The sequence below is a fragment of the Echeneis naucrates genome, chromosome 4 (genome assembly GCF_900963305.1).
Source record: "Echeneis naucrates chromosome 4, fEcheNa1.1, whole genome shotgun sequence".
NCBI classification, from domain to species: Eukaryota; Metazoa; Chordata; class Actinopteri; order Carangiformes; family Echeneidae; genus Echeneis; species Echeneis naucrates.
In genome coordinates, this window is record NC_042514.1 from 18,979,273 (window position 1) to 19,099,750 (window position 120,478).

The window sequence follows — 120,478 nt, forward strand, 5'->3', positions numbered from 1 at the left end:
TTTCGAACTGGGGACCTTTCGCGTGTGAGGCAACGTGATGACCACTACACTACAGAAACCTGTACAGGACACCCTCTTCCCCTTGTTGATGAAATGCCATCGTTACTACTGTTGTGATGGCCTCCCACGTGCTCTGAAAAGAACAATAGAGAGGCCGACATCCTGAAGCCTGGGCCAGAGTTGTCTGCCTGTTTGGAAATGGCGCCATGACCCCAGGATCCACCCAAGGGTGTGGTTCTGAGTTTGAAGAGGAGGGCATTTGCTAGACACCAGCGCCCTCAGCAGGGATCCCCGATGACGTCACACAGGTAATAAAGACGCTCCATGGCTCTTGATCTTCGCTTTTTCCCAGTGCCCCAGTTGTGGGAGAGAACTGTCCCAGCTTTTGTCTGGACCTCTCCAATGATATTTTAATTGCTTCTGACAATGGATCAGCCTCCATACTTCTCATTTTGGATCTTAGTGCTGCTTTCGACACCATGCACCATGCACTAAGGTGGTTCAAATCCTATTTATCAGATAGACATCAGTTAGTTCATGTTAACAACAGCTCCTCCTCATGCGCTGCAGTCTGTTATGGAGTCCCACAGGGTTCACTACTTGGACCAATCCTCTTTATGCTTCATCTACTTCCTCTCGGCAACATTATCAGGACATCAGACATTTCTTGAACACATACAAGTCTGGATGACCCATCATTTTTTACTCCTTAATTCTGACAAAACTGAAGTTGTTGTACTCGGCCCGAAGCACCTCAGAGAAATGCAATCTAATCATAATCAGTCTGGATGGCATTACGTTGGTGTCCAGCTCCACTGTAAGAAACCTCGGAGTAACCTTTGACCAGGACATGTCCTTTGTCCCTGACATAAAAGAAGTCAGTAGGGCAGCTTTGTTCCCCCTGAGAAAAATTAAGTAAATCAGAGACATCCTCTCTCAGGATGATGCAGAAAAACTCGTCCATGTATTTGTAACTTCTAGGCTGGACTACTGTAACTCGTTACTATCTAGATGTCCAAACAAATCTCTGAAAGGCCTTCAGTTGATTCAGAACGCTACAGCAAGAAAATTAACAGTCACTAGGAAATGAGATCACATCTCTCCCGTGTTAGCTGCTTTTCATTGGCTGCCAGTAAAATATAGAGTAGAATTTAAAATCCTTCCGTTAACATATAAAGCTCTTAATGGCTGAGCTCCATCACGTCTCAGAGAGCTCATAGTTCCTTACTGTCTTAGTAGGCCACTCCACTCTCTAGGTGGAGGTTAACTTGTGGTTCCTAGAGTCTTCAAGAAGAAATCTGGAGGCGGCTCTTTCAGTTAACAGGCTCCTCTTCCATGGAACCAACTTCCAGTATCGTTTTGGGGGGCGGACTCTTACGCAAATTTCAAGATCAGGCTGAAAACTTTCTTATATGACAGAGCTTATAGTTAAAAAGTTAAAGTCCTCTACTCTTTAGCTATGCTACTATAGGCCTAGGCTGCTGGGGGAAGGACTGAGCTTCTCTCTCTCTCTCTCTCTCTCTCTCCCTGTTTCTCCCAGTTCTAAGCATTTGTACTGCATTTACTAACCATGTTTTCCCGAAGTCTGTCTCTCCCAGCTCCCCTCCTCACTCCCTGTCCTCATCCTGCAAGTGGTGACTCATCGCCATACCATGTTCCTGCAAGGCCTAGACCTCTAGACCTGCTCTTCATGTAAAGTACCTTTATGTCACTTTGTTATGATTTGGCGCAATACAAAGACCTGCCCCTCATGTAATTTTACTACGAAAATTGAAGCAGCTGAGAATGCAAGGCAAGAACCAAAAACATCGCTATAGCCAATTTTTCTAATTGAATTAAGAGGTATGCCTTAACTAAGAGAGATGCTGATTTGTTTCCAATTGATAGCAAACATGTTTCTGCCCAGTTTCGAACTGGGGACCTTTCGCGTGTGAGGCGAACGTGATGACCACTACACTACAGAAACCTGCGCAGGACACCCTCTTCCCCTTGATGATGAAATGCCATCGTTAATACGAAAATTGAAGCAACTGAGAATGCAAGGCAGGAACCAAAAACATCTGTTTCCAGCTGACAGCAAACATGTTTCCGCCCAGTTTCGAACTGGGGACCTTTCGCGTGTTAGGCGAACGTGATGACCACTACACTACGGAAACCCGCACAGGTCACCTCCTTCCGCTTATCAAGAAATGCCATCATTAACACTGTTGCGATAATTGCAGTGGTATCAGATGTCGGAAGAGGCCGTCCCACAAGTGTCTCTGGCTTTACATCCTAAACATCAGGCTAAAGAATTGGGGGGATGGTAAAACTAGCATTAGCACAGGATGATTGGGTTATCACGGACATTCGCGGAGTACTTTATTCGGCTAGAGCCAACATATACTCAATTCAAGTAGAAGCCGTAGATAGCTCAGTTCTGGAGGAGGCCCAGGTCTCCCGGTTTCACGGTAGAGAAAAAACAGATCACCCTGAGGCTGCGTCTATCATTGACTCTCTACCAGAGTCCCTATGGGCGCAGGGCCCGACAGAAGTGCGACTGGTGCAATGTGAACCATTAACTTTTGAGGTGAACACCTCTGATCCAGTGTGGATCAATCAGTACCCCCACAAGCCCCAAACAGAGGAGGGCATCGCAGACTTCATTCAGGGCCTCATATCACAGGGCGTATGATCTCTGACCTCTCTGCCGTTGTTGAAAAAGAATAACCGAAAACACAGTTTCTGCCCAGTTTCAAACTGGGGATCTTTCGCCTGTAATGCAAACGTGATGACCGATACACTACGGTTCTGAGTTTGAAGAGGAGGGCATTTGCTAGACACCAGCGCCCTCAGCAGGGATCCCCGATGACGTCACACAGGTAATAAAGACGCTCCATGGCTCTTGATCTTCGCTTTTTCCCAGTGCCCCGGTTGTGGGAGAGAGCTGTCCCAGCTTTTGTCTGGACCTCTCCAATGATATTCTAATTGCTTCAGACAATGGATCAGCCTCCATACTTCTCCTTTTGGATCTTAGTGCTGCTTTCGACACCATAGATCACAATATTTTACTACAGAGACTGGAACATGAAATTGGGATTAAAGGAACTGCAATAAGGTGGTTCAAATCCTACTTATCAGATAGACATCAGTTTGTTCATGTTCACAACAGCTCCTCCTCATGCACTGCAGTCAGTTATGGAGTCCCACAGGTTTGGGTACTTGGACCAATCGTCTTTACGCTTCATCTAGGCACCAAATGCCATCTTTACTACCGCAATTACACAATGAATTGACCAAACAAACAGCTGAAGCCAACATTTTCTATTCTAAATCAGAGGTAGCACTACCAAAATACAAAGGTCCGTTTGTCTGCAGTTTTCTCATATTTAGAGCCGACAGCAGATCTGTTTCTGCTCAGGTTTGAACTGGGGATCATTCGCGTGAAGGCGACCGTGATGACCACTACACTACAGAAACCGGAGCACAGCTGCCTCTGCCCCTTCTGTCAGGTTTAAGCCACCTACAACATGATTAACACAGGGAAGAAAGACAAAGGACAACAGCGCTCATTTTTACTTGCAAGGAGAACAGACAGAGATATGTTCAGTTACATTCTCTAACTGCTCTGACGTATCTCTTCCGTTCTCCCCTCTTTATTTCCCTAGGGTGGTCCCTAGGTTAGTATGATCTCAAGTCCCCTGTAAGAAAACACAAGTTTCTGCATTGCTGCAGGGTTAGTAAAGTACAAAAGATACTCATGATAAGTCTGAAGTAAAGTATCAGCTGATATCTCTACCTTTGTTAAGAAACACAGAAAGTTGTATTTCTGCCAGTTTCGAACTGTGGACCTTTCGCTGTGAGCTAACTTGATGACCACTACACTACAGAAACCTGCACAAGCCAGCCCCTTCCCCTTGATGATGAAATGCCATTGTTACTACGAAAATTGAAGCAACTGAGAATGCAAGGCAAGAACCAAAAACATCGCGAAAGCCAATTCTCTAATTGAATTAAGAGGTATGCAGTAACTAAAAAAAGATGCTGATTTATTTCCAGCTGACAACAAACATGTTTCGCCCAGTTTCGAACTGGGGACCTTTCGCGTGTTAGGCGAACGTGATGACCACTACACTACGGAAACCCACTCAGGTCACCTCCCTCCGCTTATCAAGAAAATGCCATCATTACTACTGTTGCGATCGCCTCCCACGTGCTTTGAAAAGAACAATCGAGAGGACTACATCCTGAAGCCTGGGCCAGAGTTGTCTACATGTTTGGAAATGGCGCCATGACCCAGGATCCACCCCTAGGGTATGGTTCTGAGTTTGAAGAGGAGGGCATTTGCTAGACGCCAGCGCCCTCATCAGGGTTCCCCAATGACGTCACACAGGTAATAAGACGCTCTCTTGCCATTTTTTCCATATTAAGAGCCAACAGCAAATCTGTTTCTACCCAGTTTCAAACTGGGGATCTTGCCGCGTGTAATGCAAACGTGATGACCGATACACTTACGGAAAGCTGCACTGGACACTCCCTTCCCTTGACGATGAAATGCCATCGTTACTTCGAATATTGCTGACAATGCAAGGGAAGAACCAAAACATCGCTAAAGCCAATTCTTTAATCGAATTAAGAGGTATGGATTAACTAGAAACAGACGCTGATTTATTTCCAGCTGACAGCAAACATGTTTCCGCGCAGTTTCGCACTGGGGACCTTTCGCGAGTTAGGCGAACGTGATGACCACTACACTACCGAAACCTGAACGCAAGCTGCTCCACCCTTTCCAATCTAATGATTTCTGACGTGAACAGGTACTTTCATAAAAGCTGCATTTGCTCTTCCAGTTGCATCACCGAAATTTGGTCTTCCTAAGAATAGATGCAGATACTGGCAGGTATACTCACGAGAAGTCTTGAAGTGAAGCATCAGCTGACCTCTGACCTCTCTGCCTTTGTTGAAAAAGAATTACAGAAAATACTGTTCCTGCCCAGTTTCGAACTGGGGACCTTTCGCGTGTGAGGCGAACGTGATGACCACTACACTACAGAAACCTGTACAGGACACCCTTCCCCTTGATGATGAAATGCCATCGTTACCACTGTTGTGATCGCCTCCCACGTGCTCTGAAATAACAATAGAGAGGCCTACTCCTGAAGCCTGGGCCAGAGTTGTCTGCCTGTTTGGAAATGGCGCCATGACCCCAGGATCCACCCCTAGGGTGTGGGTTCTGAGTTTGAAGAGGAGGGCATTTGCTAGACACCCAGCGCCCTCAGCAGGGATCCCCGATGACGTCACACAGGTAATAAAGACGCTCCATGGCTCTTGATCTTCGCTTTTTCCCAGTACCCCGGTTGTGGGAGAGAGCTGTCCCAGCTTTTGTCTGGACCTCTCCATGATATTCTAATTGCTTCAGACAATGGAGCAGCCTCCATACTTCTCCTTTTGGATCTTAGGTGCTGCTTTCGACACCATAGATCACAATATTTTACTAGAGACTGGAAATGAAATTGGGATTAAAGGAACTGCAATAAGGTGGTTTCAAATCCTATTTATCAGATAGACATCAGTTAGTTCATGTTAACAACAGCTCCTCCTCATGCGCTGCAGTCTGTTATGGAGTCCCACAGGGTTCGCTACTTGGACCAATCCTCTTTATTGCTTCATCTACTTCCTCTCGGCAACATTATCAGGACATCAGACATTTCTTGAAACACATACAAGTCTGGAGGACCCATCATTTTTTACTCCTTAATTCTGACAAAACTGAAGTTGTTGTACTCGGCCCGAAGCACCTCAGAGAAATGCAATCTAATCATACTCAGTCTGGATGGCATTACGTTGGTGTCCAGCTCCACTGTAAGAAAACCTCGGAGTAACCTTTGACCAGGACATGTCCTTTGTGTCCCTGACATAAAAGAAGTCAGTAGGGCAGCTTTGTTCCCCCTGAGGAAAAATTCAGTAAATCAGAGACATCCCTCTCTCAGGATTGATGCAGAAAAACTCGTCCATTGTAGTTGTAACTTCTAGGCTGGACTACTGTAACTCGTTACTATCTAGATGTCCAAACAAATCTCTGAAAGGCCTTCAGTTGATTCAGAACGCTACAGCAAGAAATTAACAGGTCACTAGGAATGAAGATCACATCTCTCTCCGTGTTAGCTGCTTTGTCATTGGCTGCCAAGTAAAATATAGAGTAGAATTTAAAATCCTTCCGTTAACATATAAAGCTCTTAATGGCTGAGCTCCATCACGTCCTCAGAGAGCTCATAGTTCCTTCTGTCTTAGTAGGCCACTCCACTCTCTAGGTGGAGGTTAACTTGTGGTTCCTAGAGTCTTTCAAGAAGAAATCTGGAGGGCGCTCTTTCAGTTAACAGGCTCCTCTTCCATGGAACCAACTTCCAGTATCGTTTTGGGGGGCGGACTCTTACGCAACATTTCAAGATCAGGCTGAAAACTTTCTTATATGACAGAGCTTATAGTTAAAAAGTTAAAGTCCTCTACTCTTTAGCTATGCTACTATAGGCCTAGGCTGCTGGGGGAAGGACTGAGCTTCTCTCTCTCTCTCTCTCCCTCTCTCTCCTTTCCTCCCAGTTCTAAGCATTTATACTGCATTTACTAACCATGTTTTCCCGAAGTCTGTCTCTCCCAGCTTCCCCTCCTCACTTCCCCTGTCCTCATCCTGCAAGTGGTGACTCATCGCCATACCATGTTCCTGCAAGGCCTAGACCTCTAGACCTGCTCTTCATGTAAAGTACCTTTATGTCACTTTGTTATGATTTGGCGCAATACAAAGACCTGCCCTCATGTAATTTTACTACGAAAATTGAAGCAGCTGAGAATGCAAGGCAAGAACCAAAAACATCGCTAAAGCCAATTTTTTCTAATTGAATTAAGAGGTATGCCTTAACTAAAAAGAGATGCTGATTTATTTCCAATTGACAGCAAACATGTTTCACCCCAGTTTCGAACTGGGGACCTTTCGCGTGTTAGGCGAAACGTGATGACCACTACACTACGGAAACCTGCACGGGTCACTGGCTTCCCCTTGACGATGAAATGCCAGCGTTACTCCAGCAATTACACAAACAAACAGCTGAGGCCAATTCTCTAAACTAAATCAGCAGGTAGCAATAACCAAACACACAGGTCGGCTTGTGTAGAGCCGACCAGCAATCTGTATCTGCCCAGGTTCGAACTGGGGATCTTTTCGCGTGTAAGGCAAACGTGATGACCACTACACTACAGAAACCTGAGCACAAGCTGCTCTTGCCCCTTCTGTCAGGTTTAAACCACCTAGAACATGATGAAACAGGGAAGAAAGACAAAGGACAACAGCGCTCATTTTACTTGCAAGGAGAACAGACAGAGATATGTTCAGTTACATTCTCTAACTGCTCTGACGTATCTCTTCCGTTCTCCCCTCTTTATTTCCTTAGGGTGGTCCCTAGTTTGTATGATCTCAAGTCCTGTAAGAAAAACACAAGTTTCTGCATTCCTGCAGGGTTAGTAAACGTACAAAAGATACTCATGAGAAGTCTTGAAGTAAAGTATCAGCTGATCTCTCTACCTTTGTAAGAAACACATAAAGTTCTGTTTCTGCCCAGTTTCAACTGTGGACCTTTCGCTTGTGAGGCTAACGTGATGACCACAACACTACAGAAACCAGCACAGGCGAGCCCTTTCCCTTGATGATGAAATGCCATCGCTAATACGAAAATTGAAGCAACTGAGAATTCAAGGCAGGAACCAAAAACATCGCGAAAGCCAATTCTTAATTGAATTAAGAGGTATGCAGTAACTAAAAAGAAATGCTGCTCTGTTTCCAGCTGACAGCAACATGTTTCCGCCCAGTTTCGTACTGGGGACCTTTTCACCACAGAGAAATGCTATCTAATCATAATCAGCCTGGATGGCATTATGTTGGCTTCCAGCTCCACTGTTAGAAACCTTGGTGGAACCTGTGACCAGGACATGTCCTTTGTCCCTCACATAAAAGAAGTCAGTAGGGCAGCTTTGTTCCACCTGAGAAACATCAGGAAAATCAGAGACATCCTCTTCTCAGGATGATGCAGAAAAACTCGTCCATGCATTTGTAACTTTCAGGCTGGACTACTGTAACTCGTTACTATCTAGATGTCCAAACACAATCTCTGAAAGGCCTCTAGACCTGCTCTTCATGTAAAGTACCTTTATGTCACGTTGTTATGATTTGGCGCAATACAAAGACCTGCCCTCATGTAATTTTACTACGAAAATTGAAGCCAGCTGAGAATGCAAGGCAAGAACCAAAAAACATCGCTAAAAGCCAATTTTTCAAATTGAATTAAGAGGTATGCCTTAACTAAAAAGAGATGCTGATTTATTTTCCAATTGACAGCAAACATGTTTCCGCCCAGTTTCGAACCTGGGGACCTTTCGAGGTGTTAGGCGAACGTGATGACCACTACACCACAGAAACCTGCACTGGTCACTGCCTTCCCCTTGACAATGAATGCCATCGTTACTACAGCAATTACACAAACAGCTGAAGCCAATTCTCTAATCTAAATCAGAGGTAGCAATAACCAAACACACAGGTCCGGCTTGTGTAGAGCCGACAGCAAATCTGTTTCTGCCCAGGTTCGAACTGGGGATCTTTCGCGTGTAAGGCGAACGTGATGACCACTACACTACAGAAACCTGAGCACAAGCTGCTCTGCCCCTTCTGTCAGGTTTAACCACCTAGAACATGATTGAAACAGGGAAGAAAGACCAAGGACAACAGCGCTCATTTTTACTTGCAAGGGAGAACAGACAGAGATATGTTCAGTTACATTCTCTAACTGCTCTGAGCTATCTCTTCCGTTCTCCCCTCTTTATTTCCTTAGGGTGGTCCCTAGTTTGTATGATCTCAGTCCTGTAAGAAAAACACAAGTTTCTGCATTCCTGCAGGTTAGTAAAAGTACAAAAGATACTCATGAGAAGTCCTTGAAGTAAAGTATCAGCTGATCTCTCTACCTTTGTAAAGAAACACATAAAGTTCTGTTTCTGCCCAGTTTCGAACTGTGGACCTACATCCTGAAGCCTGGGCCAGAGTTGTCTGCCTGTTTGGAAATGGCCGCCATGACCCCAGGATCCACCCCTAGGGTATGGTTCTGAGTTGAAGAGAGGGCATTTGCTAGACGCCAGCGCCCTCATCAGGGTTCCCCAATGACGTCACACAGGTAATAAAGAAGCTCTCCTTGCATTTTTTCCATATTAAGAGCCAACAGCAAATCTGTTTTCTGCCCAGGTTCGAACTGGGGCCTTTCGCGTGTGAGGCGAACGTGATGACCACTACACTACAGAAACCTGCCACGGGCACGCCCTTCCCATTGACGATGAAATGCCATCGTTACTTTCAAATATTGAAGTCGCTGAGAATGTAAGCAACGCATCAAAAACATCGCGAAAGCAAATGCTCTAATCGAATTAAGAGGTATGCCTTCACTTCGCTACTTGGACCAATCCTCTTTACGCTTCATCTGCTTCCTCTAGGCAACATTATCATGACATCAGACATGTCTTGAACACATACAAGTCTGGATGACCCATAATTTTTTTACTCCTTAATTCTGGACAAAACTGACATGCCATTGTTACTACAAACATTACAGAAAGTGAGAATGCAAGTGATGCACCAAAAGCATAGTTGAAGCCAATTCTCCAAACTAATTCTGAGGTAGGCCTGACCTAATACACACATCCTACTCTCCTGCATTAATTCCATAATCAGAGTCCACAACTAATCTGGGTAGTTTTCCAACCCAGCGCTGGTTAAATAGTGGACCGACTAAACGTTGGGTTAACTTCACCAAACAAACTGGGTCTGTTCATTCAACCCAGGAAGATGGGTTGTTAAAATATCCCTAATATGGCTTATATTGACTATCATACTGGATTAATTTCACCCCACTAATGGGATGTTATTATTGTTTTTGTTGCTCCACCATATAATGTGAAAAATTATCAAAAAAAGTATAGATTTCTCTGGCACAACTGATGGTCATCAGTTTAACTACACATGATCATACTCACACCAGGTCTAGCATTTTCTTGTACATCTTATTGACTATCTGACCTCTCTGCCTTTGTTAAGAAAGAAAAAAATTAAGTTCTGTTTTTGCCCAGTTTCGAACTGGGGACCTTTCGCGTATTAGGCGAACGTGATGACCACTATACTACAGAAACCTGCACAGGGCAGCCCCTTCCCCTTGATGATGAAATGCCATCGTTACTACGAAAATTTAAGCAACTGAGAATGCAAGGCAAGAACCAAAAACATCGCGAAAGCCAATTCTCTAATTGAATTAAGAGGTATGCAGTAACTAAAAAGAAATGCTGCTCTGTTTCCAGCTGACAGCAAACATGTTTCCGCCCAGTTTCGAACTGGGGACCTTTCACCACAGAGAAATGCTATCTAATCATAATCAGCCTGGATGGCATTATGTTGGCTTCCAGCTCCACTGTTAGAAACCTTGGTGGAACCTTTGACCAGGACATGTCCTTTGTCCCTCACATAAAAGAAGTCAGTAGGGCAGCTTTGTTCCACCTGAGAAACATCAGGAAAATCAGAGACATCCTCTCTCAGGATGATGCAGAAAAACTCGTCCATGCATTTTAACTTTCAGGCTGGACTACTGTAACTCGTTACTATCTAGATGTCCAAACAAATCTCTGAAAGGCCTCTAGACCTGCTCTTCATGTAAAGTACCTTTATGTCACGTTGTTATGATTTGGCGCAGTACAAAGACCTGCTCCTCATGTAATTTTACTACGAAAATTGAAGCAGCTGAGAATGCAAGGCAAGAACCAAAAACATCGCTAAAGGCAATTCTTTAATCGAATAAAGAGGTATGCATTAACTGGAAAAAAGACGCTGATTTATTTCCAGCTGACAGCAAAGATGTTTCCGCCCAGTTTCGAACTGGGGACCTTTCACGTGTTAGGCGAACGTGATGACCACTACATTACTGAAAACTGAATGCAAGCGGCTCCGCCCCTTCCAATCTAATGATTTCTGACGTGAACAGGTACTTACATAAAAGCTGCATTTGCTCTTCCAGTTGCATCACCGAAATTTGGTCTTCCTTAGAATAGATGCAGATACTGGCAGGTATATTCAATAAAAGTCTTGAAGTGAAGCTTCAGCTGACCTCTGACCTCTCTGCCTTTGTTGAAAAAGAATTACAGAAAATACTGTTCCTGCCCAGTTTCGAACTGGGGACCTTCCGCGTGTGAGGCGAACGTGATGACCACTACACTACAGAAACTTGTACAGGACACCCTCTTCCCTTGATGATGAAATGCCATCGTTAATACGAAAATTGAAGCAACTGAGAATGCAAGGCAGGAACCAAAAACATCTGTTTCCAGCTGACAGCAAACATGTTTCCGCCCAGTTTCGAACTGGGGACCTTTCCCGTGTTAGGCGAACGTGATGACCACTACACTACGGAAACCCGCACAGGTTACCTCCTTCCGCTTATCAAGAAATGCCATCGTTACTACTGTTGTGATGGCCTCCCACGTGCTCTGAAAAGAACAATAGAGAGGCCTCCATCCTGAAGCCTGGGCCAGAGTTGTCTGCCTGTTTGGAAATGGCGCCATGACCCCAGGATCCACCCCTAGGGTGTGGTTCTGAGTTTGAACAGGAGGGCATTTGCTAGACACCAGCGCCCTCAGCAGGGATCCCCGATGACGTCACACAGGTAATAAGACGCTCCATGGCTCTTGATCTTCGCTTTTTCCCAGTGCCCCGGTTGTGGGAGAGAGCTTTCCCAGCTTTTGTCTGGACCTCTCCAATGATATTCTAATTGCTTCAGACAATGGATCAGCCTCCATACTTCTCCTTTTGGATCTTAGTGCTGCTTTCGACACCATAGATCATAATATTTTACTACAGAGACTGGAACATGAAATTGGGATTAAAGGAACTGCAATAAGGTGGTTCAAATCCTATTTATCAGATAGACATCAGTTTGTTCATGTTCACAACAGCTCCTCCTCATGCAATGCAGTCAGTTATGGAGTCCCACAGGTTTGGGTACTTGGACCAATCGTCTTTACGCTTCATCTAGGCACCAAATGCCATCTTTACTACCGCAATTACACAATGAATTGACCAAACAAACAGCTGAAGCCAACATTTTCTTTTCTAATACAGAGGTAGCACTTACCAAATACACAGGTCATACTCGCTCCACGGCTCTCGATCTTCGCTGTTTCCCAGTGCCCCGGTTGTGGGAGAGAGCTGTTCCAGCTTTCGTCTGGACCTCTGATTGTTGCATCACCGAAATTTGCTCTTCCTACTAATAGACGCAGATACTGGCAGGTCTACTCACGAGAAGTCTTGAAGTGAAGCATCAGCTGATCTCTGACCTCTCTGCCATTGTTGAAAAAGAATAACTGAAAAAACAGTTTCTGCCCAGTTTCGAACTGGGGACCTTTCGCGTGTGAGGCGAACGTGATGACCACTACACTACAGAAACCTGCACAGGCCAGGCCTTTCCCCTTGATGATGAAATGCCATCGTTAATACGAAAATTGAAGCAACTGAGAATGCAAGGCAGGAACCAAAAACATCTGTTTCCAGTTGACAGCAAACATGTTTCCGCCCAGTTTCGAACTGGGGACCTTTCGCGTGTTAGGCGAACGTGATGACCACTACACTACGGAAACCCGCACAGATCACCTCCTTCCGCTTATCAAGAAATGCCATCATTACCACTGTTGCGATAGCCTCCCACGTGCTCTGAAAAGAACAATCGAGAATCCTACATCCTGAAGCCTGGGCCAGAGTTGTCTACCTGTTTGAAAATGGCGCCATGACCCCAGGATCCACCCCTAGGGTATGGTTTTGAGTTTGAACAGGAGGGCATTTGCCAAACGCCAGTGCCCTCAGCAGGGATCCCCGATGACATCACACAGGTAATAAAAACGCTTCATGGCTCTTGATCTTCGCTTTTTCCCAGTGCCCCAGTTGTGGTAGAGAGCTGTCCCAGCTTTCGAGTAGCAGCAGCGGTGTCCCTGACACCAGAACAATTGCAGTGGTATCAGATGTCGGAAGAGGCCGTCCCACAAGTGTCTCTGGCTTTACATCCTAAACATCAGGTTAAAGAATTGGGTGGGATGGTAAAACTAGCATTAGCACAGGATGATTGGGTTATCACGGACATTCGCGGAGTACTTTATTCGGCTAGAGCCAACATATACTCAATTCAAGTAGAAGCCGTAGATAGCTCAGTTCTGGAGGAGGCCCAGGTCTCCCGGTTTCAGGGTCTATCATTGACTCTCTACCAGAGTCCCTATGGGCGCAGGGCCCAACAGAAGTGTGACTGGTGCAATGTGAACCATTAACTTTTGAGGTGAACACCTCTGATCCAGTGTGGATCAATCAGTACCCCCACAAGCCCCAAGCAGAGGAGGGCATCGCAGACACCATTCAGGGCCTCATATCACAGGGCGTATGATCTCTGACCTCTCTGCCGTTGTTGAAAAAGAATAACTGAAAACACAGTTTCTACCACTGGTCACTCCCTTCCCCTTGACGATGAAATGCCATCGTTACTTCGAATATTGCTGACAATGCAAGGGAAGAACCAAAAACATCGCTAAAGGCAATTCTTTAATCGAATTAAGAGGTATGCATTAACTAGAAACAGACGCTGATTTATTTCCAGCTGACAGTAAAAATGTTTCCCCCCAGTTTCGAGCTGGGGACCTTTCACAAGTTAGGCGAACGTGATGACCACTACACTACGGAAACCTGCACAGGTCACCGCCTTCCCCTTGACAATGAAATGCCAGCGTTACTACAGCAATGACACAAACAAAGAGCTGAAGCCATTTCTCTAATCTAAATCAGAGGTAGCAATAACCAAACACACAGGCCTGGCTTGTGTAGAGCCGACAGCAAATCTGTTTCTGCCCAGGTTCGAACTGGGGATCTTTCGCGTGTAAGGCGAACGTGATGACCACTACACTACAGAAACCTGAGCACAAGCTGCTCTGCCCCTTCTGTCAGGTTTAAGCCACCTAGAACATGATGAAACACAGGGAAGAAAGACAAAGGACAACAGCGCTCATTTTTACTTGCAAGGAGAACAGACAGAGATATGTTCAGTTACATTCTCTAACTGCTCTGACGTATCTCTTCCGTTCTCCCCTCTTTATTTCCTTAGGGTGGTCCCTAGTTAGTATGATCTCAAGTCCTGTAAGAAAAACACAAGTTTCTGCATTGCTGCAGGGTTAGTAAAAGTACAAAAGATACTCATGAGAAGTCTTGAAGTAAAGTATCAGCTGATCTCTCTATCTTTGTTAAGAAACACAGAAAGTTCTGTTTCTGCCCAGTTTCGAACTGTGGACCTTTCGCGTGTGAGGCTAACTTGATGACCACTACTCTACAGAAACCTGCACAAGCCAGCCCCTTCCCCTTGATGATGAAATGCCATTGTTACTACGAAAATTGAAGCAACTGAGAATGCAAGGCAAGAACCAAAAACATCGCGAAAGCCAATTCTCTAATTGAATTAAGAGGTATGCAGTAACTAAAAAGAGATGCTGATTTATTTCCAGCTGACAACAAACATGTTTCCGCCCAGTTTCGAACTGGGGACCTTTCGCGTGTAAGGCGAACGTGATGACCACTACACTACGGAAACCTAGGGTATGGTTTTGAGTTTGAACAGGAGGGCATTTGCCAAACGCCAGCGCTGGTCACTCCCTTCCCCTTGACGATGAAATGCCATCGTTACTTCGAATATTGCTGACAATGCAAGGGAAGAACCAAAAACATCGCTAAAGGCAATTCTTTAATCGAATTAAGAGGTATGCATTAACTGGAAAAAAGACGCTGATTTATTTCCAGCTGACAGCAAAGATGCTACCGCCCAGTTCCGAACTGGGGACCTTTCGCGTGTTAGGCGAACGTGATGACCACTACACTACGGAAACCTGAATGCAAGCTGCTCCGCCCCTTCCAATCTAATGATTTCTGACGTGAACAGGTACTTTCATAAAAGCTGCATTTGCTCTTCCAGTTGCATCACCGAAATTTGGTCTTCCTAAGAATAGATGCAGATACTGGCAGGTATGGCTAGTTATTTTACTTCCTAACATTCATCGTTATTGGGTGCGGTAAGCGTGTTGCGTCATTTCCGGTCACTGGCGGTTGTTGGGGATGAACGTACAACACTGCTCTCTGAACATAGCACACAACATGTCCAGGGCTATCCTGTTCTGGAATCCTGTTCTCATGTTCTGGCATGAGAGAAGTTGCAGACAACTGTCCATGTACCGCCTCGAAGCCGCTCTGTGTCCAATTACCTAACTTTTGAACATTGTAGTGGATGTAGTTGATCCTGTCTGCATTTTTATTAATTGTACACCACCAACATAAAAATGACTCAAATCCTGCTGCCACCTGATCTACTAATTTGTATTCATCCGGAACACCTCGTGGTACACCAATTGCATCAATATATGTAGGATCACCGTCTGATAACCAAGTTGCAGATCTTTTCTTGCGGTGACATTGCTCAGGTAAAACACTAGACAAGTTAACAGTAAGTTCTTTAGCAGAGATAGGGTGTATGGACACTGGTAGTAATAGTGTTACTAAAGCACAAAATCCTTTCACATCTTTAGGCAATTTATCAAATAATCTGTCATCACCACACCACCACCAAATGTCCCCTCGAGGCACCGGTTTGAAATGTCCAGTCACTATTACCTCAGAGCACCATTCACTGGAGAGATTGCCTAAAAGCTTTCCACCTCCTGTTATATTTATACAAGTAAAGTTTCCAAATGCAACTCTTTTGGAAAATATAGGTTTCTCTTTTTCTGATATAGTGACTGGAAATACAAAATCCCACTTCGCACAAGTGATATTCGGATTAGTTTTGTTCATTACTTCCACAACACATTTTTTATCTATTGTTGCAGGTACTATTTGTAGTATCGGCCTAGGACCCATACACACTACACAATCACCTTTAGTCGTATTTGCAGCTTGTTCTACCATAAGTAACCAGTTGTTGCTTTGTCCTGTAATACCTGTTATAACTTGAAACCATTCATCAACTTTTATCTCACCATCATGGTTAACAATTTGTATGTTAACAGCACTTTTGGGCCTCCCAGTTGTGAGGCCTCCTATGATGTCATTTTTCTGTTCCGTTTGTCCTGCTTCAGCAGGGCTGGTCATATTAGGGCAGAGACTCAAATGTACACACATTATTTCAGAGATGAATCTTTCACATGGATAGGAATTAAAATTAAAAGTGTATCGTTTACTGTAAATGTTGAAATTAGCTTCATATCAGTACAATGCAATGTTCTCCTCCCATTTCTTTTTTCAACAGCAAAAAAACCCACCTGGAATTAGTTTCTCTATTCTGTAGCTATTTGGTTCTTCACCTGATAAATGCACCTTTAGTTAATTGTCTATTTTTAAAGGTGTAGTCTTCTTAAAATCCACTTCTTCTTTAGGAGATACATTAGGTTTAGGTAGCAGAACACATAAATAATTTGCAGTTTCACTTAACTTTAGAACAACTTGTTCATGGTCTGATTAAAGAGTAAATAAGTGATACATCTCCTTAATCTAAATACAGTACAGGACAAAAGTTTGGACACACCCTCTCATTCAAATGAACAGAAAATGTGTCCAAACTTTTGGCCTGTACTGTAAATAAGCATTAAAATGAGAGCAATAATACCAGTTCCAGCAAAAGAGCTGTCTGTATTTGAAAACAGGTAAATGCACTGCATGTTTCTTTTTTTGTTTGATTGTTTTATTGGCCCTTCAAAATGCTTTACATGAGGTCATGGCCATGTATATGTTCACACATTCATATAACACTTTTTATAAGCATACAGTGCATTTATACAAAAGTATGTCAACAGCTCATCACCTGCAGTTACATGAGGAACAATTTGGAGTTCCTGTCCAAAGACTGTTGAAATAATCCACCCTCTATATATTAAAGAACTTCCTGAGCCTTAAACGCCCCATCTTTTTTGTATTTTGTTTGTCTGTACAAGGTACAATGTACCAGTTCTGAGTTGTTATCTTTAGTTTCTGCAGCAGTAAGATAAAGCTTTAACTTTACTATTAAGATAAAAACTAAAAGTCTTACCTGATTGAGTAGACAGTCTTGTTATAACTCAGGAGGGTTGCAAAGCTATGTGTCCTGTTCGAGGAGCGGCATTTATCTCATGTCAACAAAGTCATCACAAACATGCAGCAGAACCTGACTGTACAAGGAGGGGTGTTCACTAATGGGCAATATATTTTTAGTTAAATACAGCTGTAGCAAATCATCTGAACGCTAAATGGTAAAAATTGATTCCATGTGATGTTATTGTTTTGAGTTTGAGTTTAACACAGATGTTTTTGCAGCAACGCTAATTTGTGCCTTCTGTGTTTCCGTAGCTGGTGCAGACTAGAGGAAGTCAGGTATAGTTTTAGTTGACCTAGTTTTGGAGAGAGACGGACAGCGGGAGAACTCCCATCCTTTTTTTTTTTTTTATATGGCCAGAAAACGTTTGCCTTTTTACAGTGATTTCTAAATAAAGTTGAAAGGAAACCTCAGCTTCCTTTTTTGGAGAAACTGTTCGCTATCTGCCGAGCTAGTGTAACGGGCGAGAAGACGTGAAACACACACAAGCAGGGGCAGAATAGTAAAAAGGCAGACTCTTCCAACGGTCGACAATCTTCCATCCTGTGAGTAGAAAGGAAAAACAAGAAAAGGAACTCTGATATTGAGGAGGGCCTTTAAATAATTTGTAATTCAGCACTAACAAGAAAAAAAAATAAATAAAACAGCACTCCTCTCAATGAAATAAGAAAAATTATTAGGCCTTGATGCTCTTTAAGTTGAATTTAAAAAATATTTTTTGGATATTCAAAATACTTTTAGGCTATGCTTAAAGAATATATTGGACAGAGAGAAATGAGTACAGCTATGAACGAAGGCATTGTTTCTCTGAGAGCAAAACCAGATAAGACATTTTATAAGTAAACAATAGGTGGCCTAACACTCTTATCTATTTATTACTAAATCTAGACTCTACCTTATGCAAATAGATTAAAAAATTTAATAATATTGTTGCTGAAACTTAGGCTTTGTCTGAAGTTGACATATCAGTAATGATATTGACAGAGGTGGAAATAGTCCTGAAAATTTGTACTCAAAACATGTACTGTTACATTTGTTAAATTGGACTCAATTACAAGTGTTAAAAATACTTCAGTAAAAGTAGAAAGTACTCTTCTCAAAAACTACTCAAAGTATCAATTACTTTATAACTGATATACTGTTTACAAGGAATTTTGTTTGACAAAAATGCACAGAGCAGCTTAAACCTTTCCCAATACACTGCGAACAACAGGAAGGTGTCCTAAACTCTTAGACATAATAGCATTTCTGTCACACTTCACTTTCTGAACCTTTTGATCAGTTTCAGTAAGAGCTGGTTTTCCAAGTCTCTCCGACTTCATTTGGTATGATTATTATGAGGAGCGTAAAGAGTGTAAACACACGGCACACACTGACATATGAATAGCTCACTGACTCCACAAGTCACACCATTCCAGTCAGCCTCAATTTATCCAACTGTGATACTGTTGAAGGACTCCAATAAGCAGGAATAATAAAATAGAAAAGGCAAAATTACATAAATACTGCACACAAAATAACTATGTGGGTTTTGCACAAAACTGCAAGAGATTAGAGTGAAGTCATTTTAATGGATTTTATATGTTTGCAGCTGTTTTGATATTTACATAGTGAAAAGTGGGGTTACATCATGCTGACAAAAGCAAATATGGACGGATCTGAGAAACTCTCTGCTGCTCACAGAGATGAGAATTCATGGGAATAAATCACAATATATTAGTGGTGTGTGTCTTTATTTCTCGCCCCCCCACCGATGGTTTGCTTTAATGTCTGAGATGTGTGTGTGGTTGGGACGAGAGAGAGAGCCCACAAAAGATGGTCACCACAGTTGCAGACTGAAGTCTACCGGATCAGGTATTGGTCCTTTAACTAGTGATGACTGACTTATCAACTGATCACAGTGATTGACAAGCTGGACCAAACGGCTTGATGGTACTTAATTAAAGGTGAAAATATATTAATATTATTTTGATTAAATTTGGCAAATTAGATTTCATTATTTGTCGTCCCCTTCACTGGAGCTGTGCGACTCTCATCCGCTTTTGAGCGGTGATCATTTATATATATATATATGGGATTCAAACTTCCCAGCAGCAGTTTTTTTTTCTGCTTCCGAGTACACTAAAATGCAATATAACTACACTTATACTCTTACTTTACTTCTACAAATAATTTCTAAAAATAATTGCTTTGTCTACTTACCGCTTTCACAAAATGTATCGCTAAAAGATGTGAACTCTGAACCCTGTGGCTGCCGCAGGCAAAAATGACAGCATTACAAAATATCATTGGACAAGAGCGCTGTCAATAACGGATGCCGCATTGTGATTGGTCAATATAATAGTTGGGTGGATTTAACGCAGTCGGGAGGGGGGGGGAGCCACCGAAGGACTTAGCAAATGAAGGTAAGCTAACTCTTTGCTAAATGTAATTTCCCAACAGGTAGGATGTATTTAATTCGGTTGTACAACTTTGAAGAATCTTGTCCGCATGTACGGTAGTTAAGTTAGCTAGTCTGAAACTGGGACCACATTAAGCTATGATCTTGTTAACCTTAGCTAACTACCATGGTAGCATGGCAGGGGGAGGCCGTGTGAACGGGCTATATATTATCTTAAAGCCCGCGGGAAGCTCGGGACGTGTCTGATACTGGCCAAGGACGTCGGCGAGGTAGGTCTGATTTGATCATTTCCCCTTTCTGTGCCTCTGATATGTGCACATAAGCTACATGGTTAACTGTGAAATTTCGTCATATCAAAAGTTTTGATATTAAATCTCAGCATTTATTTTTCTGTGGTGTTTCTAAAGGGTAGGCGACTTAAGTATTTTTGGTGTAGATATTGAATGTTTGTCAATTCTCAAGTGTTTTGAAACGGTTAAATTCAGCACCAAATTTGTGTTACAAATGGCATCAATACAGAAAATTCTATGTTGAAATGATATAATTAATTTGGAACCACTTCTTAAATTTGTGACTTTAATATGTTGCGCTATTGTGTATTTCACAGAATGGATTGCCTGGTGGGAAATTTTAAAAAGATTCCCAAAAGAGCAGGCGTCCTACCAAAGCTCACCCAAAGATGACCAGGATGGTAAAACAGTCTTTCCTCAACATTCGATGCCACGCCTTGAAATTTCTTTTTTATTGTCACAAATACACCACCACATTTCTCCACCTTCATGCATATTGCTCCAAAGTGAAGGAGAGCAAAGCACAGTAGTGGGAGAGCTGAGTGAAGGATCAGGAGACGGAGATGAGAGTGGAAGAGGAAAAACCTAAAGGGAAGCACAGGCTATCAGGCTGGGACCCTAAATGGGTTGGAAAAAAAAAACCACACTGATAATGGTGAGTGTTGATTATTGATTAACTTTTTTTTTTTTTTTTTGCATAATATACATTTCAATGTATCAGTTAAATGAATAACAAATAAATTCAGTGTGTTTCTGCTGTAAGAGCAATGATCAATAATGCTACCTTACTCTGTCCCTATAGGAATTAATTTAATTTATTTTTTTTTACTTTTTACATTCAGCCTTTATCTGACATTGTATAGGTTATAATGGTTTTAAGGGAAAAAAACATTTTCAACTAACCAACCAATAAATAGGTTGTAAAAGTTAAATCTGCAGTCAAGTGTCCTTTGTTTACGCCACCACGGCCCCTCAGGGAGCCTGCCCCAACTGCTGAAAAAATTCCTAAAGGCAATACTATGAAAGAATCATTGTTTTACTGCACATGTTTTTGATCTATTTCTATCTTATTTCTTTTGATAAATATTTTTAAGTTTTATTTTAGATTATATTCATTTATTATTAGTTTAGAAATTGCATGTTTAATTTTATGATTGCTTAGTATGTAGGACTTCTTTGCTTAAAATGTCTTTTTGTATTTTTGATATCTGAAAGTGGATACACAGCAAAAATCTATAAGGTCTGTGTGGTCAACCCCTTTGTAGCAACTTCTTGTTTTATGAATACAATTAAACATTAGCCTATGGAAATGTTCAATGTATTGTGTATTGCACATTCAGTGTAATGCACTTCATCTATGAGAGGTCATCTGGCTCATATGTATGTGTAGATCAACATGGCAGCTGTTAACAGTCACGACCAAAGTAAAAGGAGGCAGCAACAGTTCAGTCCTGTTTAATGTTCCACGTCACCCTTTCCCATAATTGAAAGGGTGATGTGGAACTGACTGGACATAATATATTTTGAGTTGTAATTTGTCTTAAACCACCCATAAAGTCTATGTCACCTTCTTTAAGGCATTTTACATCTTAGTGCAATGCAGCATGTTGTGCCTCATCCATGGGAGCCCCATCTTCCCAAAGATCCAAACAGCTACAGCCAAGGATGAAAAGTTAAAATATAAGAAAGAGATGTTATAGTTCATGTAAAAGTGATACTAAACTAAGGTAGGCTTTGGGTGGACCCAGTCCAAAATGACAAACAAAAGAAATCTAACTGAGGGAGAGGTAACTGACCTAAAACAAAAAGAACAAAGCCAAAAAGGTTAACCTCCCTAATTAAAAAACGCAGGAGAAAATGGGTGAACAAAGCAAATGGTGGTCCAGCCCTACACAAAAACAAGCTTTACTGCTCATGTGGCTGTTTGGATGAAGCAGAGGATGCGCGATGTATGTCAATATGTACTTGATAATTCCTTCAATAGTCTCATATCTGAATATTATATCTGTCTCGAATGCCAACCCTCAGAGCCGAGGCAGCAGGAGGTGCACAAAGAGGTATTCCACAGGCTGCTGTTATGGCAGGGCTGCAGAGGTCACATAATGGGAGACAACGGTTCTCCCCAAATTTTCCTGAAACTGTGCAGGCAAGGCAAGGGCAACACCAGAAACCATAGCAACCTGCAAAACACGAGTTGGAATTTATAGGATGACAATCTAAGTTTGTTTGTATCCGTGAAAGGAACGTTAAATGTGACAGATTATGTGTAAAATAAATTTGATTCTTTTTCTTACAGGATTTTACTTCATCAAAGCAGTCAAACAGGCCAGTGTTCCAGGTTGTCAAGGGATATGCCATTGCCGATTCAACTTTACAGCAGAGAAGAATGAACATGAAAGTACAACCACAAATCAATTTTTTTCTCTGATCACTTTTGAGCACCTGGTGACATTCATTTGTACCTTTACAAATGCAAATTCATAATTTACACATTGTTAAACTCAGGGTGGTCGGCATAGTGGTTAGCGTTGTCACCCCACAATAAGAAGTTCCAGGCCTGGGGCCTTTCTGTGTGGAGTTTGTATGTTCTCCCTTTGTCTGTGTGGGTTTCCTCCCACCGTCCAAAGACATGCACGTTTGGGTTAATTGGTGATCTACCCCGCCCTCGCTCAATGTGAGCTGGGACCTGCGACTGAAGGTGAATGAACAAAATGTCAGAGCCTTCAGATGCTGTTTCATTTATTTAATTCACTTCTTTCCACTACTGCTTGTTTTTGCTGTTTTTGTTGACATACATGTCACTAAATCCTTAGTTTCATTTAGTCCACTTAATTTGGATTTTATGACTAGTATTGCTCATTACTGGCTCAAAGCAGTAACAAATACATTTTTAGTACATATATATTTTGATGTATGTTAACTTGCACATTTGTATATTTTGCTCTTGTAAATAACTTTTTTTGCATTGTATTTTATGTTGTGCAGTTTGTCTGATATCTGGCTGCTGGGATCACTGAAGTACATCTATCTATTTACAGTACAGGCCAAAAGTTTGGACATACTTTCCTATTCATTTGAATGAGAAGGTGTGCTCAAACTTTTGGCCTGTACTGTATCTGCCTATCTATCTATCTATCTATCTGTCTGTCTATCTATAAACTCAGGGGACAGCAAGTCCATACCTGAATTGTGTGAATGTGAAATCATTGTAAGTCAAGTAGGTCTCTAAACAAAAACCTGTGTTTTAATTGTGAGGAATTTATTCAGCGATACTTCTGGCCTCTCAGCAGCTAACCAGTTGGTACTGATGATTTTCATTACATGACTAATTGTAGCACAACAACAATCAGGACTTTGTCTGCCTTTGGTTCCTTAAATGCTGTGCTGAATCAGCCTCCTTTAATCTAAATACAGTACAGGACAAAAGTTTGGACACACCCTCTCATTCAAATGAACAGAAAATATGTCCAAACTTTTGGCCTGTACTGTAAATAAGCATTAAAATGAGAGCAATAATACCAGTTCCAGCAAAAGTGCTGTCTGTATTTGAAAACAGGTAAATGCACTGCATGTTTCTTTTTTTGTGTTTGTTTTATTGGCGCTTCAAAATGCTTTACATGAGGTCATGGCCATGTATATGTTCACACATTCATATAACACTTTTTATAGGCATACAGTGCTTTTATACAAAAATATGTCAACAGCTCATCACCTGCAGTTATATGAGGAACAATTTGGAGTTCCTGTCCAAAGACTGTTGAAATAATCCACCCTCTATATATATTAAAGAACTTCCTGAGCCTTAAACGCCCCATCTTTTTTGTATTTTGTGCAGGGTTTGTCTGTACAAGGTACAATGTACCAGTTCTGAGTTGTTATCTTTAGTTTCTGCAGCAGTAAGATAAACCTTTAACTTTACTATTAAGATAAAAACTAAAAGTCTTACCTGATTGAGTAGACAGTCTTGTTATAACTCAGGAGGGTTGCAAAGCTATGTGTCCTGCTCGAGGAGCGGCATTTATCTCATGTCAACAAAGTCATCACAAACATGCAGCAGAACCTGACTGTACAAGGAGGGGTGTTCACTAATGGGCAATATATTTTTAGTTAAATACAGCTGTAGCAAATCATCTGAACACTAAATGGTAAAAATTGGTTCCATGTCACAGAGTCAGAGCAATACACTCCCATACAATAGAATATTTTGTTATACATAATCACATAAATACACTTATTTACCTTGCCTTTGGCTACTGTTCTCAAAGTAATTCCTCAGCAAGTCATTTCCAAAATCCCTTTGAAATCAGAATTATAATGTGCTCAATTGCAGATGCCACAGCCTCTCTGATACAGTATCTAATATTATAGTATTTTTATGTATGAGAAGAGTCAAATCAGTGCTTCACTGTGACAAAATAAATGGTAACACAAGTGACCTGCAGCCAAAAAGGATTAAGTTAGACAAATGATCTCAAAATACATTTCAATTAGGTTGTTTAAAAATGATTCCTTTTCATAACTGTGCATTTACTACAATCTTTTCTATTTATTTATTTGAATTACTATTTCACTGTGATACATATTAATGAACTCTTCAGTAAATATGTACCAGATAGCCAGAAGGCCAGTTTCCATCTGTAGCGGTGGCCAGATGTTACAATAGCCTCCCTGACCTGCCTGTTGCTGCTGCTGCTGCTGCTGCTGCTGCCACCACCTTGTGTGTAGTGATCACTGCTGCAGAGACAAACCACAGTTCAAAAACAATAAAACAGTTTGAGCAGCCAGGACTCCACCGATATATCCAGACATCCTCACAAACAGGGAGGCAGAGCCCCATAACACCCACTTTCACGTCTTAAGCCGTGATTGTCACTAAAGTCATGCAATTACACCTTGTTATTGTTTCAAATGTGACCGATGTCATGCTGCTTTACTGAAAGGACGTTAGCTGAGCTCAGACAGACTGGCAGGCAGCTCTGATGCTCTGAGGGAGGGCGTGTGACGTCATTGTGTCTTCAAGCACCGGACCTACGAGATTAGTCTCCATGACAACTGCACGTCGTTTGAAAGACATTTGATTATGATTCTGGTTTTGTGGACACTGTCACGTGATGACTTTCTGGCCAGCTCCGCATCTAAACGCAGCAGTTTACAGCAGCTCCACCCTTTTCTGCCGTCATCTCTCCATCTCTGATAGCTCCCGCCATCCCGCTCACTAAGATTCGGGCACATGGGGCAGCAGCCAATCAGGTGCGAGTTCCAATGTTTTCGACCAATCATCAGCGATTAGAGTGACAGTGACGTCCAAACTCCCTCACCCCTTCGATGTCACCGTGACGTCTACCTGCCTCCCCCGGGGAGTATAAATAGCAGCTGTGAGCTGTCTCCTCTTCACATCTCCCCACAGGGGAGAGCTGAACGTCCTGAGACTCTGGGGGACGCTCAGGCTCCGGCCTGAGAGTCACTGACGGTGCCTTTCGGTAAGGGGCGCTGTCGGTGGGGGCCTCTGTGTCAACTTGGACGATCTGAGGCTCGTCCTGAAAAGCCTCCCAGAAGAGGACAAGTACAGGAGGACTGCTGTTCTCCTGTATTTGGACGAATCTGGGAGGCGAACCGGACCAGGCGCCTGGCTGAGCTGTTGTTTTTTTATTTAGGGCTCAGTTTAGAAAAAATAGTTAATTAAACTATTATTAAAATTTATGTTTCTTGTTTGTTTGTTTGTTTGTAATCTCTCTCTCTCTCTCTCTCTCTCTCTCTCTCTCTCTCTCTCTCTTTCCCCCTTTCTTCCCCCCCTTTCTTTCCCTCTTTCCCCCCCTCTTTCTTTCCCCCTTTCTTCCTCCCCCTTTCTTTCCCCCCTCTCTTCCCCCCCTTTCTTCCCCCCCCCTCTTTCTCCCCCTTTCCCCCCCCTTTCTTTCCCCCTCTTTCCCCTTTCCCCCCCCTTTCTTTCCCCCTTTCTTTCCCACTTTCTCCCCCCCCCTCTTTCCCCCTTTCCCCCCCTCTTTCTTTCCCCCTTTCCCCCCCTTTCTTTCCCCCTTCCCCCCCTCTTTCTTTCCCCCTTTCCCCCCCCTTTCTTTCCCCCTTCTTTCCCACTTTCCCCCCCCCTTTCTTTCCCCCTTTCTTCCCCCTTTCCCCCTTTCTTTCCCCCCCTCTTTCTTTCCCCCCTTTCCCCCCCCTTTCTTTCCCCCCTTCTTTCCCCTTTCCCCCCCCCCCCCTCTCTTCCCCCCCCTTTCTTTCCCCCCCTTTCTCCCCCTTTCCCCCCCCTTTCTTTCCCCCTTCCCCCCCTTTCTTTCCCCCTTTCTTTCCCCTTTCTCCCCCCCCCTTTCTTTCCCCCCTCTCTTCCCCCCCCTTCTTCCCCTTTCCCCCCCTTTCTTTCCCCCTTTCCCCCCCTTTCTTTCCCCCCCTCTTTCCCCCCCCCTTTCTTTCCCCCTTTCCCCCCCCTTTCTTTCCCCCTTTTCCCCCCCCTCTTTCTTTCCCACTTTCTTCCCCCCCTTTCTTCCCCCCTCTCCCCCCCCCCCTTTCTTTCCCCCTTTCCCCCCCCCCTTCTTTCCCCCTTCTTCCCCCCCCTTTCTTTCCCCCTTTCCCCCCCCCTTCTTTCCCCCCTTTCTTCCCCCCCCTTTCTTCCCCCCTTTCTTCCCCTCTCTTTCCCCCTCTTTCCCCCTTTCCCCCCCCTTTCTTTCCCCCCTTCTTCCTCTCATCTTCCTCTCTTTCTCCCCCCTTCCTCCCCCCCCCCCCCCCCCTCCCTCTCTGCCCCCCCCAACCTGATTGTGTTTCACAGAATAAACACTTCAATGTCAAATCAATCAAAGAGTGCATCCAAACCTACTCGTTCACTTGGGTAGTCATTTTTTATCATGCTGCTTCTCCTTTGCTGCTGCAGCGGTGAAACATGTGCTCATCCTCTCCATGGGCCTGCATTAACACCTCCAACTCCATCGGGTTGATATAACTGCATCTTTTTTCTTTCCCGGTTGTCTCAAGGTCGACATACTCAGAGTTGATTGAACCAACTCACATCAGCTGTTCTGGAACCGGATATTCAGACTTTCCCATCTCAGAGTTCAGGGTTAGACTCAGAGTTTGTTGAACCTCCTACCTAGAATACCCCCCAGGTCTCCCCCAGAAGCAGGGAGAAGGGAGGGGCCTGTGGGAAGATGGTATGAAGCCTTTTGTGCTGGAATAAACCGTCAGTTATAGTGAAAGGTGATTGGGGCAGGAGGTTGAGCCATACGTGGATAACCGTAAGAGATCGTAGCTTACGGTTAGAAATATAAATGGGAATAACATCTTTTCATTCATGTACAGTTCATCAGGAGAGAACTGTACTTGCAAGCAGTTCAAAATTAAATATCAAAATATCATTCCAAAAAGGGATATTTTGCTGGGCTATGATTGTACATCACTTTGATTTTCATTTCATTTTTTTTAAATTGACTTAAGCTATTAAACAAAGTAAATATTCATGTAAACCCCTAATAAAATGTTTTAACGTCATCTCATTTAATAGCCCACTGAGTAAATGAACACATACAATGTTTACCCATTTTTATTGAAGTAATTCAAAAAGTGACATGTGTACACGAACGAAAATAAAATCTACTCATTTAAAAAAAAAAGAGACTGCTTAGCCAACAGAAAGAAGGCAGAGGCCTGAAAAATGAGTGGAGCTGCCACCACCACCTCTGACAGAGGCTGAGGAGCTGAGGACATCCCGGGGTCACCCCCCAGGACACAAGTGCCTACATCAGATGTAAGTATAAACTTCTGTCTTTTAAAAAAGAAAACATATATATGTAACACTTCTTGTGTATATATGTCTGCACCCCGCCCCCAACAGTTGTGGATGGTGTCATCTGCCTCGTTCAGCCTCCGACTGAAACTCTTGAACATCTCTTGAAGCTAACATAACTTAGTGATTACCAATGGCCTCTCACTTTTCCCCCTCTGCTGCTCTGTGTTTCATGTTTAGTTTCCTTCTCAACTTCCTTTAGTGATTACGCTAAATGTCAAAAATGCAGTTTGTTTTGACATATGGAGGTGAGATTAAGTGAGCTAGCCAGACCCCTGTTGTCGGTGTGGGCCGACCTAGAGCAGCTCAGAGAGTTACTTCTCTCCCAGACATTCTCCAGCAGTCAGGATCTAGTCACAGCAGCAGCCCCCGGTTCAGGGCCTGGTCTGGCTGCACCTTTACCAGTCCACAGGGGAGTGCAGCAGGGAGGGAGGGGGAGGGGCTGGCAGGGGTGGTCTTCCCCGATGTCCCACAGCAGTAAAGCCGTCAGTGTACGCTGACGACATAATAGTGATTTTAAACACACAGAGGGACATTTGTGTTTTAGAGGAGAATGTGGCACTTTTTAACAAACTGTCTTCAGCCAGAGTGAAGTTTTGATAGTTAAAAAAAAAAAAAGACCCTCTAAATGAGCTGGTCTTACCAGGGGGGCTGTGTTGGAGGACTGGAGGGTTAAAGTACCTGTGTTTTTAGGTGATGAACTGTTTTTAAAGAAGAACTGGGACGGAGCCTTAGAAACCACACAGGGCAGACTGAGGAGGTGGGGCTGGCTCTTGCCCAGCATGTCATACAGAGGATGGACACTAGTGATAACAATCTGGTGTTTATGTTTAAGCTGGCCTGTGTTGACCCCCTCCTCTCCAATTTTCTGCTCTCCAGGATCCTAGCAGTCCTGGTGGACTTCTTCTGGGACAAGCTGCACTGGACCACTGGAGGAGCGTGCTGTCAGCACACAAGCTGCTCCTGCTGACGGACTACAGTGCTGGTGTGACGACCCCCCCCCCCCGGTGTCCGTCCCTGGTGGTCTGGTGGGGGGGTCAAAGTTCAGGCAGTCGGTCAGAGATGAGCCTCAGAGAGGCCAGAGGTAAAGTCCTGTCAGTGCTGATGGTGGAGTGACTGAACAGGAAGAAGCTGCAGAGAGCTGACTCCCTCTGGAGAGCTCACCTGGGCCTAAGTGAGGAGGTCCGGCCTGAGTGGAGGAGCCTCTACAAGCCTCCACTCACCAAAAAGGTGGCCAACCTTCAGTGGCAGTGACTTCTGCATGGGATCCTGTCAGTCAACACCTTCATCTCCATCCTCAACAAGTGTCCCTTCTGTGGTGTCGTAGAAACAGTCTTCCACTGTTTCTCCCAGTGTCCTCGCCTCGCCCCGCCCCCTGTTCTCCCTGCTGGACAAACTGCTCAGGAAAGGAAAGGAAGAAAGGTGTTCCCTCTCCAGACCTTCATCCTGGGACTCAGGTAAAGGAGGGCCACCAAAAACAAGAGCCAGATGATCAAATTCATCTTGAAACAGTCAAAAATGACCATCTACGTCTCCAGGAAGAGGAAGGTTGAGGACAATGTGGACACTAACTCGGTCCACCTGTTCAGCAGGAAAGCCAGAATGCTGACTGATTTAAAATATTACAGAGAAATGCAAGACCTGGACCAGTTCAAAGAGGCCTGGACTCAGGGTCTGGTCCTGTGCTCAGTGGAGGAGGACCAGCTCCTCTTCTGCGATCAGCTGCTCTGATCAATTTGTGCGTTTGTGATGCAAAGTGACAGAAAGATGTGATTAAACCTGTCTCTGAAAATGAGTAAAATAAAGTTGGTTTAAAAATAACCCCCCCCCCCCCCCGAGTCTGGCTCTGCCTGAGGTTTCTGCCTCTTAAAGGAAGTCTTTCCTTGCCCCTTTTGCCAAGTGCTTGCTCGTGGGGGGATCTGTTGGGTCTCTAAATCATTTTAGAAAGAAATAAAGAACATAAAAAACTCAATACTGTACATTGTAGTGTAGGGCTGTTGCCATTGAACATTTTAGTAATCAAGTATTCTACCAAAAATTCCATCGATTAATCGGACAAAACATTTGTTTCGTTAGTTTTTCACAATTGCTAAAACATTTTTTGAAACTACCTTTTTCACAAAACTGAACACAAAACCAATTTTTCAGAGTACATTCTCGAAACACTTGAATCTAGTTACAAAACTGAGTAATCACCTCAAAATACTTTTAACTGTGCTCATAACTGTCAGGGATTGAGTTTTGTGTTCATGCCCTGTTTTATTTTGAAAATCTTGTGATTAATTTTTGCTTGTGACACAGCTAATGTGCTTCACCTGTGTCTTGTCTAGTCACTGTGTATTTAAGTCCTGTTTAGTCTGTTGGATCCTTGTCCCTGATCACATGTTGTCTCTGCCCGTGTCTCTCTGCTTGTCTCATATGGCCTGCCTGCCCTCTTTCCTGACTCCTGCCTGTGTTTGTCTACCTGTCGTCCGTCTGTCTGTTATTTTGTAGTTTTTTTTTTTTTGTTTCTTTGCCATTAAAGTATTTTTCACCTCAGTACCCAATCTGTGACTCCTGCATTTGGGTCCCCATTCCACCACCACCTGCAACAACAATTATGACACAAAACTAATGGCCTCATCATCATTCACATTGCAGGCAAAATGAAAATCCTGCAGGAGTGATCACTTTTTGTCCCCCCCCTTCAATTGCTTAAGCACAACTTTAAATAGAGGGCCCGGTTTGTCCAAGATGACAGTGTATTGCATCTGGTTCACTGTGATGTTGTGCAATTGATCCAGAAATGTGACAATGTGAGGTGTGCGCTTATTGGCTTGAGGGAGGAGGACCCAATTCTGTGTAATGGCAGCGCAAAGGGTGATGTTACCCCCACGCTGCCCCGGGACATCGATTATAGTCCTGTGGCCAATGATATTTCTGCCTCTCCTTCTTGCTTTACTGAGGTTGAACCCTGCCTCATCAATGTAGATGAACTCATGCAGGAATTTGTCAGCATCCATCTGTAATGCAGTGAGAGACAAGATTGTGTACTTCAGCATGGCTCTAACACGCAGTGAATTTAGGTTACGTGTGCACTGTGCAAGTGAACAATACATACTGTACCTCCACATACTCATGCCGCAGCTGTTTGACTCTGAATTCTGTGCAAAAGGTGCTCGATAGAGTTGTTTCATTTGAAGTTGACTCTTTCTTTCCAGGAGTGCCAGTGTTGATAGAGAGACCCAATGAACACTTTTGAAACTGGCATTGTCACCAATGATGTGAACTTTAACTTATGAGCCTTATTGTATTATTGGACAGAACCATGTTTATGATTGCTCTGTCTTGCTCTGGTGTGAAGATAGGCCCCCTTCCTCCTTGTCGCTCTGACCCCTGAATCCTATGTGGAAAGAAATACATGTAACCTGTTGTAAAATGTCACAGGAACCAGCATCAACAGTGCTGATATGGTACATACTAAGTAGCTCATTAAGTTTATAGAGAGATTTGTTTTTACCTGTTTTCTTGTCAAAAAGTCCTGATCACAGATATATATCTGCTGAGATTTGGCTGAACAGTCCAGCCTCCCTCAGTGTCAGTCCGTGGTTCACCACATGGTCAGCTAATGTTGCCTGAAGTTCATTTGACAAATTCAGTCCTCTCCTTCTTAGAGGCTGTATTCCTGCTTCAGGTCTTCCTCTTCCGCTAAGTCTGCCTCTATCTCAGCCTCTGGCACAACCTCCTCTTTGTATTCCTCCTCTCATTCTCACTCTTCCTCATCTTACTTGTTCCATTTTGGTTGAAGACAGGTGAACTCACCTGCTGCCTTTTATAGTCCTCTAACCTGATTGGTCTGTCTACAATTAAGCAGTCATGTGTTTGTACACCTGATGGTTGTGTTTAAGCAATTGGCTAATGGGCGTGCTCATTTGAAAGTCAGTGCTTTGGAATTTGCAAGGAAGTGACATCACGATATACACCTGTGTCTAATATATACAAGTTTGTTTCGTGTTTTACAAATCAGCGTGTGCACTGGTTGACGTCCCTCCCTCCCTCACCCCTTCGATGTCACAGTGACGTCTACCTGCGTCCCCCGGGGAGTATAAAAAGCAGCTGTGAGCTCTCTCCTCTTCACAGCTGAACGTCCTGAGACTCTGGGGGACGTTCAATTGGCCAATTCCGCTAATGAGTCAGCCATTTGAGTACCTAATGATTGATTGATTGTGTGGGGCCGCTGCCCCGTGCGAGGTCCGGTTGCCAGTATTTGCTGACTGTTATGTGTCAAAGCACCAGGTATCCAGCAGCTTATCCTTTACACACAATAACTTTAAGGACTGTGGCTAAAGCTCTAACACAGTTCATACCTGCGTTTGGTAATCCCAGAGTCATCCAGAGTGACCAGGGTTCTAATTTTTCTGACCACCTTTCGGCCCAAGTGTTGAAACTCCTAGGGATCAGGCATAACCAGTCATCAGCTGAGGTGCATGAGTTTAGAGCTGGTGATCAAGTTTTGGCTCTCTGTCCGTTGGTGAGTTCACCCTTTCAGGCCAAGTTTTCAGGTCCTTATACAGTAGTTAAACGTATTTCAGATGAAAATTATTTGATTTCAACCCCTGGTCATAGGAAACCTGTAAAACTGTTCCATGTCAATCTTCTTAAACCATATTATGCTCCCTCCTCTAGTGTGTCCAGTGCTGACCAGGAGGGGGCAATGCCAGTGAGTCCTGCCTGGGGACTGGTGAAGTGGGACTGGTTTCAGGTGAATGTATGGATGATGCTGTTCCTGAGCCTGATGAGGGATTGTTGTCGGATCGGTTGAACAATTCAGAGGCCCTTAAGAATTTGAAAGGGTCGCTTGGCCATTTGACAGAAGCACAGGCTATGGAATTTGAAAAGATTATTAAGAACTTGAAAGAGTTGTAGAGTGCTATTTTTGCGTTTGTTATTTCCAGCTTCACTCTCATCCCAATCCAGTAGTTTTAATGCCTAAACTAAAATTGTCTCCATGTATATGTATAAATGCACATCTTCTGCTGATGTTAATTTGCTTTACTCACTTTTAAATATGACATTTGGACAAACTCCAAATTCAGTAGTCAGGTGGGTGATCAGGTTGTGTGTGTTCCATTGAAAATAACACCTCAATACACAGAACATTGCTGTTTGGTAAATTTGGCCTTTTTAATTAAGTTTATTTTGTATGTGTGTGTGTGTATGTAATCTCACATATTGCTCAAAAGTAAGCTACTTTCGATGCTCATTGTCTTCTCATCAGAGAAAAGAATGAGCCTTGAATGAGACTGCAAGTTATTTCCTCTAGTCTCAACTATGACTCCTGCAAATTGTTCTCTCACCTATTTCTCCTGAATTTTAGGAGAAACATGACAAACAGGTTTGACAAAATAGAAACTGAAATGAGGCTCAAAAGAGAATCCCAATTTTGTCTCCTGAACGCATTTAAGGCTGGGTTTCTTCCCCAATACAGCTGTGGAGTTTTACTGAAACACACAACCCCATGGCTAAAGGTTTCCAGGTAGACTCAGAACTTTTCCTCTCCTCATGTACAAATGAACTTGATGGCAACATAATCTTACATGACCGTTTTTGCTGTTGAATCGAGGGCAGCGGTGTGGCTGTGGTGTAAAGGTGGTTAATTACGACATCTAGTGGCAGTGAAAATTGCTTACAGAACATTTAAAGAAATGAGGGCTTCATACCATCTTGTTTTTCGATCTTCCCACAGGCCCCTCCCTTCTCCCTGCTTCTGGGGAGACCTGCAGGTAGTCCACCGTCCTAACACACTGACATAGAGGATTACATGTGACTCTATATCGCCTTTGCACTTGTGTGCACGAATGTTTTTCTGTCCATGTTCCGGTGAGATAGAACAAATACAAAGAGGACTGCTGTTCTCCTGTATTTGGACAAATCTGAGTTGTGAACCGGACCAGGCCCCTGGCTGAGCCGTTTCTTTTCCGGGCTCAGTTTTTTTTATGTATATATGTGTATGTGTGTGTTAGTGGTTGGCTGCCATCAAATAACTTCTATGTAAAGACAAATTGGCACACAAGCATCCTGAGCAGACAATAAAATCACACCGCACAGTGTTTCCTAAACACAAACAGTATATGAAAATCGACACAGCCGCCAAGGGTGAAAATTCACTCTGTGAGTAACAGACTGTGCCACATGTGGTGACTTGCAAGAGAAAAGAACTGCTCATGTCCATTTCCCACACTTCTCCCTCTTCCACCTGGAAATGGATTACAAAATGTCCTGTTTTATTTAAGTAACAGGCCAAAACCTGTAACCTGTAGTATTATTGGATAGAGAAAAGCACAAAATCCTAATTTTAGTTTCAGTAAGAGGACTAAAATATTTTTTGACAATTTCTTTAGGTCATTTTACACCTTCGTGCAATGGTGCATGTTGTGCCTCATCCATGGGAGCCCCATCTTCCCAAAGATCCAAACAGCTACAGCCAGGATGAAAAGTTAAATATAAGAAAAAGACGTTTTATTTCATGTAAAAGTGATACTAAACTAAGGTAGGCTTTGGGTGGACCCAGTCCAAAACGACAAACAAAAGAAATCGAACTGAGGGAGAGGTAACTGACCTAAAACAAAAAGAACAAAACCAAAAAAGTTAACCTCCCTAATTAAGAAACGCAGGAGAAAATGGGTGAACAAAGCAAATGGTGGTCCAATTATAAATAACACAGTGGTTATTGGATTTCAGAGGTCCTTCAAAAAACCAATTGATTTTTTTTTTTTTTTTTTTTTGCGGAGAAGCCACAGAGCTCAGTATGAAGCTACCACGACGCCTGGTGGTCCCCCAAAGATGACAGGAGCTGTGGGTCCAGGAGCCATCGTCACTGGAGCAGGCTGCATGTTGACGACGGTGACATTTTTCTTGCGATTTTTTAACTCACGATGCATCTGACACCAGGAACACCACATACAGAAACAGGAAGTTGCAATGTCCTTACAGAGAGAGCCCTGCAGAAAAAAAAACAAAGCACAAATGATGCAGTTTTTATTAAAACCCATGATTATTAAGTCCAGTCCTTTCTCCTGATGAAGCTGGAGGGAGTTCTGCACTGGATGGAAGGAGGAAACTGTTACAGAGGTCAACAACTGTTAATGTGCATGTGAGGATATGAAGGTTCTCAAACGATCTGTTCGAACCATTTCAATCAGGTTTCCGCCAACAGCACAGCACAGAAAAAGCCCTCCTGAAAGTAACAAACGGCCTGCTTCTCTCTTCTGACTCTGGCCACCTCAACATCCTCATCCTTCTCAACCTCACGGCAACCTTCGACACCATCAGCACCTCCATTCTCCTCTTCCGCCTGGAATCATCCCTCAGCATCTCCGGCACTGCCCTATCTTGGTTAATGTCCTACCTCACTGACAGACAACAATTGCACCTCCTCCCCTGCTCCTCTGCTCCAAGGCGTCCCCCAGCTTTCAGTGCTTGGCCCTCTTCCTCCTCTACATGCTCCTGCTTGGCAACATCATCCACCATCATGGTCTCCACTTCCACTGCTATGCTAATGACGTAGCATCAGCGTAGCAGTGGAACGTACATCTCCACCAAATCCATCAACACCACTTCTCATTCCACCCTCACCCACGGCCTCCCCAGAATGAAGTCATGGATGCAAGCCAATTTCCTCCAGCTGAACTGTGACAAATCAGAACTCATCATCATTGGCCTCAAATCCCTCGTCAACATCACCCGCAACTCCCACCTCATCATTGACAACCCCACTCTGCTCCCTTCCCCACACATCCGCAACCTCGGCGTCATCTTCGATAATAATCTCTCCTTTGAACACCATATCAACCACAACTGAGTCCTATGGAAAGCGCTATATAAAGGAAATGCATTATTATTATATGAGGATCGTTGAAAATGGAAAATGGATGAATCTGAATATATACTTCAGTAGTCTCATACCTGGATACCATATTTGTGTCGAATGCCAACCCTCAGAGCCAAGGCAGCAGGAGGTGCACAAAGAGGTATTCCACAGGCTGCTGTTATGGCAGGGCTGCAGAGGTCACATAATGGGAGACAACGGTTCTCCCCAAATTTTCCTGAAACTGTGCAGGCAAGGCAAGGGCAACACCAGAAACCATAGCAACCTGCAAAACACGAGTTGGAATTTATAGGATGACAATCTAAGTTTGTTTGTATCCGTGAAAGGAACGTTAAATGTGACAGATTATGTGTAAAATAAATTTGATTCTTTTTCTTACAGGATTTTACGTCATCAAAGCAGTCAAACAGGCCAGTGTTCCAGGTTGTCAAGGGATATGCCATTGCCGATTCAACTTTACAGCAGAGAAGAATGAACATGAAAGTACACAAATCAATTTTTTTCTGATCACTTTTGAGCACCTGGTGACATTCATCTGTACCTTTACAAATGCAAATTCATAATTTACACATTGTTAAACTCAGGGTGGTCGGCATAGTAGTTAGCGTTGTCACCCCACAATAAGAAGTTCCAGGCCTGGGGCCTTTCTGTGTGGAGTTTGTATGTTCTCCCTTTGTCTGTGTGGGTTTCCTCCCACCGTCCAAAGACATGCATGTTTGGGTTAATTGGTGATCTACCCCGCCCTCGCTCAATGTGAGCTGGGACCTGCGACTGAATGTGAATGAACAAAATGTCAGAGCCTTCAGATGCTGTTTCATTTATTTAATTCACTTCTTTCCACGACTGCTTGTTTTTGCTGTTTTTGTTGACATACATGTCACTAAATCCTTAGTTTCATTTAGTCCACTTAATTTGGATTTTATGACTAGTATTGCTCATTACTGGCTCAAAGCAGTAACATATACATTTTTAGTACATACATATTTTGATTTATGTTAACTTGCACATTTGTATATTTTGCTGTTGTAAATAACTTTTTTGCATTGTATTTTATGTTGTGCAGTTTGTCTGATATCTGGCTGCTGTAACGGAAGAATTTCCCAGTTAGGGATCAATGAGGTACATCTATCTATTTACAGTACAGGCCAAAAGTTTGGACATACTTTCCTATTCATTTGAATGAGAAGGTGAGCTCAAACTTTTGGCCTGTACTGTATCTGCCTATCTATCTATCTATCTATCTGTCTGTCTATCTATAAACTCAGGGGACAGCAAGTCCATACCTGAATTGTGTGAATGTGAAATCATTGTAAGTCAAGTAGGTCTCTAAACAAAAACCTGTGTTTTAATTGTGAGGAATTTATTCAGCGATACTTCTGGCCTCTCAGCAGCTAACCAGTTGGTACTGATGATTTTCATTACATGACTAATTGTAGCACAACAACAATCAGGACTTTTGTTGGACCTTTGGTTCCTTAAATGCTGTGCTGAATCAGCCTCCTTTAATCTAAATACAGTACAGGACAAAAGTTTGGACACACCCTCTCATTCAAATGAACAGAAAATGTGTCCAAACTTTTGGCCTGTACTGTAAATAAGCATTAAAATGAGAGCAATAATACCAGTTCCAGCAAAAGTGCTGTCTGTATTTGAAAACAGGTAAATGCACTGCATGTTTATTTTTTTGTTTGTTTGTTTGTTTTATTGGCGCTTCAAAATGCTTTACATGAGGTCATGGCCATGTATATGTTCACACATTCATATAACACTTTTTATAGGCATACAGTGCTTTTATACAAAAATATGTCAACAGCTCATCACCTGCAGTTATATGAGGAACAATTTGGAGTTCCTGTCCAAAGACTGTTGAAATAATCCACCCTCTATATATTAAAGAACTTCCTGAGCCTTAAACGCCCCATCTTTTTTGTATTTTGTGCAGGGTTTGTCTGTACAAGGTACAATGTACCAGTTCTGAGTTGTTATCTTTAGTTTCTGCAGCAGTAAGATAAAGCTTTAACTTTACTATTAAGATAAAAACTAAAAGTCTTACCTGATTGAGTAGACAGTCTTGTTATAACTCAGGAGGGTTGCAAAGCTATGTGTACTGTTCGAGGAGCCGCATTTATCTCATGTCAACAAAGTCACAAACATGCAGCAGAACCTGACTGTACAAGGAGGGGTGTTCACTAATGGGCAATATATTTTTAGTTAAATACAGCTGTAGCAAATCATCTGAACACTAAATGGTAAAAATAAGTTCCATGTCACAGAATCAGAGCAATACACTCCCATACAATAGAATATTTTGTTATACATAATCACATAAATACACTTATTTACCTTGCTTTTGGCTACTGTTCTCAAAGTAATTCCTCAGCAAGTCATTTCCAAAATCCCTTTGAAATCAGAATTATAATGTGCTCAATTGCAGATGCCGCAGCCTCTCTGATACAGTATCTAATATTATAGTATTTTTATGTATGAGAAGAGTCAAATCAGTGCTTCACTGTGACAAAATAAATGGTAACACAAGTGACCTGCAGCCAAAAAGGATTAAGTTAGACAAATGATCTCAAAATACATTTCAATTAGGTTGTTTAAAATGATTCCTTTTCATAACCGTGCATTTACTACAATCTTTTCTATTTATTTATTTGGATTACTATTTCACTGTGATACATATTAATGAACTCTTCAGTAAATATGTACCAGATAGCCAGAAGGCCAGTTTCCATCTGTAGCGGTGGCCAGATGTTACAATAGCCTCCCTGACCTGCCTGTTGCTGCTGCTGCTGCTGCTGCCACCACCTTGTGTGTAGTGATCACTGCTGCAGAGACAAACCACAGTTCAAAAACAATAAAACAGTTTGAGCAGCCAGGACTCCACCGATATATCCAGACATCCTCACAAACAGGGAGGCAGAGCCCCATAACACCCACTTTCACGTCTTAAGCCTTGATTGTCACTAAAGTCATGCAATTACACCTTGTTATTGTTTCAAATGTGACCGATGTCATGCTGCTTTACTGAAAGGACGTTAGCTGAGCTCAGACAGACTGGCAGGCAGCTCGGATGCTCTGAGGGAGGGCGTGTGACGTCATTGTGTCTTCAAGCACTGGGCCGACGAGATTAGTCTCCATGACAACTGCACGTCGTTTGAAAGACATTTGATTGCGACTCTGGTTTTGTGGACACTGTCACGTGATGACTTTCTGGCCAGCTCCGCATCTAAACGCAGCAGTTTACAGCAGCTCCACCCTTTTCTGCCGTCATCTCTCCATCTCTGATAGCTCCCGCCATCCCGCTCACTAAGATTCGGGCACATGGGGCAGCAGCCAATCAGGTGCGAGTTCCAATGTTTTCGACCAATCATCAGCGATTAGAGTGACAGTGACGTCCAAACTCCCTCACCCCTTCGATGTCACCGTGACGTCTACCTGCCTCCCCCGGGGAGTATAAATAGCAGCTGTGAGCTGTCTCCTCTTCACATCTCCCCACAGGGGAGAGCTGAACGTCCTGAGACTCTGGGGGACGCTCAGGCTCCGGCCTGAGAGTCACTGACGGTGCCTTTCGGTAAGGGGCGCTGTCGGTGGGGGCCTCTGTGTCAACTTGGACGATCTGAGGCTCGTCCTGAAAAGCCTCCCAGAAGAGGACAAGTACAGGAGGACTGCTGTTCTCCTGTATTTGGACGAATCTGGGAGGCTAACCGGACCAGGCGCCTGGCTGAGCTGTTGTTTTTTTATTTAGGGCTCAGTTTAGAAAAAATAGTTAATTAACTATTATTAAAATTTATGTTTCTTGTTTGTTTGTTTGTTTGTAATCTCTCTCTCCCTCTCTCTCTCTCTCTCTCTCTCTCTCTCTCTCTCTTTCCCCCTTTCTTCCCCCCCTTTCTTTCCCTCTTTCCCCCCCTCTTTCTTTCCCCCTTTCTTCCTCCCCCCTCTTTCTTTCCCCCCCTTTCTTTCCCCCTTTCTTCCCCCCCCTCTCTTTCCCCCTTTCTTTCCCCCCCTTTCTTTCCCCCCTCTTTCCCCCCCCCCCTTTCTTTCCCCCTCTCTTTCCCCTTTCTTTCCCCCCCTTTCTTTCCCCTTTCTTCCCCCCCCTTTCTTTCCCCCCTCTTTCCCCCCCCCTTTCTTTCCCCCTCTCTTTCCCCCTTTCTCCCCCCCCCTCTCTCCCCCCCCCCCTTTCTTCCCCCCCTCTTTCTTTCCCCCCTTTCTTTCCCCCTTTCTTCCCCCCCTTTCTTTCCCCCCTCTTTCCCCCCCCTTTCTTTCCCCCTCTCTTTCCCCCTTTCTCCCCCCCCCTCTCTCCCCCCCCCCTTTCTTCCCCCCCCTTTCTTTCCCCCTTTCTTCCCCCCCTCTTTCTTTCCCCCCCTCTCTTTCCCCCTTTTCCCCCCCTCTTTCTTTCCCCTTTCTTCCCCCCCTTTCTTTCCCCCCCTCTCTTCCCCCCCCCTTTCTTTCCCCCTTTCTTTCCCCCCTCTCTCCCCCCCCCCTTTCTTTCCCCCTTTCTTCCCCCCCCTCTTTCTTTCCCCCCCTCTCTTTCCCCCTTTCCCCCCCTCTTTCTTTCCCCCTTTCTTCCCCCCTTTCTTTCCCCCTTTCTTCCCCCCTCTCTTTCCCCCTCCCCCCCCCCTTTCTTCCCCCTTTCTTTCCCCCCCCTCTTTCTTTCCCCCTTTCTTTCCCCCTTTCTTCCCCCCCCTTTCTTTCCCCCTTTCTTCCCCCCCCCCTCTTTCTTTCCCCTTCTTCCCCCCCTTTCTTCCCCCCCCTTTCTTCCCCCCCTTCTTTCCCCCCCCTTTCTTCCCCCCCTTTCCTTTCCCCCTTTCTTCCCCCCCTTTCTTTCCCCCTTTCTTTCCCCCTCTCTTTCCCCCTTTCTTTCCCCCCCCTTTTCTTTCCCCCCCCTTTCTTCCCCCCCCCTTTCTTTCCCCCTTTCTTCCCCCCCCTTTTCTCCCCCCCCTTTCTTTCCCCCTTTCTTTCCCCCCCTCCTCTCCCCCCCCCTTTCTTCCCCCTTTCCCCCCCTCTTTCTTTCCCCCCTCTCTTCCCCCCCCTTTCTTTCCCCCCTTCTTCCCTCTCTCTTTCTCCCCCCTTCTTCCCCTCTCTCTTCCCCCCCCTCCCTCTCTGCCCCCCCAACCTGAGATTAAACCTTCCAAGTGCTTGCTCTGATTTCATTTCATTATTTTTCAATCAATACAAATATTTTTCATCAACTACTTTGCAGCCTGTCTGTTTCACAGAATAAACACTTCAATGTCAAATCAATCAAAGAGTGCATCCAAACCTACTCGTTCACTTGGGTAGTCATTTTTTATCATGATGTTTCTCCTTTGCTGCTGCAGCGGTGAAACATGTGCTCATCCTCTCCATGGGCCTGCATTAACACCTCCAACTCCATCGGGTTGATATAACTGCATCTTTTTTTTTCCCCGGTTGTCTCAAGGTCGACATACTCAGAGTTGATTGAACCAACTCACATCAGCTGTTCTGGAACCGGATATTCAGACTTTCCCATCTCAGAGTAAAATCATTCAAAGGATATTTTGCTGGGCATGATTGTACATCATTTGATCATTTCATTTTTTTTTAAATTGACTTAAGCTATTAAACAAAATAAATATTCATTTAAACCCCTAATAAAATGTTTTAACGTCATCTCATTTAATAGCCCACTGAGTAAATGAACACATACAATGTTTACCCATTTTTATTGAAGTAATTCAAAAAGTGACGTGTACACAAACGAAAATAAAATCTACTCATTAAAAAAAAAGAGACTGCTTAGCCAACAGAAAGAAGGCAGAGGCCTGAAAAATGAGTGGAGCTGTCACCACCACCTCTGACAGAGGCTGTGGAGCTGAGGACATCCCGGGGTCACCCCCCAGGACACAAGTGCCTACATCAGATGTAAGTATAAACTTCTGTCTTTTAAAAAAGAAAACATATATATGTAACACTTCTTGTGTATATATGTCTGCACCCCGCCCCCAACAGTTGTGGATGGTGTCATCTGCCTCGTTCAGCCTCCGACTGAAACTCTTGAACATCTCTTGAAGCTAACATAACTTAGTGATTACCAATGGCCTCTCACTTTTTCCCCCTCTGCTGCTCTGTGTTTCATGTTTAGTTTCCTTCTCAACTTCCTTTAGTGATAACGCTAAATGTCAAAAATGCAGTTTGTTTTGACATATGGAGGTGAGATTAAGTGAGCTAGCCAGACCCCTGTTGTCGGTGTGGGCCGACCTAGAGCAGCTCAGAGAGTTACTTCTCTCCCAGACATTCTCCAGCAGTCAGGATCTAGTCACAGCAGCAGCCCCCGGTTCAGCAGGGAGGGAGGGGGAGGGGCTGGCAGGGGTGGTCTTCCCCGGATGTCCCTCAGCAGTAAAGACGTCAGTGTACGCTGACGACATAATAGTGATTTTAAACACACAGAGGGACATTTGTGTTTTAGAGGAGAATGTGGCACTTCTTAACAAACTGTCTTCAGCCAGAGTGAAGTTTTGATAGTAAAACTTCACTGCTCCCTGCTGGACAAACTGCTCAGGAAAGGAAAGGAAGAAAGGTGTTCCCTCTGCAGACCTTCATCCTGGGACTCAGGTAAAGGAGGGCCACCAAAAACAAGAGCCAGGTGATCAAATTCATCTTGAAACAGTCAAAAATGACCATCTACGTCTCCAGGAAGAGGAAGGTTGAGGACAATGTGGACACTAACTCGGTCCTCCTGTTCAGCAGGAAAGCCAGAATGCTGACTGATTTCAAATATTACAGAGAAATGCAAGACCTGGACCAGTTCAAAGAGGCCTGGACTCAGGGTCTGGTCCTGTGCTCAGTGGAGGAGGACCAGCTCCTCTTCTGCGATCAGCTGCTCTGATCAATTTGTGCGTTTGTGATGCAAAGTGACAGAAAGATGTGATTAAACCTGTCTCTGAAAATGAGTAAAATAAAGTTGGTTTAAAAATAACCCCCCCCACCGAGGCAGATAGCTGCCCCCCCTGAGTCTGGCTCTGCCTGAGGTTTCTGCCTCTTAAAGGAAGTCTTTTTTTGCCCCTTTTGCCAAGTGCTTGCTGGTGGGGGCATCTGTTGGGTCTCTAAATCATTTTAGAACGAAATGAAGAACATAAAACACTCAATACTGCACATTGTAGTGTAGGGCTGTTGCTATTGAACATTTTAGTAATCAAGTATTCTACCAAAAATTCCATCGATTAATCGGACAAAACATTTGTTTCATTAGTTTTTCACAATTGCTAAAACATTTTTTGAAACTACCTTTTTCACAAAACTGCACACAAACCAATTTTTCAAACTACATTCTCGAAACACTTGAATCTAGTTACAAAACTGAGTAATCACCTCAAAATACTTTTAACTGCCCTGTTTTATTTTGAAAATCTTGTGATTAATTTTTGCTTGTGACACAGCTAATGTGCTTCACCTGTGTCTTGTCTAGTCACTGTGTATTTAAGTCCTGTTTAGTCTGTTGGATCCTTGTCCCTGATCACATGTTGTCTCTGCCCGTGTCTCTCTGCTTGTCTCATATGGCCTGCCTGCCCTCTTTCCTGACTCCTGCCTGTGTTTGTCTACCTGTCGTCCCTCTGTCTTTTATTTTGTAGTTTTGTTTTTTTTTTTGGTTTCTTTGCCATTAAAGTATTTTTCACCTCAGTACCCAATCTGTGACTCCTGCATTTGGGTCCCCATTCCACCACCACCTGCAACAACAATTGTGACACAAAACTAATGGCCTCATCATCATTCACATAGCAGGCAAAACAAAAATCCTGCAGGAGTGATCAGGGACATTAATAGTTACACATATGCACACACGCACGCATGCACACACAACCCCACAACCACTCACACACGTATATATATATGTGTGTGAGTGGTTTCACTATAACTGACCATTTATTCCAGCACGAAGGGCTTCATACCATCTTGTTTTTCGATCTTCCCACAGGCCCCTCCCTTCTCCCTGCTTCTGAGGGAGACCTGCAGGTAGTCCACCGTCCTAACACACTGACATAGAGGATTACATGTGACTCTATATCGCCTTTGCACTTGTGTGCACGAATGTTTTTCTGTACATGTTCCGGTGAGATAGAACAAATACAAAGAGGACTGCTGTTCTCCTGTATTTGGACGAATCTGAGTTGTGAACCGGACCAGGCCCCTGGCTGAGCCGTTTCTTTTCCGGGCTCAGTTTTTTTTTATGTATATATGTGTATGTGTGTGTTAGTGGTTGGCTGCTATCAAATAACTTCTATGTAAAGACAAATTGGCACACTAGCATCCTGAGCAGACAATAAAATCACACCGCACAGTGTTTCCTAAACACTTCTCCCTCTTCCACCTGGAAATGGATAAGTGGTAGAAGATGACTGAGTTTTCGTGGTGTTGTATGACTGAACAAAGCATAAATTTGATTCTTGCCATCACTATGAAACATAGATTTTTTTCATGATCAGAGTAATTAGAAAATGTCCTGTTTTATTTAGGTAACAGGCCAAAACCTGTAACCTGTAGTATTATTGGATAGAGAAAAGCACAAAATCCTAATTTTAGTTACAGTAAGAGGACTAAAATATTTTTTGACCATTTCTTCTGCCAGGATGAAAAGTTAAATATAAGAAAAAGACGTTTTATTTCATGTAAAAGTGATACTAAACTAAGGTAGGCTTTGGGTGGACCCAGTCCAAAACGACAAACAAAAGAAATCGAACTGTGGGAGAGGAAACTGACCTAAAACAAAAAGAAGAAACCAAAAAAGTTAACCTCCCTAATTAAGAAACGGAGGAGAAAATGGGTGAACAAAGCAAATGGTGGTCCAATTATAAATAACACAGTGGTTATTGGATTTCAGAGGTCCTTCAAAAAGCCACTTGATTTTTTTTTTTTTTCAACATAAATGCACACAGTAACAGGACAGATTCTACACCTCTAAATTTAGTTTTTCTTCCTCTCCCCAGAAATATTCAAATAATAACCTGCTTTTGCAGTCAACCACCACAGCCTAGTCACACCACAGATGTTTGATCACATTTCTTTCACAACATTTTGCCGAGAAGCCACAGAGCTCAGTATGAAGCTACCACGACGCCTGGTGGTCCCCCAAAGATGACAGGAGCTGTGGGTGCAGGAGCCATCGTCATGCAGCCTGCTAATGTTTAAATACACATTAAACATGTTGATGTTTAATGTGTATTTATCATTTAAGAAAAAAAATGTTCTAAAGTAGTGGAGTTGCATAATGCTGTTTAAGAATGATCATAACTTCAATTTTACCTCAAGAACATCAACTCTTTGGAGCCATGATATAATTTTCAGTATAATTGAACCCTAACCCTAACCCTGATCTGACCTAAAATGAATTCAGTTTTTTTTTTTTTTTTTGGACACTAGGTGGTGCATCCACTGAAAAAACATGGCTCTCAGGTGAGGAGAGGCAGGTGTAAGTGGAATGCAAAAGTTTTTTTGATCGTGACTGTCAGTGTGACTGTGCCTCAGCAGGATATTGCTTTGTGATTTCTGAATTGGTGAATTGGTGAATTCTGATTTAATATTAACCCCAATGGCGATTCTAGGGGCGGGGCCACAGGGGCATTATTATACAGGAATTATTAAAATTGTAATATTGTGCCAATGCAAAAGGCAGAACTAATATGTGCAGCTCAACATTCTAGTTGGATCCTTTAGTCCGTTGCACCACTGAAAACAGTGGTCAGTTTTGTAGATACACCGTGAAAAAGATGATTGGGAAGTTACAATCCTCTCGTTGGGCATCAATACTGAGGGCAGTTGCAATTCTTGTGAATTGACGTTTTCTACGTTAAAGCTTGTGAAAACAACTCCACCATGAACGACTAGAGATTAAGCAATATGGGTGTACTGAGCATTGAGTCTTGACACATTTGTTGATTTGTTTGCCAGAAGTCACCAAAAACGCAGAATACAGTTGCTGTAATAGTAGAGCAGCCACTCACTCATCTTGATCCACTTTATTCGTATCCGGGTTGCGGGGCTGCTGGAGCCAATCCCATCACACATTGGGCGAGGGGCAGGGTACACCCTGGACAGGTCGCCAGTCCATTGCAGGGTCAACACACAAGGACAAACAGAGACAAACAACCACTCATGCTTGCATTCACACCTGCAGTCAATTTAGAGTCTCCAGTTAACCTATACATGCAGGTCTTTGGACGGTGGGAGGAAACTGGAGTACCTGGAGGAAACCCACACAGACAAGGGAGAACATGCAAACTCTGCACAGAAAGGACCCAGGCTGGGAACTGAACCTTCAACCTTCTTATTGTGGGGCAACAGTGCTAACCACTACATACTGTATTTATTTAATTTTGAACTGGGAAACTGAACCAAGGCTGCATCTAACACTTAGTTTCATTATCAATTCATCTGCTTAATATTTTTGTAAAATGTTATCATTGTTTTATATTTGTGTCTCAAATGTAATATTCTGAACCATTCACTTTGCTTAAATTGGTTAAGATTTATCAAAATAAAAATAAATAAAATATGATTTCGAATCTTTGTCTTTGTCTTTTGCCCCGGGCTGATTGTGCCCCTCTGACAGAACCCCTGGCCCTCTCAGTAAAATTGGTCTCAAACAGACAGATGTTCTCAAACTGACATTGTTGGTGATTTCTCTGATTAACAGAAAGTAACAACAGGTTATACTTGTCCAATGGAAGATAAAAAGTGCATGTTTTTGAATACTATCAAACAACACAGTTGTTTGATAGTATCTGCGGTAACAGATAAAGTAGTAAGAACGGTAAAGGTGTATTTAAAAGAGGGATTAATACTGAAATAAGGTGAATGAATGTGTGTTTTTTATATATATAGGCACCATTGAGCATTTGACTCTATATCTTATTAGAAACAACTAAGCAAAAGGCTTTTTTTTACCGATACCGATACCAGGATTGGGTATCGTTCGGATACTGGGCATGAATACTCATACTAGGGAGGCATGCGGTTTACAGCAGGGAAGTGAAGCATCATGTCAGCAGTGTAGAACTATTTTCAGGTGAATGAGCGACAAAAACAAAGCAGAATGCAAATTATGTCGGGCAAAAGTCTCGAGAGGACGGACAAAATCTACCGCTTACAAACACAAGCAACTTAATTAAGCATTTGAAATCCCAGCACGACGCATAATATAAGGAGTTCACTCGTGACACCATCAGGAGACAACCAACTTTGCAGCAGGTGCTGGCTAAGCGTGAGTTTAGAGCACCTTTGTTAAATTTCAGTACTCAGTACATGACAAAGTTTTACTGAAATCTTACACTATTTGTGGCAGTGCCATGTTTATAAAAGCACTAATGTTGAATGTATGTTTATCTGTATGACAATTTTGTTAAATTTGTGTTTGTCGCAAATTTCACTGCAGTACAGTCACTCATGTACAAGAAAATCATACTGACAAATGTTGTTGGAATATCTGTGGAAAAAAGAAATTTCAAGTATATTTATGTGTAATGGCCTAAGTACTCGGTATCGGTATTGGTGAGTACTTAAATGCAAGTACTCATACACTACTTGTTTTGGAAAAAAGCGGTATCAGTGCATCCCTAGTTATTTAATAGTAATAATTAAAGAGACAATTTGTTCATTCACTCATCTTCTACTGTCCATCTACTATCCATTTCTGGGTCGCAGGAAGAGCTAGAGCCAATCCCAGCTCACACTGGACAGGTCTCCAGTCCATCGCAGGGCTCAAAGAGAACATGTTAGGGGTTAAATAAGGTTTCTAGCAGCTGACAATCAAATCTTTGGAGAGACTACATCAGATAACTGAATTTGCATGATGAATCCGTCTGTCCTTTGACAGCCAAAATACCTTTATGTAAAGTTCAACACACAGTGACAGACAGAGACAAACAGTCACACTCATACATACGGAAAATGTAGAGTCACCAGTTAACCCAAACATGATGTCTTTGAACAGTGGGAAGAAACCCACGCAGACGGGGAGAACATGCCACCTCCACACAGAAAGGCCCCAGGCCCAGGAATCATACCCGCAACCTTCTTGTTGTGGGGCAACAAGAGCTAATCAATAAGCTGTAAAATGTCAAAAATTTGAATCCTTACGGTAACTTGTAACTCCAACTAACTGATGAGTGTATTAGTCTAGAAACATAAAGTAAGTCTGAATATTGCAAGTCTTCTCTGCTATATCCAGACTGCGTTTTTCCTATCCGTGCCTCCTATTGTGAGTTTCGGCGGATAATAATAGGACTGCACTGCATGTGATGGTGTTAAAGTCGAGAAGAGCCAGTCTTTTAGAAAACATCGGTTTATGTGAATTCAAATCAAGAAGATGTAAGGTTTCAAAGCCGCAAAGGCCCCAAAGGTGTTCCAAGATAAGATCTTACTGTAATGCTGTCATTTTACTAGTTTTTATACACCATTTACATTACGCTACGTCTTGTTTTCTATAAAGGTTCATTGTTCAGAGTCTGTGGCTGAGGTTCAACGTGTAATGGCATCAGAAACATCAGAGTGGAACAGTGAGCTCTGTGACTGCTTTGAGAGCGCCAGCACCTGTAAGATTCAACTACACAAATGTACCAAATGTACCCTAATCGCTTCAGAGAGTTGTTCCCACTCTTCTGGTATATATCTGTCTTTTAGGCTGCTATGGCTTTTGGTGTTGTCCTTGCCTTGCCTGTACGGTGTCAGGAAGATTTGGAGAAAACCGCTGTCTCCCGTTATGTGACGTGTGCACCCCGGCCATAATGACAGCCTGTGGGGTACCACTGTTTGTTCCTCCGGTAGCTGTGGCTCTATGGGCTTCCCTGAGAAACAGATACAAAATCAAGGTATGATAGATGTAAAGCAGGTGTACATGCACATGCAAACATTAGATTTTTTCTTTTTAATCAATTAACGTATTTCCATCTGCTGGTCTTTGCAGGGCTCTATCTGTAAGGACATCATAGCGTCGTGCTTCTGTGTGTGGTGTGTCTGGTGTCAGATGCATCGTGAGTTAAAAGATCGTAAGAAACACAGCCCTGTGGTCGTCAATGTGCAGCCTGCTCCAATGGTAATAACATCTGTTGGCACTGCTCCTGCTGTTGTTATGAGGTCATAAGGTGTCATCACAACTTCCAATTGAGATTTGTTGCTTTACATAGGTATGAATTGTTTGGCTTTAGCTTAGCTACGACTGCAGTTTCTTTTGTTGTACCATGTATTTAACGACGTATTTTGATTTGTTGAGTTGAGTGATGTAGCAATGCAACATGCTGAATTATTTTGTTTCTCTTAATCAAAATAATCACAAATATTAACTAATTGCAGCAATTACAACACAATGAATTAAAACATCAATGATAATTATTTTAAAGTAAGTAGAATCGTTTGCCCTATGCCAGAGAAACTAAATAAAATAAATCTTACTCAGAGCACAAAATGTTACTGTCAATTCAGTCTGGTCAGACTTGTTCAGACTTGTTTGTACAGCACATCGGACAGTTCCTGAATTTGGATTGGAATTTAATAACAATTTGGAGTTCAAGTCAACACCTTAAACTGGTTCCTCGAGCCATTGCTTGAAGCTGAACCATTTTGTAAGGTGACAGGACACATTTTCCTGCTGGAAGAGGCCTTTGTCATTGGGGACAACTGCTTCCATGAAGGTCTACAACAACGATTAGGTAGGTAGCACGTGTCAAAGTAATGCTATTAAGCATCATAGAGGTAGCATTTGTTGGCTCTCTAAGTACTCAAAGTTTGGGATAGACCTGCTCCATCTGTAAAGCCTCTTGAAGTACCTTTGTATTGTGTCTGCTCTATATAGATAAACTCTGATTTGATTTAATTGGATTTAAAATCCATGTGAAATGCAGTCCCTGCTGTTTTACCATGAGAATATTGCCCAAAGTGCAACACTGACTCAGTCATAGAGCCCCATATGAAACAAACTGCAATGCTCCAGCATTCGCGCCACTCTTGATACTTCTACATGAAATGATTGTGTTTTACGAACAAGCAAGCCACTCAGCCTTATCATTGAATTGTTTGATAATTCACACTGACAAGCTGTTTATTGTTTATTGTGATGAACTGTGTGTAAATAGTGCGCCCGCAGTACCGGAAACCAAACTGACTAGCTATCTAGAAAAGCTGCAGCATCTAAATTCTTTTGTAAAAGGTTGTACACATTAGTCAGAGTGACATGTATTAGTATGTACCTGTCCCTGTGGCTCTGACCAAATCATTCAAATCAATTTCCTTTATGGGATAATAAAGGTCAACTGACAATTACAACACTGAGATTTGTGTTATGTGATTCAGGGACACATTGTACTGTAAAGGGACACCACCAGTCTTTCATATGCAAAAACATTTATGTGCTTATGATTCTTTAGAAGCACTTGAAATACCTGTTAATATGATGAACCTGACAAGAACCTGAACACAGTTAGTAAAATTCAGTTTTCAATATTCTAAGAGCTATGTTTCTGAGTTTTATTTGAGAGGGAACAGACAGCTATACATGGAATCTATGTGGATATAGTTTGGAAAATGTGTTTGTTTTTTTAAATACAATTTACATACATTTTTTTGTCATAGCATGCCAAGTTGTTGGGCAAAAGATGTGTGTGTTTTCCTTTATATTTTTTTCAAAGATCAACTCAGTCTTCAGGGGTAAAAATGTGAATCGCTATTACACTTTGAAGGCCATTGTTTTCACAGTCCATGTAGTTTCTTTCCAGTTAAAAACTGCTTCCTGAAAGACGAGCCTTTCACCAGAACAATGAAGGCGGGAGTGCCTGCCTTGACAAAAAACCTGTCAACAGAGAGACAGTGAATCGACATTAAAAGTATGACAGGAGTTAATATTAACTTTTGACAAAATACATTTACACATTGAACATTGATGACTCAATGAACACCATGTCTACCTGCCAAACTGTGATTTAATCTGTGCCCTCAGATGAATTATATCACAGGTTTCTCCCTGTTGGATGCTGAATGAACACACATCAGCTGCTCTATTTTTGCATTAGTCATAGTATGAATTAAAATAAAAACACACCTCAGGGTGGCAACACTGTATCTCAAATGTATTAACCTTTTATGCTGAAGCACTTTTAAAAGTGACATCTCTGGGTTTACTTGGTAGAGTGTCTCCTTCTCTTCATCTTCAAAGTACAGCTAGAAAGTGAGGAAAGAAAACAATATTTATATCACAATCTTAATTTAATTTAGCATGAAGGTCCAATTTATGCCAGACAAAAAAAACAAATTCACACAACTGGAATACTCAGTAGTGCTAAATGTACAAACCTGCAGACTTTGTGGGTTGTATTTTCTATCTGCGTCCCAAGGTGGAAGTTCTTCTCCAAACATGACCACCAAGTGATCCATGAAACTGAAAAAATCAAGACAAAAAGAGAAATGCACGAGTAATTGTCTCAGTTAAGCTCACAGTCTGAATAAAGAAACAAGCTCTGCTAATTCGTGTTGGATTTAAAAGTTTGTTTGTTTTTTTTTTAGAGAAATTCTTTATCTGTGAATGATATACGAAACTTTGGCTACTTTCAACCAACAGCACCATCAAGCAACACGAACAATCTCCGCCAATTCAATCAATCAGTCATGAATAGACACAGAAATCACCAATGATTAAATAATTTTTCCAGTTGGCTCCATTAAAGTCAGGTAGAGCTTGAATTAGCACAGAAACTCTCCATATCAAAACAGCGAAAGAACAAGACGGGCTTACCAGTTGTTCTCACAGAAAGCCGAGATGAAATCACTCTGCTGATGCTCAGGATATAGGAAGAAAACAGGCCAGTGCAGAGAGCCCTGCTCGTCCAGAAAGACCTGAGCCCCCGTAGCCTCTTGAGAGCTGAGGCCATCCAGCCTCAGCTGGGAAATCGCTAGAGAGTTGCCGACATCTTCATCCTCACTGTCTGAACCACATTGAGCAGGCTTTGCAGACTGGAGAAGCTTGATACCTCGATCCTGTGAGGACCATACAAAAATATGTCAGATAATCTCTGTAAAAGACAGCTGTCTTAAAATAGACCGGCGGTTTACTTGCGATAACACCTGAAGAGTCATTATGGTGGTCTAGTCAACATATCAAAGTTGAGTTCTGAGCAAGACTGCATAGTGGAGCTACATGCTGAATAGTGTTTTTTCTAAACTATTCACTTCCTTATTGTTATATTTGAAAGGATTGTGATAAATTAAATTTTTACATTTTTACATTGCAATTACTCACACTGAATAACACTTCATTTATTTTATGTATTCAAACAGGTTAAAAAGAAATAAAGAAAGAAAGAATATAAAATGTTCAGCCAGAAGAAAATTGAAGAGACAACTCTAATTACTTAACCATTCCATGTTCAAAAGTTTTTAAAACTTATCTGATCTATCCTACTCCTTTTATTGTTATGCTATTATAGTTTTTGCATTAAAGCATATGGAACACACCAAGGAAAAAAGGAGAATAGAAAAGTGTTTCTGCTGAAAAAGGCATTTTTGCTCCTTGGATACAAATTCATGTGTCCATATCCGTCATGTATCCAGTCAATGTGCTATTTGAACTTGCTTAGTGATTTGCATGTGTTCATTTCTTCCCTACAGCTGTTCCACAGATTAACAATGTGTTTTTGTGTTAGTACGTACATCCTGTCTTTTGAACATATATATTCCCCTCAGATTGCATTTATTTTCCTTTATTTGAAACAACTTTTGGATGTGAGGTAGTATCTGATGCTGTTTGGCTTTGTGCATGATTTGAATAGATTTGAAGTCAACTTTCAGCTTTCAGACTGATGAAGAGTGGGTTGAGTGGGAGTGTGATTTACAGTTATTGATTTGCACAGATTGATCTCTGTTGGTCAAGTAGCTATGAATCTATGAAAATGTCACTCCCTTGATTCCATATTTCCATAGTTTTAATAAGAAAAGGTCAGGGTCCACTGTGTCGAAAGCTATTTTTAAGCCTAAAAATACTCCTACACCATATTGTTTATTTTCTATTGTAGATGTTATGTTTTACACAAAATCCATGAGAGCAAGGGCCGTTGTTCTTTTCGCTCTGAAACCATATTGCTGTTCATACAGTGCATCATTCTTTTTGTAATGAAGTCATCTAGCATTCAGTAGAAACCTCCCAGTTTTCAAGACGATACATACCTTTATAGCAACTAGAAGAGCTTCTTTCTCACCAAGCAACTTTTTTCCTGTGGCCTTGGCTTTCCTGGCATCTCTCTCTGCTGCTCTCTAAGGAACAGAACATCGACAGGGCTTTGTAGGTCACTGAAATTTGGGTAAAAATGTGAGACCTCCATCTTTTGTGTTTCTAGATATTTACTAAAATAACCGTGGTAACCAATTGGCCTCCATCCCATCACGTCTTATAATACCAGAGGTGATGCTGTAGGTTCTGAATAGCATTGCAGACAGTGGATACATTAGGTTTTCCTGTCTGTACAGGATGAGTACACATATTCTGTTACATACATACGCACACATACACACAGAAAGAAACACACGCAGCTGCTGTTCAAATATTTCTATATCAACTCAACAGTGAAATCATCCATTTATGATGCTCCAATTGGCAAATGTGTCTTTTTAAAACTTAAATCAAGGCGTCCGCTCTCCTGAGATTAGCCATGTTTGAGCAGCAGCAGAGGAAGTATAATGCTGCCCCCCTGTGGCCATGGAGCATGGAGAGCAGGTGCCCAAATGCGGTCCTGGAGGGCCACTGTCCTGCATGTTTTAGACATTTCCTGCTCCAACGCACCTCAGTGCAGCGGTTCCTGTACCTTGTGTTTATTCGCAGCAGCTCTCAGTTCCTGCAGCTTCTTGTCGGTGGGATGTGCTCGAAGCCCTTCATCACACCACTGGATGGCCTCCGAGAAGTTACGCAGCTCTGTACAACACTGGGCTCCTGAATTAACACATGAAAGATATTCATATTTCACGCTTATTTTTTTTTATTCTCATAAACAACAACACATTATCTACACATGGTAGAGAAAGTTACAGATGACAAACTTGTATGTTTGTATGTTACACACCTCTGATCAAGGCTTTGAGATGGTCTGGTTTGATCTTCTTTGCAGAAGCAGCATCATTCAGTGCAGAGCGCATGTTACCTTTATGAAACCGTGCAAGACAATGTATTTATACATGTCACATAAATAAATGCCACTCTTTGTAAGCAACATGCAAAACAACCTGCATTATAGCTAGCTGCAATGCATGATCGGAAAAGCTTTAAGTGATTTAAACAGGGGATCCCCACCCAGATGAAAGTGCGCTGCAGCCCGGTTGGTGAGGAGAACAGTGCTGAGCTCCTGGTCTCCACATTTCTTTTTCAGACCTGCTGTGTAGGAGAGAATGGCCTTTTGGTAGTTCTTCTCTTTGAAGAACGCGTTTCCCTCATCTTTCAGGGTTTTGGCTTGCTCTGGAGAAGGAATGAACTCAGTCGTTATTGATTTCTAAAACGCAGAGGAAGGATCTTAAAGCTGTGTGTGATGGGGAGGGGGTGGGTTACCCTCGGGGGGCCTGTCTTCATCGTGGATAATGGCCTGGAGACAAGCTAGTTCTGGGTACGTTTTGGGGTCAATCTCTTCAGGGGCCGTTTTCATGAACATTGGTATTTTGTCAAATTCCTGCATGGGATACAAACAGATACAGTCAAAGAACAGTTCATTTAACACAGAAACGTGTTGCTGGCTAACTTGACCACCGCTAGCTTGCTACCTCTTCCCAGCTGCCTTCATTGAAGCCTTGTTTGTATCTCTGGGTCTTGAATTTGTCCATCAACGCGTCCATCCCATCGTCGCTGTCACTGTGCGCCGCTGGAGACGCCATGTTGGCTCTAAACCTACTTCACAACTCGATTTAGTTCTTTAAAATCTTAACTTGACTTTGACGCAAATCTCTGTCACCGACACATCACCTGTTAGAGCGTGATTTAAGGTCTAAGTTACCGGACCCCTTGTTTACACATGTGCACAGCTGGTACCACACAGATAAGGATCCGTGCAGAAACACAGTAACACTCCTCTGGTTCCGCTTCCTTCCACAACAGATAATCAAACGACATTTCGGTATCAAATTGAAATTTTAGGCCAATTATACATAAATTACATTGGCCATATTTATTGAATTAATTGCATTATGTAAATGAAAAGTAAGTGAACCAAAGTTAAAAAAAATTTTTTCAGCAATATGTGGTTATGTGTTTCAGTAAGCATGGTGCCAATTGAAATAACACGAAAGTACACTCATCGTCTAAATTTTACTGTTAATGTGATAAAGTGTTGAAACTTTTTTTAATATTATGTACATTTTAATATTACTGTAAGACTATGACTGTTAAATTAGTCAGGAGAGGTGGAGCAAAGGAGCAGACTTATGTTGGCCAACAGTGCTCACTGAATCAGCTGCATTTTACACCCCTCTTCCTATTAACCGCAGGCTGGAAGGTTTCAGATGAGCTGTGACGTTTTGGAATGGATTTGGTCAGTCCACTGTGGCATCGCTACTGCGATATGATCTATTTTGGCATCACCATTGGAGGTGATGATCAGTGCACTGTGACAGCGGAGTTGGATATGATGAGCAACATCAATAATGGATGTGGTGAGTATGTTATAATGTCACAACTGACCAACTGTGGTTTGTCGAATGCAACATCACAATTGTAATAGCATGTGATCAGTCCACTGTGTCATCACAATTGCATGCAAGCAGCATATTGTGACATCTTAATTGAATGATGTCATCCACAATGACACCCTAGTTGGATATGGTCAGCATATTGTGACATTTTTCTATTATTTTTATTTTTTTATTTAACCCTTATCTATGCAGATAATCTCATTCTCAAGAGGGACATGTTTCAGATACATTCAATTAAAAATTAGTTAGGGAAAGAGATTGCATCAGGATGTGGTAGGTACTTTAACATCACACTAACCATAAGGAATAATCAGCCAATTAATTTGTTATTCTAATTTATAAGAAAGGAAAAGCAAGTGATGAGGAAAAATTAAGAGGGTGACAAGAGTGGGAGAAGAATAGTCAAGAATGAAGTACAAAGGGAGTCAGGAGAAGGAAGACAAAAGAAGAAAAAGTGTGAAAAAGAAAATATTTAAATCAGGAACCACTCGTCATTTTGCAGAACATTGGACGTGCTAATAACACATTGACCGCCAAACTGGAAAGCCCCTGGTTTTTCAGTTCATCTTTTTTTTCACTAAAACACAATAGCAAATGATCTGTTCACATGTGATGGCTTTATTGATTTGGGAACATGCCAAATCACCAAACGGTGACATAACATTTTACCATTACATAAACAAAATTCCATTTCACATATTAAAAGTTTGTTACGAAGCTCAAATAAGTGTGTTCCAATCTGCAATGTAATCTCAGGTTTTACAACTTTGCAAAATGAAGTGAAGAACAAACGATAGTAAAAGATAAATCACCTTTTCCCCCCACCACCTCACTGATCGCATATTTTTCGCTTACTATGCAGTATTAATACTTACCACCTTAAAACAAGAATCACTAGTTCAACATTCATACCGTTTCAATTCTTCCCAGTAAATCTAAGAGTTCATCTTTACTAAGAAACATTGTCTCACCTGTCTGCTGACAGATAACCTCAAACCTGGGTGTTTCCTCTAAAGCGCTCTCTCCTACTACGACGACGTATGGATAGCCCAGTTTGCCAGCATCCTTTAGTCTCTTCCCAATGGTCATCTGTGTACGGTCATCAAGAAGCACTTCACCTCTCAAATGAGGCAGAGCTTCTACCAAAGTGTGAACCAGATTATCAGCTAAGACTGCCCCCTCTTCAACTTTACTACCCTTTTTTGGCGGTAAAACACAGACTTGGTAAGGGGCGAGAAGCCCTGGCCAGCGGATTCCCTCCTCTGTTGATAACACCTCAATGGACGCAGCAAGAATACGAGTTACTCCAAGACCATAGCAGCCCATTTCAGTGACAACAGGCTTGCTCTGGGCATTGGTGAAGGTGGCATTGAATATTTGAGAGTACTTTTTTCCTAGGTAAAAGGTGTGGCCAACCTCTATGCCCTTTGACTCTACCAGTGTTCCTGTTTTACATTGTGGGCAGCCAGCTCTGTCTGATGATATGGTCTCTACATTAGCAGAGAATGAGCAGTTCCCACAGACCAGAAGCCGATCCTCACCGATGTCCGCTGGCAGCTGGAACTCATGGGAGAGTTTACCGCCGATATTTCCTGTGTCCGCCTGAACCTGAACGCAAGGCAGGCCCAGGCGGGCAAAAAGCCGGCTGTATGCTTGGCACACAGATTCATAGGTCTGGTAAGCCGCTTCTTCACTCACATCAAATGAGTACATGTCCTTCATATAGAACTCCCTCCCTCGAAGAAGACCAAACTTGGGCCTCGGCTCATCCCTGAATTTGCGGGTAATCTGTTGTACAAACACAAGACAATGATGTAAAACTGCAGCTTACATACCCAGCAATAATTATAATAGTCTGAATGTTTACCTGATAAAGAAGCAGTGGGAGCTGTTTGTAGGAGAGGTTCATATGGTTAGCAACCAGAGTCGTCACAGCCTCCTCGTGTGTGGGAGCCAAACAGTGGTCGACTTCATGGCGATCTTTGAGACGGAGCAGCTCCTTTCCCATCAAGTCCCAGCGCTCGCTGGTTTTCCAGAGATCAGCTGAGCACAAACTGGGCATGTCTAGCTTCTGCCCTCCGATTCCCTGCATCTCCTGGTCAATCACTCTAACCTGTTGTTTAAGACAGTACTACATTTTATAGATCCATATGAGAATGAACTCTGAGCTTACAGTAATCGACAACCCAGCTCTTAGTTCCATGCTCTTTGTATATACAGTTTCTCTGTTTTATCTATTCGCCCATCTCTCCAGCTATCCATCCTAAATGTGTGTGATGCATTAGTATTTGAATCTTTTTTCCCCCGATCTGTCCTGTGGTCTGGGGCAACATATTCATATCAGAAGGAGGTGGGTAGAGAACTTTTTTAGAGAATTTTTGTGGACACAGGACCACTAGAAGATCCACAAAGCCTCAATCTTTATCAGTCAAACAACTAAATATGAATAAAAAAGATTGTCCCACCAGCTTTTCTATGGAGCGGACCGTGGCAGGAAGGTAGTAGTAACATCCTGGGTTGGATGGATGGATAAGCCCAGCCTGCTGCATCAGCCTCTGACTTTTACAGGTCATCTCTCCCTGCAGCCGGCTCTCTTGGCCCACATGACGCAGGTTTGTTGGCTGGTAGAGACGAGACACCAGGAGGGTAGGTCTGATATTTCTGGCTTGAGAAGATACAGGAACGGGGTGCTCAGCACAATCTGAATGGTTCCTCTTTTGGATAATCCAATGTCTGCGGAGGCACCGTAGGACTCTTGGCCGACACAGCTGCATGACAGGCTCCATGGTCTCGATGTATGTTTCAGGAAATAGATAAAACTAGAGCTAAACCAAACATTCGGTGATCAGAGGACTGTTTATCATCAACTGTTCAGATAATTTATTAATTGCTAATGGAGTCTAACATTAGAGCCCTCTAACAAATCTTACCATAAACAAGGTGCAGACATGATGACAAGCAGATTAATATGATGGTAATTAAGGTAAAGTGAGTCAGTAAAATGATCAGGAGTTTTATATTAACCCGATCCTGCTCATTTTACTTCAGAAAAAGGTCTGACTGAGTCTCCTACCATGAAAACGGCAAACTACAGAACATTGTAGTCAGAAGTCAAGGTGCTCATGACTCAGAGGATTCAGTGGAAACCTTTGAATCCTCAGATGTGTCTACAGTGTGGACCGTTTGGTTCGCTTCTGGAGTTACAGCCAGTGAGCAAACACAAAAGCATCGAGACTCACCTTAAACTTAATATTTAGTGTCTGCTGTTTAGAGCAGACTGTCCGACAGAATGAACGCCGGCCGACGACCTGCAGAGACACATCCTCCGGTCGCTTCTGCACGCTGCCGTCTTCTTCCGCCGCACAGCGCCCCCTGCAGGGCTGGATGATCATAAGATTTGTACATAACGTAGAAAGTTTCAGATCCCACTAATCCTCAATCCAGTGCAGCGCTTTGGAAGTGAAAGCGCAAAAATGGCAAAACAAATGGCTCAAAATATCAGTGTGGAACAAACTGAAAAAAAAAAAAAAATCAAGTTTATTTTTCGTTCAATTTTCTTTTTCTCTGATAGTTTTAAAGGCAACATAATCCTGCTTTTGTTTTTCTGGCACGTCTTTCGGTGTTTGGTTTGTGTTGTTTTATGTTTTGTGTGGTGCTTTGTGAGGAGGTGAATTTTTGAACAAACCAAAAGACGGTGCGCTCTGGGGAAAATATTTCCGACTTTGTTTTGGTGTGATTGATGCGTTTTTATGGAGCACATCATCACATGAAACGCATCTTTGTCTTTTGTTGACATTGTACTGCGCTGAGGTCTGTACGCACTGTAGATGGCCTTATAGTACTTCATGCCATTATTCCTTCAGACAAACATGACATGCAGACACCTGATGGACAGCTTATATAGCAAACACAGCTGAGGCTCTGGCTCTTGTCTCTCAGGTGGACAACAACATTCAGTCTGCAGGTTTCAGATAGATAGAAACAGTATCTGATGTATCCCTGAGGCCATTAGGTCTGTCTGTTTAATCCATTTATCTGATGGTCCTAAATTTTAGTCCATGGAGAAATGGGCGACTGACTGTCTCTGTGACATACATACATTTTCATTAAGACAGATTTTATCTGTATATATCTCATTTGCCTGTTCGGCCCTCATACTGAACATACTGTAGATCAACGTTTTCCTTCCAGTAGGCAGACAAGGTTTGGGAAAAAGCAGTGTAAAATATTTACTGTAAATACCGTGAACCAAAGACTATACAAAGTAACAAGGGCATGTGTTAGTACTGTGAAAATAACGATACAGCAATTAGGAAAATCTTTGTTACAAGTGTTGCATTTCTCATTTCTCATTTCTCATCAGGAGGCCATGGAGGAGTTTTGATAGAAGAAATAACCCCGCACCATGATCGATGGCAGGAAACCTCTGACAATACGGCCTTCATCTTGGTATCCCTGTTATTTAATGTCTTTCAGGACTACCATTATTTAGGTCATTTTGGAGAAGAAGAAGAAGAAGAAGAAGCTGTGATTACATCCACTGATGTACATGATCAATCAGGAGCTGCAGTTGTTAAACGTTAACTTTATCAAACATAACTTAACATAGCTGGTTAAATCACGATTGATTGATTGATTGTTATTTATGTTCGCTTCAAAGCATTTGAAAATATATGTCCATATGCTCAACAACAATCTATGACAGTAAAACAAAAGATTTCTCACCCTTTTATAAACTTCTGAATATGAAGTCATAACTACTTTTGATTAGAACATGACAATCAATGTCATGTTGCATCTTATCAGAAAGATGGCAGAAACATATAGAAGAGTAGATAATCTACGGAAACCAGTAGCATATAATTAATATATCAGCCAGCATATCCAGGCACATGTAATTATCCTGATGCTGCGTGATAACCCCTCCCATTAATAATTCTTCAGCACTTCTTCTTGTGATGCTGCCAAAAAGCTCTCCTTTCCTTGTCTATAACATATTCCCATGTTAAGTATCAACTTCATGCCCAATGATAAGACTTAACACTTTTGTGTTCATGAGCTGGAGGCTTTTATGACTTTAATGGAAAGTTTATATTTCTTATGGTTTATGTTTGCCCATGTGTGGTTGTGCACATAGGGTGTATTGAACAATCTGTAAGGGTTGAAATAACGCACTTTGTGCTCGCTGCTTGAAAAGTGTTACATAAAAATGCACTTGGATCACCAATGCAGAATCTCTTCACTGTGGAAGTCGGCGTGCTCCACCTGGAAAACAGGTTGCTGGTGGGTTTCTAACAAACAGGAAGTATTCCACTGATGTACATTTCCCTAAGCACCTTTGATGTGACCTTAAAAGAAGATCCTTGTTAGGTCCAAACGAGGTTTTTTCCATTATACAGCACGGCAAAATAAAGAAAATATAACCTCATTGACATCCTGACAGAGTCCTCAACTGTCGATGATGAGCTGAAATGACATGCTAAGTATGAAGTCTCACATCCAGCGGTACTATAATGACCTGCGTTATGGATTGTCAACATTGACTTTTTAACTCATATGGGCCAAGCTGCTGTAAAGCAGAAGACGACCGGGCCATCAAAGTGTTGTAAACAGATGAAATATCTGTTTGACTGCAAGGGGGGAAGCACTTTGCATCACTTAATTAGCCATACAGTGTAGCAAAGGTCGGCACAGTCAGGTAATCACAACCAGGCTGAGGAGGATACTCCTCATCTAATGGGATTGTCAGCTGAAGGCTGTAAAGAACTGATGGCCATCACCGTGACAATGGAGATGACCGGAAACATAAAATGACTTCGCTGGCATGATATGGCTGAAAGTTTGTGTGTGTGTGTGTGTGTGTCAGTGTGCGACGGGGATAGGCTAAGTGCCAGTTTAGGGGAAGTGGACAGACACTCAGCATTGACGGACTGAAAACGCGGATGCTATATAATGCAGGGGGATGCAAGCACGGGAGCAGCGAGCAGCCCTTTGGTGGAACCTCCAAAGAGTGAGAGACAGACAGAACAACAGCTCAGGACAGAAGACCACCTGTGGTTTCTGAAAGCGAACAGAGCAGACCGCTGTGTAGATACGCAGGTATGCGGGCTCTGGTGATTGTGCCTCTGCTCTTGTTTGCGGTGGTGTGTGTGGACCAAGCACAAGCAGAGGTGAAGGCAGTGAAGTTGTGTGGTCGGGAGTTCCTGAGGGCTGTCGTCTACACCTGCGGAGGATCCCGATGGAGGAGATTCCTCACTGAGTCAGACATGGATGGTGAGGCAGCTTCTCTTCTTTTCTAAAAGCTCCAAACTCTTTTGGAATGAAAATGATCGTTTTAATGGAATTAAAAACCATTTCTTACAAAGAGTTTTTGATTTTGGTGGTTAAGGATTAATTATATAACAGAAGTCTAAAAAGAAGACCAAAGTTAAAAAAAAAACAAACAAACAAAAAAAAAAATCATTCTGAATAAAAGGAGGGGCTTGTTCTATTTGTTTCCCTTTAACTCAAATGTTCCTAATTTTTCTCTCAGGTTTCTATGAGATAAGAAAGTATTATCCCTTAGGTATGTTGAAATTATGACTGTTGTAATTATCAGTTTGTTTTAGCTCTCCATTTAAGATATTGTACCTACGGGACCATCGCCCCATAACTGAGCCTGATATAAATGATATGCTCTTAAACTTTGGGATCTTTAAGTCCTTCACTTAAATAAAAAAGACCGTTTTGCTATTTTTAACACCATTTAACCATCTGCAAGTGATCCAGTCCTGTCCTGGTATATTGTATAATATTCCCAACAATGTTTTAAAAAACAAAACAAACAAGCAAACATAGCATCAGGCTTTTGTGTTGTGTTGTGTTTTTTTGTGACTCAGGCTGCACTGGGATTCACGTGAATCGCAGCTCTTCACTGCTGTGACTTTCCTTTATACATGGATGTTCAGGCAGACCGTTGCCCTGAACTGCCACAGATTTCTGCTGTTCACCATTATTCTGTCAGAAAACATATTTTAGGATTAAATGCAGGAGCAGAGTCTTGCCCTGCCTCTCTCTCATACACAAACCCAGTTAGCGTATCAGCCGGGCTACTCAGAAAGAGCAGAATGATGCTGCTGAAGACTAATGGCACCAACTTAATTTGTACAGTCAGTCAACATTTACTTCCTTAATGAAAAAAATAAAAAAGACTTGTAGAACTGTTGCCCATTTCCATTACTTTTGGAAATAAGTGTGAAAGAAGTCATGAATAACCAATATATAGCATGATAATGTTTTTACAGAACTGCTTTATCATTATCATCATTATCATCATGGGCAAATATAGGGATGCATATAGGGATGCATTTAGTACAAGACACGTCATGTGGTAAAAGAATTTGTTTCGCAAACAGGTGAGCAGAGCAGTTTGGAGAGTGTCATCAGCAGCAGCAGCAGCAGCAGCAGGAGCCCCGGCTCCGAGCTGACCAGACGAGACATGAACAACATACTAACCACCGTGTGCTGCCAGGTTGGCTGCAGGAAGAGCGACCTCACTTTCCTCTGCTGAGATTCCCCCCTCTTCTGTCTGTCTCACTCTCCATGTGGCCAAAATGACGGTTTTCTCCAGTCTTACCTTACTAGAAACTATTTCTCACCACTTCAGCATCAGAGGAGCTATTTTTAAAAACCTGAGCAATCATAAATAAATGTCATTATGGTGTAATTGAATTTGAGAATTAGGAAATAAAGTTGATGAGAATGCACTCAGGGATGGTACTCGAACGTGCAAGACTGTATCTCCGTCAGCTCAGATTCTCCTTTTCAGTTGAGGCTTGTATCTTGTAGAAAGTGAGCAACCAAAAGGTTTGCAGGTTTGTAAAATGTCCATCCACTGCTTGGACACATTTATAGGAAACCTCAGCCGTATTCTATCATTTTGCTATTTTTGACGAATAAATGTTCTTGCACAAGACTTACATTGTGTGAAGTGTGACATGTTTTTGACATTGGAGTTCCTGGACATGGATCAGTTCATTTCAGCAAACTATCCCAAGAAAGAACCCCATGGCAACGGGCATGGACTACATGGTGCTATACAGTCAAAAACAACCATAGTGGTGGACTGACAGGTATTATCGCTCATACGAACAGATGTGGATATAGAAAGCCAACACATGGATCCATTTAGAACTTTTATTGGTTTTGGAAAGAAGCAAACTAATTTTCTCAGTTCATCTTAGCATTGTTATGGACTGTACAAACAGCTTGCACATGTGTCTGAGGTTAAAGTACAGAACCAAAAAGCATTCTGGTTTAGAGCACAAATAAACACACTCCCTGGTCTCTTCTCAACAGTAATGCAGGTAATTGACACTCAGCACAACACGTCATTTCAGTACTATCTATGGTCATGGATGCCCCACCTTTTACTGCATGCAAAAATGAATTACTGCTGGACTAATTGACTATGGAGATGATCTGGAAAATTGTTTTAATTCTTTTCTTCTTTTTTTTTTTTAACATGGTGCGACAAAGAATAATCAAGAAATTGGCAGAGTTTTGTTTTGCCTTTCAAGCTGAAAGGTTTGAATGAATCTGTGGTAATTTAAACCGATACAAAATGGGGGATTTGTATGGTGGGCCTTTGTAGATAATGCTGTAGTGACTGTTGCACTGATAGCCTCAAGGATAACACAAGTTGGTAACAACTTTGTTTCAAGCACGCCAAGTCTTCCAGTCAAGTAAATAAAAAAAAACTGTCATGACAGAAAGAAAAATGTTACCAAACTAACGACTTACTAGGAGCTAAATGGCACCAATCATATCGTCTCACTTTAACAAAATTCAGCCTTAGTGGGTTTTTTTTTTTTTTTTTTACTGGGCCTGCACAAAAATAATAATATTAAATAGAAAGAAAAAAAAAAGTGGTTTCAGAAAAATTTTTTTGTTTTCACAACATGACTCAGATCTGAATTTTCTCAGTGGTCAATCAACCACGTTTAAAAACTGTCCAAGCACAAGTACGACATCAATCAATGGACTGCTGATTTTGATGAATTGGATTGTCCAAAACCCAGACTGCGACGCTTTGAAAAGATTGGTTGCATTTAGCAGAATGCTAACGTACAGTACAGTAGAGAGATCTTCAACTTGACTTCACACACACATTTTGTTCTTCATGTTGAGTATCAGAGCATTCAGGAAGTTCAACATCATCAGCACAGTGTTTTTTTTTTTTTCACATTAAACAATATATTTTTTCATTTTTGTCAGTTTTAAAAATATTCAGCTTATTCTCCTTAACAGAGGACTGACTGACAAAAAAATACAAAAAGAAAAACAAAAAAAGACAAAGGAAAAGCAGAGTGTTTTGGTCAACTTAACCTTGCTCCACAATCTCACTCAGCTCTTGTCATCTCACAGAGACCATTACGATTACACAAAACAAAGCCATGGATTCGAGTTGGTTGGATGATCAGGTATGTGCTCATGATATAATCAGGGAGTTTAAGTAACACTGAGGGGAATGGAGACAGGTGCTAAGCTTAATCGATGACACATGGTCAAACCCAAAGTGATAACTGGGTAGATAGATGTAGGAACTGAGAATGTTTGTTTTATCACCATGAGGTCTGAAATAAAAAAAAAAAAAAAAAGAAAGAGATTTGATGGTCCCAGTAAACAAATCCTGATCCAGTAGTGGCACCTTAAGTCTCCAAACTTTTCATCAATGTCTTGTTATTCAGCATTTTGGGAAATATGCAAGTAAATTTTTCTCGTTGGAAATTAGAAGTTAAGAAGAGATGAACATAAATCTTATGTCTGATAGTATAACGTGACGCTATGCTCAGATTAGCATAAAGACCGGCGTTAGCAGCTTGCCTGACTGTCTGCTACAGAGAATGAAAAGTCTCCAGTTGTGCTAGAAGCTCTATATTGCAATGATAATAGCAGCAATGCTAGCATGCTCAGTTACATTTGGATACACTTTTTGTCCTGTATAAAATATTAGTTTGGTGCGTCAACATGTTAATATTTATTAATCAGCTGAGAGTAAAGAATAGCTGACGATAATGGGACTGCAATTAGTTGGTAAGTGACTGAGGGTGCTTGTAAAGCTCAAAAATTAATGTCACACTGTCCAGAAAAAGGTCAGGAACTGTTTCAAATGAAATAATCATGGCACACTTTGCTGATTTGTGGGGACCTTAAAGGTGTCAGATGCAGGATAATGACACTCCCTGTTTCTAGTCGTTACGCTAAGCTAAGCTAAGCTACCAATCACCCTGCTCAAGCGTCCTATTTAACACAAAGGCATGAGTGTCGTGTTTAAAGCATATTTCCCAAAATGTCAAATGAATTCTCTACAGGATGGACCTGACCCATGGTACAGCTAACTCTACATTAATACTGCTTTCAGAAAGCATAACACAGCATCCATGAAGATATTTATCTTTTTCTTTAAATTACCCCCACACCCATATATAGCGTTAGTTAAAAAATTATATCTGAAATAAATTGAAAAATTATACCTTATACTGTACACAGGTTACCCAACTACACAGATAACAAAAAAAGAAGAGAGAATCCAAATATTTATACTTTTAAGGGTTCTGTGTTGTGTGATACAATTCAAATTCTATTCATATACAGACTCACGTTTTATACAACAAATCATTCTCATCAATAAATAAAAATAGAATGCTGTCATGTACTCTGGAGTCTACCACTGCTGTCCTGGGAACAACAGAAAGGCTATCTGACAATACGAGGAAAACACCAAACGCCCTTTAAGATATATATTATTAATTTAAAATGACACTTTGTACACTTTTTTTATTTGTTCTGACAGGAAAAAAGAACATTTTGCAACCAGAACGCTTGTTTTATCATTGCAGCTGCCTAACTTGTCAAAACCCTCTCTGTGTGTGTATTCCAGAGGAAAAGAGAAAACTACACGAAAACAGAAACAGGCTGAATGACAGATCAGTGCATTTACACTAAAAAGAATGTGATCTGAAGTCATGTGACCCTGTAGTACCAGTAGGCAATGCATGAAAATACTTTTTTTTTTTTGTAATTACTTGATCACGTCTTTGTTACGATTGAACATACACAACAGCAATAAACAGTGTCTTTCATCGACTGTTTGTGTCAGCATGTGCTGATCTGCATCAGTACATGAATTTGATTGCTGTCAAAACCAAACAAATGGGTGAAATCAGTACAGGTTGGAGAGGAGCGGTCTCTCACTTCATGCCCTCATCCAGAAAGATTACTCATTTTCTGATTTTGATTTTCTTATGTTCAAATAAATGCTTTGTGGTGGGCAATGGACACGTTAACCAGCAAAATATTGTGGACTGGGGACAACAAACGCCATCCTGAGTTACAATCTCACCAAAACTCTTTCTGTCCATATCTTCAGTCAGGCAGCTGCAGTGAAACTTTTAAAAATCACCACCAAACATTGACCAGAGGAAGTTGGAGACAGAGGCACAGACTTCAGAGGAGGGGAGCACCCAGGTTGCTAACTGCAGCAATACAGATGTTATGAAATGAATACAAATACAATAATTACATGACCTAAAACAGTTCCACGATGCTATATGCAAGTCATACAATACTGCTGGGTAGGCTGTGGACCTGTTGTGTGGGTTTGGAAAAGGTCCATGGAGAGTCTCTCTGGTGTTGATCTGTCCTCCGTCCTCGGTGTCAACCTCAGTCCACTGCAGTTGTTTTGTTCAGTTGTGGTCAGTAGTATGGGTTAGTTATCAGCCAGGTATTTTCCTGAAAGAGACCAATAAAAACATTCAGGCTATATTTTAACATGTCCCCATGTTAAAACATTCAAACAGGTTGGTTCTACTTACGAGGCTTGGTGGAGCTTTCGGCTGAACATAGTGACAGACAACAGTTTTACTGAAATGCTGCACTGACCTGCGGCAAAACGCTTCTTGATGAGAGAGAAGCGGTATCCTGGCCCAGCCAGTTCAATGTCACAGCCCGACAGGGTGCTGCCCTCACTGGTGAATTGCACTGCCAGGGGAGCTGGTTTACTGGGGCCCTCTGTTAGCTGGAAGCGAGCCAGTAAAGATCCCACACCTGAGAAGGGAGGGTGCATTCAGAAAGATGGGTTGTTTCATTAGACAGTGATATGAGAAAAAGAACTCAAATACACACTTAAAAAATACAGGCAGCAAAAAGACTTGCTGCTTCAAAAAGACTAAATATAGGTTCCAACTCCAGACAACTACAAATGGTGCTGTATTTAACTTAAGTGCAAGAAGAGGATGTTGCATCAAAGCCTGTTTAATATTGAAATGTTTCTCTCAGACCAGTTGGAAGAAAACACAGTGTGAGATTCACCCGGAAAGAAAATTACCCTGAATTACAGGGACACCTTTTATAAGAGGACATACAAAAACATTCAAAGAGAATAACATCGTAAATCATCCATGTCCAAAAGACAGATGTTTACATTGATCATACATTCATGAAAAATAATTTATCTTCGGGCATCATCAGGCAAACCTTCAAGGCTTTCTATCTAGTACTTAATGATGTTGGCCAAGAAATGATAGAGCATCATGGTTTACCAAGTCAGGCTCACAAATCACCAGAATATTCTTGATCATTTGGGCATACTGTATGTGTTAATATATCACTATAGGCACTAGCTTGTCCTAAAACAATAAGATCTGCAAATATATGCAACCACAGTTCAGTGAAATGTCACACTGAAAATCTGACTGACTGAAAAACAGGTTTGGTGAAATAACCATTTTTTGACATAGGGGGGCATTGTTACTTCAGGAATCACTGTCTAGAGGCCTGGCCTTTCCTGAGGGGCATCATGCGTTCCACTTGTTTTTCTGTAACTTGCTCAGCTACATCTGGTGCAGGTTCTAGCTCAGTCAGTCTATTAGTGTCTGCATATCTAAAAGTGCAGAACCTGTCACCACACCGTTTGGGCTTCTATTTCCTTCCTAGTCTTTTTTAATCCTCTATCTTAAACCTCATCTGTGGTTGACCCATGGTTCAGCTAATACTGAAAATTGAGCTCTAGCTTTCAACTTGAGCTGATGCACTCTGACCAACAGTGAAGTTTGTTAGGATGTGCAACAAAGCAAATTTTCACTGATTGATTATGTAAATATGAAACCCAGCCAGAAGACTTTTCAACAGGCAGAATCAAAAGAATGCAATAAAAATCATCACACTTCACTTACCTCCATTTTCAGATTTCTGGGAGATATCTGGAATCTTCCAAAGAATTCTTTGCTGCTCTGCATTCCTGTCAGGAGCAGAAGACAGAGCTCAGGTGAAGAAAGCTAACACCTGCTAAGTAGCATTCCTAATTGCTTTAGGGGGTATGGTGATGAGCATTGAGCATGACAATGATCATCTAAGGTATAATAACAAACACAAACATCTAACGCCTCCCTTTCGTGCATATTTTTTTGGCCTGTTGAGTTGCCTCTGTGTTGAGTCTTCTCAGTATTGATGAAGTTAGGACTGTACCATGCTGCCGGAGGTAAGACAGCCTGTAGTTTTGAAACTCCTCCATCGATGGGGACGAGGAACTGAACATTATTGAGGGCCATTGGCGTCGACATGGCCTCGCCGTTGTATTTGAAGTCTATCCTCAGGTCAGTGCTGGTGGGCTCACACCTCCAACTCACTGCCAGGTTCAGAGGAGTGGACTGGTGACCCTGCACAGAGACCTGTGACGAATAGATGCAGATGGAATGTATAATTGTTGCCATCATATAATGCACTTGGCAGTTGGTGCTTCGCAGGCCCAGCTACAATAATTAAAGCTGAGGTTTGTAATTAAATCAGTGCTTGTCTTGTCAAAGCTGTCGTCTGTATTTCTTATCTTACTGATATAAAACGATAACTTGAGAGGGCTGGGCTTACCTGATACTTGAGCATGTCCACGTTGTAATACGTTGCCTGTGGCTTCTGCTCTGCAACCTTCTTTAAGTGAGATATCAGGTTTGGCATGTTCACCCAGAAGTCCTTGGAGTCAGCCTTGGCTTTTGTGGTGGTGTCACTGGTGGGGAAGCAATGAAGAAAAGCGCAATCAAAATACAGACAGTTAATATAGCTGGTGATGTTCGACTCTGATGGATGTGTAAAACTAAAAGTTTGGAGTTTGGGGGAAAAAAAAGAATGAGTAAATTCAATTAATAAATAATTATAATGAACAGCAATAATTAGACCTGCTATGAAGCTATATATTTTTAGTACCACTAAATGGTGATCTTTTGTTAGATTTATCAGGAGGAAAAATGACTCAGAAGAGGATGATGAATTTAAAAAAAAAAAAAAAAAAAAAAGAACGTCTGTTCAAGGTAACTGGGGAGAAAACTCCACCTAAAAAGGACTTAACAGGTAGTCTTCATTAGAGTCTGAAATGATCTCACTGATCATTATGCATCCTGACCTCTGTCATCTGGGAGCTATTTATCATATTCTTCGTCACCAGTTTACAGATACATTTTTGACAGGTTACAGAGTGACCTTAGTCACATTAGTTTCACTGAAAGATCACGTGTATGTATGATTAGTTATCACAAATGGTGCAAAAGAGCATTCTCATGAAAACATCCTAAAAAAATGTATTGAACTGAAAACAAGCTGAAAAAATGAATAAAACTTCTGCAAAGTCATTTTGACTATCCAATGTTATATAAAGTGACACTCATATAGGGCACTCATGAAAGTACTGGAACTATCAAGTTAGACATTAAAAAGTCAGATTTTACTGCTGTGTTTGTTAGGATAAATCAGCCAGCATTCCATATAATCCCCAAAATAATGGCTTCCTCACTGAGACCCTGCCGCCAGTAAGAACTGTGTTTATTATTTCCTTTCTGGGGATGAAGTGGTGAGTTCACAGCGGTGTCATTACCAGCACAGGAGCTGGGGGTTAGGCAGCACATGCTCCAGTCGGCTGTAGTTGGTTATGCTGAAGGTTAGCACGGCGGGGGACGGGTTATTAGCAAAGTGCCTTGTGATTCCCGCTGGAAACGACAAAACCATCTCACCTATGATCTTGACAACACACCTAAGAGGAATAGGTGGAGAGGAACATAGTTAGAGAAAGACTGGAGAGACAGAAAAAGAAAGTATACAGTACACAGTATACAATATACACCACAAATCTGTTTTGTCAAAAAGTCCTAACTTGTTTCTTGTACTGTAATTTCTTAGGGAAAGCCTATCAGCCTGGATCACAGCCTTTATGGGGTAAGTGCTTTCTAAATCCCGATCCTCACATTAGCAAAATTAAAAAGCACTTTGGGACACTGTTTAAAATCAATAATTTAAGCAATAAATTCTTTACTCTTCCCACACTAAGGCTGTGTAAATACAAAACACTACTGTTCACTAAAGTCTGCCTAACATTAAGCTGCTCTGCAGAGCTGGCAAGTTCAATAAAATTATATGGACTATATACATTCACTTAGAACTTTAATTTTTAGTTACACTCACTTAAACCTAATGCACTACAAGACAACTGTAAATAAATTATGCAGGTTTCAATGTTCAGAATTTGATTTGCCTACATTAAAATGATTTTGACTCAACTATATGATCATTGTAAATTGTGTTCCTATTATTTTGCCCACCTGATTCAAGTCACTGAGGGTAAACTAAGCATCTAAGACACCTTTCTGGGTAAAATTGATGAAAATTCATCTCATACAACTGAAGGAAGACTTTTTAAACGCAGATTTGAAAAACTGCACACGGCAGACTACATAAACAAAACATTTACAGCACTACTGTGATGACCTCAGTTTTAGTTCTGTCTTCCTAAACTACATTTCAATATTATGGGAAAACATGTCACTCAGTGCAATTGTATTCCTTTTTATAAGCTATATTAGAGTTGTAAATATAATATAGACATTTTAAAATGTTTGTGGATTTCCCACCAAAGTCTGCATATATACCCAGTCTTACAAAGTGTCCTTACGGCAACAAAAGTATTTACATATTGTTTATACATGCTAGTCAGTGGGTAATGTAATCAAGAATTATCTTGCATTAACCAAATAAAACACTTCTTTGTTCATATTATACACAACCAGTCTGTAAGAAAGTGAGCTGTTAACCTACTTGCTGGGGTCAGCTCCCTTAAAGAAGGCGTTAACTGTCTCTGTGAATGCTGCAGCCACTGGTAGGGTGTCCTGAGCACCCATGGTGAGAGGACTTGGACCTCTGGAGCAACCTACAGTTAACACACAAGAGGCTCAGACAAGGTTCACGCTCAAATAATAACTAGCTAATACTTTTCTGTTTTCTTAAAAAAAAAAAAAAATCACCATCAAAATATTCCCAGTAAAAGCCCTAAATGAGTTTCACATCAGTCTGAATAAAAGAGTATCAGCAGTTAGAAGAGATGTTCTACACGTTCTAATGGAGGACTCCACACTCTTCCTAGCCAACAGTATGTGGATGAAATGAGAAACAAACAATGTATGTATGAAACTACTTGAACTGAACACAAATATACCCATTTCTCTCTGCTCTTTGTGAAATTACATAAGTTTAGAAAACTATTTCTAAGATCTCCCTGAAATTTACGGTTATTAGATCACATTTGTGGATTTAGTCAGCACTGATAGACTAGAAAGGAAAGACACAGAAAAGGCTTAGAGAGATGTGCATGCTTTTTGTAGACATGCTGTTGACACTGAATTATTCAGACACGATCAAAGAGGATCAAAGAGCCCAAAGATCAGACCGAAGCCCAAATGACCCCTCTCCCCACCACCCAAAAAAAAAAAAAAAAGAAAAAGAAAAAGAAAAAAAGAAAAAGGTGACGACAAAGAGATTAGTACACAGAAAAAAATGATGATTCGTCAGGAATGAAAGTTGATCAGCAATGACGAAATGAAAATTCATCATTACAGGAAGAGATGGTAGAGTATGACAACACTATGCTGTTTACAGCATATGGGGGGGGGGGTCAGCCAGGTGTTAGCATGGTGTGGGTTAGGGTGACAGAGAGATGACAAAGGAGGAAGAGGAGAGGGAGGAAAGAAGGGGAAGGGTTGGGCAGGGCAGGGAGAGGGGCAAAGCTTGCACAAATGAGGCTCTAAAGAGTGTGTGCACCACGCCACCCTGATGCAGAGAAAACTTACCTTCAAAGGTTAAATAAAACTTCCCTCTGTCAAACCATACAAGGGATGGCTGGTCATTCTCTGTGTGGGGTTGAGGGCAGGAAGAAGGAGGGAGGGCGGGATGACGAGGTGGAGGTAGGGAGGGAGGAGGAAGAGGGATGAAAGGGGAGGAAGGTGGGTGGGGGGAGGGGGGAGAGAAGGACAGTAGTGTGAGTCTCACATGGCAGGTCTATCACACGTCACAGTGAGGTGAAACGTGGAGGTGGAGTCCGAGGAACAAAGAAGGGACAGGGGGCCAAGACATCGCCAGGACAGGACATGTGACAGCATGGCTGAGAAAGGATGTTTTTCCTGTGCATGTTTGCGTGAGAAAATTAAGACTGAGGTGGAGTGAGGGCCAGATGTGCGGTGCTGGATACTGGCAGTGGTGTGACTTAATGTGCAAGATGGGCAGTGGTGAAGAAAGGAAGTTGAGTAGAGTAGCTGGCTGCAGAGGATGAGAAGTGCTGGCAGAACAGACAGTCTGGAGGCCCCCGGCCTCAGCGTTGGGCAGTGGTCCCCTTTTCTTGCAGAATGAATGATAAGAAAATGCTACAGTTGGCATTACTTCCTGCTTTCAGTTTGCAGATCGTTCACTTAAATGCCTCTTTCTTGGGCTTTACCCTCAATGTCTTGCTATGTTCATATTCCCCCTAAGCCTATACTTCCCAAATCTCCTTTACAGAGACATGCAGCAGGGGTCAGCTGTGAGACTGAGACTGAGATCACAGAGAAGGGAGCAAGCGGGTTTAATGTGCACTGAGATATTCTCTGTCCCAATTTCAGGGGACAGGTCCTCTAAAGAACACAGAGTATCAAAACACCCGGAGGGCAGAATGTACTTGTACCTCCTGAGATGACACAATTAAGCTTCACTAACATTAGATTTGTTGCAGATTATCAGTGTAGTTGTATATGTAAGATGTTAGAAGACAGGAAATTACCACACAGAAATACTTTCAGGACTTCAGGAAAATGGTGTCCTCACAGCAAAGTCGTTTAGAGAGCTGGGGCAAGGTAGTATTGAAATAAAATTTGGCAATTTCTGTGCATACCTCAGACATTCGACAAAATGTAAATGGCAGTGGTACAAACGGGCAGAATTTAAAAGTGCACATTGGTAAGCCCTGCTTGAATACACAATAGACAGCTGGCACAAACTGTACTAAGTGTGGTGTTCTGGTGGACTGTTTACTTTGGATAGATTATGCGGCTGCGATGTACACAGTTTAATTGGGACAAAATAATTTGGTTGCATACTATATTCTTCCATTTCTACTTTAATATACTAACATAAATAAAAAGCTTTGTTCAAAGTGCCCTTGTCTATCCCATAGCACAGTTTACTGTATAGTCAGCAGTGCTGACCAAAACTAAATAAAAGTAAATAAATAACTAAATGGTTAGTGGTATCAGCGTTCTTCAGGGCAGAAGATACAAGTCTAAATAATCAGCTATTTAGACCATTGGCAGCAGGAACAAAATCATTTCTCAGTCTATTAGTTTTTTTGGGAACATATCTGAAGCTTTTGGTGAGCAGCAGAAACTCACCAGCCAAGGTGGGGTTCTGATTAGCTAAGATTGGACTGGATACACCTTCAATTTTAATGCACTGGGTCACAATACCTTGCAAGGTCTCTGCAAGGTATCTTACATGCAGCCTCAATACAAGATTGAAGCACAGGCTACCATCAGTGACAGTGCCAAGATATCTTTCAATATGAACCGGCTCAACATTCTGAGCATCAATGCTGACAGAAGAGATGACGGAAGGATACTTCTGAAAAATTAGCAATCATCTCTTTAGTTTTTGACATATTCATTTTAAGCAAGGTTGACCTACACCACTCAGTGAATTCTCTGACTATAGGACCACGATCAGGGACACAATTACAGAAAGGTCAGCCCTTGGTAAGTCCACTTGCTTAGGTGACACCCCTCATAATGACTGCGAACCCTATTTCTGGATCAAACAAACAACAATGGAGAGAGGACAAGCTTTCACACCTTATCCTTGTCAAGAGGGACACAGCTCTGTGAAGGAAAAACATCTTTTGACAACTAAAAAGTTCATCTTAAGAATCATAAACACTGACGTTGTTATAAAAATTGAGTTTGGTTGAGAAATAGATTTCGCCCCCTCCAATGCAGTGCCTGAACTGCCAGCACTTCACATGCTCTCATCCTTGTCCTCATATTTGCAATGAGCAAGCCTGAGCTCATGCCTACCTTCCGCTGTTTACATTCTGCAGGGTCTTTCAATAATCCCCCTTGATGGGTAGGTTTACCAGTTGCCAATGTCAGTCTTTTTTTAAAGAAATAAATTTGATGTTGAACAGGGACACAGCACCAATACAACTAAAACATGCTAAGACAGTGTTAAGACAGTGAAGGTGTCTACATGCGGTTTCATTTCTTAAATTACTCCTATGATAAGGGACAAAAATGCAGCAATTACAGGGCATGCCCACAGCCACGTGTGCTCATGTCTGACTGATCATTTAAGATTGAAAACTTTGAAATCATGACAGCAGAGTGGGGTAGGCTTGTCTGAGGCTGTGCTATTGCTGTTTTGGAGAATCAGATCAGTTAATGCAATTGTTTCGTAAGTGCTGGGTGATCAAACAAACAATACTGACTTCACAACAACAGGGATTGGATTGGGGTTGTGGAGTTTGGTGTTGCATTTTTCTTTAACTGGGGAGTGTGTGAGTGGCAGGTGTAAAAGGTGGGCATCGGGGGTCAAGCAAGCGGGTGGAAAGGAAGCTTTATGCCCAGTGGAGATCAGTTGAACTGTAGGCTGCCGTGCTAACCCAGCAGTGAAGGAGAGGATGGCATGAATACCAAACAGCTGCTGCCTGCCTAATTTGGCCTAATTCTCATGCCAAACTTCAAACGACTCTATAAGCAGCAGCTCTGATCTGAGAGTATGCATACTGTTGTGACTGTGCGTGTGTGTGTGTGTCAGAGAGACACAGACAGACAATATGGACCTCAAGGGCCTGCATGTAAGAAGCTCTTGAGAAACGCTCATTGAAGACACAGCACACAAAACACTCTTGTGGTGCACTCAGAGTAGAGGTATCTGGGAGGGACTGCACTGCGCACACACACACAAAATATGTGTCATGAGGAGAAGAGATGGGAAGTTGCCATGGTGACATGGATGGTAAGACTGCCAATGGTGTATATTCATAAAACAGAGAGAAAAGTCTCATGAGCGGGGCAGATGGGAAAAGGGGAAGATACTTTAAAACTTGCTTTAATGTTATGAAATAGATGGAGATTTTTGTGACACCGTTTTAAATTTTTTTCTGGCAGATTTTGTCTGAAGGTAACATGTGGAACGGGAATGGCTAAGAAAATGAGGAGAGAGAGAGAGAGAGGCTGTCATTTCTATTAATGCTTGGGTAATGAGTGGGTAGGTATGAGGTGTCAAGAGCAAAACAATGAAAAATGATTATTTCACTGAAAAATGCTACCACTCTTAAAAAGAAAAGTGTGTATGTGGTATGTCCCTACATCTGAGCAAAACTAGTGAAATTAGTTAGTGTTAGGACAGAGACTATGTATTTTTTACATATCTAATCATTTTCAAAAGGAAATATGGGAAAAATATCTCACTATTTTTTAGTGACATCAAGAAATCACCAAGAAACACTCTTGCCTTTCCCCTTTTATGTCAAGTGCACTCTGGGTAAGGAGCGTAGAATGGAATGAAATTGTCAAAGGAGTACACTCCAAATCCCTTCCCCCAACCATCCCCTTTCCAATCTCGGAGGGGATTTTTACTATACCTGCAAATGAATCAAAGTGCCTCTCAAAGGTGGGCAGTTTGTCTACATAAGCATCATCTTCTGACAAGCCAAATGAGAGAAACAAAAGGCAAAACAGAAAAGAAATCAAAATTATGAAGAATTATTTAAAAAATAAAAAATGATAAGTACTTGGATGCATGGAAAAAATACTATAAAATACAAAAACTAATTATCTGACTGTACATACAGATGTGATGACAAAATACAAAAATCAAAAAGGCACTGAGAACAGAGAGGGGCCATTGATCATAAAAGCTGACTCAGCTCTTTGCTCTACCAACAAAGCTCCAATGCATAGATACAGTGTGGATCATAAGCTGTAATAGAGACTAAATCACCATTAGAATAATTTCTGATGTGACATTTTGGATCTATTTTATTTCTGCCTACAGTCTGTTCAATAAAGCAACTTCCAACCTATATTCTGTTTTTATGCAAACGCTGCCTTCAGGGTCGGTATTTTTTTACTTTATGACTCAGCCATGTTACAGTCCACGCATCTGTTACTATCCACTCTCCGCTTGGTGGTGCTTGATTCTCCAACACTTCTCTGAAGTTACATCAAGGAATGTATTGTTTTGTCATTAATTAATCAACCAGACAATATATATGTGTAGTTGGTTCCTAAGAGGAATAGTTATTTCTTAATAAAAATATATAGAAATACAACAAACCCTGACACTAAATGCTAATATTCATAACTTAGTCGACTAGTACAACTGGGAAACTCTCAGGATTTGCCAGAAATATATTTATCTATTGATATTTTTAAAATATCAATAGATAAATAGAAACTGCGTGACTCATTTCACACATACTCTGAGCAAAAGGAAAGACAGGGCCGGTGCATAAAATGAATAATAAACCTTTAATATTACACAGGAACAGATGAATTCAGCTGCCATCTCTAGCCTCTGTGACCACAGACCACAGGGAGCACCGCTCAGTGACCGTTGAAGAGGCACACACCTGACACAGACACGGAGAGCTCTTTGCCAACGGTGGGAGTAGTAGCTGCACTCAGCGAATTGGTGGAAGAGATGGAGGAGGTGCTCTCAGCCCGTGCCAATGGGGCAACAGGCGGGGGGCTGGCCGAATGGACTGGCGGGCTGAATGGACGATTCTGAGAAATTAAAGGAAAAGAGTATATTTTTGTTTTACACGACACATGGGCTAGATTTGGTTTATGTTGGACCATAATAAATTGATGGAAGAGTAAAACACTCAGTTTTTCTGGAACTGCTTTCCTTAAAGGTTACTTCACCATGGAAAACAGTTGTGTTGGGGAAATTCATGCCTGAGAGAATAATTAATTGAACAACAACAAGATGGAAAAGAGAGAAAACACTTTCAAAAAGGAGTGAGATTTAGAAATAAAAAATGCAGCTCTTACTGGATCTCCAACAGTGGGTTTTCCAGGAGGAAGTTTGGGTCGTGAAGGGGGGCGTGGCGGAGGTGGTGGTGGAGTGGGGTTGACTGACGAAGGAGTGGCTGGTCGTACAGGAGAAGAGGAACCTGCAGCGAAGAGCAGAAACACATACAGTTAAAATAATTCCACTACAGAGTACGAAAACAGTCAATGCAGGATAGGACAGGGAAGACTATATTAGTATACACAGTAATTACTTGCCCTTACGTATCCTAAAGCAGAGTGTCACTGAGGAATACAAGGTTTACTTCCACATAAACAGATTTAAATTACGATATAAAAATCAAGAGTTTGCGTTCACAAAAAGAGTTTTGTTTACTTTGAACTATTTTACAACCCACAATCAGCATTTCTGTAGAGGATTTAACACAGAAAATTACACTTGTTACCTTAGCTGCCTTCTGATGGGTATCCTCAAACTGCCATCAGACTAAATGTTGCCTGAAAATTACAGCTTCATTTTTATTTCTTTGCTCAGCTTTAAGTCAAATCTTGTTTTTCTTCTAAGCTTTTTTAAAACATTTCTTTATATAATATAATTGATTAATTATCCATTCTTTTGTAGTGAGACCATTTCTTCAGATGGTTTTATGATGAATTTTGGTGAGTGGCATCTTAAATGCTGAAAGTGACTACAGAACTGGTTGAGAATTAAAACATTTAACAATGGCAACAGAGAACAAATAAAATGACAATAATGTTTTTTTTATTGATAACTGATTGAAAATGTTTATCTATTAAATTTAATAGTTAATAATTATCATTTAATCTGAAAAATATTACTAGATATTTTTATGTTGCTCTTTTGAATGTGCAGAGCTACAGAAAAGGAAAAAATGGAAATGTTCCCCCATGTCCAGTCTGACCTTTAGCTATGCAGCAGTCAGAATAACAAACCCCCCAATCCCCCCCCCCCCAAAAAAAAAAAACAAAAAAAAAAACAAAGCTCTAGCTAACAAAACAATCTCATCACAAAATGGTACTATTAATTCAACCAGGTCAAAGCCTGATCCCCTTGTCTGGAGGAAAAATAAATAAATAAATAAATAAATAAATAAATGCAGAACCACGTTCAGTTTGTGTGAATTTAACAAGACAGACAGTACAATCAGCTGAAAGCTGGAGTGGGCACAATGTCAGCAATGAAAGCCCATTCCAATTTGTATCAGAACAATTCGCATGTCTGACCTGATTCATATGAATGCTGTTGATATTATTAGTCACCTAATCATCATTATCGAGAAAAGCAGCACTTAATTCATTCATCTCGTTTGGTTTAATTCCATTTGTGGTGATCAATCACTGTTCTTTTAACACAGGGGTGAGGATTAGGGTCAGTTATTTCCACATATCTAAGCTCGAAATTCCTGTCCACTGTAAAACCTATTCCAGTTAGAACCACGGTTTACTCACCACTATTCGTTCCACCAGCTCCTGATGTTGGACCTGGTGAAGACACCACTGCCCTGTATGTGGGGGGAGGAGGTGGTGGAGGTGTACTCCGGCTCCCCTGACTAGCATCTTTGGGTGAGGTGACAGTTTCACCTATATCCTCGTTGGGTTTGGGGATGTCTGTGTTATTCAAATGCTCCTCTTGAGACAAGACGAGGGGTGGTGGGACAGAGCGTGGTGCAGATTCCTCAAAAGAGGGACTTACTGCTGGAGGGGTGCTTGCTTTTGGAACAGAAGCTGTTGCAACACTGGCAGACGAATCAAGAAGAGGGTTAGAACAGGTGGGGGGAGATGTAAGCTCGTTTGTAGGTGCAGAGGGTGGAGACGTGGCTAGTGTGAGAGGACCATGGTCTTCTGGCGTTGGAGGACCTGAATGGACTGGAGGTGCAGAAGCTTCCTCTGTGGGAGGTGAGGAGGTTGGCAGAGGGGGACCAGGGTCTTGTTTTGGGGGAGTGGAGGGAGGGAGAAGTGGTACAGGGTCTTCTGGTGGAGGTGATGATGAAGGTAAGGGAGCGGCAGAAGATTCCAGAGGAGGAGGGGAGGTCGGTAATGGAGGTGCTGGTTCCTTTGGTAGTGGTGGTCGGTTTGAAGCTTCTTCACTGAAGCAGACCCATGTGTCGCCTGTATCCTCGCAAGCAGAGGCAGCTTGCTCTGGTCCAAAAATGTTGTCCAAATCTGCTATTGAGGGCTTCCTACCGTCCTGTTGTGCTTCTGTTGAAGCTGAAACACAGATAACCAATCAGAAACCACCAGTTGATTTACAAACATAGACAGGCAAGTCGACAGAGAAATAAGAGATAAAGAAGCTGCTGAGATCCAATGTAAAGATTGATGTGCTACAATAGGAAGGCTTTTTACCAGTATCATCTGGAGAGGGAGGGCCACTTGTTGGGGGAGAGGTTGGGACATTCTTAGGTGGAAGTGGAGGTGGAGCTGGAATGACATAAGTGAAACAATGAATAGTCCTATCAGTTAAACCAAATGACATCTGGATTAGTACCTTATCAACACTGGTGATTGCTTATTTGGCAATGTGTTCATAATATAAATTTTAATTCATTGAAGTATTACCATCACTATGGTGAGAAGAATCATAGATGAACTACGTACGGGATAGAAAAACCTTTTAACAAAAGCTACATTTTTAGATCACAATATGAAAAAATGGGCGATGAAAGATGTTGTTTCCATGTGCCAAACACAACCATGAAAACTTGAGAAGGCATCATCCCACAAACCATTCACCATGCAACACAGTATATTCAGTCATTACCATGCCAAATGCAAGAAAAAGGCAGAAGGAGGGGTTGGTGCAGTATGGCAACCTGGAAGTGAACGTCTAACTTAACACACTACAGTCAGCAATGTGTCGTTTTGCTGTGAAATTGCATGACACGAAGAGGATTAGGGCTGGTTGTTATAGATAAGGTGAGTGTTATCGTGTGACTTCATCATTTCGCAGGTGTAGATGATGAATGGGGTTCATGAGGTGATTGGGCTGTGCAGTCATTCCAGGGAGAAGAGGAAGGGTGGCAAAATATTCAGTGGTTTACCAAACTTACTTCCTGTTGGGAAGGACCTTGTCAAAGAGGATTCTGGCTCTGACAGAGGAGCACCCCATGGATCGGACTCAGACACAACAACTAAGTTCATGAGGGGACAGAGCAGGCCAAGTCAGGGGCATAAGCATTTATAACAAATAATCTTTTCAGTCTGTATGGCTTCAAACAGAAACAGATTTAAGAAGGAAAAGCGCAATGATCAATATGTGAATAATAATCATTAGCCGGCAAGAAGTTATTTCCAGACTCAATGGCAAACTTAAAAGCCAGAGTTGGATTGTGTTGTATCAGTTGGAGGCCTAATGAGTTTTCTGTATTTAACTTGAATGCCGAGGATAATTTGATGGTCGAATCTAGTTTTCAGCTCAAAATGTGAATACATGAAGATGGTGTTGTAACCTAGTCCACTCAAACAATGTACAAATTATTGATTACTGTTGATTTAGACTGTATGAGTCTAAATTACCATATGCAATTAATTTTTATTAATATTATACTTGACCCTTGCATCACCCAGGGAGACTGCTGCTTCTATTCTCTTAAGGTTGAACAATAAAGTAAAAGTAAAAAGTGGCAGATTGAAAGACAAAAAGCTGTTCTATTTGTCTGAATGAATGAATGTAAAAGGAATTTGTGTGGAGTTGATGTCAGTTATGTCTAACATGGTAGTGACATAATACTTAAGAGCTCTCTTACAGACTGCATCACTAAATCCTACTGGATTGGACAAAAGCAGGAAGCAACAGAGTCATCTGCATAATAACAAGCTGCAGTGTGCATATGAACAGGAACTCTGAGTGCCAATTTCAACTTTGACCTTAGCAAAGACAGATTGGGTGAATCCTCAACTGCACTGTGAGCTTAAGGGAAGAACAATGATAGTAGAGAAATAGGTGAGAGAGCAAGAGAGTGTGAGAGAGAGGGAATCTGCTGTGACAACACAGCAGGATCTAGCCGAAAGCCTTAGAGAGACGATAAAAGTGTGCTCAGAACGCCTTTTTATTATGTCACACTAAAACAATGTAGGCAAAAGCCATCAACACAAATGTATTCTAAAAACTAATACAGTCAAAGACTCACAAAGATACATAAAGACATAGACACAAACATAAAGTGACAAAGGAAGGGCTACCTTCAGTTTTCTGTTCTCCAAAGGCTGTGTCCAAGGGGGGGCCGAATAAGGCTGTGGTGTCTTCAGAGACCGTTGTTTGTTGACTGCAGTGACAGAGGACAAAGAAGAGAAAAAGGGGGGCGGGTCACTTTAGTCAGCAGAGTACATACTGTCTCAGGACTGCACTGTGCTCAATTCAACAACAGTGATGTAAAGTGAGAGAGGGTGAGAGAGGGTACTACGTAATTCGCTGTGTAAATAAGTATATATGGGAAATGAGCTACAGCTGTGGAGAGAGTATCTGCGCCTAACTTATTCCATGGCTTTTATTAATTGCACTGGACAGACAACAGATCCTTGTAATTTTATGAACACATACATGAGGACCCTGCTATTACATTAGAAGCATGAGATAACATGTTTACCTTGAAAACACTGCTTGACTATTACTTAAAGAAGTTCTCTTTGTGGGGTCAAGGCTAGTTAAAGTAAAGACTTCACTGAAGCAGACATTTGAAAATTTTAAGTCATACGTTATCTGTGCTAAGATAAAGCATAAAGATTGGATGAATATAAAACCGATTTACTTCACAGGGGGATCTAACAGACAGAAGTTATGAGCAGAAACACATAATGTGGCAGGCATTTCTAGGGGCCAATGGACAAATGTTACATAATCAACTTTCAGTATGAATTCATTTCAGTAGTCTGAGAATAGCAGTGGCTTGTGGCAAGTCACTTGCATCCAACTTTGTACCTGGGGGGTTGTGGTGCTTGAGCTGGTGTGGGGGCCACTGTAGGAATAGTTGGAACAGCACGTCTTGGTCTGGCTATCTCCTCACCTGTAATCACAGATAGAATATGTTCTCACATGTGACTTTCATGATATCCTCCTAATTCACTGTCTAATTAACCTTGTCTGAGGACAAACGACAGCAGGGTGAATACTTACTGGATGTATTCCTTTTCAAGGCCTGTAACATGAAAAGAAAAGAGTGAAAAATAAAAACCCAAACATAGGACATAGGAATGTACACAACAAAGAGTCAAAATTATGTACAGAAGGTAAGAGAACTAGCTCGAACTGAATTGTCCCATCCATGTACAACAGTCACAGATATATAAGAAAATGCAAAATATTTGTACTCCCAACTGAATTATACTTCTGTTTTAATAAACAGGAAGTTGTGTGGTTCAACCAGAGCAATGACACAGTGTACAGTGTAGTGTCAGAGGATGCTCTGCAGCCTTTGGTTGACTTAATTTGATGAGTCTTCTGGAACTTCCTGACCAGTTACAGGCTACACAGCAGCAGGCAACACATCCAAACGCGCACACACAAAGCACCCAGCCATTACAGGTAATGCTGTTCTTCCTCTTAAAGAAAAAAAATAGGTACTACAAATAAAATTTGCTACACCTCTTTTTCTACACTATGAACCAACTTCCTGATTCCAAAACAAAGGTGCTTTCGGTGGCAGTGTTGCCAAATGATTCCTTATTTACCAAATCACCAACAAAGTAAAATGGCATGGCAGCTCTCTGAACCCAAAAAACTGTATTATCAAGGAAGCAGTTTAAATTAAGGTTATGTAAAAAACAATATACTGCACTTGCAATAAAGTGACACCGCTGCTTCCTGCGCTGGGCTTAATGGTTTGAGTAGTGGTTTGTGGTGTCAAAGCAAGAATATTACAAAGCTGAATGTATGAGGCTTATAAGGTTGAAATACAAGAACATTTGAATAGAAGTAATTTTTTTGTAGTTGTTGGAGACAACAATGCAAATAATGCCTCTCCAGCTGGGAGCTTAAGCCACCAAGTGCATGTGTGCATGGTGGTATAAATTCACCATGAGAGGGACACAAGAAGGCAAGAAGAGCAGAGAGCAGAGAAGGAAAGAAGACAAAAGAGCAGAGGAGAAGCAGAAGAAGTGCTGAAGCATACTGGTAATTTTGAGAACCTGGAAAAATGTATTTACTGATTGATTTATTTATTGATTTATTTGAATAAACATGAATATCAAAACAAATCAGCAAGGAATTCTGACTCACCAATTTGATTGCTGAGCCACTTATAAAATTCAGGGTTATTCAACCTACCGCATTGAAAAGGTGACAAGCAAAAGGGTACAAGAAGCTGTGTGACATATTTAGCGTGACCCCAGGGACACAGAAGAAAAGGACACTTACCGGGCTACGTTTCTGTGACCAGCAAAAAGGAAGAGAGAAGAGATACCTGGTCAGAGAGTAACAAATCAGTAAAGCAGACATCACATTATATGCATCAGGAGAGCAGGGGAAGACTTTTGGCCTGGTTGCTCAGATTTGGGGATAGTGTTTTGCCATGCCTATACCAACCTATGCCATGTTTTCATCTGTTTGATTTTGCGAGAATTCTTTTGCCTTATTCAATGCAAGAACTTGAAAAATATATTTGAGCCTTTCTGATAATTTTTGTGTTAAAATCTGCATTTTTTGCAATCTAATGTTACTGAGTGTGTGAGGCTTCCAACTGCCCTGTTGGGCCCCATAATTTCTGCTGAAATCTCTCCATCTGCCTGCATCCATGCCCACTCACATCAACCCTGTCTCCCCTCCTTCCCTCTCTTGTGCTTGTTCCAGTTGTGCAGTGAGCCATGAGTGATTAGAGTGATGCAACAGAGGGGTGGGACATGCTGGTGGAGAGGATTAACGCCATTGGACAGTGTTGGCGCAGGATAAAGTGCAATGCTGCTTGTCATGGCAAATCAGCGTCTCCTGCTGTATGTAAACAGGAAGAAGAACAGGAAGGGCTCAGTGTCGTACACTGTGACCTTTAGCCTCCATCAGCAACTAAGCTTTAAGGAGACTTATTTGTAAAATGTGTACAAGCATGCGGATGTTTAGAATAGAAGACTACCAACCAATATGTTTTGTTTGGTTGTTTGTTTTTTTTTAACATTCAAAACTGCATCTTCTCCTTTGGTGCAAGAGTAATGTGGCAGTTTGTGAAGCAGTTCATACATTAACATAGAGCAAACGATGCAGGCACTCCCTATGTTGTTCAGACTGTACTGTGGCAGGCTGCTCTAATCACAGATATTTTGAAATGTGATAAATTTTCCAAGAAGATAACAGGTTTTTCTTCCAAATTAATCTTCTTAAACACAATTCTAGAAAACAAGAAGAAAATGACTTTTTTTGGTTCTAACTGTCTAACTACTAACTCCTTCCTTTTCTTGTCTCCTACTGCTTGAAGACTTGTTATTTGGAATAAGGACTGAAGAACCAATTAAAATAAGATTTAAGACTTCTTAGTCAGCGGAAACAATTTCAAGAGCAGGGGTCTTGTTCCAAGAGCTCCAAGTAACTAAGTCAACAAATCAGCCTTCAAGTGCCATAAAAGTGTTGAGAAGTCACATGCCTACATCTTTGTATATAACATTACCATGAAAGAAAGAAAGAAAGAAAGAAAAAAAAAAAAAGAAAATCACATATTGATCCAATTCCCTACAAATTGTTAAAACAAATTTAGATAATATACTCCTTCTCAATGTGTTTAGCTCAGTCTCAGGTATAACTAGCAGATCTTACAAGAACATTTGGAGAAATTATTGTGTTGACAGTCAAGACGCATAAAAAAAAACAAACAAACAAAAAAAAAAACTAACAGCAACATGCAAAGCAAAGGCTTACCGGACTCCTCTATAGAAGTTAGCATCATCATTAGGGGCAGCGAAGGATGAGGGATAAAGGAGAGATACAAAGAAGAGATTGGTGATCGGTGTAGTTACAGAAGAGGGTGGTGGGAACTACATCAATATTGCAATGCAAAACACATTTAGACAAATAAAGGCAGTGCTGTACTTTGGCTTGTCACCAGTCAGGCATTCATCCCTAAACCTACATGTTATCAATAAATCCTGACATGAACATAAAACCCTGGCTTTCAAATGAAATAAAATGTTCACCTGCATCATTGTGTTCTTTTCAGTTTGTGTACCTTCAAATATTTCATGAAAAACATGCTAAATAATATATAAACGAAACTCATGCATTCTGCTAGATACCACACTAAATATCACAAATCTTGAGATATCAAATGTATATGAAGAAAATCGGTGTTAAAATAATTCTAATCTTGGGTCCAAGAAATTGAAATGATATTCCAACTATGTTTGTCTTTTTTTTTTTTTTTTTTTTTTCCAAAAGAAGAGAATCATGTGTCAAGAATCAGCGCTGGCTTTCAGTGGCCAGTTGACATTTGGCTTCTCTTCTTTCATCTGATCATTTTTATTGTCAGTCCAGAGCCAAGGTCAGCCAGAGATGCCAAGGACTGAATGACTGCATGACACATGTAATTTATGGAGGAAAAAGCTGGGCAGTAATTCTGATCCTTGTTAAGATTCAGGTTATTTCACTACATTATATGAATTGGAATGAGAAGGTTGGGGAAACTTACTTTAAAACAGCTCCATATACAAATTTTATTATTTCACATATATTTTCATCAATCGTTAATGTGGCAATTTTTAAAAAATAAACTAATAGATCTTATACTGGTGATAGGACAATAAGTAGCCACAGTATGTAATATACTCCTCTATAATATTAAAATGTCCACTCCAGTTAATAACATAACAAATGTGTTTCAACAAATGTGAAAATAGGATTCAGATCGTGTTAAATTGCTAATCAAAAGAGCTGACATAACAAGAATCCCTTTGATCTTCAGCTGAATGAAAACTTGGCCTCTGTGGAATTTAAGATTAAGTGACAACTAATCTTGCAGAAATTCATTTCAATTCAAGTCTACAATTAGTCAGGGGTGGCCTCATCTGTGTAAAATGGGCCATGCATATCATAATTATGTCATAGTAATGCCCCTTCAAAATGGCAAAAACAATCAGTGCCCCCTATGTTTCCCTCCCACATGTTCCCGGCATGAAAAGACTGTCACACCTGATCACAAGAACAGAGCCAGTGGAGTATGGACTGAATTATTGAGGACTGAAGCTCAGATGACCACAAGCAACCTCACTGTACAGCAAACTGACACATGGTTTCATTGTGCCCACTTTCCTACCTGAATTATTTAGGCCAGACATCCAAGCTAACTGCTGTCACTGGATAGGAATTATGGGTAGGAGCTAGAAAGGCAGTGGAGGCCAAAGCCATGCTCATCAGTTAATATGCATGGATTCAAATAAGATCCTCAAACCTTAATATTTGGCAACAGGACAACATCAAATGCTTCATTTTGCAGTGGTATGTTTGTTTTGTTTCTTTTTGTATTCAAAAATGAAAAGACTAAAAGCCATGAGATCACTCACAGCACTGATCAGGCATCACCTGAACAACACCCATGCACTGCCACATCTGGACACATAAAATAACATCTCTAAATGTTAAAAGGCAGATAGATGAAGAAAAGAAGCAGGAGTGATTCACACGTGCACGTTACAACAATCTAAACACCATTACGATGTGCCGCTGGAGTAAAACACAGCAGTGACATAGCAGAATTACTCACCAGAGGAGACGGGGACAGAGCTATGTTGCCTATGGAAGCTTTGAGCTCATCGACTGAAGGGGCTGACACGACACGATCGGCGGGCAGCGGCTTGATCTTGATTTTGAATTTTTTCCTGTGGTCCTCCTCTTCTTCTGATTCATCAGAGGAGAAGAAGTGGGTTTTCTTGGTGGTAGGTGGGGGCACAGAGTCAAAGAAGTTGTCCAGGATTAATTTAGCAGACGCTGCACCACATCACTGATTAAACTTGCTTCATTATTTTGTGACTTCATTAATTGTGAGTGTTTACACTGTGTTAAGTAGGTGCTGCCCTTTTCATTTGTACATCAAGTTGCATGATTATTTTTAGGTCTCTCTTAAAAAACATGTGCCCACTGATGAGGCAGTCCCAACGGAATATAAAAGGTACACAAAGAGCAATTCCCAATTAACATGTTATAAGTATGATATATTTCATAAATATTGGATGGATGCAAATAGAAAATAAGTTTGTTTAATTCTGTGAGATAATTTATCAAAAAATTGCTGAGGATATCTCCCTCCTCTGACTCGTCTTCTGGCCTGATGCTATAGCCTTCATCATCCAACTCAGGTGAGTTCTGGAGGAAAAGGGAAAAAAAAGAAAAAGGAAAAAAGGAGAGTCCATGTAAACTTTTTAAAATGTCTGTCTACCAATATGTTACACTTCACACACTGGAATGATTTGAAAATGAAATTATAATAGAAAGACAGCATTTGGTTCATATTTTGTGGTGCTGGTACATTTACTTTCCATTGGGATTTTCAGATGATAAATACAATACCTCCAGTCATAACCAATGCTAGGATCCTTTGAAAATGACCAAGTACATATTGACAAAGTCATAACACTAACCTACAATGTAAGCAATAAATGTTACTAATGATAATAGTTAATGCAGCACACTGGCTTAATTTACTATCTGTATTCACTGACTTCTTTCACTGATTTTTACAATAATGCAAATCAATAAATAACCAAAATTTGGTGTAAATGAAAACAAACCTTCTGCTATGACTTAGAAAAAGAAAAGTTGACAGAATCAGATGAATCACCAGATCAAATAAGGATAACACTAAATTCCACATTTGAGGTTTTACTTACATATCTGTCCCAGTCGATATCTCCATAGAAGCCATTCGGGGCTCCGTTGGTCTTCTTCTGAGACTGAGAAGAAAGACAGTATGACTAAAAACCCACCAGAGACTGGTGATACAGTGTATTCTGCACCACGTTGCTACTACTGGATGTGTTTCTATGTGTACTACTGTATAATGGATCTATGGTGCAGGCAATGTGATCCTGACTTTCTATTGTCATTATATTAGATAAATAAAGGATTACACATTCATTTATTTATTCCCAATTTTTTTGCTACTATAAATGGACTGCTTGGGTTCTGATGATTTCTTGATCATGATGTTGATAATCATCCTACATTCTGCAACAACAATCTATATGATTCATGAATTCATCCTTAACTGCTTATCCGTTTTCAGGTCGCGACAATCTATATATATTTATTTATTTTTTCCTCTTTTGGCTCCACACTGTCCAGGGTCACCACAGCAAGTCAGCAGAGGTTGTATCTGTGACTTGCATGATTGATTTGGCTAATTTTATGCTGGATGCTCTTCTTGATGCAACTCTCCCAATTTATCCAAGCTTGGGACAGGCACAAGAATGCCACTAGCGGGTGCTTTGCAGCTAGGGAATCGAACCCTGGACCCCTGCATACCAAGCTGGCATGTATGCCTTTTTAGGCTTTGCCTAGCGTCAGAATGACTGCAGATGAAAAGATAGCAATGCTGGCCATAGAATAATGAGTTTAAGAATATATTGTGGTGTCTGTAATGAATCTAAGTTCCACACACTACACTATCCTATTACTACAACTCTAAAGTACTTAAGGGCCGAGTTTGATACCGATTCAACCTCTTGGGGTTCCTGGCAAATAAAGAGCACAGAAAATAAATAATGTACCTCAGTGTTCTCTAGTAATACATGAATACAGAAAACATATTATTTATATATATATATATATATATATATATATATATACACATATATACATATACACACATACACACATATACATACATACACACATATACATATACACACACACACACATACATAAATTAATTAATTAATTTGTTTGCTACTTACACCCCCGTCTCTGTCTGGGGACCCCCTGTGAAAAAAATTAAAGAAAGAAATTAACAGAGAACATAAAAGTAATTTAATGTGAGCTCTTCACTTTCACACATTAAGTGGTTTGCTAATTAATCGAGACAAAATATCTAAAAATGGTATTCAAGGAAACATCCTTTCAAATAAGCATGCTTACTACACTTATTCACTGACAAATCAACTCCCACAGACATCCCACTGCGCAAACCTTTCACAGTGTGCTAAGAGTCTGATGCACAGTGACAAATTGGCTAAACACCTCTGTAATCACTTTAATAAAGATTTATCAGGCCCACCAAGTACTTCAAATATGATGTAATTGGTCTATGAAGTGCATTTTGAATCCTGCAGTATTTGCATAATTTCAGCCACTGTATGACATTGGCTGAGTGCAAACAAACATTGTCAAAGGTATTGAATAAGTAGTGACATTACTTTCAAGCTTCATATTAATATGTCAAGTGGGATACATACTGAAAGATTAACTGATCCACAAACACAATACAATACACAGTATACCACTTCAGATCATCCAAAGTTATTGGAAGCAGCAGTCGAACCTCTAATAGTTTTTTGTTATTGCAATTCTCAGATTCTTCTACAGTGAAAAGCATGGCCTGCTGTTGTTTACCAATTTAATTTCTTAAAATAACAAATCAAATTTTGAGGATTACGACAACTCTCCACAGCAAAGCAATACTGTAAATACTGTCAGCATTGAAACATTTAATATGCTCTGGATGCATCTACAGATCACACAGTAGGGAGTAGGATCAGAACTTACGTAGAGTCATTGTCCTTCTCTTTCTTCCGTATCCCAAAGGCCTTCCTGGTACGCTTTTTCAATCCTGAGGACACACAAGACACAAAAACAGGCAAATTGTTACAACAAGTAAAACAACCGGCATGATTAAAAGGTGGCAGATGTCGGTGTGTGAAAGCGTAAGATGAAAGCTGCAACAGAGCATCTGTCATCCATGAGTTTAAAGGCAATGTTTTAATGTATTATTGAGTGACTGGGTGCATTAATGTGAGGGCAAACACAGTCTTTCAGAGCTAAAAATGTGTTCATGGTCATTGCAAATGGACCGACTGCCTTGGATTCCTCAAGGCCTCTGTTTTGGATGGAAAATTCATTACCACAACAAAAAAAAAAAAAAAAAAAGAGAAAAAAAAAAAATCAATGTGCTAAGCATTTAACAAGAAAAGCTTAGACAGCCGTGGAGAGCACAGGAAACGCTTAAGTTACAAATAGCACACTAGATCCTTGATGTAGTGATTATCCATACCATTTCAAACCCTAACCTGACTTAAAACAACTGAACACATCCCGTCCTTAAACACAACTCTTGAAAATAAGTAGCATTTCATATTATTTCATATGATCTGCAAATCAGCAATACAAATGTGTGAGAAACAAGTGTGGGGTGTGGATAGGCTTTTTGCTTCTTTTTTTCCCCAATTATTATTACTATTTTTTTATGTCTCAGATACTACAAAGGAAAAGGAGAGATACTGGAATGTGTCCACACAAGGAGTGCTGACAAGCTCCAAAAACCATTCCACAAACAACTGAGTATTCACTAATTCATTTTCCCCTTTAATGCCTATCAAATAGCACCCACCTGTAAACTATAGAATAAACCATTTAATAGAAATGTGACTTTCAACCACAAATCGTATGAATTATTACCATTTTAATATGAAGCTGGTCTGTTATCCGAAATCTTTAAATATAAATAAATGTTGAAAAACTCCTGTCTACTTCTTACCTGAAATGAAAGCCCAGTTGTCCCCTTCCATTCCTTCTTTGATAATTTCTCAACACTCATTCCTACTTGTCTTTGTCTGACTGCGAAATCATCACATTATCCCATGACTATAGTATCTGTCACTTGCACCCCACGCAGGTACACACTGAGCTTCAGAGTAGGAACCTGATGCTTCTTGTCACTAACCCACACATGGGTAACACACACACACACACACACACACATATATATAACCATGCAATGTCCTTGTGTCTTCATTCTTGTTAATCAAATGAAACACCACCGACTTCACTCAATCAAAGACAATTGTCAACATCTTAACAAAGCAATAAAGAATTGCTACATCTAAAATTTAGATGAGAGATAAAGATATATATATTTTTTTCTATAATCATGCCCATGCTGAGTCCTACTCAGATATCCCTCTATCTTTGTAGTTCAAATTCAAGGACTTCCCTACATACATTGTTCAGAGGTCATGGAACAAAAATATAGTGTGCTCTAACAATGGAGGGATTGAGGTTCGACTAGTTCTTCAATAGCTGCTACCCATGCATAAACAGTGAGTTATTCCTTTTACTATTCCATCAAGATCGAGTCTAATATTGTCTGATTTGGATTGACCCTCAAAGTACATCAGTCATGATTCATTTGTTGAGTTTGTGCCTAATACCATTCAGAAGCAAATTCTGGTTGTGGTCCTGTTCAGTATTACCAATTGATTCTGTCAAAAAGTGGTTGCATACAATTCTCCTTCATAATGCTATTGGATAGGATGGCCTCATTAGTTCACGAACCTCTAACAGTATGCATCATTTGTCTTCATTCTCAATACCAGGCACCATTAAAGCAAACTAGTTGTAATATATTTTTAAGAAGTTGTGTTAATGAAAGAGTAAGCTCTGTGTTTGGATGTCAGAAAGCACATAGCAGCTGTGTTCATGACACAGAAATATGGCATTTGCAGTAACGCACATGATCAAAATCTGTGTTATTTAACTTAATTTTGCTTTTATTGTATCAAATACTTACTGTACTTGTCTCCATTTTGATGGCTTGTTCAAAATTCAGCCATTGGGAGCCCCCCAAAAGTTAATACAAGAAGCATTGATGTAGAACAGAGAGCAAATAGCAGCCTCAATTTTTACATATGGCACATCGGTTGTCCTTTTTTTTTTTTTTTTTTTTAATGTAGATTACGTAAAACGGAAGCAAAAAATCTATACAAATTTTTAATTAAGATTTAATATGTTGGCCTCTGTTGTATGAGTAAAACATACACATACATAATAGTAATATGACTGAGACCAGACCAACAGAACCTAAATCTGACTAAATGACATCAGTTTGTATGTGTATGATTTAATTAATGAGGGGAAAGTAACAGCGTGCAGTAGACACTATTAAATGACTTAATAGCTTCCGTTCAGAAGGATGCTAGCAGAAATGCTAATGTAATTTGCACTCTCTTCACCAGGCACAGTAATGTAATTGTAGGAAAAGCAAAAGGACACAAAGCCAAATAGGACAGGACACTGCCAAATAAATAAATAAATAAATAAAAACCCACACACACACATAACAACTTAAGAACAACAGTACATTGGCCAGTACTAGTGATTCCATCTCTCTGGGGGGGCCTTGGGTTCCCAATTGTAATTTCTACATTTATCCTTCACTTATGTTTATGTAGTCTGAAAAGCCCAGGGTTCAGGATAATCTTGGGAAAGTGGTTTACTAACTTTAGAAAAGGTCCCGAGAAATGAAGGCAAACACAACAGGAGGAACACCAGCTCCCAGAACTACAAGTGTGTTATTATAGCACTGTGAGGTCCACCCTTCAACCTACAGTGCAGGAAGTGGTTGACTTCAACGCTGCAGTCAATAAGAAAATAAGACCTTTCGTACAGTACAGTGATTATTAGTTAAATCGGCTTTTGAGCTTGGATGCACTACAACCCTTTTTCACCTCAGCTTGCCTACTTCTACAATGCAAACACAGCAAAGCCATTTTAACACAGTGTAGTAAATACACAATCTCTGAACTTTGCATAGTAAATTAACACACTGAATCTCAGAAAACTTTATATCGTCTCTGACTATACACACAGAGGTGCTAACATTTGACCAGAATGTTTTCTTCCTCTTACTTGGTGGCTACAGCACTGTATTAGAGGGTGTTTAATGCAGTATGACATCTGATAATTCCATGTAACATTCATGAGTGTATGTATAATTCACAACACTTTATAAACTTGCAAATTATTCAGTAACATATGCCATTAGGTTTACCAGAAGATGAAAAATAATTGAAGTGGTCTAAGATTATTTGATAATTAAATGGGAGCTAAATTGTTAAAGGGAACAAATTCAGCTATTAGCAGCTGTTTATCTGAAAATGCTGTGGCCAAATTTAAAGAGAATATTCAGACATAATTTGCTAAACTTCCATGTCTAAAAGCCAACAGAGGTCTTTTCACATACACAGATTGATGACCTTGTGAATAGAAACTATGGCCTCACTGTGTCTCAATCTTATGTCCTCTCCTCTGAAAAAGAAAGTAATGAAACAGAGGATGCTGGTACTTCGGCATAAATAAATGGTATAAACTTTGGTCAAATTTGTGCCTTAAAGCAAACGTCAGAAAATTTGGAAAGGAAGTTGTGCTCCAGTAATGCAGATAAATTCTACACATTGCCAGAAAATGTATATTCTTGATATGATCAGTGTTTCTCTTGGTTATGTACCACAGCCCTCCCAGTTTGCTGTTATTAAACCTCTCCTCAAATGACATAATCTTTATGCAGATGTTTTGGCCAATTATAAACCCATATCTAACCTCCCTTTCATCTCCAAAATTCCTGAAAAAGAAGCTACAAGCCAGTTATGGAAACATCAGCATAGGAATGGCTTGTTTGTAGAGTTTCAGTCAGATTTAGAGTACATCATAGCACAGGAACAGCACCGGCAAAAGTTACGAACGACATTCTAATGGCTTCAGACAACAGATTGGCCTCCATACTTGCCCTATTAGATGTTAGTGCTGCTTCTGACACCATTGACCATAATATTCTATTACAAAGGCTGAAACATGAAATTTGGATCATACAGCTCCACTAAACTGGTTAAAACCATACTTATCAGACAGATATCAGTTTGTTCATGTAAACAATGACTCTTCCTCACTCACTCACTTTAGTTAATCAACGAGTTCTATAGGGTTCTGTCATTGGGCCAGACTTCAGGCATGTCTTAAAGATACAAAGACCTGGATGACCTGCAACTTTTTTTTTTTTTTTTACCTCTGACCTTGTGTAGCCACTCTGGATGGCATTAGTTTGGCCTCCAGTTTCACTATTAGGAATGTTGGAGTCATTTTCCGGACCGGATCCGGACAGGTCCTTTGTCCCTCATATAAACCAAGTTTCTAAGATAGCCTTCTTTCAGTAACGCAATATTGCAAAGATCAGAAACATCCTGTCTCAAGAGGATGCAGAAAAACTAGTCCATGCATTTGTTATCTCTAGACTGGGCTTCTGTCATTCATTACTATCAGGAAGTCCCAACAGTTCTCTGAAAAGCCTTCGGTTGATTCAGAACGCTGCTGCACAAATATTAACAGGAACTAGAAAACAGATGACATTTCTCCTGTGCTAGCTTCTCTTCATTGGCTCCCAGTAAATTCAGAATAGAAGCTCTTATTAACCAAGCTCCATCATATGTCATAGAGCTTAATCTTCCTTATTGTCACTTCACTCTCTGGATAGAGGTGTACTTGTAGTTCCTAGAGTCTCCAAGAGTCAATCGGAAGCAGATCTTCAGCTATCAGGCTCTGTTTCTATAGAATCAACTCCCAGTATTTGTCCGGGGGGCGGACACTGTAGCAGCAGAGCCCAAAGTTAAATATTCAAGGTTTAATTACTCCTTTTCTTTTAGTTGTGCTGCTATAAGCCGAAACTGCTGGAGGTTGTACTGAGCACCTCTCTGTTTCTCTCTCCCCATGCATGTACATTATATGTCTCTACCTTTGTCTCTTCCTGTAGTCTGTGTTTCTCCCTCCTGTCCTGTCCCTTCCTGTGTCTATCTTACAGGTGCTGAATCATCTCTGCTCCATGTTCCTGCTCAGTACCTGCTGCTGCAGAAGTTCCCTTTAGTTATCATTACAACTCACTTCCCATTGTGGCCTCTTCTTTACTAAATTTACTTCTACATATTTAGAACAAACAGGTTGCCATCAGTGTATGCTTTGTTCATATTTTCCATGGCATCTTCTGTTCTCCTGTTGTGGTTTTCTCTCTTTCCTCTGCTCCCTCTCTGAACCCAACTGGGTGAGGCAGATGGCTGCCCTCCAGTTCTGCCTCTTAAAGGAAGTTTTTTTTGTTTCCACTGTCACCAAGTGATTGCCCTTGGAAGGATATGTTGGGTCTCTTTAAGAACTTCATAAAAAGTTTGGTCTACACCTGCTCTATATGTAAAGTGCTTTGATGGAACTTTGTGACAATACATCAAGACAACTGATGAAACTTTATAATTTGGCACTCTATAAATAAATTGGATTTGATTTGACTTGGATCAGGGGAGGCGGTGCAGCGCTCCAGTGCTATCCTTTCTAATTTAACCTCTAACTGTGTTTATATCTCCCACTACTGTTATTAAATTGAATGCATTCACTATTAGCATGCTGATTTACACCTAGGAATTGACCAATAAAAACACACTGGCACTGCAGGTCACTGGTTTTTTTACAAAAACGGAATGTTGATATGTTTTTTCAACATTCCAAAACCAACTGACAAATACTCAAAACAATACTACACATGGGGCACAGCCACACATGTCTGCACATACAATTTCAGATGACTTTCAAGCGATAGCGCCTTACTTATGGTTAGTGGGCAAGAAGGCTTTTTAACAAATTGCTCCAAAGGCAAAAGAGATGAAGAGGCTCTTTTGGCCAACCAACAAAACACGCATACAGCCTGTAATGTAGGCCACTACAGAGTAGTCCAGGCCAGGCCTCTTCAAACTCTGAATAGGCGATCTGTGCTGCTTTGCATAGTAAGTAGGAAGGATGATAATAAGCTGCTGAGACCTAGAATCACAAGTTTTGCTGTCAGTGAAATACTAAGTGCAATAAAAGGACCTTTTAAACTTTGATGTCGTTTTTTTTCTCTTCCCTAAGTGAACATCCAAGGCAGTTGATCAGTCATCTTGAAATAGAGGAAGAACTGAGTTTTTTTTTTTTTTTTTTTATAACCCCAATTGTTAAATCCATGTGTTAAACAGGTGAGAACATGCTCAGGTACCAGAAGAGGATCAGAGAATTGAAGTGAAAATGGTTTGTCAGGCCGTTGCAAGTTTTGAGGGAAGCTGCAAACTAAGCACAAGGGGGAGCATGTGGCTCTAAAAGTCAGCTAAAAGTCAAGGATATATGCAACTACAGAAACAGGATGAAGGCTAACAGGCACATAAACAAAACAGACAAAAACCAATAGACAGAAAATTGTGAGCTGTGAGTAGACAAGGAGATAGAAAACTGTAAGACATGCAGGCAGACTGACATCCAGTAGACAAACTGAGAGATAGACATATTGCAAACAGGAGGTGTTAAAGGCTCTTTCGTTGGGAATGACTCATCTATCCTCATGGCCCAGTGAGACAGGAGGAGGCACGTGAGGGAAGATATGCTGCTTAAGACTGGCAAAAATACTTTCCATGATCATACAGTGGTTCATGCACTAGTTTTGTATGGTAGTTAAAAGGGCAAAGCAGAAAAGATGTGGAACACACAAATAAAAAGCATTTGATATTATTGGTTAGCTACTTTATGACACACCTTGAAATTACCTTTAAATATGATGCCTATGTGAAGATTTTATTTTGGCAGTTACCAGAAGAAGATCAGAAAATTGAAGTGAAAAATGGGTTGTCAGGTTGTTGCAGGTTTTGAAGGAAGCTGTAAACTAAGCACAAGGGGGAGCATGTGGATCTACTGATAGGCAGACAGACAGATAAGGAGTCAAAGAGATATGCAACTACAGAAACAGGATGAAGGCTAACAGGCACATAAACAAAACAGACAAAAACCAATAGACAGAAAATTGTAAAGCGCTGTGAGGAGAAAAGGAGATAGACAACTGCAAGACAGGCAGGCAGACTGACATCCAGTAGACAAACTGAGAGATAGACATATTGCAAACAGGAGGTGTTAAAGGCTCTTTCGTTGGGAATGACTCATCTATCCTCATGGCCCAGTGAGACAGGAGGAGGCACGTGAGGGAAGATATGCTGCTTAAGACTGGCAAAAATACTTTCCATGATCATACAGTGGTTCATGCACTAGTTTTGCATGGTAGTTAAAAGGGTAAAGCAGAAAAGATGTGGAACACACAAATATGTGATATTATTGGTTAGCTACTTTATGACACGCCTAGAAATGACCTTTAAATATGATGCCTATGTGAAGATTTTATTTAAAAAAAAAAAAAAAAAAAAAAAAAATCAACTCATGTCAGGGACATAGTTTCATAGATTAACAAAAACACTGCTGAGCACATAAAATCATTTCTACAAGCAGCACGAGGGGAAAGACAGGCATTTATTCAATCTTCACCTACATTTTCCCTGGCAGTTTCTAACCTTCCTGGATCAAACCCAAAGACGGAGGATATCTGACACAAGAGGCTAGGATGAGCTGTCTGTAGAAATGCCACCCCCCGGTGTTATTACCTTGCAGCACAAACAGAAAGGTAAACTGGGATTTTATAAGAAATGGCCACAAACAGCTGTTCACTGCAGTCGCTAGAGTGTTGGTATGCTAGTGTGTGTGCATGTGTTTTACAGTGAAAGACCCAGCGTGAATTTGGCAGAAAAGAGTGGATGCTAAAAATAGCCCTTGACTGTATTGTCCAGGTGGTTGCACTGTGAGCTATCAACTGTAAAACTTCCATGAATAACGCACCCGGGTAAAAATGAACACAGAGATTGCAAAGAAGGACATTTCTTTTTCATTGTGCTGACACATCTATTGGTAAGTGGGAAAAAAAAACAAAAGCAAAAGATGTTTAATTGAGTAGCATTACTCACTTCTAAAAAAAAAAAAAAAAAGGGGGTCAGGGCCAGATACCAAAAAACAGCAGTTGTGATGAAATTAAGACTTGAGAATGGTTAGACAATAGTGATACAGCCATCTGCTCAACCGCTTCATTCCCTTAAATATATTTTAGATATCTATTTAGCTTAATATATTACCTTCACATGTACTACAAAAGCTAACATTTTCCAGATCAATTAATTAATTAATCAAATTGTACTGACATGAATCAGAGAAAAAGAGGTCCTAACATTTGTGATGCTGGGACCAGCGTATGTTTCTATACTAATGTGTTAGAATAGCATCTAGACCAATAGCATTTGGTCTGACTTAATTTGCAGTTTTTAAATCACATTGCATTTATGTATTTCAGGTACCCTGTTGATGAAATAGGTAGCGGTAAATGCCCTAACCCTAATCCTTGGAAAGGATGGCCCGATTCTGTGGCCACCTCATTCACCAGACATTACTCCCCTGGACTTCTTTCCGTAGGGCTATGTTAAAGATATTGTGTATCGAACAAAGATTCGGGATATCACTGAACAAAAGCAAAAGATCACTGATGCCATTGCGACAGCGAATATGGCAAGAAGTCGAGTGCCGTCTTGATATGTTTTGTGCAACAAATCGTGCTCATGTGAAGGTGTATTAAATGAGGCAAAAAAATTTTAATTATCTACTCCTCATTTTGTAATAACTTCCACACTTTTGCCTGTTCATTTGCTTTTGTAATACATTTGTATTTTATTTTAAGATATTTTATGGACACCCTGTACATTCTTGAGAAATTCTGAACATCATAATACCATCTTTTTTTTCTTTAAACCATAATTACTGTTAAGATCTTGTACAACACACTAGCATAAAATGGTAAAAAAGAAGTATGGAATATTCTGTTAAGTAAGGTGTCCCCAACCCCCATTCTGTCCATCTCTTCCACCCCCATCATTGTTCTTCATCTCCTCCCTTCACCCCCTCTGTCTCTATAAACAGCAAGCACTCATGGTTCCCATCCCCAGGCTTCAAATAGCATCTACCAAGGACTGTGTGGCAAATGTCTCTGCTGCAGAGCAGATAATGCATCTTTTAACCTGTATTTCTGCAATAAAGATATATGGAAGAGATTTAATTTTCATTTGTTTATATTTTGACACAGGATTTCTACAGATCAGTGGCAGACGTGAACAAAGAGGACTCCCAGTCCTGCTCATGCCACAGACTGATACTTACTATGTGCTACAGCTAAAGCCTTTGAAAGTGCACCTTGGAGGTGACCTGTAGGTGGTGGGCTGCATTTTTTCCTTCAAATTTCAAAAGGGTGCTGCGAGACTACAGTTGTTCAAACCCCATGCAGACCCCCTAACTCTTGCCTGGAGACAAGTCCCCAGCTATTGAAGTTCTATCAATACAGATCATCATTGCCACCAGTAAGGGGGAATAACATTCATTCATTCATCTTCTAACACTTTTCGTTTCCGGGTTGCTGGAGCCAATCCCAGCTCACATTGGGTGAAGGCGGGGTCACCCTGGACAGGTCACCAGCCCATCACAGGACCAACACACAGAGACAGACAGTGACCAACAACCACTCACACTCAGACCTACGGACAATTTAGAATCACCAGTTAACCCAAACATGATGTCTTTGGACGGTGGGAGGAAACCCACTTGGGGACAGGAGAACATGCAATCTCCACACAGAAAGGACCCAGGCCTGGGGACTGAACCGGTAACCTTCTTATTGTGGGGCAATAGCGCTAAACATTATGCCACTGTGCTGATTGTGGGGACAAAAAGTAAAAATTTTCCCTCTTTTCAACCACATTAATTTGACATCGCACAGAAATGTTATTTACAGCCACCCAACTGAACCCCATCACAACAGGAGGATGAAATAGCAAAGGAAATAAAATATCCTCTTTACATGCATGCTGCATGTTAAAGCCACAGTCACCAGGCGCATTGATTTAGTTTTGGTGTTTGAAAAACTGTTTTGCTAGAGCCATTCTAGAAGCCATTCTATAAACATTGGGAAAATAGGGCCATAAGTCCTATCTATGCATATTTTCCCCAAATGAATGCTCATTGTGCTCGCCCGTCTGCCATCAGCATGCTGTGCCCTCACTAGAAAGGACTGCTTTGCCTCATTCTACAGGGTAATGGTTCTACTATCTTATATTAAAAATCAATACCCTGGCAAACCAATGTTGCAGATAGATACTGTATGTAGACAATTTGGTATTACTTTACTAAAATAACATTCTGAGAAGAAGAGGAAAGCATTTGATAGTTATAAAAGACATGTAAGACTGATTCTCTGGTTGCATGTCAAGCGACCTAAAACACAATTGGACAAGAATGTTGTCTCGCTTAATGTAGGAGTGCAAGGCCACATGTGACGTCCTTAAGGGTGCAATTGTCTAACTTTCAAGGCTAGAGGTTGGTTAGGTTGTTAGGTTGTGGTAGCTATTATCTAGACAACAAAACACTGATGCAAGACATCTTTAGAGTTGAGTAGATTTGCCAGCATATGGAGATTGTGTTGAAGGCATCACAGTGCTCCTTGTAGGCTTAGCAGCTGTTCACTCACTTTAATATTGCGGTATGTTCCTTATAGCTTACATTATGAAGGTGTTGGAGATATTCCACAGTTTGACCTGTGGTCTAAAGGTATTGGGTGTCTGAGCTCCATACCTGATCTCAAGGCTGAACCTGGCGACTTCTATTCACAACCTCATCTGCTTTTCACCACCCTCAGCTCATGACCACAGGTGAGGGTCAGAACATAGACAGACTGGTAAACTCCTCAGTACGACAGAACACTACAGTGTCCGCATCACTGCACACCCCGATGCGATCCGTCCATCTATCTCCAGCTCCATTTTCCCCTCACTGTTGAACTAGACCTCAAGGTACTTAAACTCTCCCACTCGGGGCAGCAACTTCTCGCCAATCCAGAGTGGGAACTCCAGCTTTGTCCAGTTGAGAACTATGACATCAGACTTAGAGCCACTGATTTTCATTCCAGCCCCTTCAGGGTTAGGGTTAGGTCACTGGCTGACAAAGCCAGAAGGACCACATCATCAGCTGACAGCAGAGAGGAAATCATAAGGCTTCCAAACCTGACCTCCTCAGCCACTTGGCTGTGCCTTGAAATTCTGTCCATAAAAAATATGAACAGAACTGGTGAAAAAGGGCCATGCTGACTGGATCCAACCCTAATTGGGAATCTATCTGATTTACTGCAAGCAATGTGAACAAGGCTCTGATGGAAAAGGGACTGAATGGCCTGTAGCACTGTGCAATCCACCCCATACTCCCAGAGCACCTTCTACTGGATACCCAGAGGGACACACTCCTAAGCCTTTTCCAGATCTGCAATGCACATGTAGATGTAGATTGGTCGGGCAAACTTCAACGCTCCCTGCAGCACCTTTGTCACAAGTACAGAGCAGGTCAAGAGTTCCACGACCTTGACAAAAACCATACTGCTACTCCTAAATCTGCAGGTTGACTTAAGGGCGGATTCTCCTCTTCAACATCCTGGCACAGACTTTCTGATATGATCGCAGAGGAGTGTGTTAGTTGGAACGCATCCTCTTGTCCCCACGCCTTCAAATGGGCTCTACGACGCTGCCACTAAAGAGGCACTGTCCCACATGTTCACACAATGTTGGGTGTGTCACCCCAGACACCCCTAAACATCAGGGAAATCTAACCATTTAATACGAAGGTTCACATTCCCCCAAATTCATTTAAAGATCCCTCCAAATTTATCTTCAAGCCAAAGGGCATAGGATGGAAAAACAGCGTGAGTAAGGGCATTTACCCATTTTTCCAGAACACTTAGAACCTTTAATATCTGGCAGTTTACTGTATGTCATAAGAATGTATTAACGGTCAACAACAAAGGAACGGATTCGCTGACTTCCGCAACAGTGCCAGTGGAATTAAAGTAATGACCCTGTATTCGCTGTGAAACACAACATCTCAGCTTTCAGTAACAGCTGGCATTTCTGACATTTCTGTGATAGAGCAAACATTCGTGAACTTGAGCAGATTCTAAGTGTGGTGGCCACCGGCGACAGCGCTCAGTTCAAAAGGGCTATTGCTGTTTTGACACATTAATTTTTGGTAAAGGAGGAGGAAGGGCTCGTGATTGAAGAATGATGAGAATGAAACTTGTCTGCATGGATGCTTCCACCTATGCTCATAGAATTCCAGAATTTAAGAAGTTATTTAGCAATATGACAACAATGATGCTTACGGGAAATGTAGCAGAGTAAAAATGTGTGGTATAGATGCTCCCAAAAACTGCTTAAGTAGTGTAACGTTGTATTATGACTTTGTAACAATACACCACTAGCTCTAGGTTCTGCAATATACAGTGTGCATACAGGAGATGATTGTTGGCGGGTGAATTAGACAGATACAACAGTAGATTGCAGGTCACATTGTAAGTCTGCCAAGAATAAACACTTTCAAAATGAGCAGCAACTTCTGTATATTTAGTGTGTTTTGAGTCTGGTTGTGTCCACATGAGGCTTGACAGAAAACTGATATGTATCAGTTGCTCAGAGGCATCCTAGTCACGTCTTCTTTCCGCGTGCCTCAGGGTAAAACAGGAAATCACTTTGTTAGGGGGAAAAAAAAAAAAAGATGGTTGAAAGGAGTGATGGGGAAATAAAGAGTTGTAAGCAATGCACATTAGATGCACATTAGACATTAAAAGGTGAGATTAGTGACCAATTTTTTTCTTATCTTGTTCCTTCATTGTGATAGGATCCAAAAAAAGATGGACCACATTCCTGTGGATTACATTTTCTTTATTCACACCCAACTATCTAAATTCATGCTGGTAAAAGAAACTCCACCCAGCGAATCCACCCCCTCCCCTTTTCACACCCAGATTATAGGTTTACTTAGGTTTTGGAGGGGAATGGAATGTGCCGTCTGGTGGGTTGAATCATTAAGACCAGGACTTGTTTAAGACTTCATACAACATCTTCTTACAGTTGCGGTCCTCAATTAAATAATGACTTCTATCAATACAAAAGATATGGGCAAGTGGCACAATAAGGGAGAGATGCAAAAAACAAAGAACAGAGATGTGGAGACTGTGATAAGCAAGAATATAAGCAAGAACCACTTTGAGGGAACTCAAGATTAGTTCCAGTGTCACTCAAACACAACTTAATCTGCTGTTAAGGAAACCTTATGTAACCTGCAAACTGAGGCAACGCACACTGACTGTCTACCTACCCTACTCCTAGTGTATGTAGCAATTAGACCTTGTAATATTATCTCTACTATGGTAGTAGTAAGTAGTAATGATGCTAACACACACACAGACAGACCTGTTAAAGTATGGCTCATTTACATGTTAGATTTTTCTCCCATCCTTTCTTGCCATTCCTGACAATATGAAATAAAATGAGGCAAAAAGCAAAAAGCAAAAAAAAAAGTTTGGATTTAAGGATGGTATTTGTGCACCATCTGCTCTCTGCAGTTCTTTATGTCTCACTTGTGGCAACATGTTTTGAATTTTTGTTCAACACTTGTCAGTAAGAAAAGTAGATACTGTGTATACACGCTGTATAAACTGTGTAAACTGAAGGAGGCAACTAAAGAGACATTGTTCTTTGTGACTGCATGTTATGTAACATGCTGGTAGTTCATTAGGGGAAACTCCTACTGCAAGTGCGACACTAAAGTAATGCAAAATGGAGGCCAGTCTTCCCTTACAAACAGAATTCCTCACACAGCTGCAAGACACAGATACATGCAGGCTTGTACCATGCAACTCCCTTTTCTCAGTTGAAATGAGAGTACACAAAGTACAGACTTGACACATTCAGTTTAGAGCAGTGCTTCTCAAAGTGTGGGGCACGATCCACCGGTGGGAAATGGAGACATGGCAGGTTGGGCACGACAAACAGGAGGAAATTTTCTTACTGTAAATACTTTTCTTCATTGACAAAGATAATTCACTAAACAAAACACCCACACACAAAAAGTAATAATTAATGGCTAAAATGATTAATGAGCATTAGAAGACCAGGAGAAAAATGTAACCTGGGACTAAAGTGCAAAAACAATGATAGACGTCGGGATGAAAGTTGCAGCGGGCCAATATTTGCAGCGGGACAACAAGGTAACAGGGAGCCGTGAGCAACATGGATAAATTTGAGATGCGGACCACAAAAGAGCCAGCACCATCACTCACACACACTCACAGACTGTTGCTTCTCTGAAAACAAAATACAGGTCTCAGCTCAACATTGAGCATGTCTTGAGTGGCAGTTTCATGCCTGCAACCCCATTTTGAGAGGATGTGCAGTGCCAAACAGGCACATTGCAGCCACTAATACAGGGAAAGTTCTCTTGTTTTTGTTTTTTGCACAGACTGCAAATGAAACACAATTTCATTATTTGACTACTGTACTTTTTGTTTTTGATTCAAGATATCAGTTATGATGGCACAACTGCACTCTTATTTTCTTTTTGAACTTGGTGTTGATGTTTTATAAAATGGAATTTTAATTAATTAATTTGTCAAGATTTTTGTTGGGGCAACAGGGTAAAGTGGGGCTTGAAAATCCCCACTTGACCCCACTCGAAGTGGGGAATGACCAAAAAAGTTTGAGAACCACTGGTTCTCGGCCAGCCAGTCACAGTGTAATAAAGATTAATTCAGTAACATCCTGTTTACTAACAGTGCTCACGTAATTTGTGAAACTTCCCTTGGTGGGGAAAACCAGATATAAATTTACAGTACCCACAAAACATGGCCTGGTTTCAATAACACTGTGTCCCAGGAGCAAGAAAGCAGATGTACATTTTATTTTAAGCCAAAAAGATATATAAAGAGGTTAATGATGTAAAATATTAGGGGGTTACCTCATGTAAACACAAAAGCACAGTCCTGATGCAATACTTATTTCAGTTTCTAAATTCTAGCAAGCAATACTATTTGCAGGGAGCGGTATGACTCGCAAGTGAGAAAAGGAAAAAAAAAAATGCACCTTGTCATTCTGGGGATAAAAAGCCCACAGCATGGACGGAGACGAGTTTGTTCAACAATTTCCATTTGTGTTTATTGCAAATCACCCTTGAGCAACCACCCCCCCCCCCCCCCCCAAAAAAAAAAAAACAAAAACAAAAAACAAACCTTTAGTTCTTTTTTTAGATCTAGTTACACAATCTAAATATGTTATATAAAAGATTAAAAAAAAAAAAAAAAAGACAGCAAGACATTACCATTCCTGTATCACTGACACCAACTATAGATTGTTAACACTGTGGTAAAATGAGGGGAGTAACTTCCTTTTCCCTCCCTTCTAATTTGGACAAACTGCTCTCTGGCCACATAGGTCTAACCCAACCCATGTGTTTTGGGAGGGTTTAAAATGAGTAAAAGATGTAAAATGACCAAATATCAATCTTTCCCATTCCCCCAACAATATTGTCAACGAGGCACTGAATGTCTGAAAAGAAGTTAGTGGTTGGCAGGAGGGACTGAGTCTGCGGTGTAATAAGAAATACTAATGTCTTTGCCTATCTTTCCTGTGTTTCACTCTTCCATATTACTTAATGGACCAAAAGCAAGAGAGCATCACTATATGACCACTGGGAGTTGAGAGGCAGCAGACAGGTTCATAGTAGAAGGGCTTTTTCCTCTCACCTCCGCCTTCAATACTTCCAAGCAAAGAACTAATCCTTCAACAAGTAATCTCAGAGTAGAAATTCAGCTGCACATTAACTGAACTCAAATATTTATGTAGCCATAAAACACAAAGCAAAACAAAAAAAACAACAAAAAACTGAAATGGTCAAATGTTATTGGAAAAGTATGGGCTGATGTGGAGGAATTCCTATGAGGATACAAGTTGTGAAAATGATTATCTGTCAGGCAAGCTGAAATATATCAAAACTACAAAGCTCAGCAACTAAGCAGATTGCATACCATGAAGAACGGCAAAGTTTTCAACTGAAAGAGGGCTCCTTTTCCACGTACCTGATGAACCTGAACAATTTGCTGACTGAGAAACACAAAACTGTATCATACAAACTAAACAACAGAAATCTTTTGTATCCATCCTGCGTTATAGAAGCATTGTCTCTATTCTGAGCAGCGTACGACCAACACTTCTTTCAGTGCTGGCAGTACATTACCTTTCTACTCTTTCATTGCTCCTCAGCAATCTTACACCGGGACAACAAATGACAGGTGCTCTTTATCATGTGGTTCAGTTTCACTAATGTGCATACATCTCTCAGTTGCAGTCTTCTCTGTACTCATGTCTCATGCCCTCTCCTTTCCCTCCTCATCTGTGATATCGTGAAAATCAATGGTTCTTCTATTCTGTGTCTGCTAATGAAATCCTATCAGCTATGAGTCATCCATCTGATGGCTGCTGGGACAACAATTGGTTGAAGGACCAACTTTTCAACATCCCAAACAGACTCGTATGCACTCTTCCATGGGCATGTTACGAATAAACTGACATTAACACTAAAATCTGACAATGTCCAAAATGCCCATATTAAAGTGACTGTAAGGCACAAATTCCTTTATATCTGGCAAACATAAATATTCAAATACAGTAGTTAGAGTTTTGTTAAATAAATACTGACCAGTAGAACAGTAGGGATATATGCAATCATCTTATTGCAAAGTTACTTTTGTAGTCAAAAACGTTTTGGTACATGTTTTGAAGAGATATCTTTGGAAGTTAGCATGATAACCAACTGGCATTGGCCATTTTGTCTCATGACACCACTTTGTACCTCAAGAGGTACAAAATATAGATAATGATTCACTGTTGCGTCAACCCCAACTTCAATGCCAGCAATTTCTTTGGAGAATGAATTTGACAGCTTGCCAGCTCTTATACACAGCCCTTTGAGGTTATCATTTTGGTTGGATTTTCTAACTTAGAGGGAACTGTTTGGATCAACATAATCAGTTTTTCTGTAAACATATTGACTCTAGGATATCAGGGAGAACAGCCAACTTCACCTTCCACGTACACGGAGAAGCTGTGTAGAATGTGTAAAGACTTAAGACCTTCAATACCTCAAGCCCGGTCAAAAAAGCCCAACAAAGACAAATTTGTTTCTGAAAAAAAAAAAAAAAAGCCAGCAGTATCACCTCAGACACCACCAACCCAAGCCACCGATTGTTTGAACCACCGCCATCAGGCGAACAGTTCAGAGCAATAAAGGCAAGCGCAAAAAGTCTGAGGAACAGCTTCCATATATTATGATTATTTTTTATTTGTTTTTTTTACAGCAGTTTTAACTAGAAAATCCAGGAAAGGGCATATGCAGTATCAAAAACCAGATTCTCTTAAATTTAAATTGTAATTTTTAACTCCAGTCTTTGCCTGCCAAGACATGCTTCAGAATTACATAAACATAACATACATAAACATAAACTCTTTGGAACTTGCTGATATCTATAAGACCATCCTTCAATCACATGCATCCATTTAAAATGAAAAGATGTATGAAAACTGGATAGTCAAGTGTGGGTGGTATTCAAGCACTTGAAGAAATTTTAAAGAATAGGAGAAATTAAGGACAAAATAGGACTGGAAGGCCAAGAAAACTTCTGATATGAAAGAAAGAAAAATCGGATGTGTTTCTGTAATCTTCTTTGAGTGACCAGAAATTTTTGTGTACAGTCATTACCCATGAAAATTCGTTTTATGAAGATTCAGAGTTACGAAAAGGCAGCGCCGCAAGTAAGAATTATGTTTGGAATGCTCCCCCTGCTGACTGTGAATTTTTCTCTGCACGCCTCTTCTGCTTAGTACGAATTTTGCTGCTACCCATGCCACGCAGCACTGCAGCCTACGCCACCCCAGCATCACAGTTGACCTAACCCTTAAGCACCAAGACATGCTCTGCTCTGAACAAACAACTTATGAACAAATAATACTATACACACAGAGACATATATATGTAGAGAGAGAGATAGAGTATAGAAATAAAAAGCCTGAAATTCTCATCAGAAATTATCAATGCAAACAACACCATCCTGCACACATGCCATATGCAGCTGGTGAGACACGCTATGTTTCTCCCTTTAATTACAACCTCAAAATACTTAGTTCATCCCTCTTTCATCATTCACATCTCTCTCAGCCCTAAAACCTTTCAATCCCTCCCTCATTACTACATCTCTCAACCCAACCAGTTATCAATGTACACACTGCTAATCTCTTCCTGTAGCTGTGTTGCTGCGTCACTATGCTAGTGCTTCCCCTGTTGATTGAAACTGACATCTGTTTACACTGGTCGGGCTAGCAGCCATACAGCCTATACAAATAAATGCAGTGAGTTTCAACCTTGAGACAGGGACAGATATGCCAAACAGCTGATTTGTCACACATATGTGCATGAACACAATGCCACTTTTTTCTTTATGTCACGCCATGAGCAAATATTCATAAAATGAAAGGAAGCAAGGAAGGACATGGACCCTGAAACTTACACATAAGAAATGAATGAACAGCTGATGTAAGCGGCATCTTTCTTAGCTTTTGGTCTTCGCTGCTATAGTTTTCTTAATATGATGGTTGGACAAAGATTGACGGATGGTGTGGGTTAAAATACCCCTGATAAATTGGAGATTTTCATAATCCTGATTTTTTTTTTAAGAGAGTTTTTTAGAGTGAGGTTTTGTCCAAAAAAACCCTTACAGTCCTGCACTCGTAATCCACTCCAAGTAATAATATTTCCTTGGGATTTACTGAAATGTTTTCTGGGAAACCAAGGAAATCAGTAATTGAAGTAAATGACGCAAGTTAGTGGGCACTCCAAAAAAACGCAACGCATCAGCACAGCAGTGCTGATTATACTCTCCAAAATAAAGAAAAATTACACAGAAATTTCACTACTGCAGTACCACATTTATTAATTAATAAGTATAGTCAACGAAGATTGAGCCAAACAATAAGCGTCAGTTTGGGAGCTGCATACATTATGCAGATAAGCACATTAATATTATATGGACAAATAAATCCCACTTCCCTGAGGGGTTTTCCCTTCCACCATGTCTCGTCAGTCCTTTCTCAGTAACATGAAGAACATGAGAGGAAAAGAGAAGCTTTCCTTGTCAACTGTTACTAGATTAGAAATATATTCATTTTTCCCATCTTTCCTCGCAGGAGGGTGACAGAAATTTGGGTGAACTCAAAACTGCCATGTTGAAATAATATGGAACGCCTGATACAGAAGCTAAAAATCATGACTAAATTGATATAATGTAGAGGACACCACCTTTACAAGGAAGTGACTGAACAAAATACACGCTTTTCATGATGAGCAAACTGTCGTCTCTCCCCTCCTCCTTTATTTATTTGTCTTGCCCTCTCCCTCCGGGATTCTGACTTGGATTGCTGCTGGCCATGTCTCTTTGACTCTCACGCTATCCTACTTTTCATTTTAAGTCACTTCATCTCCTTTCCTATATCCACTACCAGTCATTATGTTTGCATGCTTCTTCCTCTAAATGGTTTTAAAGCAGACTCCTCACTCTCCCATTCGATCTCCTTGCTGTGTGAGCTTGTCTCTCTCACTGTGTTTGACAGTGCATCTCTCCTTTAATTGGGAATTGGGGCTTCCTCTCCTTGCTGCACTGCTAGGGATTCTGTCAAAGAAACTTCTATGAGTGCCCCATTTTTAGTGTTTGCATCATGAAACAGAGATTGACGCATAATCGCCTCACAGGTACCTGAAGAGATCATTGTGATCTGCGTGAAAGAATCCCAACTTGAATCAGTCAAGATCAACAGGGATCTGAACTACATTTAATTGTTTCTTGCCTGAATGTTGCTTCCACTAGGGTCTATCTCTTCTCTCTTCTTGTCATAAACCATGACACAAACGCTCCATGGTGCAATTACAATGACGACATTAGTGTTGCCACACAAGAGCATCTTGTTATAATGAAACTAGAACCCATGATTAGATTTGACTACACATCTCTGACTGCAAATCATCCACTGTTTTTTTTCAGTTGGCTCCAGTAATCTCTGTGAAGGGCCATTAGGACAGAAAACATCATCGCTAGACTGTTGGTTAACTGTCTGTGCTACTGCCTGTTCGTTTTTTATTCTAGGTGTATCATTTAAATTTAAATAAACAATCAAGAAAACCAAGTAAGATTAATTGATACATGATTTGCATTGCTAGTTTTATTGTTGTTGTTGCTATTGTTTTGGGGTTTTTTTGCTAGTTATTTTTACTCTGCATGGCCCGACAGATGCTGCCACATGCACAAATACCTTACCGGTCTTAAACAGCCAATAAGATTCACACTGAATTGAATACATCATTCAATGGACCAATGGACCAGTTTGATTCCACTGTACGAGAGCCTCATCTTCCCCCAGCTGCCTCTGACACTGCATTACAAAAACATGTTTATCAGTCTTTGAATCTTGGGCATCATTACATAAGCTTGTGTGTGTGTGTGTGCGCGCATGCAAGAGAGAACAAGAGAGACTGTGTGGGTGTGTCTGCATAGAGAACTGCATGGAATTCGGAAGGGCCGCTGTCCTGTTGTCTATGTCTATGAAAGAATGAATTAGGTGCTAGGAAGAGTGCAAACAAGAACAAGCCAATTAATTTTGACCGCTTTCCCTTTGCCTCCTTCTTTCTGAGTCTCGGGTCCATTTGTGTCATTGTTGTGGGAAAGTTCATGTGGATCTCTGTCAAGCTTACTGTCGAGCACAACCACAATGGACCCATTCCACTGTGACACATCTGACAATGAGCTTTCCTCTGCAGTTCCACACTGTGAGGAAGACACATCCAAACATTTACTTTGATAATTGAACAAACGTATATGCGGACAAGTTTTGCATGTCAGTCTCATCTGATGTTGTATTAGTATCCATATTCACACTGATGTTATTAATAGCAAAAGCCAGTGACTGAGACTTCTCTATAATACAGAAGTAGCCTTGTCTATTACTTCCTCTTTATTTGTATATACTTCAATTAAGATAATGTCTTATATTGCTTTTGTACATGGCTGAAAAATATGTTGGGATTTAATTTTGTTTTTGCACTTGACTATAATGTGTCAGATTAAAATCATTCTTCTTTGGGTATAAAAGAAAAGAAAAGAAAAGAAAAGAAAAAAAAGAACCGGTAGTAGCATTTAAGTAATTGTTTGAACACACTACACCACAGGAAATTTTATGGAGTCTAAAGAGTGTGTCCATGTATGTATACAGGTTTTATATGCAAAAACAAAGGTGGATGGATACATTTATACAGTGTCTTTGGAGACTAAGATTAGACTAAAACTAGGACAAACATGAAATAACACTAACACTTAGGATGGAGAATAACTGGCCTGGATCATTATGTATGGCAAGGACATACAATTCTGCATTTCACTTTCAGAGATTATACACTGTTCTGTTTCATATCATCACAAAACCTCTCCTAGGCTACTGAGGGCTGTTTCCAACACATCAGCCCACAAGTTATTTGTTTGGGCCAATGGCAAAACACTAACTTTCCCAGTTGGGTCTGTGGTGAAAAGCACTGTAGCAATGAAGAAGCAGGATTTTTATGTTTTAGTGCCGGGCCTAACCAACCAAATACCCATCCATTCAGAAATCACGAACAAATTGCACTTAAGAGGCTCTGCCCTGGTCATTACCTTAACAGACATGAGTCAGCATCATAGTTCTTACCTTGGAAAAACATATTGCCCTCAGAGTGAGACTAAAAACCTGGTTTGTAAGAGCTGACTGAGGAAATGCTCAGTTTGTGACATGACTGATATTTCCAAAAGGCTTCCTGAAAAATAGGTTTATGCTTTTTGCCTGTCTGTATGCTATTCGCCTTGTATGACAAAGGCTAAACAAAGTATTGCCTTCACAATCCACCATTAGATTATGACAACATAACATTACATTTACTAACTGAGAACCCCCTCCAAGAGAAGCAAATAATTACTAAACCATCTGTTTTGCAGGTAAGGTAATAGTCCATTGAAGGAATGAAGGAAAGTCCACCATAAGGCCTAGTGTTCCAGTCAGGCAAGATATAAATACTGGATTTGCCTGTGACAGTGTGATTTCTGCAGCTAACTGGGATTAAGATACTACGACGCTGAAGGCCTACTAGTGGCCATTACAGTCTGTAGTTGTCAGACAAAATTGTCAGGTTGTCCACTTTTGACAGCACATGCAAATTTTGCTGTTCTTAGAGTTATAAGTGCTGGATAGGATTAATATCCATAATAGCACTACACTGAGAGAACAGAGTCTAACTGTTAATAAGATTTGTTTTCAATACAAGTAATACAATGTATGCAAATAGAAATTCCTTTATTATACTTCACTGTCTTGATCATCAGTTAGCCTACTCCTTACAGCTCCCTTGCTACACAGCACAATTACCTAGAGATCAGTCTCTATTGAAACAAACCCCACAAAGGCACAAGCTGATTTGCTGTATGCAAGTTTTCATTTGGAATTTAGAAAGCAAATCTGTCAAACAGTTACTGACACAAATCATTAGATGTATGCCTCTGTCTTTATAATTAAGAAATCATCCCATGTGTTCTTCAGCACCGTGTTACCCAGGGACAGCCATGCTGGCCATGGCATGGGGCTTTAAAAAGCAGAACTAACAAGGATTAACATCCAATTTTAACACCTGACTGTAATCCTGCCCTCGCACAGTTCATGTTAAGCCTTTGCTACCCATGCTAATGAAAAGGAAGCTGCTCGCAGACAGACAGGGTTTTTTTCCTCCCTTTTCTCTGCAACTGTTACCTAACAACTCGGCTCGTGACAAAAGCAGACGATGACAGGATAGCACAGTTGCAGGGGAGGGGCTTCCCTTATCATTTGTTATGGTAAAGATAGAGAATCCTTTATTGTGTAAAAAATGTAACTGAATGATTTGTTCAGTGTCGTGCAATGCAAGAGACATTAAAGACCATCTAAAATACCTATTGACATCCATGCATCTGAAAACTTCAAATTTTGGTTGATCATTAACTACTGGTTGTTGTGCTGTCTATTTCCCTTAAAGAGTCAATATTGAAAATTATATTATCCATCTGCACAGTCAGCATGAGCATATCATTGTGCATAAGGTAGAAGTACAAGCACAGCTCTGTCCATCTGTGACAAGCTTTATATATTGCATTTATCATCTAATTTACAACCTACAGAGAACTTTGAATTTTTTATAATGATGTGTACATTGCAAGCAGTGAATCTGTTGTAATCATTGTCATTGCAGTGGGTTCTACACTGTCAACTTGACTGCAGTAGCAGGGCAATCTAACACACCATTATCAGATATTGAGGAAAGACATTCATTGTTGTTTTCAACAAGGTACTTCAAATAATTTCAATGTCATTCAGTCATTTAAATTTAGACCTCCTCTGACTTGCCACAGCAGTAATCACAGGCTTTTATTTAGCAAACATGGGTGGCTAACATTAGCAATGAATGGGAAAGAGAAACAATATAAATCCTGGTCTCTTACGAATAAGAAATTCATATTGACTTCTTGACAGTTATCAAAGTCATCATTGCTGCAACATAAACACTTTCTGCAAACCAAATTTTGCTGAAAACTGAAAGCTGTGCTAGCATAGGGTTAGGATATACATAAAAGCATCTTGGACTGCATCTACAGAAACATGTATCACGTATAAAAATTACTTTTAAACTATGAATTAAACCAAGCTTAAGGTCACCTATTTAACACAAGCGAAACTAGTCACTGACAGTCCAGTCTCTGGTGTGAAAGGGTGAGAAACCAAAACAAGTAAAGATCATCATATCCAAACACTTGGATAGACAAACACAAACACAAACAACCACACAACCAGCTAATGAGATTCCTCTTCAGAGGACACACTGGCATTCAGGTAATTTAGCCAGACGCACTTTAATAAACAGACTTAAATGGCATCAATTCATCATTAGTTTTTAAGTACAGGATGCCTGAAAAAGGAAGAAATAACCTCTGAAACCATGAGAAACAAATGGATAGGTGCTTCTGCATGACAGCTGGAGAGCGGTAAGAATTCATCCCTCCATCATTGGCCTTCCTATTGATGATGTCATCAATTAAAGGGGAATGATACTAGAACGGTCATTTTGATTCTGTTTTTCTTCCTTGCAATTAATCCAACAGAGATGGATCAGGCCAACCATGGGTGGGTTCTTAAGTACATGTGAATCCATGTGAATAGATATATAAACCACACCTGAATGTCAATGCAGCCAGAAAAGATACACAGCAGAGTATTTAGAGTAGACCATACAAAGAGAATTTATACAAGTGAGCCAGCTGGGCACGTAAGCCCTCCTGCACAATAAATCCAAATAATCCTATACGATGGCAAGCGGGAGAAGGGTGGTGTGTGTGTGTGTGTGTGGGGTGGGGGGGTTCTCAGACATATACACACACACACACTCACAAAAGATACACACGGTTGAATTAGCCTCACCATTGTGTCTCTGAGGACAGACATTCAGTGGCTGTGCCTTTTTTTAACATGCAAGTCACCGGAATGTATGTACTCAAAATAGCAGGGCAGCTTATGACATTTGAACCTTCAAACACATACATCTTCAAAGCTTTCAGTGGATGAACTGCCATGTAACAAGGACATAAAAGAAGATTGCTTTGAAATTCAACAGAAAAAGCGCAATAGTTAAAAATATTCATCTTACCTTCCATCATGGTTGCAGATTTGCATTCCTCTAATGCCAAGGATCCTGAAATGTAAAGGGGAGGTATGGGGAGATGGAGATAGAGAAGAGGCCCCCAGTTATCAGAGAGATACAGTAAAATTGATGGACAGTAGAGGAGCTGTGTTCGTGTGGCTAACGCCCTGGCTAACTGTGAGCTTCCGTCACCTCAGACGTCGCCTGTCAACTAGTCTAGGAGAGAGAGATGCACAGAGAGATAGAGAGAGAAGAGGAAGAGGAGGGGTAGGGGCCTAGCCCAAGCTAGCTGCTGATCAGACCTGGGCTTAAGCCATGGATGCTGCTACTGCTGGTGCTGCTGCGGCTCTAACCTACACGTTCAACCGAGGATGCTGAGAGGTGGGGGAAAGCTAAGTGGAGGAAAAAAAATAAATAAATAAAAGACGCAGGGTAGAGAGAGACCAGGAGGCGGGAGACTGAGAGGGAGGGAGGGCTGTGGGTGTGTGTTGGGGAAGGGGGTGGTAATGTTGAGGGGGCGGAGTTAGTTTGCTGAGGTCACAGATGGCCTCAGCCTATCCAAGCATGTCTCTGTGCAGTCACATGGCTTACAGCTTGACTCTCCTGACAGTATGGCCCAAGGGAACTCTAGATTAATAACCTCTCTTGTGGTACACATAAGTGGCCCAATGTGCACACCCCAGACATGTGTGTGTGTATTTAGTGTATAGATAGAGACAAAGCCAATATATACAGGGTAAATACAAAAGATAGAGCAGATAGACAGTCTGACACATGCAGCCTTCCCCTTTATCCTACCTTATGTCAGTGCAGTGTGCTGAGCCTGCCCAGTGGTAAAAGCCATTAATCATATGCTGCGGGAGAGAACAACACACAGACTTGAGGCAAATGACAACCCATGCTGACGACGTTCACACAAAGACTCTATATTAACTCGCCAGTGCACAAAATGCAAGCCTGCTGCACAGTGACTATTCCTGTCGTAGCTGCTTGTGTGTGCCTGCGCATGTGTCCCCACCCTCCTTGGATTATTGGGATGGTTTCATTTGCCCTCACTTTCTCTCCTCTTGTCCCTGTTCCTTCCCACCTTCCTTCTATCTGCCAGCCTATTTCAATCCCTGTCTTGTTTTGCCTGTGTGCTTTCCCAATGCACCGGGACCTGGATCGATCAATGTGACGTCATAGCAACGCAGTCTACAGCTGCAACCAACTAGGAGGAAGGGCTGATGACAGACCAGCCCACCGAAGAGGGCTCTGTGCCTGTTGTGTATATATGTGTTGATTAATTTTGTGCGAGACAGTGGAGATGGAGAGAGGGAGTGAATGAGAGGGAGAGCAGATGTAAATGTTTATAAGGGAAAACCTCAGAGCAGTGGAGACTGACAATTAGGTAAACCTACAAAAAAACCAAACAAACAAACAAACAAAGGAAAGACTGAAGTGATACTTAAAAAATACAGACAGAAATTAGTGCTAGGATTATCATTTTGATGTTAGGTACAGTGGAAGCGCTCATTTTAATCATAGTGGCATTCTGTATTATGTATATTAAGTATATAAGATACATTATTGACCTTATTTTTTCTCAAATATTTGGTAGATTAAAATTTAACAGTTCAGCAAGAAAAAAATAATACATACATATATACATATATATATATATATATATATATATATATATATATATAAAAAGGAAGGAAGCAATTAATATAGTATGAGGAAAAATAAAATGAATAAAAATGTAATGGCATTACCAAATGTTGGAAAAACTTTATTTAAATTAGAGCTATTTTATGTTAAATTTAACCACTGATTTTTGCTATGTACATTTCCAGAGACGAAACTTAACTTCATAATAAACTTTTATTATAAAGATATTAATCTGTGTATTATTACTCCCGAAATAACTCCCAAAAATGAAGCTACATATAAATAAATAAATAAATAAATAAATAAATAAATAAATAATTTCCTTTTAGTTGTTTTGAAGGCAGAGCCTACTCATGTAGATGAAAACCAGTATAAATGACTGTATAAGTTTACAGGGTATGCGGTGTGTGCCATTCTTTTTACGAATCCAGCCATGTCCATGCACAGTGAATTCTTTCCAGTCATGCAGATTTGCTTTAACACAGATATTTCTCTTATGCTGCCTCATTCTGTTACTTCCCATTGCCTCCTTTTATCCTGCGTTTTCTTGCCTTGTTTCTTTTAACACCTAGCAGATGCTCCCAATGAGGGGGTCCCCACCCTCAAACCCTGCCCCTTTTAACCCCTCCCCCTTGTTCTGTCTTCACTCCATGCAATCCAAATCTGTGCTAAATATGTTTTTCCCTGTCCCCCTTTGGTAAATTTTCTTCTCTTCTTTCACATCTACACCATCTTTTCTGTTCTCTCCATCTCTATGTCCTTCTCCAATCCAATATGAAATTCCCATTCACTCCCAATCATTTCCTTTTGTTGCAAGGCAACCTGCATATTCTCCTGCACTGCCATCTAGTGTGAGAACCATGAGAGATCTTTACCACCTCTTTCCTGAAGGGTTAAAAAGCATTGTATACTCTTGCTCATACATTGTGCTGTAATACCTTCAACATTGCATATTTGCCATACCTGTGAAATCTTGTTACTTGTAAACACATTGGAGAATGTATAGTGATGATCAAGCTGACCAATGCTGTGAGTGTTTAAAATGGGAGGAGGAAGGGAGGAGGATTTGCTAAATAAAGCCTAATGCTCTATAAGCTCTGTTGCAGAGCTACAGTAGTAAAGAAGCCTGAATTAAGACACAACCCTTGCATTATTTACTATAAAAAGGAAGACATAATCATCTATACAACAGTAAATTGGTAAGTATTTTCAGATACAAAATAAAAGCGGTCATTGGGCAGTCCAATTTTCTTCTTTAAATACTGGTTAACAACTGCAAGTTTGCAGTTTGTTTTTTTTGTTTTTGACATATGGCATCATAAATATTTTCATTATTTACCCATCTGTCATTGGTGTAATTGGCCCAAACGCATAAAAGCACTTCCTGATTAGATATATGCCTGAGTGTGTTGTTTCAATTTATTAGGGCCTGAGCACTCAACAGTGTGAGAGCCCTAGGTTATACATTAACGATACATTATACAGAAATGCATATTGCAAAATGGCTAAACAGCCCCTTGCTCCAGATTGACACAGACAAATGAATATTGGTACACATATGTATACTGTATAATGATAAATAAAAGTGATCAAGGACAACTAATTCATTAATATCACAGCACATTTCAGCTCAGGTATCAAGAATATTGTGGTCACGAGGGGATATGGAGAAAAATATATGGATAGTAGAAAAGATATCTAGAGGGTAGCCAGAGCATGTAGCTTTACAGTATGTTGGGTCAATGAAATTGAAATAAAGAATCATTTGTTTCAGCGTTAACTCTCTCTTCTTCCAACCTGGATCCTACAAGACCAATCTTTCCCTGGACATACATTGTTCAAGTGGGTGCCTTCAGGCAGGCGCTTCAGATCCATAGACAAAAACAAATAGACAGTTTCTATCCATCTCCCATCACCTGTTTAAATGCTGCTATACTGGATTTCTGATCTAAACCACACGTTTACATTACTCATAATTACCTCAATCATTCCTCATCCATGCATCATATCCCAGATTTATGAGACATGTGCTGTATATGTCCGTGTCCGTTTACTGTTTTTCTTAGTTTAGTTTAGATTTTTGTTGTAATATCTCATATCTCTACTTTTCTTACTTTGTATATTTTGTAAATGTTTTTTGTACTGAAAAAATCTGCACTTTCAATTTTGTTGTGCAATGTTGCAGTGCCACAATAACAATGAAGATTCTGACTTTGAGTCTTACTAACTCCACCTGCCCTTCTGTCTCTGTAACTGCCTCTCTAAATGACACTTCCCCTGTGTTTCCTGGTTAACCTATTGCATGCGCACACTACAGTGAAGATACAAGCATACAAATTTACAGCCTTATCGTTGTGTTATGGCAATAGCATATAAATAAGGTTGAGAGAAAAAGGTTACACGCATGCTTCATAATACTACAGTCAAAGTCCAAACCCTGGCACACAACCCATTTCCCCAAGGAGTTGATAATAAAGAACACCTTGAAGGTATAGAAGCAAAAACTAAAGAAAGATAAAAAAAATTACCTACATCCCATCTTTACTTGTACGTTGACAATCAAAAACTTATTACTGATATACTGATAATACTGATGTGAAAGAAAGGTGTTTTACCTACTGTACTTGCCACAATGCGAAACCAGCCGGTACACAGCTCCTCAGCCATTTACAGCTCTCTCCGTGGATTTCCTGGCAGTTACTGCAGTGAGGCAGAAGATTCGACAGCAAAAGAATGACCAGAAGATGATTATGGTCTGCTGAAAAGAAGAAGAAAAAGATGGGGATGAGTAGTAACCAAGGACGCTGCGTGGCAGACTGAGGACATGCACACACACTGCACAAGCACTGATGCAGATGCCTTTGCATAAATTAATAGCAATGGCGCAAACAAACATGCACACACAACTTGTGGAGAATGGTAATGTGAAACTGCCATAAAATCCAGAAGTGTTGGGCAGTGAAAGTCAACGTGTCCTTTTTGCAGTACAGGCAGACAGACGTAATCACACATCATTCTGTGTAATCATGTGCAAATCCAGCAGTACTGACAGAAAATGTTATAAACCAAACTGAAACACTGATTTAAATTTTAATCTCTTTATCCCATGAAGTCTGCAAATTAATCAGTGTACTATGTTGACGCATGAGATTCAACATGTTTAATGTACTCTGATAATGGCAGCCAAATATGTCATATTGGATTGGCAGCTGAAGAGAGGAACTGCATAAGAGTTTATTTTCATTGTCCAATAAGAACTCAAAAATAGCACATGCTTTTGGTGCCACCTGCTGTTCACCTAAACAAAAGTGCATTTTCAAGCCCTCATCTCCAATGCACTTCTGTAGCTGTTCCAAATTTCATGTTTTTATGCAGTTTATCAAAGGCATCAGCAGTGTCACAAAGAAACATTCATTAAATAAAGCAAAACGAGAAATCCAGGTGGAAACCAGGTATAGGTGCAGCACGAATATACACAGTCACAATCAGACTGGTTTACAGTGATACCAGTCCCATTGCCAGCCCTGACGGTGCCTGAGGTTACAGAATGACTGAAATATTTGAGGGCTAAACTATACATTTGACACCTGCAGCAACGAATATCTCTTATTTGATTGTCACATTCAAGCCCAGTGCTACATGTTACTCTATCCTTATCTATGTAAAATACACTCCAGAGAGGAAGACAGTCGCTTTGGCATTTAGACAGACAGCAATTACTATTCATAAAAAGACTATGGGCTAAGACGGTCTTCTTTGTGGCACATTTCAAAC

General features: G+C 41.0%; 5 protein-coding genes, 1 long non-coding RNA gene and 13 other non-coding genes across 25 annotated transcripts; 1 reads left to right on the forward strand and 18 right to left on the reverse strand.

Moving 5' to 3' along the window:
* Positions 1–1,893: 1,893 nt before the first annotated feature.
* trnav-cac (transfer RNA valine (anticodon CAC)) lies at positions 1,894–1,966 on the reverse strand. Its single transcript has one exon. It is a non-coding gene; the product is annotated as a tRNA-Val (tRNA).
* A 117-nt stretch (positions 1,967–2,083) lies between these two features.
* Positions 2,084–2,156, reverse strand: trnav-aac (transfer RNA valine (anticodon AAC)). The gene has a single exon. It is a non-coding gene; the product is annotated as a tRNA-Val (tRNA).
* Positions 2,157–4,963: 2,807 nt separating this feature from the next.
* trnav-cac (transfer RNA valine (anticodon CAC)) lies at positions 4,964–5,036 on the reverse strand. Its single transcript has one exon. It is a non-coding gene; the product is annotated as a tRNA-Val (tRNA).
* A 2,124-nt stretch (positions 5,037–7,160) lies between these two features.
* On the reverse strand, positions 7,161–7,234 carry trnav-uac (transfer RNA valine (anticodon UAC)). Its single transcript has one exon. It is a non-coding gene; the product is annotated as a tRNA-Val (tRNA).
* A 1,357-nt stretch (positions 7,235–8,591) lies between these two features.
* trnav-uac (transfer RNA valine (anticodon UAC)) lies at positions 8,592–8,664 on the reverse strand. The gene has a single exon. It is a non-coding gene; the product is annotated as a tRNA-Val (tRNA).
* Positions 8,665–9,242: 578 nt separating this feature from the next.
* trnav-cac (transfer RNA valine (anticodon CAC)) lies at positions 9,243–9,315 on the reverse strand. Its single transcript has one exon. It is a non-coding gene; the product is annotated as a tRNA-Val (tRNA).
* An 806-nt stretch (positions 9,316–10,121) lies between these two features.
* trnai-aau (transfer RNA isoleucine (anticodon AAU)) lies at positions 10,122–10,194 on the reverse strand. Its single transcript has one exon. It is a non-coding gene; the product is annotated as a tRNA-Ile (tRNA).
* A 1,009-nt stretch (positions 10,195–11,203) lies between these two features.
* trnav-cac (transfer RNA valine (anticodon CAC)) lies at positions 11,204–11,276 on the reverse strand. Its single transcript has one exon. It is a non-coding gene; the product is annotated as a tRNA-Val (tRNA).
* Positions 11,277–11,392: 116 nt separating this feature from the next.
* Positions 11,393–11,465, reverse strand: trnav-aac (transfer RNA valine (anticodon AAC)). The gene has a single exon. It is a non-coding gene; the product is annotated as a tRNA-Val (tRNA).
* Positions 11,466–12,421: 956 nt separating this feature from the next.
* trnav-cac (transfer RNA valine (anticodon CAC)) lies at positions 12,422–12,494 on the reverse strand. Its single transcript has one exon. It is a non-coding gene; the product is annotated as a tRNA-Val (tRNA).
* A 117-nt stretch (positions 12,495–12,611) lies between these two features.
* On the reverse strand, positions 12,612–12,684 carry trnav-aac (transfer RNA valine (anticodon AAC)). Its single transcript has one exon. It is a non-coding gene; the product is annotated as a tRNA-Val (tRNA).
* Positions 12,685–13,924: 1,240 nt separating this feature from the next.
* On the reverse strand, positions 13,925–13,997 carry trnav-uac (transfer RNA valine (anticodon UAC)). Its single transcript has one exon. It is a non-coding gene; the product is annotated as a tRNA-Val (tRNA).
* Positions 13,998–14,593: 596 nt separating this feature from the next.
* Positions 14,594–14,666, reverse strand: trnav-uac (transfer RNA valine (anticodon UAC)). The gene has a single exon. It is a non-coding gene; the product is annotated as a tRNA-Val (tRNA).
* Positions 14,667–21,736: 7,070 nt separating this feature from the next.
* Positions 21,737–23,890, reverse strand: LOC115041823 (uncharacterized). The gene is made up of 3 exons (XR_003840648.1): positions 23,827–23,890; positions 22,175–22,249; positions 21,737–22,060 (listed from the first exon to the last, which is right to left on the reverse strand). It is a non-coding gene; the product is annotated as an uncharacterized LOC115041823 (long non-coding RNA).
* A 10,546-nt stretch (positions 23,891–34,436) lies between these two features.
* LOC115041822 (cornifelin homolog A-like) lies at positions 34,437–37,660 on the reverse strand. The gene is made up of 4 exons (XM_029499648.1): positions 37,587–37,660; positions 35,913–35,987; positions 35,611–35,798; positions 34,437–34,646 (listed from the first exon to the last, which is right to left on the reverse strand). The coding sequence occupies exons 2-4, from the start codon at positions 35,974–35,976 to the stop codon at positions 34,449–34,451; spliced, it is 450 nt and encodes a 149-aa protein (XP_029355508.1). The 5' UTR covers positions 35,977–35,987; positions 37,587–37,660; the 3' UTR covers positions 34,437–34,448.
* Positions 37,661–49,547: 11,887 nt separating this feature from the next.
* On the reverse strand, positions 49,548–54,535 carry ttc4 (tetratricopeptide repeat domain 4). 2 transcript variants are annotated; one of them, XM_029499646.1, is made up of 10 exons: positions 54,278–54,535; positions 54,069–54,186; positions 53,817–53,978; positions 53,590–53,667; positions 53,335–53,459; positions 52,700–52,786; positions 51,273–51,514; positions 50,834–50,918; positions 50,619–50,701; positions 49,550–50,333 (listed from the first exon to the last, which is right to left on the reverse strand). In XM_029499646.1, the coding sequence occupies exons 1-10, from the start codon at positions 54,386–54,388 to the stop codon at positions 50,234–50,236; spliced, it is 1,191 nt and encodes a 396-aa protein (XP_029355506.1). In that variant the 5' UTR covers positions 54,389–54,535; the 3' UTR covers positions 49,550–50,233. The 2 variants fall into 2 exon arrangements, with proteins under 2 accessions (XP_029355507.1, XP_029355506.1); XM_029499647.1 differs by lacking the exons at positions 50,834–50,918; positions 51,273–51,514 and having other exon boundaries at positions 49,548–50,333.
* Positions 54,536–55,809: 1,274 nt separating this feature from the next.
* Positions 55,810–58,542, reverse strand: pars2 (prolyl-tRNA synthetase 2, mitochondrial). 4 transcript variants are annotated; one of them, XM_029499641.1, is made up of 4 exons: positions 58,439–58,542; positions 57,667–58,000; positions 57,069–57,314; positions 55,810–56,989 (listed from the first exon to the last, which is right to left on the reverse strand). In XM_029499641.1, the coding sequence occupies exons 2-4, from the start codon at positions 57,985–57,987 to the stop codon at positions 56,108–56,110; spliced, it is 1,449 nt and encodes a 482-aa protein (XP_029355501.1). In that variant the 5' UTR covers positions 57,988–58,000; positions 58,439–58,542; the 3' UTR covers positions 55,810–56,107. The 4 variants fall into 4 exon arrangements, with proteins under 4 accessions (XP_029355501.1, XP_029355502.1, XP_029355504.1 ...); XM_029499642.1 differs by having other exon boundaries at positions 57,667–57,990; positions 58,441–58,524; XM_029499644.1 differs by having other exon boundaries at positions 57,667–57,862; positions 58,441–58,487.
* A 2,760-nt stretch (positions 58,543–61,302) lies between these two features.
* On the forward strand, positions 61,303–62,750 carry insl5a (insulin-like 5a). The gene is made up of 2 exons (XM_029500818.1): positions 61,303–61,474; positions 62,596–62,750. The coding sequence occupies exons 1-2, from the start codon at positions 61,303–61,305 to the stop codon at positions 62,748–62,750; spliced, it is 327 nt and encodes a 108-aa protein (XP_029356678.1).
* A 1,291-nt stretch (positions 62,751–64,041) lies between these two features.
* Positions 64,042–115,966, reverse strand: sgip1a (SH3GL interacting endocytic adaptor 1a). 3 transcript variants are annotated; one of them, XM_029500244.1, is made up of 25 exons: positions 115,853–115,966; positions 115,061–115,105; positions 90,245–90,308; positions 89,437–89,461; positions 88,372–88,434; positions 87,787–87,847; positions 87,249–87,424; positions 85,412–85,420; positions 83,927–83,938; positions 82,688–82,709; positions 82,493–82,601; positions 81,757–81,839; positions 80,625–80,705; positions 79,921–79,995; positions 79,024–79,782; positions 77,575–77,696; positions 77,151–77,304; positions 72,346–72,405; positions 71,318–71,429; positions 70,104–70,259; positions 69,107–69,242; positions 68,708–68,910; positions 68,416–68,480; positions 67,124–67,288; positions 64,042–66,973 (listed from the first exon to the last, which is right to left on the reverse strand). In XM_029500244.1, exons 2-25 carry the CDS (start codon positions 115,068–115,070, stop codon positions 66,951–66,953), a joined length of 2,745 nt encoding a protein of 914 aa, XP_029356104.1. In that variant the 5' UTR covers positions 115,071–115,105; positions 115,853–115,966; the 3' UTR covers positions 64,042–66,950. The 3 variants fall into 3 exon arrangements, with proteins under 3 accessions (XP_029356104.1, XP_029356102.1, XP_029356105.1); XM_029500242.1 differs by having other exon boundaries at positions 82,493–82,577; positions 87,784–87,847; XM_029500245.1 differs by lacking the exon at positions 72,346–72,405 and having other exon boundaries at positions 82,493–82,577; positions 87,784–87,847.
* Positions 115,967–120,478: the final 4,512 nt, after the last annotated feature.

Excerpts from the sequence above, each read along its gene's own strand:
- LOC115041822 (XM_029499648.1), bottom strand. The coding sequence starts at position 35,976 with ATGGCATATCCCTTGACAACCTGGAACACTGGCCTGTTTGACTGCTTT. Across the intron at positions 35,799-35,912 it reads CTTTGATGACGTAAAATCCT|GTTGCTATGGTTTCTGGTGT; the intron begins GTAAGAAAAAGA and ends CGTGTTTTGCAG. Across the intron at positions 34,647-35,610 it reads GACACAAATATGGTATCCAG|GGCTCTCTCTGTAAGGACAT; the intron begins GTATGAGACTAC and ends TTTTTTCTGCAG.
- ttc4 (XM_029499646.1), bottom strand. The coding sequence starts at position 54,388 with ATGGCGTCTCCAGCGGCGCACAGTGACAGCGACGATGGGATGGACGCG. Across the intron at positions 52,787-53,334 it reads CTGCTGCGAATAAACACAAG|AGAGCAGCAGAGAGAGATGC; the intron begins GTACAGGAACCG and ends TCTGTTCCTTAG. Across the intron at positions 50,702-50,833 it reads ACAACCCACAAAGTCTGCAG|CTGTACTTTGAAGATGAAGA; the intron begins GTTTGTACATTT and ends CTCACTTTCTAG.
- pars2 (XM_029499641.1), bottom strand. The coding sequence starts at position 57,987 with ATGGAGCCTGTCATGCAGCTGTGTCGGCCAAGAGTCCTACGGTGCCTC. Across the intron at positions 57,315-57,666 it reads TCCGCTCCATAGAAAAGCTG|GTTAGAGTGATTGACCAGGA; the intron begins GTGGGACAATCT and ends CTTAAACAACAG. Across the intron at positions 56,990-57,068 it reads TCCCACTGCTTCTTTATCAG|ATTACCCGCAAATTCAGGGA; the intron begins GTAAACATTCAG and ends TTTGTACAACAG.
- insl5a (XM_029500818.1), top strand. The coding sequence starts at position 61,303 with ATGCGGGCTCTGGTGATTGTGCCTCTGCTCTTGTTTGCGGTGGTGTGT. Across the intron at positions 61,475-62,595 it reads CACTGAGTCAGACATGGATG|GTGAGCAGAGCAGTTTGGAG; the intron begins GTGAGGCAGCTT and ends TTTCGCAAACAG.
- sgip1a (XM_029500244.1), bottom strand. Across the intron at positions 87,425-87,786 it reads AGAAGACGAGTCAGAGGAGG|CTACCACCAAGAAAACCCAC; the intron begins GAGATATCCTCA and ends CTGTGCCCCCAC. Across the intron at positions 77,305-77,574 it reads AACCCACTGTTGGAGATCCA|AATCGTCCATTCAGCCCGCC; the intron begins GTAAGAGCTGCA and ends TTAATTTCTCAG.